Source organism: Candoia aspera, chromosome 1, assembly GCF_035149785.1.
Source record: "Candoia aspera isolate rCanAsp1 chromosome 1, rCanAsp1.hap2, whole genome shotgun sequence".
Lineage (NCBI taxonomy): Eukaryota > Metazoa > Chordata > Lepidosauria > Squamata > Boidae > Candoia > Candoia aspera.
The window spans coordinates 312,793,427-312,898,731 of NC_086153.1; the positions used below are offsets into that span (position 1 = coordinate 312,793,427).

The 105,305-nt window shown below is 38.9% G+C and overlaps 3 protein-coding genes and 1 non-coding gene across 16 annotated transcripts; 3 read left to right on the forward strand and 1 right to left on the reverse strand.

The window, feature by feature from the left end:
- Positions 1-17,888: 17,888 nt before the first annotated feature.
- On the forward strand, positions 17,889-77,925 carry WDR20 (WD repeat domain 20). 7 transcript variants are annotated; one of them, XM_063290338.1, is made up of 6 exons: positions 17,889-18,191; positions 51,661-51,843; positions 54,910-56,190; positions 68,067-68,201; positions 76,577-76,633; positions 77,729-77,925. In XM_063290338.1, the coding sequence occupies exons 1-6, from the start codon at positions 17,928-17,930 to the stop codon at positions 77,750-77,752; spliced, it is 1,944 nt and encodes a 647-aa protein (XP_063146408.1). In that variant the 5' UTR covers positions 17,889-17,927; the 3' UTR covers positions 77,753-77,925. The 7 variants fall into 7 exon arrangements, with proteins under 7 accessions (XP_063146408.1, XP_063146407.1, XP_063146411.1 ...); XM_063290337.1 differs by lacking the exon at positions 77,729-77,925 and having other exon boundaries at positions 76,577-77,065; XM_063290339.1 differs by lacking the exons at positions 76,577-76,633; positions 77,729-77,925 and adding an exon at positions 70,277-70,341 and having other exon boundaries at positions 17,890-18,191.
- MOK (MOK protein kinase) lies at positions 69,454-86,732 on the reverse strand. Of its 7 annotated transcripts, none has more exons than XM_063290346.1 (13): positions 86,531-86,732; positions 81,785-81,903; positions 80,951-81,065; positions 80,310-80,399; positions 78,043-78,113; positions 76,916-76,994; positions 76,557-76,605; positions 75,299-75,477; positions 74,220-74,321; positions 73,126-73,299; positions 72,744-72,855; positions 71,304-71,507; positions 69,454-71,218 (listed from the first exon to the last, which is right to left on the reverse strand). In XM_063290346.1, the coding sequence occupies exons 2-13, from the start codon at positions 81,822-81,824 to the stop codon at positions 71,138-71,140; spliced, it is 1,296 nt and encodes a 431-aa protein (XP_063146416.1). In that variant the 5' UTR covers positions 81,825-81,903; positions 86,531-86,732; the 3' UTR covers positions 69,454-71,137. The 7 variants fall into 7 exon arrangements, with proteins under 7 accessions (XP_063146416.1, XP_063146415.1, XP_063146414.1 ...); XM_063290345.1 differs by having other exon boundaries at positions 75,299-75,474; positions 81,758-81,903; XM_063290344.1 differs by having other exon boundaries at positions 81,758-81,903.
- Positions 86,733-89,623: 2,891 nt separating this feature from the next.
- Positions 89,624-102,663, forward strand: ZNF839 (zinc finger protein 839). The gene is made up of 8 exons (XM_063289009.1): positions 89,624-89,630; positions 90,252-90,892; positions 92,569-93,480; positions 96,462-96,692; positions 96,784-96,880; positions 97,413-97,552; positions 98,434-98,568; positions 101,361-102,663. Exons 1-8 carry the CDS (start codon positions 89,624-89,626, stop codon positions 101,394-101,396), a joined length of 2,199 nt encoding a protein of 732 aa, XP_063145079.1. The 3' UTR covers positions 101,397-102,663.
- On the forward strand, positions 89,626-89,699 carry TRNAI-AAU (transfer RNA isoleucine (anticodon AAU)). Its single transcript has one exon. It is a non-coding gene; the product is annotated as a tRNA-Ile (tRNA).
- Positions 102,664-105,305: the final 2,642 nt, after the last annotated feature.

The following is a 105,305-nucleotide window of genomic DNA, read 5'->3' on the forward strand; positions in this document are numbered from 1 at the left end:
ACCTGGAGCTGACTGTAGTTCAGATCACGAACTTATTGCACAATTTAGGATCAGACTAAAGAGATTAGGGAAGACCCACAGATCAGCTAGATATGAGCTCACTAATATGATAAGCCTAAGGGATATGCAGTGGAGGTGAAGAATAGACTTAAGGGACTGGACTTAGTAGATAGGGTCCCGGAAGAACTATGGACAGAAGTTCGCATCGTTGTACACGAGGCGGCAACAAAATACATCCCAAAGTGTCATGAGCACTGATGGTGAGCAGGAGGGGGCCCCTATCCAGTGGGGAAAATGCATGCGTAGTAGTGAGGAGTTGAGCAGCCATTCAAAGAGACACAGAACAGACTCACCTTGACTTTTGGGGTTTATCTGTCTGGGTTTTCCCATGCTTCTTCAGTTTGTTAGGATTTTCTGTCTAATGTAGCAGTAATAAAACACTAGAGACCTATTCCTCGTCTCAGCGTGGTTCCTGACTGTTAGGACACAAAGAAAGAGAAAATCAAGAAGGCAAAATGGCTGTCTGCTGAGACACTAGAAGTAGCCCAAGAAAGAAGGAAAGCAAAAGGCAACAGTGATAGGGGGAGATATGCCCAATTAAATGCAAAATTCCAGAGGTTAGCCAGAAGAGATAAGGAATTATTTTTAAACAAGGAATCCATGGAAGTGGAAGAAGACAATAGAATAGGAAGGACAAGAGACCTCTTCCAGAAAATTAGAAACATCGGAGGTAAATTCCAGGCAAAAATGGGTATGATCAAAAACAAAGATGGCAAGGACCTAACAGAAGAAGAAGAGATCAAGAAAAGGTGGCAAGAATATACGGAAGACCTGTATAGGAAGGATAACAATATCGGGGATAGTTTTGACGGTGTGGTCAGTGAGCTAGAGCCAGACATCCTGAAGAGTGAGGTTGAGTGGGCCTTAAGAAGCATTGCTAATAACAAGGCAGCAGGAGATGACGGCATCCCAGCTGAACTGTTCAAAATCTTGCGAGATGATGCTGTCAAGGTAATGCATGCTATATGCCAGCAAATTTGGAAAACACAAGAATGGCCATCAGATTGGAAAAAATCAACTTATATCCCTGTACCAAAAAAGGGAAACACTAAAGAATGTTCAAACTATCGAACAGTGGCACTCATTTCACATGCCCGTAAGGTAATGCTCAAGATCCTGCAAGGTAGACTTCAGCAATTCATGGAGCGAGAATTGCCAGATGTACAAGCTGGGTTTAGAAAAGGCAGAGGAACTAGGGACCAAATTGCCAATATCCGCTGGATAATGGAAAAAGCCAGGGAGTTTCAGAAAAACATCTATTTCTGTTTTATTGACTATTCTAAAGCCTTTGACTGTGTAGACCATAACAAATTGTGGAAAGTTCTTAGTGGTATGGGGATACCAAGTCATCTTGTATGCCTCCTGAAGAATCTGTATGATGACCAAGTAGCAACAGTAAGAACAGACCACGGAACAACGGACTGGTTTAAGATTGGGAAAGGAGTACGGCAGGGCTGTATACTCTCACCCTACCTATTCAACTTGTACACAGAACACATCATGCGACAAGCTGGGCTTGAGGAATCCAAGGCTGGAGTTAAAATTGCTGGAAGAAACATGAACAATCTCAGATATGCAGATGATACCACTTTGATGGCTGAAAGAGAAGAGGAACTGAGGAGCCTTATGATGAAGGTGAAAGAAGAAAGTGCAAAAGCTGGCTTGCAGCTAACCCTAAAAAAAACCAAGATTATGGCAACCAGCCTGATTGATAACTGGCAAATAGAGGGAGAAAATGTAGAAGCAGTGAAAGACTTTGTATTTATAGGTGCAAAGATGACTGCAGATGCTGACTGCAGTCAGGAAATCAGAAGACGCTTAATCCTTGTGAGAAGAGCAATGACAAATCTCAATAAAATAGTTAAGAGCAGAAACATCACACTGACAACAAAAGTCCTCATAGTTAAAGCAATGGTGTTCCCCGTAGTAACATATGGCTGTGAGAGCTGGACCATAAGGAAGGCTGAGAGAAGGAAGATCGATGCTTTTGAACTGTGGTGTTGGAGGAAAATTCTGAGAGTGCCTTGGACTGCAAGAAGATCAAACCAGTCCATCCTCCAGGAAATCAAGCCAGACTGCTCACTTGAGGGAACGATATTAAAGGCAAAACTGAAATACTTTGGCCACATAATGAGAAGACAGAACACCCTGGAGAAGATGCTGATGCTAGGGAGAGTGGAGGTCAAAAGGAAGAGGGGCTGACCAAGGGCAAGGTGGATGGATGATATTCTAGAGGTGACGGACTCGTCCCTGGGGGAGCTGGGGGTGGTGACGACCGACAGGAAGCTCTGGCGTGGGCTGGTCCATGAAGTCACAAAGAGTCGGAAGCGACTGAACAAATAAACAACAAACAGATCCTGCAATGAATTCAGTCTCAGGTGAGAGGCACAAGTTCAGGATTATATTTTTTAGTTATTTATCATATTTTTCTCCCCCACATGGGGGACCCTGGGCGGTTCACAGTAAAAACAATTTAAAATTCAATAAAATTATAAATAATACTAATATTCCAATAAATATAAAATGCAATAATATCCAAATAAGGGCAGATCAAATTCAGCCCTTAAGGGATAAGGCTGGTCCCTGCAGGGCTAGGGAACTAACCAGCCCCAAGAATGGCTCTTCCTCTCCCCACTGCAAGCATGGTGACAAAACCAGGTTTTCAGCTGTTTTCTGAAGTCCAGAAGAGAGGGGGCTAACCGCATTTCCGGGGGAAGGTTGTTCCAAAGGGCGGGAGCTGCTGCAGAGAAGACCCGTCTCCTGGACCCCGCCAGATGGAATTCTCTTGCAGACGGGGTCTGTAGCATGCCCTCTCTGCATGACCGGGTGGGACGGGTTGATGTGACGAGGATGAGACGATCCCTTAGGTAACCTGGACCCATGCCATGTAGGGCTTTAAAGGTGATAACCAATACCTTGAATTGGACCCAGAAGCAAACTGGCACCCAATGCAGCTTGTGGAGCAGCAGAGTTATATGTGCTGATCTTGAAGCACCTAAAATCATCTGCACAGCCGCATTTTGGACCAGCTGTAGCTTCCGGATACTCTTCAAGGATAGCATTACAGTAGTCTATATGGGAGATGACCAGGGCATTAGTGACCGTTCGAAGGTTCTCTCGCTCCAGGAAGGGGCGTAACTGGCGCACAACATGAAGTTGCGCAAAGGCCCTTCTGGCCACAACTGCCACCTGCTCTTTGAGCAGGAGTCGTGAGTCCACAAGGACCCCCAAGTTACGCACCCAGTCTGTCTGGGGCAGTGCAACCCCATCCAGAACTAAAGATGGCAAATTCCTGGGAACTGAGGGTCCATTAATCCACAGGCACTCCATCTTACCAGGCTTCAGCTGAAGCCTGTTGTTCCCCATCCAGACCCCAACAGCCCCCAGGCACCTGGAAAGGGCAGTCACAGCATCACTTACTTCCCCCGGGATGGAAATGTATAGCTGAGTATCATCAGCATATTGATGATACCTCATCCCGTGGAGATGGACGATCTCTCCCAGTGGTTTCATGTAGATATTAAAAAGGAGAGGAGAGAGTACTGAACCCTGCGGCACCCCACAAAGGAGGGGCTGTGAGCCCGATCTCTCCTCCCCTATTAACACTGACTGGGATTGGCCCTGGAGGAAGGAGGTGAACCAGCGCAAAACTACGCCTCCCACCCCCAACTCCCTGAGCCGACCCAAAAGGATACCATGGTTGATAGTATCGAAAGCCACTGAGAGGTCAAGGAGAGCCAGGATGGATGCACTGCCTCCATCCCGCTCCCTCCAGAGATCATCCATAAGTCCGACCAACACTGTTTCTGTTCCATATCCGGGCCTGAAACCTGACTGAAAGGGGTCTAGATAATCCACTTCATCCAGGATCCTCTGGAGCTGCAGTGCCACCACCTTCTCAACCACCTTCCCCATAAAGGGAGGTAGGAGACTGGACGAAAATTATCCAGTACAGTAGGGTCCAGTGATGGTTTCTTGAGGGGGCGCATGAGCGCCTCCTTAAAGGCCGCTGGAAACACCCCCTCCTGCAAGGATATATTTACTATCAACTGGGCCCAACCACACGTCACCTCCCAGGCTGCCTTCACCAGCCAGGGGGGACATGGATCTAATTGACAGGTGGTGACATTTACAGTCCAGAGGATCTTGTCCACTTCCTCAGGCCCAACAGGATCAAACTGTTCCCAGATAACTGGGTATGTTCCCCAGGCATCTCCTGAGACCCTGTCTCATGCTTGGAGTCCAGCTTAGCATGAATCTGAGCGATTTTATCCTGCAGATGCTCGGAAAACTCAGCATGGCACAGTAGATGATTTTCCGGACCCCCTTTCCCCAACAGGGATCAGGTGATCCTAAACAGGGCTGCTGGGCGGCATTCTGCGGATGCAGTAAGAGTGGAGAAGTACTGACGTTTTGCCACTCTTACCACCACAAGGTAGGCCTTAATTGCAGCTCTAGCTTGTGTCCGGTTGGGTTCAGTCTTCATCTTTCTCCAGCGGCACTCTAGGCGTCTCTTAATCCTCTTCAGAACCCTCAGTTCCTCCATGAACCATGGGGAGTATCGGATTCGATGGGATAAGAGAGGCCACACAGGCACAATCCTGTCCAAGGCCCCAGCCGCCTCCCTATTCCAGGCAGCAGCCATGGCCTCTGCTGGACCATGCAGCAAGTCCTCGGGTATAACCCCCAGCTCCCTCTGAAACCCCATTGGGTCCATTAGTCGCCGGGGGCAGACCGATCGAACAGGTCCTGCCTCCCTGTGGATGGGAGTGGCATAAGAGAAACTCAGGGCCACCAGGGCGTGGTCTGACCGTGACAAAGGGGAAAGATGTAACTCTCCCCTCAGATCACAATGCCACTGCTCTGACAAGAAAACTAAGTCTAATGTGAGGCCACTATCTTGAGTTGGGTCCTGAATAATCTGAGTCAGGCCCATGGCCGCCATGGTGGCCATGAATTCCTGAGCTACCTCCGAGGCACGCCCCAGGGATGGCAGATTGAAGTCCCCAGCACCATAAGCCTGGGGAACTCCACCGCCAACCCTGAGATGGCCTCCAGGAGCTCAGGCAGGGAGGTTGCCACGCAGCAGGGAGGCTGGTACAGCAGCAACACTCCCAACTGCTCTTGGGCACCCAACTTGAAGAACAGGGTCTCACAACCAGCTACTTGTGGAGCAGGGCCCCTGAAGGCCACTAGAGACTCTCTGATGACAACTGCTACCCCTCCTCCCCTGCCCCAGCATCTCAGCTGGTGCCACACCCGAAACCCGACGGGCACATCTCTGACAAAGCTACTCCTCCTTCAGGGCCCAGCCAGGTTTTGGTAATACATGCCAGGTCTGCCCCCTCTTCCATGATCAAGTCACATATGAGGGGGGCCTTGTTGTTGACTGACCTAGCATTAAGAAGCAGCAGCCGGAGGCCAGGGCCCCCATGAGACTGCTGTCCAGGGCCTAGGTTTAAGCCCAGAGGGTCGGAACACGCCATAGGTAATAAACACCTGGGGTGTCTTCCTCTATGATGACTCACCCTCCGGCTTCCGTCATAACATCCTCTGCCTGTCACCACCTCAATAGAATGTCCTGCTCTACATCCCTCAGAATATTCCAGTCCAGTTGCCTCCATTCCTGGACTTCTAGAATTCCTGATTTGAAGTAGGATCCCTCTGTCCTCTCATACAGCCATGCATACATACTAATAACCACAGGGGGATGGGGGGCCCCCAGTGCACCAGCTGTCACTCTCGGTGCTGATAGGCCCAACCATCACCCATATACTCACTCACTATGCCCCCCGAGCCTCTCTCACTGGACAACAGGGGGCATCACAGCCACTACCCTACACCCCCTGTCTCTCACTCAGGGGGTGAGTGCTCTAACACACCACATTCACACCCAGACTCCTCCCTCGTCTCTCACACATAGGGAGGGAGCCCCCATTCACATTGGAGGGACCTTATTAACTCTTGTATCCAGATGTTGTCTGGATGATATGTCCACTTGCAAGTCAGATAATGTAGAAGTTCTTTGAAGAAGTTGACAAAATGTACTGCTGAGACAATGAAAAATGACAAGCAGACATCAATAGTAAAGTTCAGGATTCAAAACAAGGACAAAATAATATTAGATTTTCAATCTCCCAGGACACTCCATAGCAGACTTCAAAGTGACTGTTTTGGAAAAGCAGGACTTTAATAACATCAACAAGTGAGAAAATGTTGAATTCACATATATCAAAAGGCCTTAGGCAATCACAAAAATCTCATCAAACACAATGGGTTTTTAACACATTCTAGTTGTTAACTGATAAGGTGCTTATAATCTGTCTCACATGTAACTTGCATCTGCATAACCAACCTATCTCCGTCTCTCTTTTTCCTCCTACCTCTCCCCCACCTCACCCCAATTTAAGTCCTACATCAGCCTAGCCATTCTATGCATCTGATGAAGTGAGCTGCAGCTCACAAAAGCTTATGCCTTCAAAAAAAATTATTAGTTGGAAAAGGTGCTAACAGACTCCTGATTTTTTGCCACCTATGTACCAGTAACTGTATTACCATCTTTATGTGCTCCACAGATGCTACCTCTGCAATGCCAGCAATTATACTACCAACTCACAGAGGCAGGTAATACCACACTTCATGAGGCTCTGCTCACAGTTACTCATGCCCTGGTCACCTCCTGAATGGACTATTGTAATGCACTCTATATGGGGCTGCCCTTGAAGAGCATCCAGAAGCTTCAACTGATACAAAATGTGGTGGCACAGTTATGTGTGCCCCTAGAACGGCACATGTTACATCTCTGCTCCATGAGCTGCATTGGTTGCCAGTTTGCTTCCAGGTTCAATTCAAGGTGCTGTTTTTGACCTTTAAAGCCCTACATGGCATGGGTCCAGGTTATTTGAGGGACTGCCTCTCCCTGGTTACATCAACCCATCCCAACAGGTCTGGCAGAAAAGGCATGTTGCGGATCCTGTCTGTTAAAGATTTCCATCTGGCGGGACCCAGGAGGCAGGCCTTTTCTACCGTGACACCCACTCTTTGAAACAGCATTCCCCCCAAGGTGAGATTAGCCATGACACTACTGTCATTTAGAAAATCCCTGAAAACTTGTTTTTTTCAGCAGGCTTGGGGATCCCAGAGAAATGGGGAACCCACGAGATGGTTATACTGTATATAAGATATTCTCTGTATGTAAGATGTTCTCCTCCAGTTTTATTTTTATTTTATTTTTATTTGTTTAACTGTTGTTTAAGCTGTTGTACTGGTTGTTTATTGTATGCCATCCAGAGTCACATTTGCGAGATGGGTGGATATATAAATCCGATAAATAAATATAAATAAATATGTAAATGTATATATTGTCAGAGACAAGTAGTGTACTTTTAATACAGCTTTTAAAAACATCTGGAAAATAAGTTACATTTCTTTAAGCATAGTGTATTCATGAAATGAAAAGCAAAGATGAGTAACTGTGTTACATTAGTAAGTGGAAACACTATGTTATGTGGGCCCTTGGCAATCATAATTCACTTCTGGGTACAGCATTGCATTGGTTGTCTGAATGGTAGGACATAGATGGAAGGAATGCAACATCCTTTTTCTGATGGACCTCTTAGTGGCTTTTAATTAAGTTGATCATAGTGCCCTCCTAGGCTGCCTACAATGGTTAGGAGTTGGAGGTGTGTCTAGGCCATTGGTTAGAGGGGGAGAGGTCTGGCCCTCAGATGTGGGATGCCCCAGGGCTTGGTCCTTTCCCTTGTCCTGTTTAATAACCACATGAAGCCACTGGGAGAGGTCAATTCATTGTGAGGTATCATCAATATGCCATTGACACCCAATTGTATATTTGTTCCTTGGAATGAATGGGGGATATGATAGAAGCCCTGGCTTAGTGACTAGAGACTGTCAGGGTTTGAATGAAGAGAAACAGACTTAGTCTCAGCCCGGGCAAGATGATGTGGCTATTCATTCAGAAGCCTAATGATTCTGGGATTATACTGTATTTGGCTCTCAGTGTAGCTGTGCTCCCCTGGGAAAAGCAGGCTCACAGTGTGGTGATCCTCCTGAACTTTTCCAGCTCCTATTGGAAAAGCAGGTGGAGGTCTTGGTCATGAGGCCTTTGTCCAGTTGTGGCTGGTGCATCCATTGTGGCCTTCCCTAACCAAGGGATGAGTTCTGCCTGGCCAATTAGACACACACACACACAGCTTCTGAAACAAGCTCCTTTTTTTAAAATTGCAGTTGCAAATCCTTCACTTAGTAACATAAACACATTGCTAACTTCAAACGTTCTGCTTAGAGAATGAAAGCACGGAAGCTTACTTTTTGTATAGCTCACAGACTCACCTATAAAGTCCTATATGGCTCTGGGTATCCATGAGACTGCCTTTCCAGAAAGATTCTGCCTACCCAGTTTGAGAGAATGAGAATATCTGCTGAAGGTTTCCACCTACCAAGAGGCATCATGGAAGGCGCCTGAAAGCAGCCATTCTTTGTGGGGGCTTTCATCTTTGGAAGAGTTCCCTCTCCCTCTGGTAAGGATGGCTCCCACTCTCATGGCCTTCCAGAAGCTTGTAAACCTAAGGTGCTGGCCTAGAAACCCAGAGACTGTGAGTTCTAGTCCCGCCTTAGGCATGAAAGTCGGCTGTATGACTTTGGGCCAGTCACTCTCTCTCAGCCCAACCCACCTGACAGGGTTGTTGTTGTGGGGAAAATAGGAGGAGGAAGGAGCATTATGTATGCTCGTTGCCTTGAGTTACTTATAAAGTAATAAAGGCAGGATAAAAAATCTAAGTGTGTGTGTGTGTGTGTGTGGAGAAAGAGAAATGGTTTGGTTTGGTTTTTACTGTATTTGTTTGCATTGACTTATATTGCTATTGCTCTTTTGGGAACTACTTAGAGTCTGCTAAGCTTAAGGCAGTCTATTAAACAAATATAGCATAGAGGAGAGAACAAAGAAATAATGTAACACCACAACAAAACTAGTAAAGGCATGGGAGAAACAGGCAGACTTTGCCTAGTGTCTAAAGCAGTGTTTCTCAAACTTGGCAACTTTAAGATGTGTAGACTCCGGGGGTTGAAGTCCACACATCTTAAAGTTGCCAAGTTTGAGAGACACTGGTCTGAAGGATAGGAATGATGGAACTAGCTGGACATTCCTAGAGAGAAGGTCCGTAATCCTGAGGGTCACTGCTGACAGAAGTGTTGTTGTTGTTGTTGTTTAAGCGGCATAAAAATATGTTAAATAAATCATTATTCCAGCTTTGCACTGACAATTCTATAAGAAAGGAGACATCCTGCCTCTCCTAGATTTTATGTATAGTAGGTGCCAACTGGAAAATGGAGGCAATATTTTAGAAAAACTCTTGCATTCTAGGACAATTTTGTTCACCACCAGTTCTGTGGTGCTTCAAAAAGTCTCCTTTGGCATTTCCAAAGCAGGTCTGGGAAGAATTCCTGTCTGATAGCAGCTCTCAGTTTCAATCAGTCCCAGCAACACTGGACTAGATAGATAAACAAATCTGACTCAAACCACATGAAAGGCCTGGTTTATGGTTAGCCACAAATGCATGTGAGATCTGAAAGCTGCATGGCTGCAAATCATCTATTTGTAGTACAAAATAATTAAATTCACCAAGCTATAGCCCCTTGCTAGCAAGGCCAAACTTCAAAGGCATCCAGCTTTATAGCAGGGATATCTGCAATTGCTAACTCCTTTGTCTTCAACAGCTTCTTCTATCCTTATTGGTGAATGGAAGAGGACCTCACAAGTAATTATTTGGAGGGAAAACATTCTCTTTCTATTTGGTACATAAATACTTCTTTGTGACTTATCATCACATACGTTTAATTCTTATCCTACTTCAAATGGTTAATTCAAATAACAATTCATAGCAAAAATACCTTATACTCTTCTATTAGAATATTCTCTTCTATTGGAAAAACACCTTATTTGCAATTTTGCACCACAAATCCTCGCTTTTCATATGCAGCTGTTTCCTACTATACAGCAGAGCCAAGGACAGTTATATATTTCAGAAGGAAGAGTATAAAAGACTCAGAATGTTCAAAGGTATGCTAAGAATGAGATGTTGAGGGCCTGGGTAGTCATAAGAAAATTATTGTTTAATGCTTGCCTAATATTAGATGCTTGTGGTTAAGTTTCAAGAGGATGTGGGTCGAACATGTGTCTGGCATCAGGTGGAAGGCCTCCTGTACTTGGAAGAAGGGAAGACTGGTTTCGAGGTATTCAGAAACCACAGAATTACCTTGTTATGAGACCACCAGCTGACCTAGTTGTAACCTAAGGACTAATTAGCATATTAGAACGCACACCCCTAAGGTGGGGGGGGGTCTTAGAAAACATAGAACATGCTAAGGGATATTATGGTACAGTATGTAGTATGTAAGGTTACTGCGCAAGAGTTAAAAGAATCAGCCAATAAAGAGATTTTGTTGTCTTTATTTCCTTGCTAGAAAATGTATAAAAGAGAAGTCAGGTGTGTTGTTCAGGGCTCTTGAACTTGGGCAGGAGACCTCTCTTGTTGCTGTGCACAGAAATAAAAGAGAACAAAGGACCTTCCCGCCTCGGTGTGGTTTATTGGGTGACAACTTGCGCCGAGTCACGGGCCTCTCAATGTAACAAAGAGATCATTAGCATGATTCTGATAAAGAAAAATCAGGAAGATTCCTGGCTATTTAGGTAATAAGCTCATTTTGCTTTGCTATCTCTTATGCTTCAAACTACTTCCAGAAATACTTCTGGATGCTTATACCCTTCTATCTTTTAAGTCTTCTCCAAACCTCACCTTTCTGAGAAGCATTTGGATTATACCTTATTCCTTAGACTGATTTGATTTGCACACTGTGCTATACAAGCTTTGTTGAATAAGCCACTTTTGAGTTCACACAATACAATATGCCATAAACCATTTACAAACCACAGTCATTGGATTCACGTAAATACACTAAGCTACAACCAATTATGTTATGCCTTAGTATTAGGCTGACCATATTTCCTTGAGACAAAAACAGGACATTGGGATGGCAAAACGGGACAGGGTTAAACTTATGTAATATTCTGTATTCACAAAAAAGATGATAAAAAAGGTTTATCGACAGTAAGTTGGGAAGGTGCAGGAGGGGGAGGTGCGGCAATGGTTGGGTCCAGAGAGGCTGGTGCAGGGGTGGCGTTGGGCAGAGAGGTTGCAGAAGGGCTGAGGGTGGCAGCGAGCTGGGACGGGAGGACAGGTACAAGGCGGCAGGAGGCTGGAGAAGTGCAGGAGGGCTAAGGGCGGCGGCGAGCTGGGACAGGAGTGTTGGCAGAGTGCTAGAAAGCATTTGGCCCAGGAGAGATCAGAAAAGTCACACACTAGGCATTTCTATAAAAATAATTTTATTTACAGAAAAGAAACATATTTAAAGGCTGTTTGCTGAGAGGAGAGATTTCTCTCAGCTGCATATTCTCTGCAAGCCTACACAGAAGGGAAACTGAAATGAAAACAAGTTCAGGCAAGTTCCTCCCTTAGGCAATGCAACCATTAACACGTGAAAAGGGGACAATTAAATTCAACCTCTTCACCAGGCCAAAATCATTAGTTACCATAGTAACCTTAATCTGTAGTAGAAAACATATTAACAGGGAGGATAGGAACAAGGCGGCAGGAGGCTGGAGAAGTGCAGGAGGGCTAAGGGCGGCGGCAAGCTGGGACAGGAGGACAGGAACAAGGTGGCAGGAGGCTGGAGAAGTGCAGGAGGGCTAAGGGCGGCGGCGAGCTGGGATGGGAGGACAAGAACAGAGGAGTCTAGTGAACGGTTGTCCCCGACAACCTGTTCCTCTCTGGCGTGCCCTTTTATTTTATTTTCTTCCCGCCATTTTGGCCCTAGAGCCAATTGGCTTCTTTTCTGCTGGGCACGCTTTTCTGACTGTCTTCCACTGCACTGAGTGGCGGCAGCGACTCTTCCTGTTGCTCACCGCCGATCAGCTGTTCCTGCGGTTCCCGCTCTAGGTTTCCTGCCGGATTGACAACTACTGCCAAGTCAGCCTCCTTTTCAATTTCAATTTTTTCCTGCTTTTCCCAATAATGGCTCCAACGTTTTTAAAAAACAGGACAAAATTGACATTTATATTAAAATGACGGGACAGTCGGGCAATGTTAAAAAAACGGGACTGTCCCGTTCAAAACAGGAGGTATGGTCAGCCTACTTAGTATGATGTGAGAAACTGAAACACTTACAAATCCAACAGAAGAGAATATATGTAGCTCAGGTTGAATGGTGCAGACCTTGGTGCTCTCTGAACTTGGTTGTTTGCTTGCAGATGTGCAAATGAATGTGGGGTTTGCTCCCTGTTTATATACAGTAGCTTGCCCTGCCAATTCTGGTGTGGGTAATGGTGGTTTTCTCCTTGGTAGTTCCTTGATTAGCTACTACGTAGGACAGACAGGCAGAAGACTAGCAGAACGCATCCATAAACCCCAACTAGCAGTCAGAAGAGATGATGAAAACTCCTTAATCTCACAACATATGGTCAGAGTCAACCATAGTTTCAACTGGGAAACTGTGATCATCCCAGACCAAGCTAAATCCAAAAAAGCTAGGGAATTCCTGAAAGCTTGGCACTCAGATGCATCAGCGATCAATAGACACATAGAAATAAAGTATATTTACACACCATTCAAAACAAGCAGAAAACAACAGCCTAATCAACAAACTACCAAGGAGAAAACCATCACCCCACCAACAGTGGCAGGGCAAGCTACTGTATACAAACAGGGGACAAACCCCACACTCATTTGCACTGATAATGTTAACCAGTTGGGTAATGAAATGTCTACAAGCAAACAACCAAGCACCAAGGACTCCACACTTACAAATACTTATTTTAATTACCCACATCTCCATTACTCCCTCCTCCTCCTCCTCCTCCTGTTTCCCTATGGTTATTTTAGATTGTAGGTCCCTTGGATAAGAAGCTCTCATCACCATGGAAATCCATGGCACTATGTAATCACCGTATGATGATGAAATAATTCCCATCATACAACAGTTGCAGTGTGAAATGATGCATATAGTTTTGCTAATTCAGCAAAATATACACCTCATTTACCATTTAATTGTGTTCCCATTTAATTCTGTTGCATATGCATATAGACCTTGAAAAAGAGGGAGTTGAGGCATGGAAAAGCAGAGAAGATCTTGGCCCTTGTTCTGTTAATAGTACAATTTCTTTCAAAAAATAAAGGTGTTAACTTCTTGCAGTATGACACAGATTCACCAGAGGGAGCCAAAGCAGTACATTCAGATTGTGAGGGGAAAAAATCAAGGCAACACAAAATTATTTTTCTGCCCCTCTCCCACACTATTAATGTTGTATTCAACTATGTAATTCTCATTGCTGTTTAGATATATTTAACCTATGCAGTGCAGTTATAAGCTTTCCTTCGCATCTAGCTGGCGTGATATTCTAACACAAGCCCAAAGTAGCCAATCATATTTAGTCTACCATATTGTACAAATCCAAGCTGAGGGATTAGTTTATGGAAACGCTTTCAAGCAAACTGCATGGATGCAGTCCTCAGAAACTGAGCTTGATGTAAGGGTGTCTTTGTATCTTTTGTCATGTGGACTCAGAATGTTGGATTACTTGAGTAAACCGTGGGCAAGCACGTGGTATGAACTGTGCACATGCTGTTTGCAATAATTTTATTTTACTGTATAGTTTGCTCTCAAGCTAAATCTTAGTGAGTCATTTTTTTCCTGTGGGAATAGATGTGAATTAGTTAAACCAACTGCTGTTTTAGGAAGATACTTGTTATCTGCAAATATGCAATGCAATCCTATGCATATTTACTTGGAATAACCACAGTGGGCCCTGGATGAAGTAGATTATCTGGACCCTTTTCAGACTGGGTTCAGGCTGGGGTACAGTACTGAGACAGCACTGGTTGTGCTTGCAGATGGCCTTTGGAGAACTCGGGACAGAGTGGTGCAACCATCCTGGTTCTCCTGGATCTCTCAGTGGCTTTCAATACCATCAACCATGGTATAAAATAAGACTGAAGTGGTCACAGAAATTTAATTTAATTAATTTAATTTTTATCCCACCTTTATTATTTTTTTTAATAAATAACTCAAGGTGACGAACATACCCAATGCTCCCTCCTCCTCCTCTTTTCCCCACAACAGCAACCCTGTGAGGTGAGTTGGGCTGAGAGAGAGTGACTGGCCCAAAGTCACCCAGCCGGCTTTCATGCCTCAGGCAGGACTAGAACTCTGTCTCCTGGTTTCTAGCCTGTTGCCTTAACCACTAGACCCAGTTATACATCTCCACCCCTGGCTGGGCAGGTGATGTTGTAGCGCTGGTGATCCTGTGCCTGGAAGCTGTGAGGGACTGGATGGGGAGGAACTGGTTCTGACTCAGTCCTGACAAGATGGAGTGGCTTTGGTGCCTTCCAGGGTCTGGTGGTGTGTCATATTTGATTCTAGACAGGGTAGCACAGGCCCGCAACTAGGGTCTGAGTCACCTGGGGCAAACATGGATTCCCCCCCCCCCATTGTGGGGCCTGGGACACATGCCCTGCTTGCCCCCCCCCCCTCAGTTGCAGCCCTGGGTAGCACTTCCTCAGACAGAGCTGGTGCGCAATTTGGGTGTAATGGTATATGGGAATGACCTTGGGAGACAGGGGAAAGAGCCGCAGCCAGGGCAATGGTCAGATAAAAGGGAGCTTAGCCCGCAGCAGGAATGTAGGCATGGTAAACGTCTCAGAAGGGACTGAGTTTCTTAGACTCATAGCTCCAGCTCAAAGAGCAGATGGCAGCTATGACTAAGGGGCTTTTGCAAAGATTCACCTTGTGTGCCACTTGTGCCCATTCCTGGACTGGGAGGCCTTGCTCACAGTCATTCATACCTTGGTCACGTCCTGGTTGGACTACTGCAACATGCTCTACATGGGGCTGCTCTTGAAGTTCACCCAGAAGTTACAACTGATCCAGAATGCAGTGGTGCATGCAGTGTTAGGCTCCCCTATGTTTGCCCATTATACAATTCTGTTGTGCAAGCTGCACTGGCTCCCAGTGTTCTTCCAGTGTTAATTCAAGGTGCTGGTTATCACCTTTAGAGCCCTACATGGCACAGGGGCAAGTTATTTGCAGGATCGCCTCTCCCTGAGAATATCTGTCCATTTCACCAAATTGGATAGAGTCGACATGCTCTAGGTCCCCTCCCTTAACTGTTGCCATCTAATGGGACCTAGGAAGTGTGCCTTTTCCATAGCAACTCCTGCCCTATGGAACACCCGTCCCCTTGAGATTCAGCAGGCCCCCACCCTCTTGTACCCCTTACAGAGTATGCAGGGGTAGATACAGCTAGAACTGGAGCTGGAGGAGGTGGAGAAAAACCACAGCCTCCTGCATCATTGTCTTACAATCCCTGGCCAAGGATAAGAAGGCCCCTGCTTGGCCCACACACATTCACACAGTGCAACAATGGACTACAACAATGAAGCTGCAGCCCCCACAGCAAACAACTTGGTGATGCATTTGTCCTCTACTTTGGTGCCCAACTGGAAGACATGCTGTGCAGCTGCTCTTCCCAACTCCCAACTGGGAAAAAATGTTGCTGGTGATGGTCTGCTTTCTGTTTACCAATGGAAACATTGGCCTTCCTGAAGACCTGCATTCAGCCTTCCACGAGATTCATATTTTCCTGAACAAAATACACAAAAAAGAAGAAAACAGCTGCTAAAAACGTTCTGTCTGGCAGCCATATGTAATGAATGCCTTTCCCAACAACGTGCTCAGACTCAAAAACGAAGTTTAAGTTTTGATTTTATTAAGAATAGAATGCAAACACAAAGAAAGCTGAGAATGAGAAGGTAAAGGTAAAGGTTTCCCTTGACGTAAAGTCCAGTCGTGTCCGACTCTAGGGGGCGGTGCTCATCTCCGTTTCAAAGCCTTGGAGCCGGCGTTGTCCATAGGACACTTCTGGGTCATGTGGCCAGCATGACTCACGGAACGCCGTTACCTTCCCGCCGAAGTGGTACCAATTAATCTACTCACATTTGCATGCTTTCGAACTGCTTGGTGTGCAGGAGCTGGGACGAGCAACGGGAGCTCACCCCGCCGTGCGGTTTCGAACCGCCGACCTTCCGATCGGCAGCTCAGTGGTTTAACCCGCAGCGCCACCGCGTCCCTTAAATGAGAAAAGCGCGCCTAAAATCAAACTAAATAGCCCCATTACAAACAGAGTCCCACCCCCCCTTCAGTCTTCTCAAATTCACATTCCCAGGTGCTCCTAACAAGTTCTGCTGATCAATGGGCAAAAAGACCTTGACACAAAAAGATAACCCAAACACATTCCTTAGTGCAAAGAGATATAGCCCTCGGTGCAAGGTTTATCAGCAGCTCCCTCCCAGCTAGGAACGTGCATCAGTGCTCTGGCATGCGAACCGTTACGATGTACAGACACATTGAAACGATGAACACGACACCATAGCACAAACAGCCATGGAGGCACAGAGCCCAACAGCAAATGGTAAGTGGGGCATTTTCACACAATAAACAGGCTGTGTGGATGAGCTCAAAAACAATATTCTGTTTATGTACCAGATCTTGAAGGTAACATTTTCCAATGCTAAACATAGGTGATATCAAACTGAATTCACAGAGATGGAGCACACAAATCCCCAATTGTTTTATTGAGTCCTCAAAAATGGTTTGTAGTGATTTGGAGGCTGTAGAAAAGGAGGCCAGCTAATGGCTTTTCCAAGACTTTTTGGAAAGTGGTTCATTTCAGTAATTTTCACTGTTGATGAAGACACTTTGATATTACAGTATTTGCATTCTAAAATGAATTAGCAACATACAAACTGAGTATATTTGTATATCTAGTTGTGTAGTTTAGGTTGTTAAGATGCAAAATATTCTGGAGGCCAGATGCACCTTGTTGCAAAGTACAGTACAGAACTTCATACCCATTTCTAAAATCTCAGGCCTTGTATACAGTATGTACATGGCTACCATAGCTGGGCTGCAAAAATCCAAATGATCTCTATATGGAAGCAGGCACAAACAACTTTTCACCCTCTGTTGTCATCTAGCCATTGCTTGGATTTTTTTCAGTTCAGATGTGGTAGCCCTAATATACACTCCCTTGCTCCTTATGATATCTCTCCGTGCATTTTCAAGTCCTTAAGGTACAATCTTAATGCAACTAAGAATCTGGTAAATAACAACTAAAAGAAGAAAGATAGGAATGACCTGTTGCAAGGCATAATAAATGCATAGTTTCCAAACCATTTATACAGAAAATCCCCTCATTCCCACCCTCCAATCTTGGGATGCAAGAAGCAACAAAGATACAGATTAGATATGATGTATCTGTGAGGATTAAAAAGAGAAACCACATATAGTATGTTGAATCGCATTAAATAAATAAAAATTAAGAATTTAGTATGAATTAAGCAACGAAGAATGTGTGCAATGTCTTTTCCGAATAAACATCCGCAGTTAGCTGCATTCTTTTCGTACAGAAGTACGTACTGAGCTCCTGCTGCAACTTTCCTCCTTTTAACGCAAAATTACCAACGCAAAAGCACCAGGAAGTAGTTCCTCCTTCGGCGCATGCTCATTCTCCCTTCACTCCGAAGGCTCATCGCTTTAATCTTTTCCACCTCATCCCTTTGCACCAGGCAGGACTGACGCATGCGCAGCATCGCGGTAAACAGGGAAGGACTTCGCTCCTCCCACTTCATGGCAGGAACGTTTCGCCAGCTTCCCTTCATGCGCTTTCAAACAGGAGAAACAATTTCCCTCTTTGGTGCGTCTGCGCGCTGGCCTTTCATCCGGGTACTGGAAGACGATGAATGCTCCTTTCCAAGATGGCGGCGGAGGGAGGAGGGAAGGAGATGAACGAGATTAAGACCCAGTTTACCACCCGCGAGGGGCTCTACAAGCTCCTGAGCCACTCGGAATACAGCCGGCCCAACCGGGTGCCTTTCAATTCGCAGGGCTCCAACCCTGTTCGCGTCTCCTTCGTCAATGTCAACGACCAGAGTGGCAATGGGGACCGGCTCTGCTTCAATGTGGGCCGGGAGCTTTACTTCTACATTTACAAGGGGGTCCGCAAGGTAACGCGCCAAAGAGGAGGGAGGCAACGCCGTTTGTCAGTTCTGCTGGGGATGGAGTTCAGAAGGAGAGATGAGGGGACCCTCCGTCTTCCGGCTTTTTGCTCATCCTTAGTAAGGGGCCGGCCGGGTGGTGTAGCAACCTCAGGCACACCGTGGTTGTCAACAAGGCGTTTCCTCGCCGGTTTATTTTTCCGTTAAGACAGGGTCCTACTACGTGTCGTTTCTGAATGGAAGTGGTTACTTCGGAAATAGGAGCCTTTCTTTTGATTTTGCGGAAGGCAAAGTTGTTATTGCTCAGCTCAGTGGTGCACATTATTCGGGATTCTAAAAATTAAAGGGATGTACTTGGTTTTGTTTTGTTTTTTAAAGGGGGGCTACTTTGCAAAGTTTTGATATAATCACTTTAAGGCGGCACAGATGCTCTTTGAACTTCGTGAGGGCGGAAAACAGGTTTCCTAAATGGTGTATTATGCTTCTGAGGGCAGTAGATGGAACTCCCAGTTTTTAAAATTATTTTTTAAAAAACATTAGCTAAAATTATACTTATTCTGGTGCTCCATGAATGTTTAAACCTTAGGAGGAATATCTTTCCAACGAAAGAGAAAGTTGATCTGCTAGTGCTCTAACAGCTTTTCCCACTTGTCAAAAAAGCCTGGATATGTGCATTTGTTTCCCCTGGGCTGTTTGAAGTCAGGCATGTGTTATTAAAGACCCAGGTTAAATTCTCATTCAATCACCAAACTTATTTGATTGACTCTAGGCCAGTCTCTCTTAGTGAAACCTACTTCATAGTCTCATTGTGAAAAATTGGAGAAGGGAGTGCTGCATATGTATCTTGAGCTTTTTAGAGAAAAAGCTCTGAATATAAATATAGTAATAATGTATAAGAGTACCTTAGTTACAGGGAGAAAAAATGTCTGGTATTTGTTGGGAAATGTTCTTTGAATCATGAGGTCCTTATGCATTTAATTTAAGTGTAGCTTTTTTGTAAGGTAGTGAAATAGAAACATCAGGAACAGTCCTCTTTGTGGCTTTAATAATGTGATTATTATTTAGCTATTTGATAATATACTTTATGAAGCCTGTACTCTTTTTTTTTAGTGTAATAGATATACCTTGAATCTTTGGCTTAAAATAGTTAACGAAGTCTTAAATTCTTCTTTTGAATGCATATTATATGAGGTAGATGTTGTAATTCATGCACATACTGAAGCAGGTTCCTGATCAAATTATATAGATATTGTTATGTGAACGCATTGGTTTTATTTCTGATTAATTTGAACAGAATATGTTTTATATGGTTTGCATAACGTGTTAGCATTGAATTCAGATGTACTGCAGTAGTTATATGCCTTTACTAAAATATTGAATGTGTAATAGGCAGCTAAGCCAAAAATAAAGGAGAACATTTAGGCATATAGATCTGTTCTGAAATGCATTTGTTGCTAAGGAATTTGTCCTAAACATTCTAGCAGGTCAAGAGAAATTATTGAGAAATAGTGACTATTGAATTTATAACTGTTCAGTCATGAAGCATGGGTTTGAAGATCGTACACAGTGTTCAGAAAACACTGAATTAAATTCACAATTGTGTGTCTGCCTGTATGTTGGGCAGTAGCTTCCATCCTCAATATGTAGGCAGCATGACAATGCTCTTGTTATCTGGCAATGATAGAAGCCATAGTTAAACATGATCTGGAATGTGCCAGATTGGGAAAGATTGATTTAACATGTTCTGTAAAAGATAATATATAGACAAGTATTTGTGGAAATGCCACACTTCTATTATACTTGCTACTTTTGCTGCTTTTGAAAATAGATGTGCTCGCTCACTTAAGTGGAAGTGAATGTTTGCTCGCACTTTATTTTTGAGTGCCCTGGATTTCAAAGTAGTGATATGTGTCATAAATAAGGGGATGGATATGGATAGGAAAACATCTTTGGGAAAGTTGATGCATACATAGCAGCAATGTCTTAACTTTTCTATGTGCTTTGTAGGTCTTAAGTATGTAATAATCAGTGGCTGACCATTCATGAATTTTAAATTAAGAGAATAAAAATGAATGTTCGTGATCTCTGATGAATTGTAAGATATTGAATGTGGATTCTTGTTTAAGAAGAGCCTGGTTGAACTAGTCACAGCTGCATTGAGTTTCAGGTCACACTGGATGGGATCTGAAGGGCATTGGGTTGGATAAGGCACCAACATTGTCCAATAATGAATAAAAGCTAGTAAGCTTACTACAAATTTGGCAGTGGATCGCAGTCTATCTAATAGTAAAGGTAAAGGTTTCCCTTGACGTAAAGTCCAGTCGTGTCCGACTCTAGGGGGCGGTGCTCATCTCCGTTTCTAAGCCTTGGAGCCGGCGTTGTCATAGACACTTCCGGGTCATGTGGCCAGCATGACGACTCGGAACGCCGTTACCTTCCCGCCGAAGCGGTACCTATTGATCTACTCACATTTGCATGTTTTCGAACTGCTAGGTGAGCAGGAGCTGGGACTAGCAACGGGAGCTCACCCCGCCGCACGGTTTCGAACCGCCGACCTTCCGATCGGCAGCTCAGCGGTTTAACTCGCAGCGCCACCGCGTCCCTTTTAGGGTCTATCTAATAAGTATCCCAAATTATTAACAGCTTCTAGAATAAAAGTTTCATTTTTTAAAAAGTAAGGTTTAAAACAATACTTCCAAACTAGCAATTTTGGGCAATTTTGGTCATTTCTTTCTTTCTTTTATTCTAATATCAGTATGCTAGGATTAACACAGTTCATTACTTAAATCATACAAGTTTTCTGGCCTTCATTTAGACATAACAATAATAATTGTTTTGGCTTTCTCTGCATAAGATAATGGACTTCAAATGAAGCAAGCAGTTGCCTTCTGATAAGATACTTACTCTTGGAATCAGAGACAGATGGTCTACAATTTGAAATGAGACCTTTTAGGCCATCTGCCTTAGTCTTGAAAGAATCCCAGACTGCAGTTTAAATGACTAATAAATGTATAGGCTCCCTGGCTTTTATAGTTTTATACTTCATAGTTTTCTCTTCTTCCATTGTAATGAAGATAGTGTTGGAAAGCACATTTATGGTCTTGTGTCCATTATGAACTTTTGTACTTCAAAGCAAAGAGAACTTACATGTATATAAATGTCTTGTGGTATGACTTTGTGCATGCTTACTCAAAATAAAATTACATTCTGGATTAATTCATATGTAAATGTAAATATATTTCCTTAATTCATTTCAGAAAACAGCTGAAAAGGGAATTACGTTGCACAATAGTTAACAACATAAGCTTCAGCCCATGGAGTACTATAATATATTGTGTATGGGACTTCCTTTGAATATAGTTTGAAAGATTTGGGAGCTTAAATATGTTTCCTTCCATGTGCCGAAAGAAGAAAGTGGCAAACCATTTCAGTATTGTTGCCAAAAGTATTAACTACATGGATGTCTCTAAGAAAGTTCCTGGAATCACGCTTAACTTGAAACCCCATTTTTTTCATTCCATATAGGTTTGACGTATTACTACTTGTTTCTAAAAAAAATTCCCATGTCCATAGCAGAGGGTTTATCAGTGGTGCTTGTCTTTATCTGGCCTTTCTAGAAAGTTCCAAAATTTTCTTTTTTGTGCCAAAGTTTATTGTTTTTGTTTACCAAATATTTTAATGGAATTATTTATTCTGTTTCTTAATTTGTTTCTTTAGTTGGTTTTATTTGTGGTAATTGTTTTATTTATAAGTTATTTGGAAGTGTAATGTTAAATACTTTCAGATATATTGTAGATGATTCAAATATTATTTCAGCTGTGAATACACTTGGCAAGCCTTATCCAAAATCACAACCTTTTATGGATAGTTAGGGTTTGATAGGGTTATAATAAGGATGCTTGTCTGTTTTTTTTTTCTGAAATGCTTTTGCTTACCAGTAGTATTCTATGTTTTGTTTGCATGTCAGTCATGTTTTTAACCATTGTGCATTCTCATCTTCCTAACTGACTTGAAAGAACAGTTAGTGTGATAGTTTTCTTGGTACGTTTTATATTTTGAAGATAGATTCTGCAAAGTTGAATCCATTCCTGGGTATCTGGCCAATATCAGTACTCATCAGATTTTTTGCTCTACTTATCCCTAATTTGCTCTTCTGCTTTCCTACCCTTTTCTTGTACTCTGTCAGTCTGCATATTATTTTAAATAGTTTTCCATGATATGCTGGATATCTATCTCACAGCTGTGATTCTTCATATAGATAAAAAGGTACAGTTTGGTTTGATCTGCCTATGGACTGTATACTGCATTCTTCTCTCCTTAGACACTTTCCTTGCCTGTGCTGTGAACTTTGAAAATTAGTGGTTTTCTGAGATTTTTAGCTAAATTGTTTTGTGTCAGTGGTGAAAGGTTATAGCTGAAATGTACAGATATTTGTATATTTGCTTTGATTTATTCCTTTTGTATTGTCTTGAACACCTTCACAATATATGGAATTTATTTAAAAACATAGATTAAACTGTTCTTTGTTTCCTGAGTAATTTCCTAACTGTTCCTGTTGTTATGGTACAGATGATGCCTTGCCACAAAAGGGAAAGGTATAGTGTGAGTGACATTGACAGGCACTCTTGCAGATATTTCTCTTGGATTGCCAAGAGAGGTGCTATGCCTCATCCATCCGTGCTTTTCCTAGTGAGGGAACATGCAGGGCAGTTTGAAGCCACTTTGTACACTGGTTCCCTGCTTTATTTGCATGAACTCTCTATTTCATCCTGCATGCACAAAGCACATTTTTCTGTCCAGGAGAGAAGATAATGAATGGTGGCTCCTGATCTTGGTGGTGAAAAGTATGATACCAGAGGGTGTGGATTCCATTTCTTTAACTTGCCGCAACTTCATCTGGACTGCCTGGGTAGGTGGAGAAGTGGATCTGAACTGGACTGTTATTAAAGTCCTTAGCCTAATTTATGAGGGTTCTGCAGAAATAATATAGAAAATTAATCCAGAAAATTGGCTGCAGTAGTGTTGCTTTAGGGATCTATAACTTTGTTTAAGGGGCATATTTATAGTCATATGACTTATTTATTTTATTATTTTATTATTTATTTATTTACTTTTAAAAATTATTAAATTTCTCTGCCACCCATCTTGTACACAACGACTTATCCTTTCTTAGGGTTACGTACAATTTCACATGGACAGAAACTTTATTGTCTGCATAATAGGATAACTGCATATCATTTCAGCTTTATTCCCTATCTTGTTTATAACTGTAGGCAAGGGCTTATTGGTTCCTAGAGCCATGTCTCTGGAGATATTACAAGGAATGGATGTTCCTGCAGTAAACATGTTACTTGTTGTAGTTCGTAGCAAGTATACATTTCTGGGAACAGTACATATATTGTTTAGGTATTTAAAAATGTGGTATATCCTTGAAGATACTGGGATAATCAGAAAAGCAGCTCTTCTATATTTTATATCACCTAACCAATGTTTTTGTCTCAGCAATATTAATATCCATGTATGTCTCACGTCAGAGGAGATCTGGAGTATTGATCATGATTGCAAAAGAACAACGAAGTGGTGACTCTAGCTGGATCCTATTTCTGTTTGAGCAGTGTCCCAAGACCAAAGTGTTGTATCTGGGAGCCTTTGTTGTCTGGAAATTGCCACTGCCAGGGGACCAGGAACAGGACTTCAGATGTTAAGTGGATTGTATACAGAAGTGGATAAAGAAGAAAGCTTTCCTCCAAGTGTTCCCATCCCAAGCTGTTCAGAATTTTAAATATTTATGATAGGCCTCTTATACTGAGCCCGCTGGTCAGTGGGGAAACATAGGTTGTATATAAGAATAACTGATTTGATTCATCAACTGATGCCAAGAATCTGGTGGCTGCATTTTCTACCTGTGTCTGAATGGCAACACAATATGTATAGAAGATGCCATTTTGAGAAAATGTCAATGCTTTTCTGCTGCTTCTAATAATGAAGCCAAATTTTCAAATGTTACTTGACCAGATTAACTAGTTTCATATTTTGTTTCGTAATCAAGGCTCATTACGTTTACATTTATTTTGACACTAGATTACTTCTTTTGTTGTTCTAGGTTTATTCTAGAAGAAGCTCAAAATAGAAATTATTTTAGGAGGGCTATCAAAATTGAATTGCAGGCTCATTAGTAATCTTGTTCATGTGCTTTGAGTTGTTTTCTGCCTCAGTGCTTATAGAATCTTCTCCATTTTAAGGAAGTTAAAACATTTTTTGCATACATTTAAAACTCCAAAATAAATTGGATAGCAGGACTGTGCAGTGCTTCAGATTTAACTCAGAATAGGTTCTTTGGCACATATATGAATACAGACACAGCACTTGATTGCAATTCATTGAAGCAGTGAGCAGCCACAGGATCCTGGAGAAAAACCCAGCTGCCTTTATGAGTAGCAGACAGCTGATTTGTTCTCTGTGTTCCAGAGCATCTCTTCCTAACCCAGTGCAAAACATTTCACAGCTGCTGCTGTCTTGCAAGCTTTATAATTGTTGCTTATTTATTTAACTTATTTGGGAAAGTTGGTATTTGTAAGATCAGTAAAGGAGAAAGAATGATTGCAATAGCCTTTCAGCTTTGTAGATGAATTCTGCCAGTTACTTAACATTTCTCCTTCCTAGTTTTCATTGATGCTTTATCATTCCTGCTCCCTTCATGCTTACCAAACTGCCTTTGCTTTAGCCATAATCTTACCCACCTTGTCTCCTGCTTGGAGAAAGGCAGCAACAGTGATCCAAGCTGACCCACCCAGAAAGTGAAATACACTGCTAGATTGTAGTAACAACTTACCTTCTGAGTACTGCTGGAGAGAGGTTATGGAAACTTGCATGTATAACGCCATCCATGCTAGGAAAGAAAGAGGACAGTTTGATGAGAACTATAATGATCAGTGTGTAAAAGTAGAATAAGGGACAGTCTTATTATTAATAGTGGAGACCCTCAGCAAATTGAGGACCCTTGATTCAGCCCTAGTATTATTGTAAAACCAGAGGTTCATCAATAACATGCTGTTGATTTAAAGTAGGCATGTGGTTTTAGAACATAACTCAGGACGCAGTTTGATTTGGTCAGGTTCAGAGGCCAATCAATTTATGTCAGGTTCACACTGAAATGAAACCAAAACTTTATGTCTCCCATTGATTATAATGAAAAATCTACAAGTATGTACAATGTTTTTATTTCTAAATACATGCAGGACAAATTGCAAGCTTAGCAGACCTTATTATCAGGAAGAAGCTTAAGATGCAGCAAATAGGTACAAGAGTTTTGATGGTGGACTGTTATGAGTATGGATGGTGAGCAGGAGGGGGCCCCTATCCAGGGGGGAAAACGCATGCGTAGTTTAGAGGCTTTGAACTGTCCTTCAAAGAAACTCAGAGCAGACCCACCTTGAGTTTTGGGGTTTATCTGTCTGAGTTTCCCACGCTCCTTCAGTTTGGTAGGATTTTCTGTCTATTGTAGCAGTTAATAAACACTAGGGACTAATTTCTTGTCTCAGCATGGTTTTTTTGCTTAAGTCAGGACATGGACTCATGTAAATTTTTTTATAAACAAAGATGATATAACCTTACTTTTGCAGGCACATTGATTCTTTATTTGGGGATAAATTTTACCAGATTTCAAATAGTTGGGATACAGTATGGTTTTGTTTTTGTTTTGTTTTTTAAAATATGGGTGGGAACTTGAACTATACAAACACGACTCTCATTTTGTTTGGCAGGCAGTTTCTGTGAAAAGAGCACACACTGTAGAACTTCCCCCTAAATTAAAAGTTGAACGGTAAGTGTAGAGATTTGTTAGATATGTGTTAAATACAAGTAGTCCTCACTTAACCATTTGTAGTGACGGTTTGGACTTATGACTGGTCCTCATGCTTATGGCTGCTGCAGCATCTGCACAGTTATGTGATCACAATTTGGGTGCTTGACAACCGGTTCGCATTTCTGACCATTGCAGCGTCCTGTGGTCATGTGATCACTATTTTTGATCTTCCTGGCCGGCTTCTAGCAAGCAAAATCAGCGGGGAACTATGTGATTCCCTTAATGACCATGTGGCTCACTTAACACTTGCGATGATTTGCTTAACAACCACTGCAAAAAGGTCATAAAATTGGGTCAGATTTGCTTAATGACCGCTTCACTTAGCAACTGAAATTCCAGTCCCATTGTGGTCATTAAGTGAGGACTACCTGTATATGAGAAGGAAGGGAAGTTGAAGAGGTTTGTGACATTCACCACACACTGTGATTGATGATATTGCCTGTACAATTAGGCATGTACAAACCAACCACAAAAAGAAACAAAGTTTTAGAGGAAGGTCAAGGGGGTATGATTTTACTAGATTGGAAAAGTTGTGTGAAAAATACTGGAAACTAATACAAGAATTGTTTAAAAGAGTGCAGTTTAATTGAAATAATGTAATATTTAAAAGAACACAAATTGCAAACAAATCTCTCAAATTGTAGCAATACTTTTTGAATGTTCAGGCAAAACAGAACTAACAACTGAGCATAGCGTGGCATAATATAAGGTTCAGTATCCTGCCAAAAAGTGCTGTAATATAGAACCCTTGTTAAAAGAAGCCTTGTGCTAATAGACCAGTCAGCAAGGCTGGAGAAAGAGGCTGCTTTAGGTGAATGAATAGAAAAAAGGCATTGGACTGTTACCGGGCTCTCACGCTATATATCTGCACTGCCTATTGCTCAGTGATTGTGGTGCCATCACTCCTTCCTGGCTTATAGGCTTCAGAATGAGGATATCTTCAGTGTTAGATACCATGAGTGAAGTAATCATGGCAGCCACCTGTGCAACTGCAACCCAAACAGCTGCTACAGCAATCTCACTGCTCCTCACTCTGAAGTCGTTATGAGTTACTTGGGCTAAGAAGAGAGAATGAAAGGAGCAATACTGTGGTTGGTTGGCTGGCAGGTAGACAAGTTAGGTGGAAGACCAGGACAGCACAGAAGACAGAGGTGTTAGAAAGGTAAGTCCTTTCCTCCCTGCTTGGACTACTCAGCTCTACAGTATGATATTGTCTATAAATGCATTTCTGGAATCCTTCAAGTTAATTGAATAACATGGGAGGCTTCAAGAAGGTCCACATCCTGTTCTGTAAACTTTGAAGGCAGTCTTTCTTCACTTGGAATGCCACAGAGTCTCCATGAAGTGGCCTGATTCAGTTTGGGATTCAACAAAATTCAGTGCACATTTCTAGCTTACGTACTCTCTGGGTTTTCTACTCTCTATCCTCTTCCTAATTTATCCTAATAATTTACTTTGATATGTGGAATAGACAAACATTGTTTTTCATTAATTACTCTGATCAATGACCTTATTTAGAAAGTAGATGATAAATATTGGAAAGCAAGAATTAGCATTGTCAGTGGTATCTCATATCTCAAGTTTGTAATTACCAAATAACTGCACATGTTTTAACAGACATCCTGAACATCATCATGTGCTATTGAAACTGGGCTGGTTAATAGCTTCCCAAGATAATGTGTTGTGTTGAAAAGAACATAGATGTAAGATTATCTATAAATCTCTGCCTTTTCATTCCTATAGCAATTGAGGTATAGGGACAAGATAGGGATGCTACTGCTGTAGCATCCTCCCAGCTGCACAGTGGCATCCCTGCCTGAGCTGTCAGTCTTACCTTGGGCTAGTGATTGATATACCAAAGCTGTTTATCCTGGGTGATTTCAACAGATTGTCCCTGGGGTGGGTTCAGAGGGCGTTTAGGGTTTCATGGCTTCCATGAGAACTGTGGACTTGTCCTAGGTCATCATGTGCCTGTTGTGTGTATAGGGGTGACATGGTGTCACATCTGATTTCTATTTAAGAGTACTTAATCTGGCAGTGGGGGAAAATAACTATTCTGTTGTTATGAACAGTTCATTTCGGGTTCCTTGGATTTCTAAGGAGCTCCAGTAGATAAAGCGGGAGAAGAGATGGAGTAACACTGGCAGAAGACAAAGAGTGAGTCCAGTTAGATAGAGGTATAAGCCCAAGTTTGAGCCTATAACTCATGGTAAAGGAGGCAAAGCAGAATTACTTCTCTGCCCTTATAGTGTCCATGGAATGCTGCCTGCCAGCCCTTTTTAAAATGACTCAGTTTCTTTTAGGGAAGTACAGGTGGAAAGATACATTAATGGACTACTGTGAGATTTTGCAGCTAAAATCACTTGCATTTGTTCAGAGTTGGTTGGACAGAATCTAAAGAAGTCTTGAGGGTGACATCTTGTAATATCTGGAAAGAGTTTGAAGCTATTGATCTTTAGGAAATGGACAGAATGCTTGGTGAGGTGAGCTTTATCTGAGACTTCTCCACCTCCTGGCTTGCATGTACAGCCTGGGGGCAGATGAGAGGCTAGGTCTAGGCAATTGTGAATGCTTTGCTATGGGAGGGAAGATGCCAGAATCCAAGAAGAGGCACTGATACATATTTTTAAGAGGCTGAGTTTAGGCCCAGCTGTATTAGATAATGTTGCCGTGGTTTTCAAGCTTCCCTTCCTTGTTCAGAAGGTGGAGGGGTGGCAACTAGGACTCTGGAAGAAGTGGATTATCTGGACCCTTTTCAGGCCCTGCCAAGTGGTCATTCTCATCAGTGATCTGTGGAAGGCCTTGGATAGGGAGAGTGCAACTCTATTGGTCTTGTTGGACCTTTCAGTGGTTAATAATGGTATCCTTTTGGAATGTTTGCAAGAATTGGAAGTTGGGAATCTCATTTATAATAATTCTTCTCCTTCCTGGGTGGCCAGTTCCAGTCAATGTGTGTTGGGGCAGAGAGATCGAGCCCTAAGACAATTCAGTATGGGGGTCAACCATCTCCCCCATCTAATTGGTTACTCAATGGTTTGGGGTATGCTGTTATCAATATGCAAATAATACCCAATTATACATCTTCAGACAGTCAGGAGACAGAGTGGAAGTCATGACTTGGTCTGAAGGCTGTAAGGTCTGGATGGGAAGAAACATGCTAAGAATTAACCCTAGCAAGACAGAGTGGCTGTTGGTTCAGAAGCCAACTGCATGTGGGCCAAAACCAATTTTAGTTCTTGATAGGATTGGGTTACAACAAAGAGTTGGTATGGAATTAGGGCCACAGCTTCTCCCAGCTGTTCGAGTTGAAACTGAGAGTCCAGGAGAACCTCTGCTTAGCTATAACTAATGTACCAATTATGGCCTTTTCTGGAACAGAAAAGACGTGTCCTTGTTACATCTGAGTTATCTAAGATTATTTATTCTGAATAAAATCTACTTATCCAAGGTATACCTGCAAGAGTGCTTGCTGAGAGTGTCTCTCCCACCCATGAAGTATGATGGGAATGGACTCAAAGGCAAACATTTTTACAGGAGCTACTCTCTCATGGAACACCTTGCCACCAAATATAAGATCAGTGGCCTTACGTATGTTATTTAGGAAGTAGTTCAAAATGTGGCTATACCATCATTTGGGACGGTATTGAATAAGATTATTCTTGCCATGAATGTCAGAGGCATTATTGGGAATATGGATGACGTTATAGGTTATGATAATTTCAGTCAGTTTATTTAAATAGTCTATACACCATAACAAAATTACTTTGAAGTCCAAGATTATATAACTTCCTTCAACATAACCCTCAGTGTCTCTATATAAATTAAAATCGAATTGCTTCCTTATCCTAATAACACATTAGAAATTTTACCATGGCTAAAGTGATTTTAGAAATTTGATCATAGAGATGTTTAACATAAAATTGATTTGAATGTCCAGGAAAAGATGTTAAAATAGGATTAATCAGGTCATTACACAAACTGAGATAAAAGCTAAAACAGATTATATGTTCCATTGACTTTATATCATGGTTATTACAGGGACACAATCTTTTGGAGGGGCTGATTCCCTTATATCTTCTTGATTTGTGGGAGGGGAAGATATTTAGTCTAACCTTGGCAAAAGCCCAATTATATTTAAGTATAGAAAGATGTTTTAGTGTAAGGTAAAAGGCTTTCTAATTTCCCCCCCCAAAATATACTGGGGAACAAGGTACTCTAGCTGTTGCTTGCAAATCCTGCTGGGCGATGTCTAAAAGCATCTGTTCAATTTGAGCATTTGCTGAGGAATAATCTAAACCTGATAACCTTGTCAAATCAATAGCTTTTTGTTGTACCTTGTCTGTTAACAAAGATGTCCTGGTACTGGTGTAATCATCTAAAGGAACTAGTGCCAATACAGTAGGCAAGCAGATATTCTAAAACTACATACTTTCAACCATAATTTACTAGTGGCTAACCAGGCTAAAATTGAAGGAGGACATAAACCTGTTTCCAGTAACAAGACTATTGAGGACACAACTTGGGACATGAAGAAGAGCACAAAGGAATCAAGCTTGTAGCGATATTGGTTTCCTTTGGACTGGAAAAGTCAAGAATTGCCAAACTAGAGGCAGATGCCTTCTCAGTAGCAAAATACTTGTGGGAAGACTATGAAGGAGAATGGATGGAATACCATCCCCAAATACATAAATTCTTTAACCTGATCCAACTTGTATCCATCTAAACACCACAAATGTGGTTTATAACTCCTCTCACAAACCAATACTTTGGATTTAATATAATTAATTTTCAGCAAGTTAATATCACAGTATTTTGAGAATTTAAATCTTTATGTCCTGGGGGGAAATACAAACGTACAGCTGCATCATTTGCATATAATTAAATGCAGTTTAGGTAAATGCCCTTAAACTTCATTTAGGAAGTTTTCCAAATCATTTTTAAAATGTTAAACAGGGTTAGTGCCAAAATATAACCCTGTTTAACCCACTTCTGTATAAATATATATTTAGTAAGTTGGTTTACCCTACTGCATCGAACTTAGAGAATGTTATTGTTATGTAGAGCTTTAATTTTAAAAAGTAGCCTTCTATCTATTGGGAAATTTTCAGGTTTTTGCCATAAGGCATTTCATGTGATAGAATCTAGTGTTGCCTTCATATCCATGAAGGCAACCTATAGTTTCCCCATCGTTGGTCTCAAATATTTTTCTGTGAGATACAGTAAAATTAAACAATCGTCTAGAGGAGTGGCCATTTCTAAAGCCAGCTTGAAAATCAGCTAAGAGCGCCTCATTTTCCAAGAAAGATTTTTATCTAATTAACAAGAACCTAATTATAGATAGTAAACTAACCTAATTATAGATAGTAAACTAATTCCCAGGATCACCGTGTTGATGATACCATTTCTGTATAACTTGGATTTTATTTATATTTGTTGTGCATACATATATACATACTGCTTTACAGTGTTACATATGCCACTCATATCTGGACTATTGTAATGCACTCTACATGGGCTGCCCAAACCCTTTCCAGAAACTGCAGCTAGTACAGAATACTTAATCCTTTCATAGTGAAGTGGCATCAAAACTCTTGAAATAAATAAATAAATGCTGTAAGACTTAACTGAATGATTTCAGCTAGTTAAGCCCTAGACCAAGGTTTCCTAATTTTTTTTGCCATCACACCTTCCTTTAGTGTAATCTTAATGTACACAACTCCCCTAAAAGTCCAAACACTGAAATGAACTCAAATGAACAATGAAAATAATACAGTGAAGCTTTGAGAAAGATGGATTTATTGTAACAATGTACAACTAAAAGGGTTTTCACATCTCCCCTGGACTCTGTCTGCACCTCCACAAAGGAAGGTATACCTCACAGTTTGGGAAACCCTGCCCTAGACCCTCTTCCATGCGTCAGATAAGCAAATACCCATTTTTTCTCTGTATCAGTCAGACTACTAGGTGCTGTTTGCTCATAAATTTCCTTTGTTTTATGGAAGATTGCTCTGATGTTTGTAGAAAGTTATTTATAAAAATAATGACATACAAAATTTTCAGTTGAATTTGGGGATACCACTTGAAGCATTCATTGTGTTGAGCTATTTCAATTGCTTTTGTTTGATTTGTTCACTGCAAACAGCTGAAAGTCTGTACATTTTGACAATCAACCTGATTTGCAATGGGGGTTGAATAATTTCGATTACAACTGTAACAAAAATATTTGTTTTGCCTTAATGTTGAATTAATTCAGCTTCCCCCAATTTATGTCTTCTTGATTGATTATGTGCCATCAAATTGTTTTCGATTCCTGGTGACCATAGATAAATTTTCTCCATGATGATCTATTCCTAACCTGTTCTTTCAAGTCTCCCAATGATGCACTCATCAGCACTGTACCTGAGTCCACCCACTTTGCTGCTGGTCATTCTCTTCTTGTCTTTCCTTCCACCTTTCCCAGCATTAGAGCCTTTTCCAGAGAGCTGGGTGTTTGCATAATGTGTCCAAAGCAGGATGATTTGGGCCTGGTCATTTGTGCCTCAAGTGAGAACTCTGGGTTGATTTGTTCAATCATCCATCGGTTTATTTCTTCTAAAATTTTTGAATTAGTACATTCAGCATTGTCAAAAAGTATGAAAGCATTTTGAAATGGAACTGAAGGCATTTTTACCTTTTGCTTTAACTGTATTTATGCTGACTCAAGTAACAGTACAGAACTTTTTATGGCTGTTACACTCAAATCACAGTGCATGCATAAACTATCTGTGTTTCATTTTAGAATTTAAGCAGTTTCTTAAAAATGATATTTTATTTATATCTACTTTATAAATTGTTTAAGAATTCCTACATGTAGTACATCAAGATTTTTTTCTCCCTTTGCAGAAGTGTTTTGTAGACTGCAGTGGTAAACCTCTTCAAAAATTTCCGAATTATCACTTATTTTTATTAGACAAATGTGATATAAAAATGATATCCATAGTGTATGGCAAAAATATAGAATTTAGTTTGTGGCAAAAACAGAATCAAAAGTATATACACTAATTAATGATTGCCACATTAAGAATGTTTCCATAGCAACCCAAAATAACATTTGAGCAAATTGCATTTCATTTTCATAGAACATTTCCATTTAAATAACTTTGACTAATCCGATTTAATTTCTGTAATGAGCACACTCTGAGGCAACATAAACCCTTGCAAACAGATTCTTGCAGACTTAATTTTTTTACAATTATATTCTGTAGGAGCTCAAGCACATTCATGATTCTCCCGTATTTAATTGCCATTATTGGCAGGAATAAAAAAAGTGTGGTCTTCCACATTGGTTGAACCACGTTACCTAGCATTTTTAACTATTGGCCATGCTGGCTTCATCTGTTTGAAGTTGTAGTTGTAACTTTTGGATGGCCATAGGTTCTTTTTTCTTGATATATTGAATTCACATAATTATAAAGTTAAGATAGGTTACCTCTCTGGGATTTCACTATAATTTTTTGTATGATATGATATAAGTACTTATTTCTGATATATTTAGATATTTCCACTTGAGAAACCTTAGCAGTTTAAAGACTGAAATAAATATTATAGCTTATTCACAACAGCTTTAAAAATAAAAATCAATATTGAGATGGGAGAACTGGTGAATGATGGAAATGTCTAATTCTTCTGGTAGCTAACTTTCCTCCAATATAGTTTTCCCTTTTTAAAGCTTGTACGCTGTGTGCACAATTATTAGGCAAATGAGTATTTTGACCATATCATTTTTATGCATATTTTCCACCTCCAAGCTGTATAAACCTGAAAGCTTATTGGATATAAGCATATCAGGTGATGTGTATTTGTGTAATGAGGGAGGGTGTGGCCTAAGGAGATCAACACCCTATATCAAGGTGTGCATAATTAGGCAGCTTCTTTTCCTCAGGCAAAATGAGCCAAAAAGAGATTTAACTGACTCTGAAAAGTCAAAAATTGTAAAAAGTCAGAGGGATGCAGCACTCTTGAAATTGCTAAGATATTGGGGCATGACCACAGAACCATCAAACGTTTTGTTGCAAATAGTCAACAGGGTCGCAAGAAACGTGTTGAGAAAAGAAGACGCAAATTAACTGCCAAAGATTTGAGAAGAATCAAACGTGAAGCTACCAGGAACCCATTATCCTCCAGTGCTGTCATATTCCAGAACTGCAACCTACCTGGAGTGCCCAGAAGTACAAGGTGTTCAGTGCTCAGAGACATGGCCAAGGTAAGGAAGGCTGAAACTCGACCACCACTGAACAAGACACGTAAGTTGAAAGACTGGGCCAAGAAATATCTGAAGACAGATTTTTCAAAGGTTTTATGGACTGATGAGTTGAGAGTGACTCTTGACGGACCAGATGGATGGGCCTGTGGCTGGATCAGTAACGGGCACAGAGCTCCACTTCAACTCAGACGCCAGCAAGGTGGAGGTGGGGTACTGGTATGGGCTGGTATGATTAAAGATGAGCTAGTTGGACCTTTTCAGGTTGAAGATGGACTCAAAATCAACTCCCAAACCTACTGCCAGTTTTTAGAAGACACTTTCTTCAAGCAGTGGTACAGGAAAAAGTCTGCATCTTTCAAGAAGACCATGATGTTTCTGCAGGACAATGCTCCATTGCATGCATCAAAGTACTCCACTGCGTGGCTAGCCAGTAAAGGCCTCAAAGATGAAAGAATAATGACATGGCCCCCTTCCTCACCTGACCTAAACCCTATTGAGAACTTGTGGGCCCTTCTCAAACAGGAGATTTACGGTGAAGGAAAACAGTACACCTCTCTGAACAGTGTCTGGGAGGCTGTGGTTGCTGCTGCACAAAAAGTTGATCGTCAACAGATCAAGAAACTGGCAGACTCCATGAATGGAAGGCTTATGACTGTTATTGCAAAGAAGTGTGGCTATATTGGTCACTGATTTTTTGTTTGAAATGTCAAAAATGTTTATTTGTAAATTTTGAGTTGTTTGTTTATTATTCTCACTGTAACAGATGAAAATAAATGAGTGAGATGGGGGAATTTTCATTTTTCATTTAGTTGCATAGTAATTCTGCACATGAATAGTTGCCCAATAATTAGATTATGGGGAACATAGATATGCTCCTAAGTAAGCCAAAACCTCACTTAATTAAATATTCGGGTTTGAGGTTTATTAACATTTTGGATTGACCAAGAGCACTGTAGTTGTTCAATAATGAAATTCATCCTCAAAAATACAACTTGCCTAATAATTGTGCATGCAGTGTATTTGTTAATGTTTGTGGAAAGAAGGGCTAGATTGAGAAGATCAGGAAGTAGGCGAAGCATTAACATTCTTCCTGCTGTTCCTTTACTTTTAGTATCTTCATCCTGAGGCTGCTTTTGATTTTTTTTGTAAGCTGATATGATATTCATAACTCTGCATAGTGCTTTTTTTTTTAATCCGTTCAATTGTGTCTGATTCTTGGAGACTGCCTGGACAAGTCCCTGCAGGTTTTTTGGCAAGGTTTTTCAGAAGTGGTTTGCCATTGCCTCCTTCCTAGTGCTGAGAAAAAGTGACTGACCCAAGGCCACCCAGCTGGCTTTGTGCCTAAGGTGGGACTAGAACTCACAGTCTCCTGGTTTCTAGCCTGATGCCTTAACCACTACACCAAACTGGCTCGCATAGTGCTTACTTTGACTCAAAAATCCAGTCAGTGTGAAAAGAAAAAAAAAGATGATTTGTAGATAAACCTTACCATTGAGCGTGGCTTGAACTTATATTAAAAGGTGAATTTAGAGACAGATGCTTTTAATAAATTGTTCCTGTTATGTTTTCTGTAATAGCCTGTGTGTTCAATTGGAGAAGTGTTAAGTTTTTATAGTGGTTGGTCATCAACACATAACCAAAGAGAAAAACAAATCCATTGTAATAGCTTTTTGTTTAACAGAAATTTGTACCAAACTAAAGAATGAAAACCTTTATGCATTCATGTAGCACAGTTACATAATGCACTGTGTTTAGTTGCTATCTGAACAATATAAGACAGAAGATAAAAGTTGATGTAATGCATAATGGACAGTGGTGGTATGTGGACTGAATGAATGATTTTTAGATTATGACTGCAGTCTTCATCTCCATTTGTCTAAAGTTATACACATTTTGGCAACAAGATTCAATATAACCTTGTGTTAAGAAACATTTATCAAAATAGGACCTATGGCTGAAATAAATATACAGAGAATAAAATATATAGGGGGATGATTTTGTTTTAAAGATACCATCTGAGTTATAATGCTTTATAAATGCTCAGGATAATCCATTCTAACCCAAGTTAATAAGCATGAAGATATAAAATTCCTGGAAATTTTGAAGCCAGAAAGAATATTTCTGTGGAGTCCTTGGTGCTCTCTGAGCCTTGTTGTTTTCTTGCAGATGTTTCATTGCCAGACCAGGCAACATCTTCAGTGCGAAGAGGGAGTGGACCTTGCTCTCAGTTTATATGCCGTGGCTTGCCCTGCTTGTGCTGATAGGGGTGTTGTTCTCTTCTTGGGAGTTCCTTGATTGGGCTGTTGTTTGCTGCTTGGCTGATTGACTGAGTTAATAGTTCCTTGATTAGGCTGAATTGTGCTGTTTGATTGTATTTCTTCCTGTTTTTTGAGAGAGCACTTTCGATATACAGTATCATATATCACTTGGTTAGTTTAGGAATGCAACATAATTCCTTACTTAGTCTTATTGGCTACAGTGAATTTAGGTGTATGATTGTGTGGATGATTTTACCATAAAGTATTAGATTAAATAAAGATTCAATTACAATTTATATAGGTTATGAAATATTAATTTATCTGAAATAGATTTTAATGTATGAATTTAGACCACTTATCTTTAAAGAAATGTATAATTCTTTCCCATCTGCTCTTTTCTGTTGCTCTATTTTTGGTTATTATAAGAGCAAACCCAGAAAGGTCCAAGGGGAAGAATTCCTTCTAATTCCAAAGTTATAGATTTTTCTCCTCCTCTGAGCAAGCAGATTAAATGCATCCCTGCCCACTTGATTGCTCTATCCTTTGACAACTAGCTCGGTTAACAGAAAAATAGTAATAGAGATACCAAACTCTACAAATGCAAAGAAGATTCAATTCATAAAGAAGAATGGATTCTTCTTTTGTGAAAATGGCAATGCTCCCTGGAGAGAGTGGTGCATCTTTCTCTTGCAAGTACTATTCTCAGTGGAGTTGTTATAATAATCCTACATAGAAAAGTGTTCCTGCTGCATAGTTTTTACCAGTATGGGTTTGATTTAAATCTATTTAATTAAATCATGAATTATTCACTATTTAGGAATTTTCTAGTAAAAATAAAATTTAGTTTGATGTAATCTAAATAGATGTCCTTTAGCACTCAGAGACAGAGATTTCTTTTTGAGAAGATGCGTCAGATTTTTTATCAGAGTAATTTTAATCTGAAATGGAAATAAAGGTTTTAATATGAAGCAAGCTGATACATACTTGTGAAAGTGGAGCCCTTGGTGCTCTCTGAGCTGGGCTGTTTGCTTGCAGACATTTCATTGCCCAACTAGTTTTCTGCTTAATTGTTTGCCTGGTGTTAATCCCTGCTTATCTGGGTGTTGGCTGCTGGAGGGGTTGTGTTCTGGCTGTTTGTTTCCTTCTTATCTTTTTTTATTGTCTCTTTTGAAGGAGAAAAACACCCCCCACACACCAAAACTGGCAGGGCAAGCTACTGTATATAAACAGGGAGCAAACCCCACACTCGCTTGGACTGATGATGTTATCTAGCTGGGTAATGGAACGTCTGCAGGCAAGCAGCCAAGTTCAGAGAGCACCAAGGATTCCACAGTTCAACCCTGAGCTACCTACAGTATATTCCCTTCTATTGGAACTTGTGGAAGTGTTAGGAACTGGAGCAATTCCAGTTCAATTAATTGTTGTGGATGTTTGGGAAAATATTTTTGCCGTGAAATGCTGGGAGAACAGCCATTACCAGGTTTTAGGCTGTATTATTTGTCTTGTTTATTCTGGCTAGTTTTCTTAAACAATAAAGCTTGAGTTTTGAACCAAAATACCCAAACACATACATTTTGGATCAACTGTTTATTCATAAACAAGTTTTTTTTTTAAAATAGACAATTTAAAGCAAGTCAGAACAGGAAGTTTTAAATATTAGGTTGGCAAATTCGGCCTTTGTCTTTTGCTTTATGCAGATGCTGAAAATAAAATAAGCTTTCCTGCTTTTCTTCCTCCTCCTCCTCCTCCTCATTATTATTCAGTTTTCAATGAATGACTCCTCTTCCAAAACACTTCCTTTCACCCTGGCAGAGAAGAGCTATTGCTGCTAAAAGCTGAATTAGTTCTTCAATTATTTCTGAATCCAACTATTTAAACTACATATTTCTATTAATGTATTGATGTCAATTTCTTTAAACAATCATTAGCAGGCACATACATTTTGAATGAATCACCTTTTCCCCTGAAATGTATTGGTTGATACTATATCAAGATGATTGCTCAATGCTTATGTCATAGCTTGTTCCTCTTTTCCTCAGTTAAAAAGACTGATCCTGGTACTATTGAAAATATTGGCTAGAAAATGAGCTGGAGGGAGTGCTTACTCCATTATTTTAGCTTAAGTCTGTTTCTCTTTGCAAGGCTATGGTAAATTCCTTTCAGTTTCAGTAACATCAGTTATTTCTCTGCATTTTACTCAAAGTCATAAAAATAGACTTTGGTATAGTTCAAGAAGATGTGATGTTTTCTTTAGCTCCATAAAAGAACTTTGGTCCTGATGCTTCCATTATTTCTTTGTCATTTTGTTCACAAACTGCTGTCAAAATAAGCAGTCCTTAATAGAGTGCTTCAAACCATCCATTAATATGTTCCATCAGATAACTTTTGGGAAAATTAAGTTGGTTCCCCCTGCTTTCTTCAGAGCAGCTGTTGCACAGTGTTTGTTGTGAAAATACATTGCAGTGTATATTACATTAGCCTTTGTTGTTTTGAACACTAAAGTCTTTTGTTAGGAGATACAGTAAATGAATATTGCAACCATATGCTGTGAGTTTGGGAACTGTTTTACTTTTTCCTAAATTTCTTCTTAACTTGGATACATTTACAGCATTATTTGAGAAAACTTGCACACTAGGCATTTCAAATTATTATGGCAGATTGCTACTGTTCGTAAACATCTAGCAGTGTGTTCATTTTAGCTGTTTTAGTAAGGAAGACTGTCCTCTTTTTTCTTGATGCACAACAGATGAAATCATTGTTGTTAATGCTCCAGCCAGCAGTACCTACATTTATAATTTTCCCCTCTAGATTATTTGCACACATCTGAATCTTCCTGATATTCTTCATCCAATAACATTCTCTTGTGATATCTGCTGTGTTGGGTAGACTGTATCCTGGTCAAACTGATTGAAGTATGTTAATGAAGTGTGTGTTTTCAGCCAAACAGAAGGGAAAGTTTATTGCATAGACAAAGCAAGCTATTTTTTTCATCAGTTGTTTTTACTGGTGATTATTATGAAGTTCTTTATACTTATTTCAGCAAGATGGACTTCCTTTTGTGTGTATGTGTGTAGAACTATGGGTTATGTACCAGACCTTCCTCGTATATATGATGTGTCTGAAAAATTGCTATAAAATACTTTTGAAATGGTAGATGTTGATGATACTGAAGATCATGCAAATGGAAAGCCATCAGAATTTTGTATTTTGAGGATCGATTCACCTAATGCAGTTAGCATACCTACTGTTCATTACTAAGTACATCCACTGAGATAATTGTAAGAGTAAAAGGAATATCTCACTGTTAACTGAGTTAATTTCTGAAATGTAATAATGTGTACTTAAGTTCATACATGACAATTCTAGTGGTAACTTGAGAAGCGATGATTGAAAGTTATGACCAAAGATGAGAAATATCCTTAAGAAAAAATATATAATGATACAATAATCTTTATTAACATCCAGTTTTGCATGTTCAGACATGTTTCCTTGAACATTGTCAGAGCAGAAACAGTATTCATAACAGCTTCATTCAGGCAACCAAGACCTACATATTTTTACCATATAATTTGCATTGCTTGAGTATCTCATTCACAACTATAAGAACATCACTAAAATATTCCACAATGAGGTCTTCTTTACAGCCCATTGCTGTGATGCAGAACCAGAAATATATTCCTCAGATCTTCATAATTATAGGAATGTGTGCGTGTTCTCATTTTCATTCTTTTCAACCCAATGGAATATGAAAAATAAATTATGTAAAGGGGTCGGGGACTTTGTCAGTTCATCGGGATTATATCTGAAAGCTGAACAGAATGGGATAAAATTTGTGGTGGAGGGGAGCTTGCAGAAGGAGTTAAAACATGGGCCAATTAGGCTAGAGCTGCAGAGAAAAAAAAATCCCAAATTTTTCCCTAATACATTTTTATGAGACCATTGGATAGCTCAGAATGTTGGTAACTGCACCATTTTAATTCTCTCCATTTTGATAATGTGGTCCAGAATGGAGCATATGCTACCCAGTCCATGCCTCCCAGTGCACATGTATACACATATTTGCTGCTGGTAAAGAAGAGTCATCAGGTGCATAAGGACTGAAGGAAGCAACCACAGAAATATCAATTGAAAAGAAAAAGGGGGTTTTAGAAAAAGAAAAGAGAAAAAAAATTATCTCAAGATACTTGTTTAGGGTCATCATTTGTATGGGTGGGTTTGCTCGTGTTTTTTGTGAAGCTGAACTAGTTACGGGATCAGTAAAGTGAATGAGGTTGTAGAGGCTAGAAAACTGAAGGTGAGCCATGGTTGAGTCTAGAACAATAGATGTTAGTGTGGAAGGAGAGTGGTGAAGTTTGGAAAGCCAAAGAAAATTGTCAGAATTACTACAGCACTTAGTTGAGGAAGTGCTGGATGGTTCATGCCTGGAGAGTGGCAAAGATGGCAAGTCAAGAACAGAGATTGTAAACTCTGGGATCACTGTGGACATCCAGAGGGGATGGACCAGGAAGAGGTAGCTTACTACTGATGCTGGCTGATTTGCTGATTGGGAGATGAAGAGAAAGAGGTAGCAACCAATAGTGAGGAGGAGGCCCTGAAAGATGAATGAGATCTGGCAAGAAGGGAGACAAGAGTACAAGCAGCTCCACTAAATCAGTTTGGAGGTAAGTTAAGGTTAGGGGCACCACCATCTGGAGTTTGCCATTGCCCTTGCTGTTGGCATTCAAAGATCATGGAGGTGGAGTGGAAGAGATGGACTTAGGTTCATGCCCATCGTGGCTCCTCAGGTGGCTGGGGGTGGTGAGTAGCTGGATCTGGGAAGTGGTCAATCCTTCCTTACAGGACAGTATCATAGCTGTGTTTAAGGTGGTGGTGTGTGGTGGATTTCGACAGTGTGTCATGTTCACTGTTCCAATGTTCCTGGTACATCGTAACGTTTCGCATGCCATTTGCCTGATACGTGTTTGATCTCGGGAGGGAGGAGGATTCCTCTTCGGGGAGTTGTTATCTGTTGGCTGCTGGGTTGGAATGTGTTTGGGTTATCTCATGTGTTCAAGGTTGCTTTCCCAGGATGTGTGGAAAACGGTTACCAGCACCTGGGAGGGGGGTGGTTGCTATGGCCGGGTGAGGGGAGGGATTACGTTTGGAGCCGAGGGTTTTTAGTTTGTATTTGGCGCACTTTTAGTCATTCTCAGCTTTCTCTGTATTTGCATACTATTCTTTCAATAAATCAGATATCATTAAGTACCTGCTTGTGAGTCTGAGTATATCAGGATAGGCAATCATTACACAGTGCCGCTGGCTCTCAGGAAGGAGGGAGCACATTCTCAGACGGGGGAAAAGATAAGAAGAAACATAGTCCAAGGGGCAGTTGTGGGTTCAGAATAGCCCCGCCCTAGAGCTTTCCCAGGTTGTTTCCCCTTAGGTTAGGTAGAGTTGCTTTAGTCTGGCAAGATTCTGCCTATATGGCATTAGCAAATAAAGAACTGAAGTTTGGCTGGACTGATCCTTTGTTGTTTTGGGGCTGGGCCTGATGTGGTGTTTACGGTCTGGTCCCTTCTGAAGAGACCTTCCCTGGATCTGTCTGTATTGGACAACTATTCTCTGTTTTCAGTCTTCCCTTTGTAGGGAAAACTATTGAAAAGTAGGAAGGACGTTAGTTACAGAATGTCCTACAAGAAGCAAATTATCTGGATTCTTTTCAGTTGGAGTTTAGATCTGGGCTCAGAACAGAAATGACATTGGTTACTCAGATGGATGATCTTCATTGGGATGTAGATGGAGTGCACCCCTCATGATCCTATTTGACCACCTAGCAGTATTTGATATTACTGATCATGGTACCCTTCTGTATCACCATTTAAAGGATAGGGGACAGGAGCACTGTTTTACAGTGGTCCTACTCCATCCTAAGCAGATGGTACCACTTAGGGGAGTGGGGGAGGTGCCAGCCTGTGAATGCTCTTTTGTGGAGTTCCAGTGCTTGGTTCTATAACTTTACTCTTTACCATCTGCATGAAACTGCTGGAAGAGATAATCTATGGACCACCTCTACATCTCTACTTCAGGCTATGGATGTCTTGACCTAGTATCTGGAAGCTTAGAGGGCCTGAGAGGGTCAAAACAGGCTGAAAGTAGCCCAAATGAGACAGAGCTACTATTTGTTCAGAAAACATGTGGCTCTCTGAATGCTCCAGTATTAAATCAAGATGGCATGGCATTCCCTTTGAAGAAGCAAGTCCACAACCTGTGGGTCCTCGCGGAATCATGGATTCTGCTGGATTCACAGGTTGAGGCCATGACCAGTGGGACCTGGCTGGTGTGCCAGGTGCAGCCCTATCTGGAGCAGATCTTGGCAAGAGCAACTCATGCCCTCCTTGCCATTAAGCTAGACTAATGGTTTACATGGGGCTGCCTCTGAAGAGTACATGGAAACTGCAGATGGTGCAATGTGCAGCAGTCCATATGCTGGCAGACAAGAGTTTTCGCTACAGCCTATTATACCCGCATTGGCTTCCAGAAGGCTTCCAGGTACAATTCAAAGTTATGTTTTTGATCTTTAAAGCCCTATATGGCTTGTACTGTATTTTAGACATTTTCAGGATCAGGTCTACCAGGTCTAACTTTCTGTGGGATAGAGACCATTTCTTTGTGATGGTCTCCATGCCATGGAACAGCCTCACACCAGAAATCAAGCTGCCGTCCTTCTGGAATGCAATAAACTTTGGTAGGAGGCCTTTGGGTTAAAATTTGCTGCCATGTAGACTAGGGTAGTGTCATGACTATAATTGCTCATGTTTATTTTCCAGTTAATGTTATTGCTTGTTGTTTTACTGATTTTATGTTTAAATTTGATTTTATTGTGTTTTGGGTTTTATTTGTACAGCATAATACCATTAGTAAGTTTGATTTGATGGAATGTAAATGTAATAAAAGGGCTGAAAGATTCTAGAAACCATTACACTTTAAGCTTTCCCTACTTTTTAAAAACTGTTCTTTCTCTTCCCCAACTCCTGCATTTATATTTAGCTTCTGTTTGCTCAGAACTGTCCAGTCACATCAAATTGTCCATTCATTGACTTTTATCCTTGCACTTTCCTGTGGTGTTTACTTTGAGATAAGTCTGTTAACTTCTATTTCATCTCCATGTATCTTCACAACCATACTTTTTATGATAAATACTTTTATGAAATATTGAAACATTTTAAGAAAACAACCTGGTCTTATTTTTTAAATTGAATTGGTTCTTATAGAGTACTTTGGAGAAATAGCGCATCACTATATTGATATCTTGTGTTAAGCATGTTATTCGGAAGTATATAAGGAAAAAAATATTTTCAGATTCTTTGGAATTTTTTTTTTTCTTTTATAGCCCCCAGCTTTTCAGCTTTAGGTAAATATAGCAGTAAAAAGCAACAGCAACATCAGTAAGTTGTGCCATACCTCCTGGCACAGTTCTCCTGTAAAATATTCAACTGAAACCCATGACTTTTTCAGTTTCCTTTCATGAGGATGACTAGCAGCCCACAGAATGCTACTAGGTCCCACAACAGCCACTACAAATTTCAGAAGTAAATATGGCACTTTGTTGGAAGCTGCCCCTTTGCTTGAAATACTTCTAGTTATCAAAAAGGAAGAGACAGACCTCATGGCTTAGTAAGAAACTAGACTTGGGAATGGTAGTGGAGTAACCAAGAAGACCTGAGGGATTATCCAATAAAATGAGAGAAATCTATAGAAAGACATGGGGTGCCCAAGTGTGCTAAAGGAGAAAGCATGGAGACCTTAAGAGGGTGTCCAGTGCTTCATGTGGTCTGTAAATGCCTTAGCATTATGTATTTGGAAGGGGGTATTTAGATCTTAGAGCTCAACGCTCTACTTAGTGCCAGAATCCAAGTTAAAGATCCCAGATAGCTGTCTGGGTGAATGCATCCAATGAAAGGAGCCTACCACTTGTCTAAGTAATTGGTTACTCTGGTCCTACTGTTGAGAAATATTTTCTTACCTTCTGTCATAATATGCCTTCCTGGAACTTAAATCCATTGTTCCACATTCTGTACTTTGGAACAAGAAAAAACCTTCTATGTGACATTCTTTCAGATATTTGAAGAGTGCTATTGTATCCTCCTTCAACTGTCTTTTCTCGAAGCTAAACATACCCAGCTCCTTCAGTTTGTTTTCATAGGACCTAGTTTCTAATATACTGGTCATCCTCCTTGGATTTTTTTGAACCTATTCCAGTTTCTCTAAATTCTCCTTAAGATGTGGTGGAAGTCAGCACTGCCGCTGATTCTCAGGAAGGAGGGAGCATATTCCAAGGAGATAAGAGGACTCGCAGTCTAGAAAGCCTTGGCAGGGAGACAAAGAGAGTTAAGAGTAGCCCTGCTCTAGAGTCGTCTCGTTATTTCCCCTTAGGTTAGTTAGGATAGCTTTAGTCTGGCAAGATTCTGTCTGTACGGTGAGAGCAAATAAAGAACGGGAGTTTGGAATACACTGACTCGTCATTGTTCTTGGGCTGGTCCCAACAGTTACCCAAAATTGACACAATACTCAGGGGGGATGGGCAAAGCAGAATAAAGGGATTTCAAAATTAGGATTCTATTGATGCAGCTTACAATGGTATTTGCTTTATTTTTTTTTTCCAGACATATCATAGTGCTGGATCATATTACATTTGCAGTCAACCAATACTCATACAGTTACCAAACCTCCTATAACTATACATTTTATTTTTATTTCCTAACTGAAGATTCATACCGATCACTATTTAATTTTGTTATTTTCAGCCCAATTACCATAACCTATTAAGATTGGGGTGTGTGTGTGTGTGTATTCACTTATCTATCCAATTTTGAGGCGATCTGGATCCTTGGCAACGCTGGGAAAAAGTTGAAAAGAAAAACAATGCATATAAATATGAGTAAAAAGAGATCCTGGCTGACTGGAAGATCAATACATTCAACCATAAGGCAAACATAAGGAGGTTCCACAGCCACCTATCTCAAGACCTGGGAAAACAACCAGCTTTTTAACAATTTTTCTCTGGAGATATCATTGCAGCAGAGTAAGCATACTTCCTGGGTCCATAAGATGACACTGTTTAATCAGTAGGACCCAGAGTACACCTAACCTGTTTGATTGTACCAGACAAGAGAAGTGGTCTCTAAGATAGTTAGGACCTATGCCATGAAAGGCTTTAAAGGTGATAACCAGCACATTGAATTGCCCTTGGAAGCAGACTGGCAACTAGTGCACCTTATGAAACAGTGAGGACATGTGAGCATAATGCAGTGTCCCCAACACTGCCCATGCTGCTGCATTCTTGACCAACTGTTGGTTCCAGATAGTCCTCAAGGGCAGCCCTATTTGCAGTGCATTACAGTGATTTAATCATGAGATGAACAGGGCATGAGTGACCGAAGGGCCACCTAGTTGAGGGAGGGGCATAACTAGCGCACTAGATATATTTGTGCAAAGACCCTCTTCGCGCAACTGTCACCTGCTCATCAAGCAGGAGCTGAGACTCCAAGAGGATCCTCAGATTGCATCAGTCTCAATGGGGAAGTGCAACCCCATTGGGAGTTAGCCATTGAGATATCCCCAGAACCTGGGGACCCAAATAAGCACAGCCATTCCCCATCCAGACCTGCACAGCCTCCAGGCACTGAGATAGGACTTTGACAGCATCACTTGGCTGGCCACAGGTCATCAACCAATATAACCAATGCTATCTCTGTCCAGAACCCTGGCCTAAAACCCAACTGAAATGACTCCAAATAATGACTCCAAATAATGCACTTCCACCAGGGTCCTCTGGAGTTGAAGCCCAGCTACTCTCTCTGCCAATGGAGACTGCATAGTAATTGTCCAGGATCGAGTCTACTAATAGCCTCTTGAGGAGAAGGTGACCCACAGTTTTATTCAAGGCCAAAGGAACCACCTCTTCACTCAAGGGAGCCAACACCACCACATGGACTCAACCACAGGTCACTTCCTGTGCGGCTTTAACCATCCAGGACAGACCTGTGTCTAACAAGCCGGTGGCCAAGCTAATAGATTTGAACATCCTATCCACTTCCTCAGGAGTCACAGAGTCAAACTTGCTCCAGACAACTTCAGAAGCCCTTGCCTCAGGCACCTCAGTTGGATCTGTCTGGTTGGAATCCAACTCTGAGCAGATCTGAGTGACTTTGTCTGCCAAATAGCAAGAATATTCCTCACAGCAGCCTTGCTGATGGTGTTGCAGCCTGTCCTTCCCCCAAGGGCCTGGGTCACCTTAAAAAAGACTGCCAGATTATTATCGGCAGACACAGTAATGTTTTGCTGACCATATCATCATGATGTAATCCCTAATATGAGCACTTATTTGTTCTTGCTCATATTTATTCTTTACCTTCTTTCAGCGGCGCTTCAGGCATCTCTTCCTGTGCTTCATCTCCTGGAGCTCTTCAGAGATCCAAAATATAACTTGGGATTGGTGTAGGGGGAGAGGTCACACAAGGGCAATCTGGTTTAAGGCCCTACTTACCTTCCTGTTGCAGTCTGTGATCAAGGCCTCAGCTAAACTGCCCATCAGACCCTCAGTGAAAAACCCAAGCTCCTGGGGTAAGCTGATTTAACAGATCCTATCCCCCTGCAAGGTGGGGTGATGCCAGCAAGCTGAGAAGCAAGCAGAAAGTGATCTGACCATGGCAGTGTCCTCTGAATTAGGTCATGACTCAATAGCCCCGAGATACAAACCATGTCTAGTGTGTAGCCCTGATATGTATTGGACCCAAGGTGACTTGGGATAAAGCTATGGTTGTCATGGAGGCCATGACTTCATGAGCCAATCCAGACTCAATGTCATCAAGTGATAGATTGAAGACCCCAAGAATCAGAAGCTTTGGGATGTCATGTAAAAATTTTCTCGCAGATAATAGATAATGATTCAGCCAGGCCATCAGCTTTTCCTTCTCTACCCCAGGATGCAGTTCAGCAAATCATAGAGATTTACATTCTTTTAAAGTAAAGAAGTATTTCCCTGACCCTGTTTCTGTCAATCCAAGGCTTTAGTCCTATCACTTTACATTTCCTGTTGGACCAGATACTCTTTTGTTGGAAAAAGTTGGAGCCAAGATGGGAGCTGAGTAACTGTCTTTTCTTTGTTATATGGTAGCCTTTTCTCTTCTTCATCAAGCAGCTGGTCCACTAGTTCTTTTCTATTTATTTTAAACAAATCTAAAAAAGCCATTTTTATTTTCTTAAAATCCTTCGGTAATCTGAACTAATTCTGTGTGTTCTCTTACCTGTCTGTATTCTTCCTTTGTGGCCTGGCCCCTTTTTCATTTTCTATGTATGTCCTTTTTTGCTTTCAGATATAATGTGTGTGTGTGTGAAAATGTTAATATCCTAAAATGTACCATTCTACACGTTGTGTTGGAATATATAATAAGAGAGAGGTGGGGGAATGATCTGATCCTCAGTTTTCAGAAAGAATCTGCAATACTATTAGTACTGACTTGAAGCTATATTGAAGTATATACAGATAGTCCTCATTCAGTGACTGCTCATTTAGGGACTGAAGTTACCATGGCGCTGAATGATGAGACTTATGACCAGTCCTTGTTGCGGCTATCACAGTGTCCCCATGGTCATGTGATTGTGATTTGGGCGCTTGGCAACCAGCTCACAATTACGACAGTTGCAGCATCCTGCAGTCATGTGATCACCATTTGTGACCTTCAGTGCCAGCCTCCAGCAAGCAAAGTCAATAGGGAAACCGGCAGGAAGTTGTAAATGGTGATCACATGATATCGTGCCTAACAACTGGGCAGGATTTGTCTAATTACGGCAACTGGAACTGCTGTCATAAGTTGGCACACAGTCACATGATTTTTTGCTTTACAACCACATCGCTTAGTGATGGAGTTCCTGATCCCAATTATCATTGATAACTGAGGACTACCTGTACTCCTTCTTCTGTAGTAAATATTTCTTAATAGCCATTTGACACATCTGTATTTTAACATTTTCAAATGATCTGACATTCATTACAAATAATTGTCCATGTGAAATACTGATTCTTGAAGTAGCAGTAGTAATAACAACAACAGCCCAATATTATTTGTTTTGTCCTTGATTTCTGTTACTTGGCATTAATTTGTAGAAAATTGTTTTGAATTTTGAAAGGAAATCAAATACATAATTAACTCCAATCTTAGAAATAATACTTGAATCCAGGTATTTCTCTTGTAATTGAATTTTGTACTGGTTTTGTGCATGTTTAATATTTGTAGCAGTGTTTTATTTATCAGTGCATTGTTTGATTTTATATTTCTTTAGAGTTTAGTTGCCCTTTAAAATTTGAGTTGATGTCGAGACTGGCCATTGCATTCTCCTCCCATATAAAGTTCCAATCTCCTTGTTCAATGACAGAAATCTAGAGCCTTTTTATCTAGAACCTTTATCTGAGCAATTTGTGGCTTTTATGTGCATATTCCCTTTGCTTAATGAGGAGGTTCATTCTGCCCTCAAAACTAACATTTGAAGGCATACCTGGATTTGCCCCAATGCTTCCTGTGTTCAGTGAAGGCTTTTATAGGCTTTGTACAGTTGTAATTGAAATTATTCAACCCCCATTGCAAATCAGGTTGATTGTCAAAATGTACAGACTTTCAGCTGTTTGCAATGAACAAATCAAACAAAAGCAATTGAAATAGCTCAACTCAACAAATACTTCAAGTGGTGTCCCCAAATTCAACTGAAAATGCTTATAATGACTTCTCCAGTGTCAAAATTATTCAGCCCCTTCATGGCAAGCATCTTCAGTACTTAGTAGAACACCCTTTTGCTGTTATGACCTCCTGCAAACGAGATGCATAGGCAGACAACAGCTTCTGGCAGTGCTCCTGAGGAATCTTAGCCCATTCTTCATGAGCAATGGCCTCCAGTTCAGTAATATTCTTGGGTTTGTGTGCTGCAACCACCTTCTTCAAATCCCACCAGAGATTTTCTATGGGGTTCAAGTCAGGTGACTGTGATGGCTACTGTAGAATCTTCCAGGACTACTTCTGCATCCAAGCCTTAGTGGAATTTGAGGTATGCTTGGGACCATTGTGCTGTTGGAAGGTCCAGTGACATCCAAGCTTCAGCTTCCTTACAGACAGCATGATGTTTTCTCCTAAGATTTCCTGATACTTTAATGAATCCATCTTGCTGTCCACATGCTGCAGGTTTCCAGTGCCAGAGGATGCAAAGCAGCCCCAGAGCATCACCGAGCCACCACCATGCATAACTGTAGGCAGAGTGTTCTTTTCAGCATATGCTTCATTCTTCTTCCTCCAAGCATACTGCTGATCCATCGGGCCAAAAAGTTCCAGTTTTGTTTCATTGCTCCACAGAACAGAATCCCAAAACTTCTGTGGCTTATTTATGTGATTTTGAGCATATTGGAGCCAACTTTTCTTGTGCTTTTGGGTCAGTAGTGGTGTACGTCTTGGAGTTCTGGCATGGGAACCTTCTGTGTTTAGTATGCGCCTTACTGTGCTCACTGAAACCTCAGTGCCTGTTGCCACCAAGTCTTGCTGCAGGTCTTTTGCAGTCACTCGAGGGTTTCTCTCAACCACCTTCTCAGAAATCTGGTTGCAGTCATTGACAGCTTCCATTTTCTGCCCCGTCCAGGTAGTGTAACCACTGTTTCTTGAACTTTGAACTTGTGAACTATGCTTCCAGCGGTGTCTCTAGGGACATTCACTCCCTTCGCTATCTTTCTGTATCCTGTTCCTTGTTTGTTTGGGTGATGATCTCTTCTCCTATCTTTTTGGATCATTCTTTGGACCATTTGACTTAGCCATACTGTATTTCTAACATGCAGTCAAACGTGACACTCAGGTAACCCCTAGCCAGTTCAGGTATTTCATGTGTTCCAGCTCAAGCACACCTGCTGCAACTAATGAAGCCCTTGAGTAGTTGCATCAGGTGTGCTTGAGACAACACCTGTTTTGCATACTGTATGTGTGGTGCTGTGATGGATTCTATTCAGGGGGTTGAATAATTTTGAGACTGGAGAAGTCATTTTAAGTTGCATTTTCAGTTGACTTTGGGGACACCACTTGAAGCATTCATTGTGTTGAGCTGTTTCAATTGCTTTTGTTTGATTTGTTCGTTGCAAACAGCTGAAAGTCTGTACATTTTGACAGTCAACCTGATTTGCAATGGGGGTTGAATAATTTCGATTACGACTGTAGCTACCCATATGGTCCTTAGCTATTTATCTTCCTTTTTTCACCCTCCCTCTGTCCTCAAACAAGGGTAGAGTCTGATACAAATTTATCTGTATTAAACTGCCAGTATGGAGTTAAGATGTATCATTATGTTTTAAAAATAAAATAATTAAAAGGTTATGAAATTTACTGGATGTTCCTGGTGCAGTCTAGTGGATACTGAAAGTTGGGTCTCCTATATCCAAAACAAAATGTTTTTACTGCACCCTAATAATTGAAAATTATTCTTTTCCAAAACATCTGGCATTGCTGCCCAGAGTTGCCTTGTGTGAGATAGGTGGCCATATACATTTGAAAAATAAATAAATAAATGGTGGGGAGTTCACTGATGCCCCACTCAATACAGTGACTCAACTAGTTCTTGAAACATTTGCTTTAATCAGTTAATCTAGCATGGCCATCTACCAGGAACTACATTTGTCATCTGGATTCAGTACCAAATGTTTATAAAGGTGTGGTAAAAAGTTCCTTTATTGTTTTTACTTTTAGTGAAAAATGTTGCAAAGAATAGAGTTAGCCAATCATGTGCTTTATGCTTAGTCAGTGTATTTTTATGAACGTGTGTTTCATCCGGGAAGTGCAGGTAGTACCAACTATAATTACAAACCATGACTATTTGTTAGGCATTTGTGGCAGAAATACATCAACTCCTGATGAGATTTAAGAAAACAGTAATCCATAATTAGCCAAAAAATTGGCAAACCTTAATAGGGACAAAGCTGGTTTCTAAAAAAAGTCCTGCTTTTTATATCTGCCATGGTAGCTGTAAAGAGTTGATTTGCTTTTTCTCTTGTAAAGCATCTTAGACTAAAGTGTTACCCATTGCTAATCCCAATTTCAATCTTTCTTGCAGGCTGCTGATTTGAGTAAACCAATAGATAAAAGGATATACAAAGGAACGCAACCTACATGTCATGACTTCAATCACTTAACAGCCACGGCAGAAAGTGTTTCTCTACTAGTGGGCTTCTCTGCAGGACAAGTGCAACTTATAGACCCTATTAAAAAAGAAACTAGCAAGCTATTTAATGAGGAAGTAAGTGGATGTCTTAATCTTGGTGCATGCAAATATACTTGCATTCTTTTATAATGCTTTCTTCATATTAGGCATAATCTATTTTTTTACTTGGAAACAATTTGCCCTGGTGAATACAGGACGGTTTTTTGAATACCACAGTATATGTTTATAGTACTGATTACAGGATGGATGTGTTGGCTTTCTCCTCCAGCTATTCCTCCAACTTCCTATCCTTAACAATGAAAAAAGCAAAAGTACTATGCTAAGGCAGATAAGGCTATACTCTGGCTGCAGTCAGTTTTATACCAGTGACACTTGATTAATCCTCTCTCTTGAAGGTGTATTTGTCCCCTGGTATTAGTTAGCATTCCGTGTGCTTCAGTGAATTTGCTAGGATAGTTTGTAATCAGTGGTTTGAAATCTACTGCAGAACAAATAATTTAAAAAAAAGATATGGGCAGAAAGCCTGAATGAATGAGTGCTTTCTTAGGAATCTGGCTTTTTGCTTGTTTTAATGCTATGTAAAATGAACCTTGGGGTGCACAATGTTTTTCATATACAGTACATGTGCCTAGATAAAAATGCAGTGAAGTACTCAACTGTTTAAAATGTACTGGGTTGCTGTTCAGCTATGGCATTCTGCCAGTGAAAGGTATTCTGCTGACAGACAATTCCTCTCATCCCAAATAATTTCTAGATGATTGCAAATCCATCAAAACAGATTGGGAATAAGCTGGGGGAGGAACTTTGCAGGGAGAGGAGAAGAGAAGGGAAGTTCCTCTCACACAGTTCTGTGTAAGGAAAGACAGAGGAAAGATTTTGGTTTCTTCTTGATTTGGTTCCTTGGGGAGCCTTTTAGAGACTGCAGGTAGGAAATAATCTTTCAATGAGATTGGAAGCCAAGATGCTACTTTTTTCTTAAAGTTGTGATTAAGTAAAACAATCATAATCTTTTCATTCTATTAAAAGGCACTGTAGAAATTGAGAATCTGAAAATTAGTGTTGTTCAACATGTTCTTTTTCTGAGTAGTTGCATGATATGCCAGCTTTCATAGCAAAAAGAGCCCATGCAATTTTGTTTAAACCCCCCTCCCCGCTCCACCACCAGAGTCCCTCCTTTGGGGGGGAGATGGGCGGTGATAAAATTCAATAAATTCAATAAATAAATAAATAAATAATCAATCAATCAATCTTCTTACTGATTTTATCTCTTATTAATAACAATTTATAGCCTAGACTCTTACAGCTTGTATATCTGCTGGACTACAATTCAGGACTGTCCTTCCCAAAATTTTCAGTACAGCCTTACTATTTACCTTTAACTCACATACAGCATCAAAAATTATGGCTCATGACAAGGAAAAACTAGTATTTTTACCACCTACTTATGCCTCTATAAATACAGCCTATTCAGCTCCAGTTGTGCAATAAAACACAACACTCTCATGCTGTGTATTCTAAATCAAACATAATGGGAGAAAAAAATAATGTTGAGATGGGATTATTATATTTCATGTTTCTCTGAAGATTACAAGAGTTACATAGATTAATCCAAGTTTACCATAACTTGAATAACTCTAAATGCATAGGGGCAATACCTTTATTGGGGCCAGTTTAAGTTGTACAAAACCACTACAGGCTTTTGAATTCCAAGACTTTTTCATAAGGGAAGTTGGTTAGAGATAAAAAAAAGTGGGTGGGTGATTTTGGAACTGTGATTGTATCAGTTTACATTGTTAGATGATGTAATGGGGAGCTTCAGACTTACAGATTTTTAGATTGTGGTAAGAACTCACCTAAACTATGGTGTGAAAATGGTACAAGGAAATGTTTCCCAATTCTTTATTTTTAAAAGTAAAAATCTTAGTTGTTAAGTCAAGACTCTTTTACCTCCAGATACTATCTGTCTACCTACCTACCTATCTACCTACCTACCTACCTAAATAAAAAAAACCCAGCTCGAAAATGAGCTTCACTTTTTCTGTCTTCACTTTCTTCTTCAATCAGCTTGCTTGATAAAAGGTTCTTAAAGCTCAAAAGCTGGTAATACTGTAATTTTGTACAACTGTAGAGCATTCAGTGAATTTTGGATTTTTTTTTCCATGGAGGAAGGCTTTGTTGCTTTCACAGGACTGGAATAAACCCGTTAAGCTTTTATAAGTAGATACAAGCCATGTGATGGTTTGTCCAGTATGAAGCCTCTATGTTAAGAGCTCCAGAATACACCTATGAAATTTATATCCCAGTTAAAGCCATATGATACTGTTTTGGAGAAGGAAACAATTTTGTAATTTATGCTTGGTTTCAAGAAATTGTTATTTCTATCTGTTATTTTCTGTGCCCTTTGTTTCACTTAAAGGGCTTGAAATAGTTGAATAATGGTTAAAAATTATTGGAAAATCTAGCATACAGCTTCAAAGTCTTTTTTGCTGTAGCATAAAAATGGTAGGTAGGTAGGTAGGTAGGTAGGAAGGAAGGAAGGAAGGAAGGAAGGAAGGAAGGAAGGAAGGAAGGAAGGAAGGAAGACTTTGAATGTCTAAACTTCTCATTCTAGACCAAAAAAACCCCAAGCCCCAATATGTGCTTATTGGCTCAGTCCTTTGAACTTTTTCAGACATTGGATCTTTCTACTGCTTCTTTCTCTCCCTATATCCCAAATTCTCTAGTTAAATCTGAATGTCACTGTCTTTCAAAGTATGCATAACTTTAAAAGCAATGTTTTCTTCCCATTTTTATTTCAATATAATAGCAATAATATCTAAAAGTGTCATAATGTCAGAGGTTTTTTTGTTCTGATTCTACATGTAAGCCAGAATTTAAAAGATGAGTATTTTTTCTTTATGGAATATGTATAATTTCCTGAGCCAAACTTTGTACTAAGAAGTGTTCATGACAAATCTGGCTGATTATTATATTCTTATTTCATATTTATAAGAAAAGTATGCTTTTAACAATATCTTACCACTGAAATCTTCATGGGCTAGTAGTTTTCTGCAAGAAGAAATATGTATTTTTGACAAAGAATTAATATTACATGAACAATGCAGAATTGCGATAACTGTATATTTTTCTTTTGTTTTTCAGAGGCTAATAGACAAGTCCAGAGTAACTTGTGTAAAATGGGTGCCTGGTTCAGAAAGTCTCTTTCTAGTAGCTCATTCCAGTGGCAATATGTACTTGTATAATGTGGAACACAATTGTGGTACCACAGCTCCACACTATCAGCTACTTAAACAAGGAGAAAGTTTTGCAGTCCATACATGCAAAAGCAAATCTACACGAAACCCTTTACTTAAATGGACAGTAGGTGAGGGTGCCCTAAATGAATTTGGTTTTTCTCCAGATGGAAAATTCTTGGCATGTGTAAGTCAGGATGGCTTTCTTCGTGTGTTTAACTTTGATTCAGTTGAGTTGCATGGTACAATGAAAAGCTACTTTGGAGGACTGCTGTGTGCATGTTGGAGCCCAGATGGAAAATATATTGTAACAGGTGGAGAGGATGATTTAGTGACTGTCTGGTCATTTGTGGACTGTCGAGTGATAGCCAGAGGCCACGGGCACAAATCGTGGGTCAGTGTTGTGGCCTTTGATCCATATACAACCAGTGTAGAAGAAAATGATCCAATGGAATTCAGCGGCAGTGATGAGGACTTCCAAGACCTCCTCCATTTTGGACGAGATCGAGCAAATAGCACGCAGTCAAGATTATCAAAAAGGAACTCTACAGAGAGTCGCCCTGTAAGTGTAACATATAGGTTTGGTTCAGTAGGCCAGGACACACAGCTATGTTTATGGGACCTAACAGAAGATATCCTCTTCCCACACCAGCCCCTCTCAAGAGCAAGGACACACACAAATGTCATGACTGCCACAAGTCCCCCCACAGGAAGTGGTGGAGCTAACCCAGGAAGTAATGGAAATAGCATCACACCACCTGGAAACTCTGTGCCCCCACCTCTTCCACGTTCCAATAGCCTTCCACATTCTGCAGTTTCCAATTCTGGCAGCAAAAGCAGTGTCATGGATGGTGCCATTGCCTCTGGTGTTAGTAAGTTTGCAACCTTATCATTACATGACCGGAAGGAAAAACACCATGAAAAAGATCACAAGAGAAACCATAGTATGGGACATATATCTAGTAAGAGCAGTGACAAACTGAATCTAGTTACTAAAACCAAAACAGACCCAGCAAAAACTTTGGGAACACCTCTGTGCCCCAGAATGGAAGATGTTCCCTTGTTAGAGCCTCTTATCTGTAAAAAGATAGCACATGAAAGACTGACTGTGTTAATTTTTCTTGAAGACTGTATAGTCACTGCTTGTCAGGAGGGATTTATTTGCACATGGGCAAGGCCTGGTAAAGTGGTAAGTTTTAATCCTTAATGCTGCATCAAAGAAATAGAACTTGAATAGGTAGTTTTTTTTTCCTCAAAACATACATGAATGTTGAATATAAACAATCTTTACGCTTAATGTAAAAATTATTTCCTCAGAGCCATACTTTTGGATACTGCATGCCGTATTTCTGAACAATTTGAAGTGTCTGGCCTAGGTGAGGTCCTTTTGAAATACAGTTGCCTTCCAGCCAGAGATGTGTTGTGTATCCAAAGTGTCAGTGATAGGTTTCTTATATTTTCAGAACTATTTTTATATAACATAATTGAAACAAATCTAAAAATTAATTACTGAGGAAGTTGCAAGGGCATTCAGGAATACAGCTTAGATAAGCTGTAGCTTGATCTAGTGTGACATTTTGGACAGTTGAATTTCAGACACTTAACTGACAGGAATCAATAAACAACATATTCTCACCTTTTTTGAAAGCTATTCATAGTGATGGGTTTTTAAATCTTCAGTGATCAGGATAATTTGTAGTGTCTCCATTTAAAATTTGAATAAACTGATAATAAATATGCATTGTAATATTCTGACTTTTAATATCAATCTTCAAGTATTTCTGTGTGTAAGATCACAAAAGTCCCTTAGCAGAATGTATCCCAACATAATTTTCCCTGTCACTTCAGATTACTTTCATGTTAAAAGTATTTTTAACTCATGCATTGTTCATTAAATCCGTAGGCTTAAATCTGGCGGTGGTAACGTTTTATTTCATATTTAACAAAATTAGCAATTTAAATTTTAGCACTTTATGCTGATAAAGGTTGTCTTCAATATTTATTAGCAATTTGCAGGCTGTAGCCAAGATTTTAAAAACTTGAGGTGATTTCTGTGCACTCACTTGGTCATCCTGGGCTCAGCTTCCACACAATATGATTCCTTAAATAGCCATGTATAAAGCTTTGGGGAATTCTTTGTCCTATAGTCCAACACAATAGAGCTGGAGCTAGAATCAGTACTAGCAAAATCTGATTTGTTCTTGGGCAGTGGTAGAGAAAAATGGTATCCTGAATGGCTGATGGTTGATTTTTTTGGGGGAGATGTAGTATGGGGCGCTTTTAAAACATCTTCCAGAGAATAAGCCATGAAGTACTTGACAGTTGTCAATTCCTGGAGTGCACAGACTTCAGAAAATTATCGCAAGTAGAGTTCTTCCAATAGAAATCAAAGCCTATTGGGACTTAGTTTCATGATTGCTCTGTAATGTGTAATGAAGTCTTATTCAAATGTTAAATTCACAACAAGCATGCTGTGATATGTGGTCTCTCCTGTATGCCTTATCTTGGATAGACAATCTAAAAAGATGACATTACTTTCATGTGGGTGGGGGAAGCAAACTATGAGGATAAATAGAACTGTGTATTCGTTTGCGTTAAGATAATTTCCATCTTAGTCTATGTAGGGGCCAAAGAAAGCTGATAGTAATTTTGCAGATGTGTTGATGAAGTGGGCATCTACATGGTGGGAAAGAATTGCCCCTCTGTTTAATGTACAAGAGATTCCAAAGTAATTTAACACTGGCTTTTAGGTTACTTCCATTTTTATTAGATTGAGATTCTTAAAGGAGCTGAAGTGAACTAATTAGTACAACTTGCACAGAGCAACAGTTTAATTTGGAGGACATTTCAAATATTTCAGAGATAGAGTATGCAGTATCAAAAGCTAGGATTTCTATATTTGGCAAATGCAGAAATCTTTAAGTAAGGTGAGTTTCATGCTGATACTATTCATGAGGTCTCTGAAAACTAATATTGCACACTGTTGTAAATGCCATTTTATTTAGGATGCGTTTACTTAGGATGGGTTTCTTATTGCTGTTGTTGTTATTCTTTATTTTGCAGTTGGTGAGCTTACTCAGCTGGCCTAAACTAGCAAATTAGGTGATATGTTTACAGGGTTCTGGCCAGGGTGGTCATTGTAACAGAAACCTTTCTTTTTGTTTTATAGGAGAGCACTTAATTAAACTCTATGCCTATTTAATTAATCTTCAAAAATATGGTAACATATTTCTTCCCCCTGGGTTACACATTGCATACATTTATCTTATCCGAGGCTTATTCCCTTAGCTTCATTTTAAAGAGTTTAAAGCTGCTGTTTTCCTGTACTGTCATTTGTCCACAAGGATCCTAACATATAGTTTCCACTCATCCATTTTTGGCTGCTAAAATTGTTATCCACCTTTGCCAGAAGATCTCAGTTGGATAAGAGGGTCACAAACTCCAGGTTGAGGAAGAAGACTCAACCAGTTGTGCAGTCTGAATCTTCATTGCTACTGAGCCAGCCTTTTCTGTTCCCAGCTGTCTTTGCCAGACTGGTGCAGTCAGGATGGCAAATGGTATGTTTCTACAGAAGAACAAGTTAGAATGGACACTCATTCCTTAGAATAAGCTGCTTTGGTCTGGCTGCTATTTGCCATGGCTGAAGTATCTAACTATGGTTTCAGTATCAGGAACCCATAGGGTAGAAGGAAACACTGTCAGATTGGAGTAGGAAGACTTACACTACAAGTCCTAGGTTTTCCTACTCTGCATTCACATGTTTTGAGCTTCCTCATGTCCTTTCTCTTTCAAAATACAGTTTAGACATGTGTTAAAATGTAAAGTATTTGTGTTCAATAAAAATACAAAATAAGGTCATGTTGCATATAACAGCAACATTTTAGAACTGTGCTAATTTATGGGAAAACTGCCTATTCTACTGGCATCAAAGCTTCTCAGTAATGCTTTGTAAAAAAATACGTTGTTTCACTGAGAAAGTTAAACTGCTTATAAATCTCTTGACCAGTAGTTCCCTGTTTGTTAGTCTGGTAGAGGCAGCAAGAAAGCTCTTGGATTTCTTTTGTGATGGTAGTCACACCTAGATTTTTATCAGGAGTTGCCTTCATTGACAGATTTTATCCAAACTCATCAGTAACCACTTGTAATTTCAGGGAAACTTGTAGCTACTTATTCTTGAATGTTCATAGTAAGATTTGACTAATAATAAAGATAGAGTTGAGTGAACTGGCAGCATATACCCTGGCAGAGTAAATGTGTTACCAATTTGTATAATAAAATTTGTTCAATTTGTATTGAAATTTACAGTATTTGAACCAAATTGTACAAGAAAAAATTAGATCTAAATTATAGAACATCATTTCAATAAACAGCAACTGTAGTACAGCATCATTATTTAAATTAGTTCAGTGCTGAAATATTGAACAGACATTTTGTGATGCTATATTGGAGCATGATAAATTGCATTAAAGCTAAATTTTCATTGGCAAAGATCATTTTATTGAATGGAAATATAAAGTGCTATGGGGAAGTGCTAGCTATGTTTGGCATAATGTTGCATTTAATGATTTAAACAGGATCCAAGGATTCCTTGAAATGTTCTTATACATAGTTATTGGGATGAATGAATGTGGGTTTATTAATTATACCCAGTCAAAAATTAGCCAGTTCCTTCTGTGAAGCCAAGAAAGTGTAATTGCCTTATGTGGATATCCAAATTAGAAAGAAAAAGTCACTCAAAAACATTGCAGAAATGCTTGATCTTTTGAAACTCAGTAATGTACTTGAAAAGACCATGTATGTCTCCCTTCCATAACTTTAAAGCTACTAAAGAATAACTGCTGGCCTGCTTGTGTTGAAAGAAAACCAGCTAATTTATTGTCACATAACTTGTATAAAGTTTAAAATTAAGATTTTTCCCTGCATTTATGAAATCTGTATACATGAATTTGTTAAGATTGACACGTTAGGTTATTCTGTACAAAATTGTAAAGATATAGTGAAAATCAACAGTAAATTCATATGTATTTTCTTTATAAACGTCCATCTGATTTCTTGGCAATTTAAATAAATTTCATAAGAGCCTTTCTAACATAACAAATTGTTAAACTAAATTGACTGTTGCAATAATAATGAAGCTTTAATAAGTATTGTTCATATATTTATAATTTTTAAAAATCATGTTTGTTTCCTACTGCTTATTTTTTAGCATTTTATGTCACTGTTTCAGCTGAAGAACCCTACTAAATACTTGACGTTACAACTTACCGGGGTTGTCCTCTGTATACTGACATTAAATAAAAAATGAGACTGAATTGTAAAATATAGTTAATTGTCAGTAGTGCTTCTCATGCCTGAAGTTGCAATGTTGTTTTGCCACAGCTGATACTTCACTAAATGCAACAGGCAGCTTTCTGAAAAACTGGCCCCTGTAACTGCTGCTTCTGTAACTGCGGTTTTTATAAATGAGTCTAAGTGAATGATACACAATCTCTTGAGTATTTCATGCCCATCTCAAATGTTGGTTTAAGATTTCTTACTATTATTCCGTTATCATGCTAATATATCATAAGTATATCCTGTTCAGTTATAATTAATTGAAGGAATATGTAGTGCATCTGATACATTGGTATTTCCAGTTTAAATGATAGAACCGTGGAGTGAAGATGGTTATCTAAATCCTATAAGGAGCTATTGAAATGGAAATTTGATATCTTCTGGATTCTATAGGAGCTCTTTTATTTATCAACATTATTAATCACTAATTATTTATCACTAATTATTATTAGTCACTATGAGTTGCTTATCAGAATTAGGTGCATAAACAGGCAGTCCAAAACTTAAATTGGCAGATTTTTTTTTAAAAGGGGTAAAAAAAAAACAGTTTTCATATAGATTGCTGATATTGTTAGATGTTGCTGACCAATTTTAGTTTCAGTTGGATTGCTTTAATCGTTTTGGAAACCAAGGTGTGTTTTCAAGCTGGTACTTCCAAAATGAAGTTCTAAACACATTTACTGTTTTTTCCCCCAAAGTTCATCTAATGTAACAACTTTACTAGTAATCTATATTTTTTTTGTAGTACTTAACTCTGTTCATTATTGTGCTATAAACACTAGAAGGCACTATTAAAACTTACTGGTGAGTAAAAAGATAAAAAGATATTTTCTTCCTGCTGACATAGAACACCTAACATTAGACGGAACTTTGTTTTAGCTTGTCGCAATAGTAATAACTACCTTGTGCCTAAATTCTAACTATACATCTTTCATATATAATTCCCAACCATCCCCAACCAAGGGATGGCATGTGAAGATTATTCAGATTAATATTAAAATGGATTGCTCTGTGTTCTGAAAATTAAGAAATCCCAAGAGCTTTCAGAGGTGTCAAACAATGGAGAAAAAAGCACTAAGCTTTGTAAATACTGTGATTGCCCTTGGGAGTATGCTGTATTCTCCTAAATTAATAATACTATGTTGTGATACCCTACATGTAGAAATAAAATTTATATATTTACCATATAAGTACTATCACTGTGATATATTATAAAACACAGGTCTAGTTAAATGGGATTAGACCTTCTTTTAAAAGTGAGCCAACAGTTACCTGGCTTATGAACTAAACACATACAGTTAATTACTTTTAGGAGTGGAATCTTCTTCCAGAAGTCTAAAAACTGACATTTTGTTTAATGTTAAATAAACAAGTTCCCTAATTTTAGAGCAAATTAAGACTGTTCTTATATGTTATCAGACTTCATCTATATCCTTATTTGTGTGTGAAGGGAGAGACCCACCTATTTGCATAATCTTTTGTCTAAATCTTGCTGCTTCTTCAACTGGAATATTTATTTGACCAAGAAAATTGCTTGACTTATTCAGCACACTACATGCATGTTTTTATCGCTTGACTTATTCAGCACACTACATGCATGTTTTTATTTGTTAAGCTTTTCAGAATCAATAATTATCAGTGATTATACTTGGTTTTAAAAAAACATTATACTTGATTTAAAAAAACAGTACTATTGAATTGTAACATTCTTTTCATTAAATAAAGATAAGTTATGAAGAGTGCTTTGATAAAGAAGCATGTATGAAAAGAATAGATTCAGAAAATCCTGTTGTCCCTTTAAGTTAGTGCCATCCTCGAGAGTCAATGTGCTGTGTCCTACTAATTCCCTTTCACAGATAAATGTCTTACTTCTGCCATGCGTAAAAGTGAAGTCATTTAGCAAGAGTAAATTGTACTAAATGAAAAGTATTTCTTGCTTATGTTCTCTGTGGGAAGGATCTGGAAAACATTTTTAGTGTATTTAACATGGATAGTAAATATTAAGTGCGTCTCTGATCTGTATTTTAAGACTGCCAGCCCCCTGTATGCTCAGTTACTGCCTACTACTATTATGTGAACCAGGAAATACTCAGCTGAAAAAAAAGCGAAGTTAGCTAACTTTAGTGGAAGTGGATATTGAAGAGAATGTGATGATTCACACTTCGTTGTGTTGCTCCTTTTTCAGTAAGCTTGAGGAGGGTGTACTTTAAAACCTTTAATGGGTGGAATTTGTTTAATCTTCCATGGTAGATATTTTACCAGAATCAGAAGAAAGGATCCAATAAGAAGAGTACAGTATAAGGAATTCAAAATGCTTTTAATTTCAGCCTTGCAGTTGCCAGTTCCAGTGCTTTCTTCAGGTTGTATGTATAACTTTGAAGACTAATTCATATTGCCAGAACAGAAATTCTTATATGAAGGCTGAATCTTTGATGTTGGAGTTAAATTTCTAAATAGAGGTAGTTGGAACTCCTTATCAAGATTGCAGTTATAAATTATGATGAGTACCCAGAATGTTACTCCTGTTTCAGTTTTCTTTGAGGGTACAGCCACTCCTTGTTTAGCGGCACCTTGTTTAGCAACTGTTCACAAATACAGTGGTAATAATTTTTTTTTTTTAAAAAAACTCATTTTCCAACCAGTGTGCCTGACAACAACACACACCGGAGTGAATGCTGATACTGCTGCACAAGGGAACTTTATCTAAATGAGATGGCAGCAACCTGCAATCGTTGCAACATCTCTCTCAATCACATGGTTCACTTAGTGACCATTTCGCTTCCAATTTAGGAAACGAATTGTCGCTAAACAAGGACAGGGTGTATTAGCAACTGTTGATAGCTGAATAATGAATAGTATATTTGAAAGGACATAGCTAAAACTGATGTGCAAGTATTTTCTCTCGATTTTTCATCAACTTGTGTTTTCAGCAGAATTGTTGAATTAATATTCTGGCCTTTTTTAAAGTTCTTAGTGATCTTTTAAATATCTCTTTAAATATGTTTTACAATAAATAAATAGTCTTATACTCTGACAAAATACAAGATTTTAAACAAATCTAGGCAACTTTTGCAAACAAATACCATATGTGTGTGCACAGCTTTGCAGAAATATATGTTGAGAAATTTTAAAACGGGGGAAAAGGGGAGCAGGACATTTTTTGCAGAAATGGGTTATGGAATTTAATTATTTTTTGTCATTTGTAAGCTAATTTTACTACTTTATGAGCATATATGTATTAGAATAACAAGGATCCTACTGTTTGCCATACTTACTAAAGTTCTGAAATAATAGTTTTTAAATAATTTAAAATATACCAAGAGTGAGAGGTAGGTGTCAAGTTGCTCTTGCTTAGTGGTATTAAACATGTCTTATTTTTTGGTTTGAGAAAATAGGGAAATAATACAATTACATTGTTTGTTATCATATCTGAGAGAAGGGAATTTGGAGATAAATTTCGTGATTGTACAATAATGTTTGTTTCTCACAAGACTGAGTTGTCTGTTAGCACTGATTTTACTTTGGGGAGGGAGCTTGCAGAAGTGGCTGTCATTACTTAGATCAGCTTAATAAACAGATTGCATCTGATTTCACATTTGATTATTTTTAATTTCTGTTGAATTCTTCTTCATGCTATATTTTTTAAAAAAGAGTTTATTCTTAATGACACCTTTTGCCAATTTTAAACATTAGTATTAAGACCAAAGTTCCATGCTGAATTTCTAATGTATCAAGCATTATTGTATAATATAAAGAATGCCTAGCAGAATAATTATTTATGCTGGCCTTAAAATATACAGGATGTGGACTAAATCAGTTTATTTTTTTGTTGTTGGCCTCTACCAGAAATAGTATCTTAGCTAAAAAAAAAGTTGTTAGATCTTTGGAGTATGAATGTGTCAAAACAGATTCTTATGGCTTGTCTTGTTTAGGACAAGTGTTCATTGTATAACTTCCTTGTTTCAAAAACTCTTTGTTTCTTAGCATTTTATTGGTATTGGGAGAGAGCAAGAAAGAGCTCCTGTAGATTCCAAAGATGTAATTAATTCTACATTACAAGTAGGCTTAAATCTTGAGTGTGACCAACTGTAGCTGGATGATACAAAGTTTAAGAAAAATATCTGGATAGTCAGGTTTTTTTTAGAATATGAAGGATTCCCACCCAACCACCCACCCACAAATAATTAAAATAAAGCTTTTTTGAGTATATTTTAATGTTATGTGCAGATCTTTGAAATGTCAGAGGTTTGTGTACAAATCAGAAATTCGGCTGTTACATTTTTAAACCTATGTTGTCAACTTCAGGAATCAGTTTCTGATCTCAAAAATTATGGCTTATTAAGCCATAAACTGAAAAAAAATTAATTGTCAGAGGAAAATATGACATAACAGTTGCTTAAAAATTTATGGACTGCAAGTACAGTTCACATCAAATATTGGGCAGAGTCCCTTATTAGTGTCCCATTCATGGAGAGGCATTCTTCATTAAAATGGCTCATATCCTTGAAATTTTCCATGTAATATCTGAATGAATTACATAGGACTATTTAGTCTGCTGAAAAACCAGAACATTTGTCTGGTGAAAAAACAGAGCCAGAAATTTTTATCTTCCTTACCTTAAGATTGAAGCATCTGTTCCTGTCCAAAGGTTACATAAATTGGCTGAGAATCTTCAAATTGCTATTTCAGGCATCAGATTGGAAACCCATTCATTAATAAACTTTTTACTCTGGTAAAATTACTTATGGGCAATTGTATTTATGGGTACAAACTATAAACTGCAAGGAGTATTAGTAATCTGAAAGGACGAATCACATCAGCAAATAACTAATTTTTCCCAGCAAAGGGTTCATAATGTAGACACACTTTGTAGTTCACTTCCTTTTCCTAACATTGTAAGATACTGTATAAGATAAACTATTCTGTGCGGTTTTATTACATTTTCTGTGTGAAGAAGCCCAAGTGTTCTATGGCACTGATAAACTGAACATTTAATGTAGCATGAAATCTCTATTTTAAGAGTTTACTGTTGAGATGTATGAGGATATTTCTGAAGTCAGCTTGGGAAAACTTGCGCCAGTGTTCTTTTTATGATGCTGTAAGACTTCTTGCTTGTTATACCATACTACAACTGTTACTGCCTTGATCTTCTGTTCATGTCCTAAATCTTGGAAGTTGTTTTGCTGTATCTGAGTGAAATTATTCACTAAAATTTTTTAAATGATGTGATCTACAATTATAAGTTGAGTATGCAAATACTCTTCAAGAAAAGTCTGCAACCATAAGTGTTTAGCAAACTAACTGTTGGATTCTCTTGCTGGATTAATGTAAACTGCTTTGTTTGCAGGGTGTATTGCCATCCCAAAACCAGGCCAATTCTCCAAGTGGAACTGTAGTATAGCCATCACACTCCTCCTAGCAAACCTTTGAACACAGAACAAGAAGTAATGACAATGGAACCAGGAGCTGCTGTTCAGCCAGAGAGCATCACAAATTCTTAAAGGCAGAGTGTTATGTGAATCACATAGTGTTTTACAAAATAATACTGTAATGAGTTATATTTTTACATCTAATACTTTGAGGCTGCTCACCTAAGGAAGAATTTTGCTTAAAAATGCTTCTTTTGGTGCTACAATTAAAAATAGTAATTGCTTTGTATTTCTCAGTGTAATTTAATCATATACCTACATCAACACACATCCACAGGTGTAAAATAAAATGTTTCTTAAATCCAAGTAAGTTTAATGGTGTTATAAATTAGAATATTACTGTTTGGTTTTTTCTTTGCACTGCTTTTTTTTAAACCAGAGATGGTTAACCTGAAAAGCTCTCAAGGGAAATTAAAGTCATTACTTTCTGGCTTCACAAATGTAATTCAGGAAGATGGATGCTGCAATCATAGGTTTTTCTAAAAAGATTGTTTGCACTTAAATAGCGTAATGCTAGTGGATAATTACTTTTAAATGGGTGTTTGGGCACCCTCTAAAGTTATGTTATAAAGAAACAAATCCTTTGTATCAAACATTTTATTTTAATAATGTTTCAACTACAGTCAATCTGTATTATATGTGTAAATAATGTAATTCAGTGATTGGGGAAATCAGTCATTACACTAGTAATTTTAATCATTTAAGAAAGTGATATTTCTAATTCAGAAAATACATATTATTAAACTATCTTGAATATGCAGTTTTGTTTACTTTCTGTTTAAATCAAATCACCTTTGATGTAACTTTTTGAATGTAATATTTTTTGGTATGGACATGATTTAAACCCTTGTAGAAGATGTTATTTCTGAAAAACACTCAGGTCAGATTTAGTAGCTATTGAACTGGGCTTTTATTAGTAGATGTTACATTCCTGCACTTTATTCTAAACGGCTTTTCCTCAGTATGCTTTAGAACACTACACAGTTCTTAAGCCTAGTTTTTTAAATATATGTTAACGGTGGAGGTCACCATTTTCGTGCGTTGGGAAATCATAATTTAATACCTGTAATGTGATTAGAAACACTGTTTATTTAAAATTATTGTAACAGTAGGTTGCCACTGTAGAATAATGTGCCAAAGTACATCGTTCTCCTGTTTCAATGAAAAATGGATGCCTTGTTGGAGGATAAATATGAGAGTCTACATAATCACTGCTTGGTTAGTTACTATTAAACTAATTTTGAACACACCGAAATATGAAGAATCCCCTTCAGTTTATTTATTAAAGAAAATGCTGTCTGCCTGATAGTGGAATTACATGGCTGAGGATTCTTCTCTGGAGGTCAAATCAAGAGGCATCCAGAGGATCACAGGCTTTTGTCAAAATGGTAGCAGCACTGCACCATTATGAAGCAAGCCCTGCCCCTTTTCTGTAGGCCTGCAACATCATGATGCACGTAAAAAAGGGGCAGAACTTGCATTGCGACTGTTCAATGCTGCTTTCTTCATCTTCTCCCCCCACCCCCTCTGTCAAAAGTCCTGAAGTTTTGTTACCTTGGGCAGAGATGTTACAGAATTATTTCCCTCTTTGCCCCATGCCAGTCCTTTATTTGATGGTGGTTCTGAAGCAGCAGAACTGGGGAAGCGAAGAGCTTATTTGAATACTTGTGACTGCAGCGTCTCTCCACCTTCTGGATACTGAAAGAAAATGCTGACCGATAAAGGCTACAATTCAGAGCACTTTTTGATAAATACTATTGTTTCAAGGTGTTACATTTCATGTGTATGAAGGATTGTGCACATAATTCTACTTGTTGGATCTAAAATTCTGCAGCTCCATATCTTTAAGAATCTGCCCATCACACTCTTTGAAACAGTTTCAGTAGTACCTGTAGTATATTACTATTTATTGGGCTGCATATCAGCCTTTTGCAATACCCCAAAGTGTTTTCTGGTTTATAGTAAATACTTTTAAAATAAGTTTGAAATAGCTAAGTAGTACCAGGCTATTTTTGACCACATAATACAAAGTGCTAGTGGAAGCAAAATAAAAGTGCCATTTTAACTGTGTGTTGGCAGGTTTGATACTAGGCAAGACATTTTTATGCCTTAAGAGCAAATCATAGTAGCTTGCTTCACACAATTATAAGCCTTAAACATTAATTATATAGTATAATGGCTGGATTCATACATCATGCTAAGCCAAAACTACATAAAACATATGGCTCAGCACAGTGTGTGAACCAGCTGCTTAAAACCCAAAATTTGGATGTAACTGTGAACACACTGTTTCTCTCTACAGAAGGCATTTCATCCTGTGGAGGCAGAAGGGGCTGCTTTTGCTGAGTCTCTCTCTGCAAAAATGTATTTGGGGGAGGGCAGTCATCACAGAATTGCTTCTTCCCTTTCTGCTGCTGTGAGCCAAGTCTGGAAATCGGTATGTATGATTATACTTTTAGAAGCAAGAAACACTTCATAAGTGGTTGAACCACTTTTAAATGAAAGTAAAAAAAATAAACAATTATGTAGTAAAACTTTGAAACTAGAAAGCAAAAGAAAAGCAGGCTTTAAAGACAGTAATAGTCTTGAGATCTAAGGAACACAAAGTGAAAGTGCAGAGAATCCATGTTGTAGTTTTAGTCTAAACAAGTGTCAAGTAATCCCTGTGAGTAGTTTTGTGTAGAGAGAGAGGGGAAGTCCCTTGCCTGTGCTGACCTTTGCCTAGTTCTGAGAGAGTCCTCAGTTTTGGAAAGCAAGTATGAAATTACAGCTTTTATGAAATAAAATAATCTAGCTTGTCAAGTATATGGGTAGATTTCTTGATAGTGCTACGCTAAAATCTTTAAAGGCTGAACAGTAAAATTTGGGGAAACTTGCCTGTTTCATCTCACTGTGCATGACACTCTCAAGCGGTTGTGCAGGGCTTTCTACTTCTATTTCTTGATTAGGAAGTTACCTGCAGCCACCCTTCTGCTTACCTTTGCAATTATAAAATCTACAAAATTTGTAAAAGAAAGGTATTCCAAAGTGTTTTTAGCTGATCCCATGCAATTCAAAAGTATTTACATTGTAGTGTTTTAGAAACTATTCAATCAGTATGATATGAACAGAGATCACATTGTTACTGTCAAATGTCTAAGCATACCTAAAAGCAAGAGGTTCCACGTTTGCCCCTTTTTGTTTCTAAAAGCAATTGTCAGGTAAATTGTCTTCAACATGTGATAGCGTGAGACAAATCTTGGAACTAGTTTCCAATGAAATACAACGTACTTCTGCTCATTATACATGTGTGGAGAGAATAATGTGTGTGAAGTACAAAGGCTTTTTGTGATAATTTATTTCAGGGATGAAATCATAGAGTATGTCCTTCTACCAGATCAGATTTGTTCAGTATCAGATCTATTTAGCTTGGTATAGCCTCTTTGGGATATTAAGCAGAAGGCTTTGCCTTCACCTTCACCTGACTTTCTGCACCTGACAAGTCAACAGGCAAAATCTGCTTGACCACCCATTTCTTTTCCTTAAGTGCTCTTAACAGTAAATATCTCCATATTTTGGCTATTTGAAGAGAGCTTTCAGACTTCTGAAGCCAACCTGGCTGTTTTTCATAGAGTAAAGTAACAAAGATTAAATTCTTAATAATTAAACTGAAGCATTCTTTTATAAGTTTGGAAATTGACTAGAGACAGTATTTCAACTCTTTATTCAAATTGCATTGTACTTTATTCAATACTGTAGGTGCCTTGTTTTAAATTACAAGATCTTAGAACAAGTTTTCAACATTCTGGATATGACTAAAGCCAATAAATATATGAAATATTAATGTGTGTGCATGATGGACATGAAAGTTCTTAAAGGATTTTTTTTCCATCCTTGTTTGTAGCCTTTAGCATTTATAGGTTGAGATCCAGATTACATCTGAGAAGAATTCCACTCAGAATTTCCTGCTAGAGGTTTTTTTGGGAGGTGGGGGAGAAATGAAAAATATTTTTCTCCAAATTCTCAATTTCAAATTATGCCTCTATCCTCTCTAAAAGACAACTTTGTCCTGAAGACTTGGAGGATTTTGTGGAATAGTATGGAGAGTGATGAAGAGAAGACAGCAAAAATCCCTTCATTTTTTGTCCACACAAAATGTCTTCAATAGATCTCAATCCCTCCAGTAATTTGGTTTGAACAGAAGTATAAATAATGGCAAGACTACATCCAGCCAACTAAGCATAGCTACTGAATGCACAAGCGAATGATTGCCTTTGCGTAGGGGAAAAAATACAGCACTTTTTCGTATTTGCTTTATGTATTGTATTTGTGCTCTGTGACTTTTTAGCAAATTATACCATTGTGGCTTCCCTCCTCTAAGATACAGTCCAGTCTTAGCTATTCTTTTTGCCATTTTGTTGAAGCATTGATATTTCAATGTTATTTAAGATGCAACTGTTATATTACTTTTGGTCAAGCAAGATCAATATTTTTCACTCTAGTTCAATACACCAATTTTTTTTCTTGTTACAGAGAGATGGTATTTGACAGTGCTTTGTGAGAGGACAATGTCCTCATCATAATCCTATAAAAATCCTTGTTAGTCTTAGAATAAACTTACCTTTAAAATGTGATTTTATTTTTGCTGATACCTCTGAAAAGCTAAATTAAATGCCCTTTAGAGTAGGTTACTCTCTCCACCACAAGAGTTTTAAACATAGCCTTTTCAGAACAAATATATAACACATTCTACATTGAACTATGCTGGTGTGACAAACTACATCATCTGAAACATGCTTGCACTGCTCAGATTTCCATATAAGAGCACATTTCAGTAACAACTGTTTATCTTTTTAATCTGCCATACATGCAAAAACCTGCTAACTTACAATACTTGTTTTGGAAAACTATTTTCTATACTAGGTTATATTTAAATTAAACTAACCAGACTCAAGTTTTGAAGCTTCTAAATAATTGTCAAAGAAGATTGGCTCTGATTATCCCTACAGTCACATATACAACCTTCCCCCCCAGAAATTCAGTTTTATTATCTCATATATATATATACATACATACATACATACATACATACACAATGCAGCATTTCATATAAAAGTTGGAACAATTCATTCCTGCCAGTGCAACACAATTAAATATAAGATCACCTTAAAAGAAAACTTTTTTAAAAAAATAGCAGGAACTCCTTTAAAAAAAAATCAAAGTGCATTCTGAGCTATAAAAATGGTGGTTATATAGTTGGCTTTAAAAAAAAAAATGTAAGTCCCAAAGAACGATTGTTGTAGCATCTTGTTGCAGCATTTGAGGAGATAAGGCACTTTTGCCATTTGTGTACTTTTTCAAAGAATCCAAAGAGCTTGTGAGAGTTTTGATCCATCAAAATCCTCCACCTCGTCTTTCCAGAGCAGGCAAGTGGTACTGTTTCATAGGAGATTTAAATTCCTTCTGTTTTTCAGACTGTTGATGAGACAACAGAAGTTAAAATGGGCTATAATCTACTTGTACAAAATAGTATGTAATCTAATAAGCAAGGCAGAATTACCTTGCAATGTGTCCCAAAATATGTTATAGGTTGCAAAACCTGGACTTGTCTGTTGGATGCTGGGAGGGTAAAAACTGACTGAAATGAAGGATTAGAGTAAGAAGTCAAGTTGGTTACAGCAGGAACTGTCAGTTTTGGCAACTCAACTGCATTGGGAAGTCCATGATGTCCCAGTGGATTCTCCTGGGCTTGCCTAAGAAAGTTCTTTTAAAATAAAAATACAAGTTCAATTTTTAAAAAATTTATTTTATGTAGGCTAAATGTGTTTGATCCCCCTCACATATGCTTTAGGTTGGTTTAGATACTGCCACCTCTGCAGTTACTCCCAAATACATGTAAACTTCCACCCAAATGTTTCATAGGGAAGAATGCTGCTTGCCTTTTGAATGAACTCATCAGATGGAAGTACGATGTTGGTGGAAGCCTTTATACACAGTTAGATCAATAAAGGGGGAGAGGGCTAAATGGTAGCAACTATACCATAGATATTTTTAAAAGGGTATCCTAAGGTTACATTCCACTGTTTTTCAAAGACTTTCAAAGGTGTTCGTTGAAAGTGGATACTGCTTGAAAAACTGGCTTAAGTCTTTGATTATTTATTTCTAAAGTTGAGCTTTAGAAACTTAGAAACTTCAGATAAGCCTTAGAATGACACAATTTCCTTCCTTTCTTGTTCTGTTACTGGCATCAGAATTTATTCCTTGAGTATGTAAACAAGGCAAGGAACATCCATTAGATTTTACAGAGAACTGGATAAACCCTAGGAATGTGGTACTGCTAGCTTAAATCTGGTATGGCAAGAACTCTACAACAAAATACAGGAATGTACTGGAATTAATTACTTTTTGTTCCCTAATTGTGATTGTTTTTTATTTTTCTTTTTTGGGGGTGGGTGGGATGAGGGATAGAGAATGTATTTACACAAAATAATCTTTGGGAATTACTGAACAGATTTGTTGATACCCTTAATATTCCCAGAATAACTGTTTGAGAAGTTGGCAGAATCAGATACTTCATAATTATTATATATTGATTCCATAAACCTAGATGTAAATTGGATGACTTCCAGAAAGCGTGTGAGTAGTTAATTCCAGCACTACTTTGAGTGTCCTCACAGAATCACTACAAAAAGAAGCCATGAGTAGCATATCTAAAGCTAGACCACCATGCTATTCCATGTATTGCTTGCATAAGGGATAATGGTATAAATTTAGACAAAGCCTTTCCAAACCTGTAAATCACATCTAGGTGTCCAATAGTTAGAGACAGCAAAAATCCATAGAGATCCTGCAATCTTTTGATATAAGAATTCTCAAGCATGTTTCACATGTCCAGGATGATTAATCAAAGCAGCAAAATTGACACAGAATTGTTCTATAAGTGTGTGAACAAAAATGGCAGTAATTAAATAGGTTTATTAGTCTTTGATTTAAAGATTACCTGCCTTTGATCCTCCTTTGAAATACGCCGCAAGCCAAGAGAATCCCTTTCTAATGGATTTTCTACCAATCTCATTTTTCGGTGTATGTTTAAAGCTTGTTTCTCTGCCAACCTGTTTAGTGTAAGTCAGACAAAATCCCATATATGACCTTTGAAATTCTTTTCCATCAATTAGACAGTCAAATCACTCACCTCTCTCCCTTAGACATATTAAACAAATTGAAATGCAAATGCTAAATGCCCAACTCTAAGCATTAACTTAAGTTTTAGCTTAGTTGGTTCAGAATTATCAAGCTTAGGTATTTTAAACCTTAGCAGGCTAGAAACATTTTCAATTGAATATTGATTCAAAATCAAGCTTCCTTTCCTTTCCTTTCCTTACCTCAGTTCTCTGAAGTAAGCATGCTGCAGTGCTTCGTGCGCACAGATTCTCTCATCAGGATCATACTGTATCATTGCATACATAAGTGTCAGGCTCTTACTGGACAAGTTAGACATAAATGGAGAGATTCCTTTTCCTTTTCTGGTGGGGAAATCAAAACTCATCACTCTTGACCTGCATAAATCCAGTGAAAGAAAATGCATTCCTGTCAATGGAGTCAGCCTTATTGGCATTGGAAGGATATTAAAGAAGTTAAAATGGAAGCTTCTGGTTTCAAAGCATTTCTTGTCCCTGTATTTGCCACATAGGGCAAATTACATGTGTGCGACTATATCATTGTGCAAATACTACAATTTAATACTTGTCAGTTGTTGGAACCCAAGTACATAAGGATGGATTTGTGTGATGCTGATGCCATGACATCACTGTGGTTTTCTTCGGGTCCAACTGATACTACCCTCACCTGAACATAGGAAGTCAAAGTAACTTTAAACTTTATGTTCCAGTTCATCCAGGTGATAACTGTTCAATATTGCTTCTCTAGAATAAAAAGGACACTTAATAATAAACTTCCCTTAAAAATTTATTCAGTAAAGCTAGATAAGCCTAGCTAGATAGCAGCAGCCCAGCTAAGGTCTACAACCTTAGTTTATCTCTGAAAAATTGAACACAGTTGAAGCTGATCAGTACTTGATAGGAGACCAACAGGAAACACAGGTCTACAGGCAAGACTGGGAAATCAGTTCTACAACATTGGCAAGAAAATTATCAATACTTGTCCAAAAAAACTACCAGGATTCAAGCTCTATTTGATTGTGTCTTTACGGAAAGCTAAAGATAAAAAGAAGGTAATCATTCAATTAAAGGGGACTTCCTACAGCTTGCTTCACATTTCTGTGACACTTGCAAGAAGAGTTAGAAGCATTTATCAAGGGAACAGCAATACAAAACAGTCTAATATATTATGAAAAACATATGTTAGATTTGACTCTGGTCAGCTGTAAAGTAATAAACATACACATCTTCTAAAGTAATTTTATGCAAACTTACTTAGAAGAAATGCACTAATGAATCTCAAGGGAAACTGCACTTACTGTTTGAACTTATTAAGAACCTTCTTAGGAGGGGTACCTATTATATCATGGATTTTTGATATCTGGTCCAGTTCATTAGATCCAGGAAAGAGTGGGTGGAAACTGAAACAATAAAGAATATAATTGGTAATGTGGTGAAAACTGAACTCTGTGACAAGCTTAATTCTTTGTTGTTATGAGAAAGTTGTTCATCCTCAGTCCTAAACAATGTTGCTGGTTGCCATTATGCCAGGTAGTATTTTTTTAATCAAATGTACTGTCATTAATTCCATTTCCCACCTGTGTATTACTTAACATCTCTCAAAATGAAAAGAAAAAAACTTCAAGAGACAAAAGTATTACAGAAAAATGTTGTCTGTACAATTTAGCCTGTAGCTACCTAAATATGTCATCAGCCAGAAATGAAGTATTTGTGCTAAAGCCTATAATCCCCCAAATTCAACAATATGCATGTGGCATGGCCGTGTCTCAAATGTTCTCCTCAGAGACACATTTGCTTGAAGCCAGATAACATTTCCACTTTTAAGACCTGGACAGCACATTAGGACTCTCAGCTAGTCTTCAAATTATTTTTCCTTTCTTCATTAAGCTGCTGATGTTCACTTTTCTAACCACTGACTAGATCCAGATATATTGCAGCAAGGCTGCTGTACTGTACCCCTTCATGTTGAACCGAAGCACCCAATGCTGAATCACAAACCCCACAGTTACAACAGTGGACTTTCTTGACAGATAAGACCACAATGATTAACAAAAAGTGACAAATACGCAAACCTTTCTTATTGAGATAGATTGTAAGTCCATCTTGCCCAGCAACTCTTCAAAGCATCAAATGGCTTTCGCAGTGCCACTATGCAAAGCATTGACTAGCAACACAGGCATTCAAATTGGAATTTTCCCCATGTAAAATATGTGCTTTACCACTGAACTTCAACTCTTCCTCAGTGTTGTATTTGTATTTTTTCCATGATTCAGCCTATAACCATCTCATACCATCTGTACAAATCTATACTTCAAAAGAGTTTCCTTATTCTTTTTAATTTAGTCAGATGTTACTTTCCTTCTGATAAATAACCTACCTTGCAATTTCATAAAACACACAGCCAGCACTCCAGATGTCCATTTTGTAACTGTAGTAACCATCTGTAAGAAGACATTCAGGTGCCCTATACCAGCGTGTAGAGATATATTCTGTATATGGCTGCTTAGAATGTATGCTCCTACAGGATCCAAAATCTCCAAGTTTGAGAAGATCCTGCTACAATAAGACAATTTGTGCATCTCAAATGAGCAGGCATTAAAATTATCTGTACAAATAATGAAATGAATACTTCAAGATGAGGAATCTTAATATCAACCTCAGCTATTGTATTTATGAAAAGAAAGGACTGATTTTTTTATGTTCTAAACTGGCAGTAACTGGTTTTTGAATCCTTGGCCACAAGGTGGCCTTTGGAATAAATGTGAAAGTACATACAGGTAGCCCTCAGTTATCAACCACTCGTTCAGTGACAGTTTGAAGTTGCGATGGCACTGAACGAGCGGTACTTATGACTGGTCCTTGAAGTTCCAGCTGGCACACCACCCCGTGGTCATGTGATCACAATCTGGGCGCTTGGCAACCAGCACCCCCTCCCCAGCCTGCATGCACTTGTGCAACACAGCAGCAATTGCAGCCAGCACGCACTCAACACAGCACCCCACGCCATACTCCGTGGTACTCACCTGCCCTCCGGCCTGCTTGCAAACCGCCAGGAACATGTAACTTCCAGCCAGCTTCCCCATTAACTTTGCTTGTGAGAAGTCAGCAGGAAGTTGCAAATCGCGGTCACGTGAGGTCCTCACTTAACAACCCATAATTTTCACTTAACAAAGGCAACAGGTACTGCTAGGATTGCTGTCACTAAGCAATGCAGTCATGTGATATCACGCTTCATGACCACATCACTTAGCGACAGAAATTCCTGTCCCAATTACTGTAGTTAAGTGAGGACTACCTGTAGGCTTGAACATTAAGTCTTCAGAGAATTGCTAGCAGAAGGTACTCAAGAGATATCAAATTTGATTTTTTACAGCTTGGATCAAAAAAGATTGACTTGTCTAAAAATATACCTTATTTTTTTCCATGAGTCATAAAAAATAATCGATGCTAAAAGCAAGACAATATTAAATCCAAAGTAAGCATTTGATAGTTAATCATCAGAAAATTGAAATGCAATTTTTCCTATAGAAACAAGACATGCATTCAAATACCAGTCCTAGAACAAACATTTTAAAACATAAGAATTTTGGTACATTCATACTGCTTATGCTATAAAATTACCGAAGACAACATACCTTTATTAATATGTTTTCAGGTTTCACATCTCTGTGAAATATTCCATTTCTGCATCAAGATAAAAATCAAGGGAAAGGTAAGTATTTTTATATTAAAGCTGTGGTGCAGAAAGCCACATGTTTACTGGTGTATTCAAGCCTACCCTTCAGTTTTGACACAAGTTCTAGCACCCCTCCTGAAAAATTATCCACAAGGTTCTGAAGATATTCCAGAGAAGAGAGGACAACCAGAAAGGTAAAGCTAGTCAAAGCCTGTGACACATTTATATACTTTAGGTACATGAATGACACTCTACAGACTCCAGTCCATTTAAATAGCCAAACTGTACTTTTGCGAGCAAGTAAATAAACTTTCCTACCTGTGTATGTGATCAAGAGATTTGCATAACTGGTACATATAACTCATTATTTTCTTTTCGGGCAATGGTTTTTTTCTTCCTGGAATTTGGAAATCAAGTTTAGTAGAATTTTTTATAATGATCACTTGAAAATAAAAGAACTTGCAATGATTTTGGCTAGTTAACTAATTTTTAAATATAGCTATGAAATGATTTGCCTATGACCTATAACCATGTCCCCTAACCTAGCCTGGATATTCAAAGTTGCTCTATTAAGGAGCACCTTGTCCATCTTCAGTGGATGCATCATCGGTATTTCTTCCTAAAAAGACAGATCTGGCTACAGGACTCATATCTGAATCACTGTCAAGATTAGATTCCTACAATGTGCTCTACATAAGGCTGCCTCTGACAAGGGTTTGCAAATTGCACCTGATATGAAAGACAGTGGGCCAGGATGCCTTTTTGACTGTATTGTACTAGTCTTATATCAACTGCAATAGTTTTCTATCATATTCTGAAAAATTTAGAACAGGAGTCTAGCTGTTCTACATGACAATGCAGCCATTGGTTCTGAATCATGAGTAAGGTATTTGGAAGCAGGATAGGACCTCACTCCATATACAAGTGCTATAATAGAGATCCCAATTCTGTACCACAGTGAAGTAGTAGTTTTCCAGTTGCTGATGTACAATTATCATCTTTGACTAACTATCCATACTCACTTGGCTTCAGTTGATGGTGGGGATGTGCGCAAATATTTAACCATTCCTGACACAGCAAATGTATGCAATGATTAATGACCTATGTTCTCCTTCTAAATTTTTCTTGCAGACTGCCCCCTCTTTTTCAGGATAGCATTCTCCTTCAATATATGTAATTATATGGAGGTGTTCTCCCTGTATTCCAAAACCTCCCTCTGCCTTAACTTATTCTGAAGGAAATCAACTGCCACCAGAAGAGATCCTGTCTACATCCATGTTAATCTGAAGGGTTTTTCCATAACTGCAAGTAAAATACATCTTTTTTCAACATGCAGCAGTGTCCTACTTAATATGTTTAGTTATACTAAACACACATCTCTTGCACTTGTGAAAACATTGCTTCTAAGCAAGAGACATTTTTCAGGTACTGTATACTCTACATACCTTTGATCAATTCATAAATATTCATGTCCATAAGTTCACATATTAATGCAACTGCACCAGCTTTCTTGTCACTAAAGAAAAAAGTTGGTTTTAATGTAACTATATGAAAGAAAGAAGAATAAGTTGTGTAAGCACTTAAAGAATGGGACAAGTTTTTCAATTTTTTTAAAAAAGCATTTACTATTATTGGTTACAACTACTGTTTTCCAATTTCCTTATTTTTCATTAGCCTTTGCATATGCATGAAAAAAATACTGTATGTTAAATATACACTCTTATATGCCACTATCTCTGTATATATCAGAGATGAGCAAACTTTTTGTCATAATAGGCACATTGGCTTAGGCAGGGCTACACATGAATTCATGCAATTTCAGCTGCATCAAAATTGGTGGGGAAGGAAAGAAAATCTACTTCATTTCCCCACCTCATCTCTCATGATCTTGAAAAAGATTATATTGGAGAAGACATATAAGGATGACTCTCTTTGAATATCCTCTTCCTCATCAAAATTGCTTAGAAACCTCCCCAGCCTTTTTTTTTGCAGAAAATCAGAAGTCCGGTCTTCTGGGAAACAAGGCCTTCAAGGAAATTCATATTCATGCACTTTGTGACACTGCTGGATCAGTTTCTCAATAACCCAAGAAATGTCTAATGGGTGGACTACTGAATGACAATTGTGATGAGGAAAATCATCCCTCTTTACCAGCACAATAGTAATAGTGGTGGTATGAAGGAGAAGATGAAGAACCTGTGGCAGACAGCAAGCCTTTAATAACCTCAGGTGGCCTACAAATTGCTCACCCTTGTGTACTTGATAATCAAAAGCAAACCATGCTACACCTGGATATGTTTTTTTAATTAGAACCAACATTATTTAAAAAACAAAAAAGAAATGCTTCTGATGTTAACTTTTTTTTTTTGCCTGCACAATCTAGAGATTACTGACAGTAGTATATTGTTTGTCATTATCAGAAACAATACTCAGATTTTAAGCAAGCAACAGAATAATTTATGAACACATAAACGTGCCTTATAAAAGCATATCATAAGCCCATCTTGACCAGTTCTGTGGTCACAGGTGGGGACCTTTCTGAGCCCTGTAACTTGACAAATAACTGTGACTGGACAAGTCAAGATTAAAATTAGTACATTTCTACATGCTGTTACTGAACTACAACATTCTGCACTAGGAGAAGAAATTGCTTTGCTCTGAGAAGAAAGACTCCTATTTCTAGCTGAGAACTGGGCATGGGCATCTGCAAGTTTCTGTTGCTTCCATCAAAATGATGAAAGCAGTGTTGTGCCACAAGATCTGCCCCTTTTGAATATACATGCAACATTATGACATATATACAAAAAAGGCCAAGGGTTTGTCTCAGTGCCGCTTTTGTTCTGCCCCCCACCCCTCCTCCTGCCACAGATGCCACTGAACCATGGTATTATATACCCTCAGACATTTCTCTTTTTTTCTAGAATAAAAGGATTTGTATTTTCTCTCTTCAGAAATTGTTAAATAGAACAACAAGTGAAGTCCTAGCAAGTAAATGCATTCTCTGGCAAAATGTGTGGTGTGAATTTATGAGGACTGTGCGATTTCTATTTCAGGGTAACAAAATACGTTAGCCTGCTCAGAGTATTCTTTATTGTCAACTGACCATCTCCGTTAGGCAGATGACACGAGTTGATTTTTCATACAACACAACAGAATCTAATAATGCATATCTTCAATTAACCCCCACTGCAAAATCTCAAGGCAGCACCTACGGGAATGAGACTATTTTCCACACAATGCTATTTAAATGCTTCAGTTCTTGAGCTCCTAATTGCATTTCTCTTATATCATAGGTACTTCTACCTTGACACCATTAATATTGCCAGAGACCAATTATGAACATAGAATAAAACTATGTGATCTTTAAAACCTTTATAGATTGCCAGATCAATCCTGAGAACTTATGACACATACTATCAACAGAACAGAATGATGACTCAATGACTATAGCAAGACGTATTATTCAACTCATATTAAGTTCCAAAATTAAGTTGTCCACACAACCCACTCCCTACTTGCTGTCATCTTGAGAGCAAAGGTGCAAGAAATGACAAAATCTCATCCTTCCACAGTGAAAGATTCTTCCCTGAAAATAATTTTATTCAGAATGAGATTTATTTGACAAACAGTAATTGAACATCTCTATAATATATCTGGTGATCAATATGTATGGTACAGAATGGGAAAGGGAAAAAAGGCATGCATCACTTACAAAATCACTTCATGCAATGTAAGAATATTTGGATGTGGATTCAATCGCCTTAATGCTTGTATTTCTCTCAGATTATTCACATGGTCAATACTAGTAGAAAAGATTAAGAATAAACATTCATTTACATGTTGCTGCATATATTTTCCTGAGTCACACAAAGCATAGGCTGTAATAGTCTCTTGGCACATGCATTGGCTTGCATAAGTGCAGTGACCTTTCATGGTTCTTTTCTGGCCAAAGCTCTTAGTACTCTATCAGTTACCACTCACAAAGTTTTAGGTTTTCTTCTATGGTGGCATGGGTGTTATTTCTGGAAGATGGTAGCCCCACACACCTCCCTTACTTCTAGTGATTATGAGCTCTGGAGAAGGAAATCTCTGTGCAATGCTGTATTATTGTACATTGTACTGTACACTAGGACCAAGAATTTCTACTCTGAACACATATTATTTAAGCCCAATATCAAGACATGTCAGACAAAAACATTCTTCCTCTCCCAAGGCAGCTAGATTTTACACATACATTTACAAAAAATATATAATTTATTTTAAAATCAAGTTCTGACAATGAAGATTTAAGTAAACATTTATATACTGAGGTTAAGCTAAACAAAAACTAAAATCGAAAAGAACTAGACTTACCTTTCAAAATGCTGTTTCATTTGTTTACATGCATAATAACGTCCATCTTTTAGACTCTGTACCTTCAGAACATCAGAAAATGTTCCCTCTCCAATTTTACCAATTGTTTTGTATTCTAAAAAGATCAACATTGAAACAGGGTAAATTTATAAATTTAAATTCTGCTTTATCGGACATGTTCATAATTGTAGCTTACTTATTCTAACAGCACACTTATTTCCTCCCCAGATATTTGTCTTCCAGCTAATTCCCATATTATTACTGTAGTTGTTTAAAATTAAAGTTCATCTCTTTGCACTGGGAAAGGGTTATACCAGTACAATTCATTCTTGTGAATTCTGTGAGAAATTCTATTTGTGTTTTTGAAATAACATTTAAGTGCTTTCTGTTAACTGTATCTCACATTGCTATCATCCTCTATGATAATCTGTAGGATGAAAATGATGCAATTTCTAGTATAGTTTTTAGAAACCTGAGTTTGTTGCATCACTGCACTAAAGTAATATACATATAAAAAGAATTATTATTGTGCTTAAATATTTATACCAACAATAAAATGGACTGTCTTTATACTTGCATAAACTTTAGCATACATTAGGGCGTTATCTATAATCACCTAATGTTCCAAGCATGTAAATTTGAAGAGCTTGATTCCAATGTTATCCTATATGACTAGGAAGAGCTGATGAAGTTTTAATCAAACTAATCTATGTGCTATAGACACACAAAAAGCACCCCTCCAGATATATTGATCCCACCTTCATTCATTCCTTACTTTTCTGTGGAGTTGTACATCTGGAAACTCACCCAATTCTAACTGTTTTTTGTATATACCTTTCTGCTCTCTAAATTGGTTTAGTCTTCTCCCATACATATCACCTCTATAGCAAATGCTTCTAGACTCTTCCACTGGCTAACTTCTGTGAGAATTAACTTCTTCAGACTGCATCTAGCTGTAAAGAAAAGTATTTCCAATATAATTGTACTAGTAATCCATAGTGCTCAATAAGACTTTTTCCTAACCATTGTCATGCTTCATGTTTTAATAAAACAAAGTAACATTTTCCACAGTGAAGGAAGCTTCCATTTATGGTTTGTTTATAGTATCACAGAATCATAGGGTTGGAAGGGACCTTCGAAGTCTTCTAGTCTTACATCAGCTAAAACAACTAGGGTTTGCGACTTGAATTCCACATTTTTATTCAGACGCAATATAGTGAGCTATTCTGTAAGGAGGCATTTGTTTTGTTGATATGACTTTTTTTCCTGAATGGGGAATTAAAATCAAAAGGTAGAAAAAGCAAAAGACAGACTGTGTTCACAGTACCCACAGTATTTATGTATATACTGTATACTGCATAAACTGCATATGTAGATATATACATAATATAATCTGCGTACTTACAGATATATACATAAACTTTCCCTACCCCCTCCAAGAACTGGTGGTTGCTTATTCAGAATTGTATTTTGTATTTAGCATGCTACATATATATGTAACCGCCCAGAGTCCCTCTTTTGAGGGAGATGGGCCATGACAAAATTTGACAAACAAACGTGTGAACGGTGGATAACTTTTTATAGCCAGGGCCACAATGAATATTTTGAGATGTTGAGGGCAATGATGAAAAGTGGATAGGGCTACAGTGGTGCTTAAAAGTTTGTGAACTCTTTTGAATTTTCAGTATTACTGCATAAATATGACCTAAAATGTGATCTGTTCTCCACACGTCCTAAAACTAGATAAAGAGAACCCAAGTAAACAAATGAGTCAAAAACATACTTGTTCATTGATTTATTGAGGAAAATTATCCAAAGCCACATGTTATTGTGTGGCAAAAGTATGTGAACCTTTGCTGTCAGTAACTGGTGTGCCCCCCTTGGGCAGCAGTAACAGCAACTAACATTTCTGATAACTGTTGATGAGTCCTGCACATCAGCTTGGATGGATTTTAGGCCATTCCTCCTTAGAGAACAGCTTCAACTCAGGGAGGTTGGTGGGCTCCCTCACATGAAATGTCTGCTTCAGGTCCTTCCACATTTCTATAGGATTAAAGCCAGGATTTCCTTGGCCATTCCAAAACTTCTGCTTTAACCATTTTTGGTTTTACAACTTGTATGTTTTGGGTTGTTACTTGCTGCATGACCCACTTTCTCTTGAGCTTCAGTTCACAGACAGATACCCTAACATTTTCCTGTGGAATTTGCTGGTACAATTAAAAATTCATAGTTCCATTAATGATGGCAAGCTGTCCTGGTCCAGAGACAGCAAAGCAGGCCCAAACTATGATAGTCACCACGTTTCACAGATGGGATAAGGTTCTTATGCTGGAATGTAGCATTCGCCTTTCGCCAAACAAGCTTTTCATTCAAGCCAAAAAGTTCTATTTTGGTCTCATCCATCTACAGAACATTCTTCCAATAGCCCTCTGGCTTATCCATGTGGTCTTTTGCAAACTGGAGATGGACAGCAATGTTCTTTTTGGAGTGTAGTGGCTCTCTCTTTGCAACCCTGCTACACAAATCATTATTGTTTGGTGTTCTCCTGATGGTGGTCTCACAAACACATTTGCCAATGCAAGAAAGGTCTTCAGTTCCTTAGATGTTATCCTGGGGTTCTTTGAGACCTCCTGAAGTATTACACACCTTGCTTTTGGTGAGATTTTATTTATTTATCATATTTATATAGCAACCATTTCACATAAAAGTGACTCTTGATTGGTCAACTGCTCCTGGGGAGGGTAACAATGGTGTTGAACTGCCTTCATTTGTACACAATCTGCCTGACAGTGGACTGGTGGAATCCAAACTCTTTGGAAATAGTTGTGTAACCTTTTCCAGCCTGGTGAACATCAACAACTGTTTTTCAGAGGTCTCCTTTGATTGAGCCATGACATACTTCCACATACCAGTATTGTGAAGTTCAGACTTTGACAGTGAATACCCAGAATTCAGTTCTTTAAATAAGGCAGGATCTCCCACACTCACACCTGATTATCACCCCATTGATTGAAATACCTGACTCTAACTTCCCCTTCAAAAGACCTGATAATCCTAGGGGTTCACTTACTTTTGCCATACATATGTATGTAGCTTTGGATCAATTTTTCCTCAATAAATAAATAAGCAAGTATAATGTTTTTGACTCATTTAATTGGGTTCTCTTTATCTAGTTTTAGGACGTGAGGAGAACAGGTCATGTTTTAGGTCACAATTATGCAGAAATGTTGAAAATTCAAAAGAATTCATAAACTTTCAAGCACCACCGTAAATCACATAAGTGGCTGGGGGCCATACTTCCTACATTTTCCAAAGTTTGGGGGTTACTAATATTTTAGATAGATAGGTAGCCTGGGTTAAAGCTTACCTTAGTTTTTGTTTCCTATCTCAATATAACTGGAAATTAAGGATGCTGATTTTCAGTGATTGTGGTGAGGCAAATCTATAGATTTCAAAATGCTCTTCAGGGGGTACCTGTGGCCCTACAACCTTAGCTTGCCTATATACCCTTAGCATTCCAGGCACTGAATCTATCTTATCTCCCATTCTTACATGTAATATACAGCACTATTACATAACCTTTACTATCCTTCCTATGCTAATATGATATAAACCTTGTTTTTTCCTATTTCAGCAAAATGGTTTATGATTGGGACTGGAAACTTAGTTTTATGAGAGACTGAGGGAACTGCACATTTTTAGCCTTGAGAAAAGACAATGGGGGAATATGAAAGTAATTTTTGATTATTAGGAAGGCATCACACAGAAGAAGCTCAAGAACCAATTATTAAGCAAGGCAAGCTCTTTGCTGAATGTGTCAAATTGCAGACTGGGCAACAATCTGTCAGGGAATGAGTCCTCTTGCACTACACAAGAGAGACACTCAGCCTAAACAGACTATTCCTATGGATCCTATGATTAATATATGTAGCATCTCATCCTTTATTTTATTCAATTTAAATAAATATAAATTATGACTTTATATATACATTATATAAATTATGACTGAAAGAAGAAGAGTATAGCCTTATTTTTACATCACTGCTTTCTATTCCTTAACATTTGCTATAAACCATCTTCTATGCATGTGATCGTTTTGACATTACTGTATGCATGTGTGTGAGGGACTATTAATACCCTGCTCACCAGATCTAAAACTGAGATCTTTCCTAGCCAGGCTATCCCAGATTCTATAAGAGAGATACTGAAAACTTGCTGGAATTTATACATACAGAAACATGTACCTTAACTGACATGATTCCTCTAAAGTTGCCAGCTTCTAATTGTTTTTACAGATGTGAATAAGCTATTAGAGCAAGAAAGGACAATCTGTGACCTCCAAAACCATTTTAATGTTTGTGGGGAAAATAAGAGGCCGCCTTGTTCAGCAATATTAATATATATTAATTAGTGCATAAAATAATAATAGGAACAGAGCCCCCTAACAGCATAGTTACTGAAAATTGATGGTGCAGTTTTGAGACAGTAACATATTCCTTAAAATACATTTTTTGTGTCTAAGAAAACAGAATCCACAAAGACACCTCCCTGAAATCCCAGGTCCACCAAAAGGCTATATATTTCCCATTTTAGATTATCATTCTATCTGCTGCAGTCCTTACTCCCTCCACACAGCCTCCAGCTATCAAAGGGTTGCCTAGTTCAGCCTTATAGAATAGTTTCTGACAACAGAGTGCTTCCCTTTCATTTCTGAGTTCAGTGAAAACTATGCTCAAACAAGAGGCTTGTGAGAATAAGACCAATTATGCCTATGCTAATTACACAGGAAGAGTGCTTAGGGTGGAATACAATCTGAACATTTACTGTGGCTTGATGTTTCAGGGACCATTTCATAGAATTCACTAGATGTCTTGGAACAGAGAGATTAGTATCCATTCACGCTTGGTTTGGGAAAGGCTGAAGGACAGGTTGAACTGAAAGAAAAATGCAGAACCGCTAAAAAGACCGACACACTTCTTACTGTTGGAGCTAGGTAGAAGCTCCTACCAACGTTATTGAAGTGGATCAGCCCCTATTGCCCGGCTTTCTTTGGCCTTTTCAGCCCCGGTTCTGGAGTTCGTTTGCACACGCCCAGGGTTCCACGCTATTCCAAGACGCGACAGGAGCCATTCTTTATCTCACTCTAAGCGAGAGCCGCACTCTGCAACACTTCGCGCCTCCCCGAAACCCCTCCATCTCCCGCCTAGAGTATTAACGGCAGGAGAGGGCGCGTTCGTAACGCCTCCGCCAACCCACGACCCCCCATTCCCGTGGCTTCGACTGCGGCTCCTTGGCTCTAATCCCAACACAACGCCCTCGACGAATCGCCTAAACAGAGAAAATGGGTCAAGCCAAATGCGCCACGTGCCAGGCTGCTTCTCGCTTTCTCTCTCCGAGTAGACGTTTCATCCTCCACTCGCCAATGTATAAAAAAGGAATGCTCTTTCCCCGCTTCTCCTAAACCCCAGCTCCACGCACGCCCCCTTCCCAATCCGTCGGCTCGCCGAATCCACTGGCCGAGCGCCGTCTCCGACCTATCCCACCACGGGCCGCGAACCACCACCGCGCCTCCTCCCTTACTGTTCATCCTCCGAGCCCGCCTCTCCCGCAGGTTCCCTCCGGGTCAAGGGGCGGGCGGGGGCGAGGACACCGGTCCTCTCTGAACCGCCAGACCCCCTCCCCACTGCAGAACTTGTCAGCGCGCCATGTTGTATCCCCGTCACCCTAGCAACCCAGAGCATCAAGCACCTCGACCCGGGAGGACGGCCGTGTCAGCAGCGCCCCACCCCTGCAGCTGCGGGGGCCTCCGAAAGAGCGGCGCAAGCGCAGTCACTAACCTCCGCCCTCTCCTATTGACTGCGGCAGGCGAAGGGCAGGCTTCATATTTGCGGGTTTTCGGAGGTGCGCATGCGGACTGGCGGCTTATTCCTCGCCCGCCGCCAGCCAGCCTCCCTCGTCTTTGCGCATCCTCAATCGTTACGGCTGTCCCAAGAGGGGACTTCTTACAGCCGTTTCTCCCCCGCTGAGTTCGGGTATGCTGTATGGCTTTTTTTCTTAGGACCAAGTCCGCCATTGGTACTAGTTAAGGACGCAACAGAGTTGCGCATATTTTCCTGAGAATAAGTTCTGTTGCAGCGATATATTGAAGATCGAACTAACCTACCAAGTTTTAGTGTAGCATGACGTGGAAACCGAAACCGACTTTGTAAGAATTCGACGGCTGGATCAGGCCAAGCTCGATTTCAGTCCAGCATTTGGTGGCTGGCAGTGGCCAACGAGATGCGGGGGGCGGAGGCTCAGAAATGACGTGGAGACATAACTCCTTCCTGCAGGTGTTCCTCTGCACCTGGTATTTGCAGACCTAGTGCAGCATATGGCGGGAAACCAATAAATTGGGTTAATTGACTAAACATTCCTATTGTGCTATCCCTTTTGAGGTAAGCTGTCTTATGTAGAGTGCAGAAATGATGTAAGAAATGGTAAGACAGAGCAAGGTATGTGATAAAGTAGATAAAAACAAAGTAAAATCTAGTTCACACCAACACCACTCCATACCTTTCTATCCTTGCAAACTATCCTTGCTCCTACCGTGTCCATACACTGCTTTGTATATTGCCTGTTGTTTGTTTGGACATTTCATATCTTTTTGACAATTTCATCAATTCTATCCAATCAAGCTTTTTTCTGGTTGTCCCCTTCCAGTCTTTACCCACTCTTCCTTCATATTTTCATTTTGCTATTCAGTCCTCATTCATTCTCTCTATAAGACCAAAGCACCTCAAAGTACTTGTTTTGTACTGATTGCTGACTTTTGTATTCAGTCCACATTCAGAATCCATTCGTTCTTGACCCTATAGGTTCTTGTTTTACCATACAAATATTTTAAATAACCCATACCAGTTACATTCAACTTTTCGTGACAACTCTCACTGCCATATAACCAAGTAGTCGGAAACATGCTCTTACAGCCATTTTAATTTATTTCAACATTTATTTCTTTCAGCAGATCACAGGCTACCCATACCTTTCTACCACCATTTATAAATCTTAATCCATTATCCTTTTCTCCATTTTCACTAACATTATACAGTACCCAAATGCACAAATTTATCTAACTGCTCTAACTTTCCACCATTTTTATGATTTGCAATTGTTCACCCCATTTTTACCTGTTAAACACTCATAGCTATCTTGGTCTTTGATACATTAATTTACAAATCCATACTCCTTATTGCATCATACAATCTATCTGACATTCATTGTAAATCTTATGGATTCTCAGGTAACCACACAGTATCATCTGCATACAAAAGTGTATGAACATTCACATCTCTAACTTCACCACAATAATTTCATATACATTTATCCATAAGTACATGAAAGAGCCAAAGGGATATCATGCTTCCTTGCCTTCGTCCCTGCTCACTGCTGAATCATTCCCTAAACATTCCATTTATTCTCTTTCATGTTTTACTTCTGTGAGTGATTTAAAGCACAATACTACATAAATTGGGTCTTACTCCCAGGAGATAAAACCTGGCTTACCTGTATGGACTGAAAAAGGAAACAGAACTGGCCCAATTAGTACTTGGATGGAAGATCACCAGGGCATTAGTGTAAAATGAGAAGTAAAAAACATCCCAGAATAATGCCAAAGCACTACTGTAATGGTTTGAAGAAAATTGCATGGTTGTGCCCATGCAGTTATCAGGAATTATACTTAACTCCATGGTGTCCTCAATTCCATGGATTTACTACTGAGAGATCATGAAACTGAAATTGTAAATTAGGATGGACTGATAGAAATCTCACAGTATTCTTTGAGATTGAGTAATGAGTAAACATGCTTATGAAAACAACTGCTTATTTAAATCCAATAGTAGGACTGAAATAGTGTGGTTGATATATTTATCAGATGAAATAGAACTAATTATTACTAGCACTAATTATATAGTGCTAGTAATAGGTTAATTTCATTGTAGAACCAGGACTGAAGAGATATCAACTTTACTGTATTTTGTTATTAATTCATTTTGCTTAGATTTCTACATAAAGGTAAAGGTTTCCCTTGACGTAAAGTCCAGTCGAATCCGACTCTAGGGGGCGGTTTCTAAGCCTTGGAGCCGGAGCCGGCGTTGTCATAGACACTTCCGGGTCATGTGGCCAGCATGACAACTCAGAACGCCGTTACCTTCCCGCCGAAGCGGTACCTATTGATCTACTCACATTTGCATGTTTTCGAACTGCTAGGTGAGCAGGAGCTGGGATTAACAACGGGAGCTCACCCCGCCGCGCGGTTTCGAACCGCCGACCTTCCAATCGACAGCTCAGCGGTTTAACCCGCAGCGCCACCGCGTCCCTACATATGTTGCACATAGGGAAATATGTGTGATGAAATTAGCTATAAATTGTTTAGTATAAGAAGAACCACAATAATAAATAGGGACTTTTCTTTAATAGCATGTCCTAGTCAAAGAATCTGCTACTTCTTCCTTTGCTGTGTTGTGGGATTCCTAGTCTCTCAGAGAGATCACATGGGATAACTATTAGATGTGATATGCTTAGTTTTACAATGGGAAATTAAAGCAAAATACGTTAAAACATTTTTTGTCAAATAGACCCACTGTCAAGATTTAATAACAGAAAGAAGGTAAAGCTGAACTTTTCTCCGAGATGGCCGGTTAGCTCAGTTGGTTAGAGCGTGGTGCTAATAACGCCAAGGTCGCGGGTTCGATCCCCGTACGGGCCACAAGAGGTGTTTTACTTTTCATGAATATTCCATCAGCCAACTTCAAATGAATGTTTCATTCACGCCAAATCCTCTTCTACGGCGTCATAAGATCGTGTACGCGTAAAGATAACAGCTGACTTTATTAAAATAATACAGTTGGGCGTTATATCCTTAAGATCTGATCTAGAATACCCCACAGAAGTCTAACTTGGCTCCAATTATCTTGGTATTCCGGGGCGGGGGGTGGAATCATCTTTAATCCTCTTGCAGACTTCCTAAGCAGTTCACCGTGCAAGACGACGAGAAAGTCAGGAGACCCCCGATTTTCAACTCCATGATGGTCGTAGGAACTGAGTGGTCTTTATATCGTTAACAATGCATTCAGAGTGCGGTTTTTAGGTTTGCCTTCCGGAAATTAAACACTAGCCTTTGAGAATGCAAGGAAAACGCACCACTCTGATTTTTTTTTCACCGCCATCGCCTCTGAGGGCTGCTGAACTGAACCACCTTCGGAGCGTCAGACGCCAGAACGACGCCTTCGGCACGACACACAGTTTTGTCCTCTCGCAGCTCCCGCTGCAGCGCTCGGCTTCGCGCTCCGCCCTTCTCGTGACGTACCACAGCGAGCCGAGCATCCCTCGTGCTCCGGCGTTCCGCAGCCCTTAACTCCTGAGGCGCGGGATGGGGCCGGCCTCCAGCGCGTGCCGCCGAAGATGTCGTCTCCGGGGGTGAGGAGCGGCGCTGCTGCTACTGCTGCTGCTGAGGGCCCGGCGCTGGGTCGGGCGGCTGCTTCCTCCGCGGCTCCCCTGTGCCCACCACCAGGCGAGAGCCCGTCGACGCCGGTCCCTGAATTCCGCTGCGGAGAGCCACATCGGACGTCCGAGGACGTGGCTGGAAGCGGCCCGGGAAAGCTGCAGGATGAGGGGCTCCTTCCACCGGCCGGAAAGGCGACCGAGAGGACCAGGGACCATCGTCCCGCTGGCGCTTCCGTATTACCCGAAGGGCACGGGACCGCCTGGCCACCTCCCGCCTTGCTGGCTCCGAGTTTCAGCTCGGTGACTTCCGCCTTGCCTTCGGGGTCCCTGCTGCCGGCGTTCGGCACCCTGCACAGCCCGTCACAGCCGGGGCAGGATGGGGCTCAGGAGGTCAGATCCGAGGTGGGATGTCTTCCTTTTACGGGGCTCCTTCTGTCCAAGGTAGAAGGCTGCGAGGTTAGTTGATGCGCTTCCGAGGAAATCGTAAACAGAGTCGTTACGCGAATTATAGCTTGGTATGATTTTTATCCCGTAGCATTGTGTGAAGGAATGTAGCTCTGGGTTGGGGAACGGGAGAGGAACGAGTGAGCCATTAAGGGCCACGTTGAAGAAAGATTACTCAGTCCTGAGAAGGAAGAAAGCCTGAAAAAGAAACTCAAAAACCCTGCCTCGATGTTGTTTAGTATGAGATGGGTCAGAGAGGAAATTAGACAAGCTCTCAAGGTTTTGTTATTCTACCCTACTACAAGAAAGAGCATTCCTGGAATCCTTAAGGTGCTTGTTGCTTGACCTGCCCTATGTCAGAGGTCTGACACAGTGTTACGTGGATCATGGAAAGACACTTTTCCCCTCTACTCTGCCCTAATCAGATTCCACTTGTAACACAGTATCCAGTTCTGGACACCGCATTTCAAAAGTAACATCAGGAATTGGTGTGAGTTCAGAGGAGAGGTACCAGGATAGGGAAAGGACTGGAAACCAAGTCCTTTGAGGAAGGACTTTGATTACCATTCTTAGGTAATCTCTTTCTCCCCTCCATTTGTTCCCTTCCTCCACTCTCTTTTAGGCTATAAACTTTTATGTCTTTTCTGCCTATGAAAATTCGTATATGCATATGTTTTTGATGCTGAATACCATAATAGTTTGGTTCAATCTAATGCTGCTCCACATACCAGAGCTTTAGAACACTGTGGTGTTTTTGGTATTGGATACATGATGTGAAACACTATTTAACGTTTCATGTACTTTAGTACTGAACATGTGAATGGGCTCCACTAGAAAAAAGTCTAGCTAATTCAATATTCTACAATGAAAAGTCTGCAGAGAGACTGGGTTTATTCTCTGCATTAAATTATAATGTGGCGTGTTTGTTTTTGGTTTAATGTCATATGAACAAAGTAAATGTGACTTACTGAACAAATCATTGTTAAAATTACTCATGTCTGAGTACAAAGCAAGGCAATCGCTCTCTTGCTGTTGCTCTTCAAAATTTACTACAGTTGTCTGACAATGAAGATGAATTCATATATGCTGGGGTGAAGAAAAGTTTGGTTTTAAAAATAATCCATAATGTTTGTTTTGCTTTCCATTGGATGTACAGTATCCTTCAAACCATATTTATTTAGAAGTAAGTGTCACTGGTTTCAGTAGAATTTATTTGCAAGGTGCAGCCTTTCTCTGATTCTTACGTTTTTTATGTCAGCAGTTAAAATGTTGGATCTGGCTGCTTTGATCTGGACTCAGAAAAGGGTTAAAAAAGGGGACCTGGTTAGTGCTTGGATGGGAAACCTCCAGGGAATATCAGGGTGATGGAGTAGACTGGGAAGTTAAAAAAAAAAATCCTAGAATATGGCAGGGCAAACTACTTCTGTATTGCTGCCAAAACAACTACATAGATCTGTTCACGAACTCACCCAGTCTCTAATGCAACCTGAAGGAGACTTTATTTAAAATGTAGCATGACTAGCAAATTGTCACTTTTTTTGCTCCCAAAAATGTTGCTTATGTACAGGATATGTGTTAGACTCAAAATAAAAGGAAACAAAATGATTGTAATTAGACTTGTTTAATAAAATATTCATTATCAAATCTTACCTACTTGATCTTTAATCTTTCCTCTTTTTTTAAAACAGTTGGAAACCACTCATTTCCAAGTAGAGTCTGATCAGATAAAAAAGAGGAAAAGTTTGGACTTATCTTCTGCAACACCTCTGTCTAAAAATATAGCTGTGTCTCAACTAGTTGAGAAGAATTCTAGGCCATTAGGACTCAGTGCCATTAATACTGAGATTATTCAGATACAGCCTTTTACAGAAACTGGATCTCAGCAATTTTTCTTATGTAATTCTTCTGAACCTACAGTTCAACTACTTCTTCCAGGCCCACTACATCCACTTGGACAAGTACCATTAGGTAAAATAGCTACACATGGGCCGAAAGATAAATCCATTACAAAAAGTAGGGAAGAGTTTTCAAATGTTTCTTTGGTTCCGACTTGTTCAGGAAAAGTACTTGTAAACAATGGGAAGCAGCCAAAAGAGCAAAAGATTAAAAAATCCCTGAAAATAACAACTCGTTCTGGGAGGATTTCTCGCCCTCCAAAATATAAAGCTAAGGATTACAAATTTATTAAAACAGAAGACTTGGCTGACTGTCACCCATCTGATTCTGATGACTATTCTGAGCTGAGCTTAGAAGATGATGAATGCAACCAAGGAAAGGAAGTGTGTGCATTATTTAACCCCTTGAACTGTGATCTGCGGCCAAAATTGTTTAAGTGTCAGAACTGTGAAAAATCCTACATAGGAAAAGGAGGGTTATCACGGCACTACAGACTAAACCCAGGCCATGGGCAGCAAGAGTCTTCAGAATCTTTTCCTATAAATAGATTTTCTAGAATGACAGAGCTGGAGTGTGCTGAAAAGGCAAGTTGTGAAAGCATCCATCAAGCTTTTCCACCTTCACCAGTTACTCTTGCTTTAGTAAGTAAAAATGGACTAGCTATAGAACTGGAAAAGAACCTTCAAACAGAAGATGAACAGCAGGTAATATATATTCTTTGTTAATAAGCTTAAAAGAGAATGAACTGTAACCTGGTGCTATTATTAACAGTGATCACCCACCCACTATCTTTCAAAAAAATGTAAACCAATTAATAGAAGAATATATACAACAAAATTAATAAAATAACTGCAAAATAATCATAATGATAATAAGAAAGAAGGGGAAGGAGTCTGGCTAATTTGACTAGAATAGTCAAATTTTTTAGAGTTCTTATAAATATATATATTTATAAGAACTCTAAAAAATTTGACTATTCTAGCTGAAATTCTTCTTCCTTGGCCTTCTGTCAAAACAAAAAACTCTAATTCCAATATTCACGAACAAGACATATCAACAATTCATTGCTGCAAATCAGATGTAGATTTCTTCTTTCTTCAGTGTTGTAGGTCCAATACTGCAAAAAGCACAAATCTTGATATCCAAATTCCAAATACTGGGAATATAGCCAAGAAGCATATGCGTATCATGAATGCACCCCAATTGATTCAGAGTCATATTAATCCCTTCGGTATCAGCTCAAAATGTGGCAGTAGGATAAGTTTATAAGTTCCACTTCCTGAGTTGCATCTCCAAAGAAAGGTTCATTGTGGGTTGGTGATTCAGTCATTTGCAGCTCTTCATGACTCAATTAACATCATTTTGCCAGGATTGTCTGTCAGTAGTTGCTTCTTTGAGTTCTTGTAAGCTCACGCTTACCAGATAGTACTGTATATGGCCACTTTGTCTTCTGTTGGCTTGTTTAATTGCCTTCAGTTTTGTCAAACATCAAGGACTTTCCCAACAACTCATTATGAGTCCAGAACATTTAAGCTTCAGTTTCATTGTTAATGCTTCCAATGAGAATTTCATTTTGTTTCATCTAGTATTTAATTATTTCTTTTGTTGTGGCTGAAGGGGTTCCTGACAATTTCTTCCAGCACCTTGGTTCAAGGGCATACATTTTTATTCATTCAGGCAGCATGCCTGATGGTCCAGCTGTTATATGTTACCACTGGGAAAACCATACTCTAGATAATACTTACTTTTGTTGTCAATGTGATATTTCTGCACTTTAATATTTTGTCTAGAGCTATGTCATAGTCTTTTTCCCAAGTTGTAAATGTGTATTTCATGGCCATGGTCACCATCCCTATGAACTGTTGAACCTAAGTCTGTTACAATTTAGCTTCTCAACCTATTTGCACTGGGTTGGCTTTGCTTATTGACATAATTTTGTTTCTTTTTAAATCCTGAACAGCAGATCAGCATTTGCGCTTGCTTCTTTCATCTTCAACAACTGATTCCTTCAGTCTTCCTCACTTCCAGGCATTAAACGTTATTATAAGCATATCTAAGATTGTTGTTTCTCCCAGCAATTTTAATTTCAGTTCTTATTTCTTCAAGTCCAGCATTTCTTGCCATATATTCTACGTATAAGTTAAATAAATAGGGACAGTATATAACATTTGTGCACTCCCTTCCCAGGTCAAAACGATATAGTTGTTCCCTATTCTGTTCTAAATGTTGCTTTCTGCTCATCATACAGCTTCTTCCACAAACAGATGAGGCTGTCTGGTACACCCATATTTTAAAAATGTATGCAGTTTGTTATAGTCTACACACAGTTGTCAGCCTTTTGTGGTAGGCAAGATCAAGGAACAGATACAACAGAGATTCCAGGAATGCTCTTTATTGTTGTAGGTTAGAATAACAGAATCATAAAAGCCTGTCAAAAGTTTTTCCATACTCCATCTTATACCAAACAAAATAAGGGATTATTTTGAGTTTCTTTCTCATGCTTTCCTCTTTCTTAGGCCGGAGTAATCTTTTCTGAAACTCTTCCCTTAATAATTTGATCATTTTTTCCCCTTTCTCAAAGCCGGGTCTACATTCTTTCATAACAGTCAAGAGTTTTTGTGTAATCAATAAAGCAAAAATATGTTTCTTTTTTAGAACTTTTCCACTGTCTATCAAATGTTAGCAATGAGATCTCAGGTGCCCCTGTCTCTCTATACATCTGATAGCATTTCTCCCAAATATTGTTGAAGTCTGGATTGTAAAATCTTGAGCATTATCTTACTAATGTGTGGAATAAGCACAATTGTTTTGTATTGTAGTATTGCAGGATTGGCTTTGATCTTAGACTCATCTAGCCCAATCCCCTGCTCACTGCAGGATCCACTACAGCATCTCTGATCTAGCCTCTGTTTGAAGAGGCTCCAATGAAGAACTCTCTCCTTCATTTGTTAGCTTGTTCCACTGGCTGATAGCTCGCATAGTTAGAAGTTCTTCCTAACATCTATTCTGAATCGATTATTTTTTAGTTGTAACCCACTAATATTGCCTTTGGGGGCAATAAAGAGTAAATCCACTTCTATTTGTATATGATAATGCTTCAGGTATCTGTGTGATAACCCTTCAGAGGTTGCATATAATATCAATTTCATCAACTCATTTCAGTGTTCAGTAACAACAGGTTATTGGCTTAGCAGCTGATTAATACTGCTAATACCTGTAACCATATGGAACTTATTCATAGCTAGTTTAACATACACAAGTGGGTGAAGACATAAAGTATTCTAATCTAAAGTCAGGAAGCGTGAGGAGAAAGGAAACAGTATTTACCACATGTGATAGAGCAGGAATCATCAACGGCTATCACTTTCCTAATCATCTTGGATGTCAAATATGAAATAAAAAAGTACAGATTACCGCTTCACAATTGAAAAAGTTAATAACTTTGCTGTTGTCACCATATTCTTGCTATTTACAATGCCACATGGTTCAACATTTTTTACCCATAATGCAATGATATTATGGGACTTTTTTTCATTTCAGAAAATGCATTTGCTATCTTTGGGAGGTTTTAACTGCCTTTTATGTGGTGACATTGCAGATTTATTTGTTACTATAATTTCAAACTGAATAATGAATATATAAAAACAAAACTTTTTAAACAATTCTAATGAACCTTTTTTTGAAGTCTGGTATTTCTGCAGAAGATAGAAAATTTGAAGAACCATGCAGCACCCGTTTATTACATTTGGAGCCTGGAAGAAGCGAACAGCAGAGAAGATGTGGTCAACCAAAGATGACTAATAGACTAAGATATTCTAGAAGATTTAGCAGACCTGGTCAATTCTCTTCCAATTCTCTTAATAATATCTCAGCAGAGCATCTTAGTATATTTAGAAGAAAAGCTAAGCTAAAAGAGGTATAGTTCCTTTATATTATTACTCATTCTTATTTGTCTACATAGTAATAAGACTTTATGACTTTTCTAAATAAATTATATTCTTTCATAGCTGATTCAGCAGTGTGCCAATGAAGAATTTATGGAGCTGGTGGTTCCACGCTTGACGACACTTGTTACTGTATTTGAATTTCTACTGATGAAGGCAAGTTTAATAGTGCCTTTTTACAAAAACTATATGCATTATATTTGTAATCAATTTCTATAAATTAGACTGTCTCAAACTGGGATGAAAAAAGGAATGCAGCCAGATTAACTAAACCCAAAAGTGAATTACACGGAAAAAATGGAAAAATGAGACACATTACTTTTCCAGCCACTCCAGATTTATTTGGAACAGCAACTGTCCTCCTATGTGTGGCTAGTGTTTTCTTTTTTAAAAAAAGTCTCTGAAAGTTGGTATTTTACACAAAACCGTATTTTCTAGGCAAGCAGAAAGAAGTTGCTCTAATGTCAGCAAGGAAAGTGTAATATTGCCTAGGAGAATATAGGATTTCCAAGGAAAGATTCAAAAAGTCTGTTTAATAGTATTGTAAAAATACATATGTGTAATCAACTGAAATGAGTTTCCATTATAATAGAAATGGAAAACAAATAAAAGATTGTAAATGAAATGTACAATTAATTTTTATTTGTGAGCTTACTTATATTTTTATAAAGCTTTTGTTTTTGACTAGGCAGAGAAAAAATGTCAAGCAAAAGCATTCTTTCCAGATGTATACCGGGAGTTTGAAGAGCTCCATTCAATGGTAAAGAAAATGTGCCAAGATTATTTCAAAAATTCTGAATTAAAGGAGCCATTAGAAATAAAAAACCATAAGGTAAGAATAATTCAGATGATATTTTTTTGTTAGCAAGTGTTTGTCAATCAAATTATGCATAGGTAAAATGGACACTGTACTTCCTTAAGAAAGACAACAATGAAAATTGAAAATACAAGCAATCTGATTGGCAAAGATCTTTGACCAAATTACTCTATATATTTATTCTTCCATCTTCACATAAAAAGCCATGCTGGATCAGACCAACATTCTGTTCCTATAATGGCCCATCAGTTGGTTATAAAGAAAATAAGCAGGAGATGAACTCTTATTATTTTATCTTACTATGCTGAACTAATCAACAAAAGGATAGTAGAAACATTAAAAGATCAACACAACCTCAAAACTGATAAACACAGCAATAAAAAAAAGAATAAAGGCCGGGAAGCTATGACATAAAGAAAACAACACCAGAAACGAACATATTGCTCAAAAGATTTTCCTTGCCCCTTTGTTGGAGAAAAACAAACCAATCCTAATTCAAATGTTGACAACAGGCCCTAACCCTAACCCTCAATCCACAGTTCTTGATATCTTGTTTAATTCCAAAAACTGGGAGATGTAGGGGAAAAGGTGCTTGAATGTCATGTAAAGCATCCTGGGAGGACTATTCTTGAAATGAGTGAAGCAGTTGTTATTGACATACCTAATTACTCAATTCGGGTTTTCTTTTATCAGTAAGATTCTTGATAAGCCCTGAGTAAATCATTACATTGGATTTTAGGAAAAGTGTGAAGTCTTTAGCATGTAACCAACACACATGCAAAATACAGAGAAAATACTTTATCACTCCAAATATTTTCATGATTATTATATAAATATCTGGGGTATTTTCCATGGATGGTACTTTTAATGAAGTTTTTCTTTTTTGTCTTTAACAGGTGGCTGAATCCCTAGGAATTACAGGTAGTTGTCCTGAAATGCAAAAAATCCAGACAAATTCTTTTCCTAAATGTGCTGAATCTACTGATGAGCAAATATTGCCCCAGATTTCAGGACAGAAACGAGCAGCTGAGGTATAAAATAAATAATTTTCCCATGTTAACGGGTATGTGTTTTGCAACATTGTAAACATTATAAGATGCTTTTATTTTTTATGAATTTATCTTCTGCTAAGTAAGTATCAACATTTGGACTGAAAAATATTTATCTTTTTGCAAATTTTGAACTTGGCCTATATTACAAAGGAACAATGTTTTATATACAATGCTGCTCCCCAGTGTTCTCTTGATAATAGAATTAGCTTCTACTTTATTTGAATATCTCCTTTGAGTTAGGTAGGGTGTGAATAATCATTTGCTTTGGATTATAGTTATAATAATTTCTGACCATTAACTATATTAGCTGCAGCTAATGGCAACTGTAGTCCAGAACACTGGAAGGGCATTAAGTTATCTACTCCTGCCTGTTTTTTTTTTTAAATTTTGTCTTATATATTTCAGCTGGAGTAAAAAAAAAATTGAACTTTTGCAAAATATTGTAAGTTTGAATAATTCATTTTTATTCTTATGTACCAAATTAGATTATGCAATAGTTTTTTTTCCCTCTGAATTTTAAGTTTTTACATGTATTCAAGAGTAAATCAGTATTTACTGTTATTGGAAATGTGTGTTGATGAGGTTATTTTCCTCCAATCTCCATGAACAGTGCTCCAATGAAAAGCTGCCAAAAAAGACCAGAGAGGAAAACATTTTGGAGAAAATTACTATTAAGCATTCAAATCAAGGAAAAATAAAGGAATGAAATCATACATATCAAGGTGATTTTTAAATTATTATATCTTCATAAAATGATGTGCAAAGAGCTAAAAATGTAGAAAAGTATTATATTGCTATACAGGTAGTCCTTGTTTAGTGACCACAATTGCAACTGGCAACTCAGTTGTTAAGTGAAACAGTTGCTAAGTGAAACCACGATTGTGCTTATGGTCTTACTTCAGCTTTCCTTTGCTTTACAGCTTTATGAAGGTTGTCAGTCCGAGGACTGGTCAAAATGTTACTTTTTCATCTCCGTTGTAACTGCGAATGGTCACTAAACAAGGCAATCACTAAATGAGAACTACCTATCTAGCAGTTTAACAGTATTAGTCTAGTAATCTTGTTTAGATGAGAACATGGCATATTAATGTTATTAATCTTTTCTCTTCTTCATGCTTATATCAGCCATACTCATTTCTGTATGTCCACTGCCAAGGACCACAGCGCATTTTTCTCTTTTTTTCTCTTTACAATGTTGAAGTTAGGTTGTGAGCATCTGATGGACTCAAGATCACAAAAAGTTTTATATCAGCAGAGAAATATTACTCACTAGTGCACAACTACTTTGCAATATTCTAATTCCATCAATTGTTTTAATAGTGAATCCAGGTTTACAAGGGTTGCCATAGATTATCCCTTAAATGTATGATTAGGTGGCATCCTCAGTCTTTATTTAGTGTAAATACTTCCTTCCTAATGTTGCAATGGCATTTATGGGTGACTTTCCATTAACTGGGTCGCTTTTGTATGTTGATGATTTACCAGTGGGAAACATCTACACACACACACAAAATGAAAGAAGAATTTTATCTAGATGTGCAGAATCAGAGGAATGGAAGTATCTATGACATCTTCCTTGTTATTTTAGGATCATGCTTACACTTTTAAAATGTCAGCCCTTTGCTTTGCCTGTGAATGATGTCTCTGCATACTGCTGGCTGGAAACTTAAGAATCATCATATTGAATTAGGCTCATATTAAGTCAGCCAAGACTAGGCTTGATAGTTACTATACTAGGAGTATATCTTTTTTTTTTTAATTCATGGCTTATATTAAGCACTGCTTCATTGCAGGTGTTTTTTAAAATGTAATCTTTACCAGGTTTCCTGATAGAGAGTGAAACAATTGCCCAGGTCTTTCACGTGGAAGAGGTACCATCAATACCGACATACAGAATCAGTGCAGGCAGGGATGGGGCATTAGAAAGCTGCCCAAATGGTAACTTTTTCTTCTGCAAAGGAATACATTATTCCATCATTTATTACTTGTCTATCTCTTCCTGCCCATTTTCTTACCAATTGGAAAAGAGTCTGCAGTTGTTTATTAATAGGTTTGAGAATAGATGGGGATTTCCATTCCAAGTTGAAACTCCTTATATTACATGAACAGCCATTCTTCAAGACCTGTGGCCTCTAGAGAATAGAATTCAGTCAGGCACAGTGGAATAAGGATGGAAATGAAAATTACAATCCTCTGTTTCATGCATGCACAAACACACTTTGTTTTAGCACTATGACAGTCCAGTGCAAAGAGTCTCGGGGTGGGGAAGGTGAGAGCAAATTACAGATACTTTTAAATAAAGAAATAGAAACAGGTGGAGAGGTGCTGGAAATGTCTTACGAGGCCTTGTTATACTTGTACTTTTCCACAAAAAGTCAGCTTGGGCAGACTTTTTCCCCCCACCCATAACCAAACCAACAGCTTTGAGAGGTATTAGTCAGCATTGTATGATTGCCACTTCATACATTTACTGTTTGCTTTATACAACATTTTTCCACTTTGGCAAAGGTTTGGCAAGGTTTTCAATAAAAATATCAAATTCTACGCATAGTGAAAGAAATGTTATCTAGCAGTGTTCTGTATTCAAAAAGCTATATAGATTGTTCTTTAAAATGTGCATTTAAATTACAGTACTTTTTGTATGTTTTCTTAAACCGTTATAGAAATGTGCAGCAAACAGTTGCTCTGGAAAGAGAGTATGGAAAAAAGAATATGAATTGTTCTGACCAAGAATTGCTGATGATAACGCTAATACAGATTTATGCATTCAGCACACACAAGAAAATTTGAATGTTTACAGCCTTTAAATATACCAGGATTAGACTATTGAGATGCCCAACTGACAGTAGAAGAATTTCACAAGAACAAAGAGAAAAAATCTAGTTGGGACACAGTAAATGAAGTGACATTATACCTCTTGAGACATCTGAAAAATATGGTCCTTGGTTTCTTCATGAAGAAAATAAAAATACAATATATCAAGAACTTATGAAAAAAATGCTGTTAACAAATTCTGAACTTTCTTAAAAGTTTGGTAATTTCAACAGTACTGTACATCACAGGAGTAGCTCATCAGTTTAGATCTCAGGAAATTGCATAGACCAGCTTCAAGATTGCTTGAAAACATGTGATTGAATTAATTTATAAATTTAATAGTATCTTAGAGGAAGAAAAGTAGAGTATGATAATGTTGAAGATCATGGATGAAAACTGGGAACTTTTCTTGGGGGCACGGGCTTTGCCTCTTCCTGGTGCTATACATCTGTATATCTCAAATGTTTGTAACACAATTTGCTGCTGCTACGTAGATTTATACAAATTCTTTGGAAGTTGCAGTACTTTTAACAGTGATAATGAAATTAAGCCATTATATTTTTGAAGCAGTTTTGAAAGTCTTCTTGAAATACATATTAAATATTAATTTGTTTTTAATTCCACAAGCTTCGCTGTATTTAACATCTAGTACAGTTCTAAAAGTAGCCGGGTTCAGGTGTTACCTCCCCACAATGATAATCTTTCCTCCCCCTCTGCTAATGTGGTTCTAATAATATCGGCTTCCCTTCAGGTATTCAGGAGCACTTTGTCTTTTCCTAACCATGGCACCAAAATGATGAAACATGCATTGTGATGCTACAATGCAAGCTGTACTCTTTGGTACTTGTGTTGCCCACAATTACATAATGGATGGAGTTTGCATCATGGTATCACAATGCATGTTTTGTCACTTGTTCCCTCCTTGCACATGCCTTTGTCTGCAAAAGAAAAGCTGCATTGGCTTCCTTAGGAGTCAGTTTTCTCATAATGGCTGAATGAGTAAATACTGTGGGAAAGCTAGCATCCCTTAAAGGAAGGACGTTGGTAAGTGAGGGGCTTAATCAGTGGTACTATATAGACTCAATAGAAAATGAGTTTCTCCTAAGAGACAAATATACTGTTCCAATTGCTATGAATATATTAACTATGTTTGGCTACATAAAGTATAAATTTAAGTACAGCTGCCAGAATTCCTTCAAAAATTAACATTTAAATGCTTGTGTATGCTATCCTGAATAAACTTGAAAAAGCGGTGCTTTACAGATTGCTGTGTTTCTATCACATTTCCAATGTAATTACTTTTTTAAAGTGTAAGAGTAGAACTTCTCTACTTAAGATTCAAAGTGGTACACATTGTTCTTGACATCCAAGTCATTTTAATGTTTTGAAGATATCACCTGTTCCAGGAGAATAAACAGATAGTTAAGGATTTCTTAAAGGTCAATTTAGTTTAACACATAGAACATTCACAAATGCCTTGTTCAAAAGTACAAATTCATCTGCTTCACATTTTTTAATGTGTCCTTTTCTACATGCTATCAACTATAAGCTATATTGTTAATTTTTCCTAATCCAAGTATGGGGTTCTTGATCTTCATGCCCCAAATCCAGCAACTCACAGCACAAGCTACTAGAGATATGCGTAGTTCTTTATTGGGACAGTATCAAACTCTATTAAAGCCACGAATTTCCTTCTCTTTTAAGCATCCTGCCTTCTGCTTCTGTCCCGCCCCTTCCTCTCTTCTTCTTTGAAGGCTCTCCTCTGTGATGACAGCTTGTTCTGTTCGTTCTGACAGTTAATGGCTGCTCATGCCTCCGGCTCCAAATGCATTCGCTTGTTCCCTGTCAGTCTTCTTCAGCTCTGTGTAAGGCTGGAGCACCCAGTCGCAATTAGCCATTGCAACTGGGTATTCCATTCTTACACCAAAGTTACTCTGAAAACACTAATCCATAATGCCTAGACTCTCAAGTATTTGGAAGTGAAGACTTCAACAGAATATGGCATACAGAAATATTATAAAAATGGAGTACATTTATGTTATGACAGAGTTTTGAAGCCTAAGCTGAATTAATGTTTGGTGAACTTTGGAAGGCATATGGATTGATAGACATAGAAACTATATCTGTACATTGTAACAAATCTTTTGGCTTCTTGATGCACAGGATGCCCACATTGGCTCTTCCTACAAGCAGCCAAATTATAGGCAGCTTCCTGCATGGTTTTTTAAAAACATATTGAGTAAACTATGGACATATCTTGTTTTTGGAACAAGTCAGTTGAATTTCATAGGCTATTAAACAAGCTATGAGGGAGGTGTCTGCAGTTTGTTAGCCATGCCTGATTTGAGAGGAGCCAGCTTATTATGCCTCTTGATAAGCTGTAACTGAGTTTAGCGTGTTATACGCATGATCTTTTGGATACTGGGCAAAGCCTAAGAAACAGAAACAGCCCCTTTAAAAAAATAACATGGAATAATCCATACAAAGGTGATTTAGAAGTGACTTAGGAAAATAAATTTTGAAGCAGCGCTTGTATTATGTAGCCGTTATATTTTTCTATTTCCAAACTGAATAAAAAGATTTTAATTTTTCAGTGTTTTAGACTGTGTCGGAGTATTTTAGGATGGCCAAAAGCTTGGGTAAATTACTCAGTTTATTTCATGGTCCTAGGAAAAGGATGGACTCCCCTGGTCCAGAAATGAATCCAAAATCACCTCCACCAACGAATGTAGCTTCAGCCTTCAGTACTGTCACTCATTCTTCAGCTGAGCACAGAAATGGGTAACTATGCTGTTACGTATCACCCCACATAACGGCAATTCTGAACAAGTTAGGGAAAGTATATAGAGCATGGCTTCTTGAATTCTTTCCAAGCACTATAGCAGCGACTATGGAAGTGTCTGTCTATTCTTTTACGCAACAAGTAGTGTGTTGCATCTGTTTCTAGGCTGGGCATGGGATGGAGGCATTAGAATGGAGTGGTCTGCAGCATTCCAAGCACAACCGCCTCTCTCATAGGGAAGCACTGGGGATTTTTTTCTGGAATATTTTCCTTTGTAGTCTCATGCCAGATCTGGCCCATTTTTAACATGATCTACCTATCTGGATAGGTTCTCCCATTATACCAATTTTGTCCCATTCTGTTCCGTTTTTTGAGAGCTATCCTGCTAATAGTTTAGATTTATGAGTCCCTTTGTATAATTCTTTCCAACGTTCTGTTGGGATGGGAAAAAACCAAAACAGAGATTTTAAGTACAACCTGAACAGGGACTGAAGAGTTGAGCAGTCACATACCGTACTAAGACACTGAAATACTGTCATGAGAGAGTTTGGCCTAGCAACTACGTTGCAGAAAGTGGGAGGGAGCAGTGCTGATCTCTACATACCTGGCCATTGCTACCTTTCCTTTTTATCTTCTAGAAGTCTTATCTCCTATCCTAGCTGTATCACAAGCAGCTTGTTTTTTTGAAGGACTTAAGTATTCTTTCTATTCTGAGTACTTTGTTTTACGCTTTTTACAACAAATGACTTGAACACACACATGTCAAAAAACTGCCCTATTCAGGAATTGTTCTCTTCTGTTTTGGCATACTTACAAGACTTCTAAATCTGCTGTATAGAATCTGAATTTGTTACCCCACTGCTTGTTTTCTAAGCTTGTGTTAATCACTTAAAGTGTCAAAAGTCATATGCCAGTGATAATATTTAATCAAGATGTGGGTCTGAAAACAGAGAAACTATGCCTTCTGCACATTGTATATATTTACTGTATGTACAGTACATTTATATTATAAATATAATTCAGTTCTATTTTCATATGACTGGAGTACACGACAGCAGGTTTTCCCTTGAGAACTTTTACCCAGTTTGAGGAGACAGAGGAGAGAAACGACTCCCACATT

Bases quoted from the DNA above. Each gene is read 5' to 3' on its own strand.
- WDR20 (XM_063290337.1), top strand. From the start codon at position 17,928: ATGCTCCTTTCCAAGATGGCGGCGGAGGGAGGAGGGAAGGAGATGAAC. The intron at 18,192-51,660 runs GTAACGCGCCAA...TCTTTCTTGCAG, and splicing joins TTTACAAGGGGGTCCGCAAG to GCTGCTGATTTGAGTAAACC. The intron at 56,191-68,066 runs GTAAGTTTTAAT...TTCTCTCTACAG, and splicing joins GGGCAAGGCCTGGTAAAGTG to AAGGCATTTCATCCTGTGGA.
- MOK (XM_063290344.1), bottom strand. From the start codon at position 81,824: ATGTATGGGAGAAGACTAAACCAATTTAGAGAGCAGAAAGGTATATAC. The intron at 80,400-80,950 runs GTAAGTCTAGTT...CTTTTCTACTAG, and splicing joins ATGAAACAGCATTTTGAAAG to TATTGACCATGTGAATAATC. The intron at 72,856-73,125 runs GTAAGGAAAGGA...TACACTAAACAG, and splicing joins GCTTACTTCAGAGAACTGAG to GTTGGCAGAGAAACAAGCTT.
- ZNF839 (XM_063289009.1), top strand. The intron at 96,693-96,783 runs GTATAGTTCCTT...ATTCTTTCATAG, and splicing joins GAAAAGCTAAGCTAAAAGAG to CTGATTCAGCAGTGTGCCAA. The intron at 97,553-98,433 runs GTAAGAATAATT...TGTCTTTAACAG, and splicing joins TAGAAATAAAAAACCATAAG to GTGGCTGAATCCCTAGGAAT.